Consider the following 144,179-nt stretch of genomic DNA (forward strand, 5'->3'; position numbering starts at 1 on the left):
CATTTTTGCCTGCAGAGAAAATAGACAAGAAAGGGAGGAGAAAGCTAAAAAGACAAAGAGCATAATGCAAAATGTAATCCCACAACCCGTGATTTACTATCTGATAACGGTCTAACAATTATTTCTCTCTCTAAAAAAAAAGTTTTAATTGTTGTCTAAATAATTAACATTTTATCTTAATGCTTTATCGTTTAATCCTTTATGGGCTGCATGGTGGTGCAGTGCCTGGCGCTGTCACCACAAAGCATCAAGGTTCCTAGTTCAGATTGTGGCTTTTCTGTGTGGAGCTCACTGTACATGTTCTCCACGTCCATGAGTGAGTTCCTTCTGGGCACTCTAGTTTCCTCCCACAGTCCAATAGACTTGCTCTGTAGGGTTCTTGGTTATTTGAAATTTCCTGAGTGTGACTGGTCATTTGTCTTTATAGCTGCCTCCAGATCTTTACAGCAAAACATTAGAAGTGAGAAAGCACTTTAGTGTTGTTCTTCAGTTTGCAAGAAGATGATGAACAAAAACCACGGCAATAGCTGTGTCCAAATTCTGGGCTAGCATCCTCTGAGAATTAAGCCATTGTAGGCTGTGTAGAGCGCTTAAGCTGAACTAAAATAAGATTGTCTGGTTCTACAGAATAACCAGCTGTTCCCACTCTTGCCTTATTATTACTAATCGCCGCTCCTATCACCTAGCAACCTCAACAGCTGACTCAGCTAAATAGCTAACTAACTAGCCTTGACATTGGACTAGCTAGCATAACATAACTGACGCCACATAACTTAAGCCACCATTTTAAAGCTAATGTAAAATGTTAAGGCCTCTTCTTATCTTTAATGACTTTCATGACAAGCTTATTGACTGAGTTGAAAACAATTATTTAGCCTACCTTAAAACGTATAATCCTCTGCTGCTCTTAAGTCCACCATCTTGTTTGCATTAGCAGGCAATATGTTGGGGAAAAATGGATGCATCTGGTGCATCCTTTGTGGCACATGTAAAAGTGTGATGCATTTGAAGAAGCTTTTGGAATAGAACAGCCTTTGACAAGTCACTTTCATCAAATTTGGATGCACAGGTTAACCTGTATGTTGGCCGTGTGATTGACTAACAACCGGTTTAGGGTGTACCATGCCTCTCGCCTAATGACGGCTGGTCGGATCTAGCCCACCTGTACCTCGCATGGAATCAGCAATATAGTTAATGGAAGGACAGATGGGTTAATAACTGTATGTACGGAGAAATCATACAAAGACAGTTTTTCTGTTTTATTTGCATCTTTGTAGCCTCAGCTGCTCTATAAGGCTTCCTTTGATTAAATGAAGGTAAGCTGAGAGTATCCAGATGGAGAAATCTTTTCAGTGGGGAAACAAAACAATACAAACACATTGTGCTCCATTGTTTTTCAATTTGTATTCAGCAGCATATTTCAAATCAAATCAGATGTAAAGAGTGTTCACAACCGCAAACCCTTACAAATCTCTCATAGTATACTCTACATTGTCTTCACATCAACATGATTACGACTAAAAACAGCCCCAGACCAAACAATTGTCCTCTTGAATTGAGTTTGTCTGATTACCTGCAGGTGTGGATAATGAGCTGCTGCAGCGCACAGCCCTCCTCCATACAGCGCTGATTGGATTAAAGCTCATTGGCTGAAGGCTGTAACCAGTTTTGCATTGATTTGCAGCAGATTAAAAAAACTGATTTTAAGAAAAAAAAGCCTACCGCCTCTGTGTGATTAAGATGATACAATGAAATGTGCAAAATTATTCTATTTTATAAAGGCATTTTTGATGTTGTGATAAGAAACCTAAACCCCTCAGAAAGAAAAAAAAAACAAGTGTTAAGCGCCACACCTTCACCATTGCTGGAGTAAGAATTTGAGCTGATGCTTGCATTATTTCCTGCAGACTCTGCACACTCTTGCTATGAAACAAACGTGTGAGGGGACTGTTTAGTGTCTTTTTTATGAAGACTATTATGCTACTTTTTGCATCATGTGATATAATTATACAGTAGAGATATGAATAAAGGCTGATGCATTTTCTCTTCCTAACTTAGCCGCTAATGGTTCAACTTCCAACTAGCTGCTTTATGCTGAGCTCAGGTAATTTGGGAATACTTCCCTGCTAATGGTTAGATCTGTGTCCATTGGATTAAATAGTTTTTCAGTTTAATCACGAGCAGCAATTAAAGCAGCAGAGTTCCCTCTCTCTTTATTATTTCTAAGTGAGTGCATCATCCTGCTGGGCTGTACACTGCGGTTTGCTGCTCAGCCAGGTCTCCCTGCGGCGATGTCGGCTCCCCTTTATGAATAGCTTAACAGCCTCTGTAGATCACAGTGAAACCAATTACTGAGGTGAGTCAAAGGGAGCCGAGATTGAGCTCGCATGAATTCAGATTCAGTAGACCTCGAGCTTGTAGCTGCTGTTGTATCAATGAGAGATTTGGAACAGATCAGAGGAATTTCATGATAATCCTGATTAAACAAGGGTCCATAATTGTCTTTGAGCCTTTGATCTCAGGAGGTGGTATTGGCGCGTTTCGCCTCAGGTTACTGCGATGATGGTGACTGGATTTTTAAGGATCATAAACCAATTCAATCCTTGCCAATCTTGTAATGATGGATATAAAATATTCAAGTCCCACCTTAAATTTTGATAACTTGCTTTCATGTCTCGTATAAATTATTCTTGGAACACTGAAAACAGTGTTTCCTTTGTATTAATACCGCAGTGAGCCATAAAAAATAAGCTGTGGATGGGGACATTTATGGGATATGAATTACTGCTGGACAATATAACAAGATCTGGATAGAGGATTGTGACATTTTTAATTGATATGGATGGAACAACCATGCAATCCATTTTGTCTATGGTGGTGTAGACTTCATAGGGAGTCGGCTGTAGTGGACTATAGTGAACTCATCAGCACAATGAGAATACTACCCACCAGACACAAGACGCCATTTAGACGTTGTTTTTTGGGCTAAATCTGGTCGATCCATTAAGCCCAACAATTGTTGTTGAAAATTGGGCCGTGTTTAGTCTGTCTTATTTTTGTCCAGAAACTGGACAACCGATTGGATGGCATGCTGAGCAGTCGGATCCCTCTGAACTCTACAACCTTAAAACACAACCTGTGTTTGTTTGTTTGGAGATGTTGTGATTTTTAACCTGACACTGCCTAATTTGATGTTTTTACCAACTTGAGATCTTTCGATAGTTTGGTTCTATGGTAGACTAATGAACAGTAAAGCAATCCTTGCTTAAAGCAAACTCAGGATACAAGCTGAGTTAATATTTGAAAGCAGGCTGGCTTTAAGTGTTGATCATCCTCACAACCTGGATCTTAAGGCCTAACAAAATATGAGAAACTTACGGTTATTCAACAATGTTTTAAGGTTTATTACAGTTTGTCAAGCTTTCTACAATTTAATTCAACTTTCCGACAAAAACTGTATCACAGATTGTTGAGTACACGTGATACACTTGGGCTGTGTCTGAAACATGTACTAATTGCCTGCTACATACTCAAACAATACATACTGTATACTAACCCACTCTTTAGTGTGCCCATTAGCAACATAGTTAACTAGCCGTCACATAAGGTACTACTGGTCCTAGCTACATTAGATAAGCTAGTATTTAGCTAGCGCCAATGTCAGTCGGTGAATAGAATTCTACAACAATATAAATCCACTACTAATACCGCTAAGTAATCATTTTCATATAATTTGGCAACAAATACAATGTGTTTCAGTGGTTACTTTTATTTGTAGGCTGCTGGCAAGCTCCTTGATTGGATATTCTGAGAGCCGCAACGCATTGTGGGGTGCTTTAGTATGACCAGTGTGCTTCTGTTTCATACTTAAAATTCTGCTCAATCAATTATACAAACAGGAATTTCTCGCATTCAGAAAATTGCATCCTTTGATTTAGTATCATGTGACAAGTATGCAATTTCGAACACAGCCTTGGTGTACACATGCTGATACCCTGAGATCCTCAAGCTGAGTGATAAGTGATTTATAAAACTGGAAGCATGTGCATCTAACAAGCTTATTATTCCACAGGAGTCAAAGTGGTCTTGGTTGTACCAGTGGGATTGAATACTGAAAAACTCATTTTGAGGTTTACTGACAGTTGAAATCCATTTTTCTAAATAAATAATAATTTGGCTCCCAGTCATGTAGAGAGCAGCGAAACAACGACATATTGTTTTATTCAGTCTCATGCCCACTTTGTCAAAGAGCAGATGACAAGAAGCCACAAAGGTAATATGGACAGTCTACAATCATTGCAACTCTAAAAGATATGAAGTGCTTGTAATTGAACCTGATACAGCCACAATTTAATATTCTGTTTCAGGATTGCCTGCAACAGAGTAGAGAATACACACAATGCTTAGTTTTTTCTTCTTCAGGGGAGACATTTTTGCTTGTCATTGTAGTAAAATTCACAGGTGGAACTAATGACACTGATAATGGCTCTGCTCCATTAAGTGTTCCAGGAAGCAGCATCACACTTAAGTTTGAGTGTCACCAAAAAACTGTGATGACCAGTTTAGCTCTCAGTAAAGATGATGTATGAATAAAAGCTCTCCCATTTAATCTTCAATTCAATTCAATTCAAAAAAACTCCTAACAAACTGCTTTTCTACAGATTGCTCCATTAAAAAAAATAATCTAAGTCCTCAAGAAGTCCATGCTGGGTTGAGTTCATCACATGCACTAGTTCAAAATGACAAGTCTTTAGATGTTACTAAAATAAATAAATATCTAGATCAGATTCTGTTTGTGCAAGCTAATATTATTTATGCTATCGTAGGCTACCGCTCCATATATATCGTTGGGTCTTCAGCAAACATATTGTATTTTAATAAACAAATATAGTGGAAGAGACAGAAAGTATTTTATTCAGATTGTTTTTTTCAGGCTTTTTGGCCTTTATTTGATAAGACAGCTTTAGACAGCAGGCAATGTCAGAGGAGAGAGTGAGGATGACATGCACCAACAAGCAACAGAACTGGGACTTAAAACTTCTGACCAGGGTGACGAATGCTTCTTAGGGCACCTGGGCCCGTAGTCACAAACATCCTGAGAATTCTCTCGGAGAGCTCCTTACTTAAATGTTAAATCCTAGCAAGGAGTCCTTAAGCGTAGAGGTGATTTAGGGACATCCTCAGATCAACTCTTAGCAAGGAAGCGACATAAACATTTATCTTAGCCAGGAGGTGTGGTCAACCCTTTCGCTATGTATGACATGCCTTTTTTCAGAAGCTGTGACTGCTTATTCTAAAAAAAAGTGCTTTCTTATTGATAATGTCCATAGAAACAAAAACTTAAATCCATAACATCTCTGTTGATTAAATAGTAAGCCGTAGTTCAGCCTACTAAATATTTGAAAACACGTCCCCTCGTTCAGCAGACTCTTCTCATGCTGATAGTTACATCAGCTTGTTAAGGGCCTTTAATTAGTGATTAGATGCACCTGTGGAGTTAACCACATTTAGAGGGACTCACCATGCATGTCTCACTTTGCACTAAAAAAAAAAAAGTCAATAATGGATTGAAATGTCTGCATGAATATTTTGGTCTGTTTAGCACAACTATGATTCAATAATAATAATAATAATAATCTTCATTCAGTGTCTCCTCAGCTTGAGAAACTCCTCCTCCCTACTCCTCACAGTTTCTCACCTTCAGAGCTCTCTTAAGAGCAAAGAATCCTTGAATATCTTTACAAGGATCTAGTCCTCACTTCAGTGGGCAATTCTAAGAAAATGTCATTAATTTTAAGAATGTTCTTAGAAAAGTTGTCACTAGGGAGAAACTCTTTGTACCTAGGAAGCTTTGTGAATACGTTACATTATGTGACATACTCATAAATCCCATTAATTTGGCTCTCTTGTAACAACTTGTTGGTATTCTTTAAACTCTTGTTTTATGCTACAATGTAGAACCACTTTGGCCTCGTTTTTCAAGACATGTTATACCTTTTTGATGTGCAGTGTAAGCTCACTTGTGTTTGTATTTGGTTAGCTGCATGTGTGGGTGAGGAACACAGTGGGGGTCTGTTCTAAGTGAGACAGGTTTTCTCCCATTACATACCACCGTGCCTGAGTTAAATAAAGGCTGTTGCCAAGTCTTATTTGTGTCACAGCCAGACACTTTCAATGGTTCATACAGAGATCTGTTAACGAGGGCTGTGAAGACAGAATCTTATTTTGACCTCTGTCTTTGTAATTTCCTTTTAACAGAACAAAACCAAGACTAATATACTGTTACTGTAAAGTGATGCATGTAAGTGACGTTTGATGGTGCTTCAATTGTTTCCTCTGGAAAGTCAACACACGAGTTTAGATCTGTCTGTTGCTGAATAGCTGCCAAATGTCTTTAAACACACAGATTGTGCTGCAAATCTGCATCCATTTAGGGCACTATAGAAGGCCACATTATTCAGTTTAAGTTGTGCAATAAATTTCAAGCCTTTCCGTGCACCTTGACATAAGGCCACAGCATTGGACAAACATTGTGCTACAAGGTGTTTCCTCATGCGAGAACCATCACATCTCAATAACAACTTGTCACCACACAATAAAAGTGAAGTGTAGCAGGTATATACCAAACAGAGGTAACCCTGAAACAAGATTGCTGCATCTTTTTAGGGTTGTGATAAAACACTGTGGTGTCATTTTGGTTGGCTGTATGACCTGTCTGCTCTTGCCTCAGCATGTGCTCGTTATGACAATCGGTCACACCTGACGATGGGTGTGGCTAGGTAGTTAAAGTCTGAGCTGCAGCCGCCATAGCTTCTCCCTGACACTCTGCATGGCTGCCAGTTAGATTATTGCAGCTCCCTGAGAATCCTAAGACCCTGAAATAGTTTTATTCAACTCAATCCAAGCAAACAGCCGTATCTAAAACTGAATACATGTTTTCCTGTTTAATTTGATGCTTTATGTGACAGTAAACATCACTTAATTCTGACTTCCATGTCATAAATATCTCATTTAGTATTTCATTTAATTACACTTTGATATAAACAAAAAAAAAAAAAACTTGAACTGTTGTTCCGTTACACATTGAGTTGTTTCTGGATCTGCACAGTTTTTCAAAGCTTCACTGTTCTCACTAGCTCAGATTCACTCACAAGTCAAACAGACAAACAAGTGCAAGGCCAGCTGCTTCTCTCTGCCCTGCTCTTTTCTGAATCACAAAATCAACTAAATGTCGACCGGTCAGGGCATATGTAGCTCATATTTCAGGCCAAGACTGCTGAATGTGTGTTTTTTTTTTTCATTTATATCAGTATCTCCCTGGCTGTGATATTTTGTAGTCACTTTTTGGGAGGTTTCTATAATTTACTTCCTGGATCTCTACACTATTTATAAAGACAACAAGTTCACATAAAACATGGAGCTTGGCATTGGAAACGTACTAATGCTTGTTTATTTGTTTTTACTGTAAAGTTTGAAACAGTGTTAAGGACTCATTCATGATTCACTACTTCATTTTGTGAGAAAGGCCTTTGCAAACACCTAAATTAAATACCAATTGTAACTTTACTTGCCATCAAAGGGAATGCAATACATGTCTTTGATATAGCAAGGTACAAAACATCAACATGGTTGAGGTGGCAGCTATGTGGAAGAAAATGTTTACCTTTTTTTGAAGGATTTCCAGAACAATAAGTCTGCTTACAAGAAAACTGCAAGGTATGTGTGGGCCGTCTCACCTCCACAGATGTGTCAGTTACCATTGTGATAACTGCAGCACAAGAGTCGTAAGAAGAAAAAAAAAACACGCATTCAGTCAAAGCTTTGCTTCACATTATCGGCAGCAATTTTTCTTGAAGTTGACCTTGATGAGCAGTTTCTTGGCGCCCTTCTTTCTTGTTGACCTCCTACACTATATACTCCAGCTAGAACACTAAGGTCAACTATCCAGCTGCTCTTTGAAGTCCTGAGATCAAAACGTATAAAAACGGGGAGGATCGATCCTTTGCCGTGGCTGCTCTGGAGTTATGGAATAAGTCTTCACATCTATTTAAGATATACTTCACCCCTTGTTTTTTACAAGTCACTAAGGGGACCCATCTCTTCTCAATGTCCTTCATATTAATTGACTCTGAACCATATTATTTTTACTCAAATATTTCATTTGATTTACTCGTTCTTTATGTATGTGGGTACTTTCTGTCTAATTGGAATTTGATTTAAACTTTTATTGTATTTCTTTGACTTAAGTCAACGTGTTGTTTTTAGATTTCCAAGACTTATTCTTGAAATCCAATCTAGGGTGCTCCTTTTTTTTTTTTTGTTTTTACTGGGATTGACTCTTAATGCAAGTGGTGTCCCACTATAGAGTCCTCTTACTCCCCACCCACTTCATAAAAAACTACACAGCACAACAGGCACAAGTTGTTTAGTGTCTAAAATGAATCGGCTGATGTAGCAGTGTGCATGCACAGTCCTGGCATGAGATGGTTTATGGAGGGACTTTGTCCCAGCTTTTGACTGAGACAAAGTCTGAACAAAGATAATATTAACATCCAGAAGTCACAGTTTATATTAAATAAACTTAGTTTTTTAGTTTGTATTTCCATTTAATTATTTTCTTTTCCATTTTCCTATTTGTTATTTTTTAATATGTCATTACCAGGCTGTTATTTTGAAATTCATACTAACAGCGGTGATTATCTCTTTTTTTTATCAATGTGTAGGCGTCAATAAAGTCAAAATGTTATCTCAAAAAATGTGTTGTTTTTAAAGGGCTTTATGAATTCATTTAAATTTACTTTACTCCTGACCTTTTTGCTTTGAAAGGATTCTCTGCATAGCGGGAACAAAATGAACCCTCTTTACAGTCTGATATTGGGCTGACCCAGATCAGAGTTGACATCTGTTGCAACCACCCACATCTACTAAACAAACAACTTGAATATGGCATGAAGTGATGCCCTACACAGTATACAATGCAACATTGTCAGTGTCAAACTTCATCCAAGAAGATATCACACTGAAGTATGTTAAAAGTGCAATTGCAACACTTTTTTTTAGACTAAATGCAAATCTCCTTAGTTTCAGATATTTAAGAGGAACAGCCTCTTTTTAAGGCATGCAATGAGATAAGAATTTGAGAAATAATCTGCCAACAGTGCAGAACTCTTCCATCACTTCATGTTCTGACTGTTGTACTTCATATGGCCACTCTGATGCGCTTCCTTTACAATGGATTGGATGTTGTCAATGGCGTTGCAAAAGAAAACATAAATTACAGATTTTGCTAGCCTTAGGGCAAGATCCACAGAAGGTTTGCGTCGCTTTTGCAGGCGCTAAATCTTTGCAAATGAGAGAAAAAGATACAGCATGGAATCCACAAATCATGCACAAGGGATAAAGTCAAGCAAACTGAACTGCCAAGCAGACAGCTTCCTGGGTACGCCTGTCTCATTTGCATATATTCATTAGGGAATATTGAAAATTTTGGTGCAAAATTTCCTCCTTCCTTTGCAAATAAGCCTTGTAGCACAAACCATCTCATCCTCAAAGACCAGCACTAAATGCAGCAGACAGTTCCATTGGTGCTATTTAGTGTCATTGAGACCTGTGTATTGAAATGGCACAATTTCTCCTTCTGTCTGTTTTCTCTCTCCCCATTTACTCAAACAAAACAGGATGGCACATTGCACTCAGCAGGAAGTTACTGTGACACAGTTTTTACAAGAGATATCACATGAACTCTTCAGTGATTTGGAAAACAATTCTGTCTCTGTATAAAAAACTACCCCCCTTGGGGTGCTAAAACAGGGCAGATTGCTGTCGCCATTTCTGCGCAATTCATGGTGCTATTATAAACTACATTATTATTTTCTTTGAGGTTTATTTTTGGGGCTATCTATGATTTTATTGGAGAGATAGAACAGTGTATAGAGTCAGAAATCATGGCGAGAGAGTAGGGAATGACATTGCAAAAGGAGCCACAGGACAGATTCAAACCCGGGTCGCCAGCTTGGGGGGGGTTCACATCCCGGTACATGGGACACGCACAGTAAACACTAGGCTACAGGTGGACCTGGCCCTGTCTCTGGAGTGAGATGCGTTGGGATTACACATCTAACCAGCTGTGCAAGGTCATCCTAATTTCATGTCATATGTTACACAGCTGAAAATCAATCAATCAGTATTAGTTAAGCCCCAATTAATTTGCATTTACAAAGAGAATATGGGATATTATGCAGGCAGGATTCCTCTTTTGTATTCCTCGTGTTCCTGTAATCCACACTTCCTTGCCAAATGGCCTCAACGATGATTTACCTTCGATAGTCTCATTTATTTATTCATAGACGAAATGTACCAATTCTAATCAGAAGTAAGACATGCTTCTAATTTTATTTATTTTATCATTATATTATCAACATCAAATCTGTTGATGTTTCTTCAATTTAAGATACAGGCTGTGTCTGCTTTGTTGCCTGTCAGTATTCTTATCCCTGGTTTCTTTTGAATAGTGTTTCTTTCTGTCTTTGTTAACTTCACACTTTGAGAATCCATTCACATAAAGCCGGTTTTTAAAAAGGTGAGTCAATCCAAAGGGACTTAAAGGAGTGCAAAGTGGTAATGGCGATGGATTAAGAGGGACTCGAAGGAGATTTGAGTTGATATTGAGTTGCATTGTCTGAGCTGCAAAGCAATTTTTGACAGGTGCTCCAGAGGAATACAGTGACGGCAGTGAAAATACATAGATATTGAATTTTCATGAAGACCTTCAGAGCAGAGCAATTACTATGCCTGTTTTTCAGTGTAGCACAATTGGATGGGGAATAGTTTCTCTGTCTCTATGCCTGAAAGGGCTGAACTGCAGTGGTTAGCTGACCCTGCAATAAACACTAAGGCACTAAGGCAATCACAACCTAAGGTAATAGCAATATGACGTTATATTTGAATGTCTAAATTGTAAAAGATACAGGAAAATGTATGTGTTTTATTTAGATAGGCCATAGGTGTGTGTGTGTGTACATTCACTATAGGATTAAGGTGGTTGTTCATCTTTTTACAAATACTACAACAGTGGTAGGGCGTGGGAAAGATAAAAAAAAAAAAAAAAAAAAAAAAAAAAAAAAAAAAAAAAAATTAATGACACTACAAACAGTGACGTGCTTCCGCTCTTTTTATAACTGCTCATGTTTTGCTGAGAAGGACTGCCACTTCTGATTAAATCTAATTCATTGATTCCTTTAAAATCAAACTCGAGGGCAAACAATAATGACGACAAAATGTTTTGAGGACATTTTCTTAGTAGTGGAGGAGATTTACATTTTGTATTTCTCCTTGAATGAATGAAGAGTCCTTCTGCTGGAAGATCTGTTGTTATCTTTCAAACAGAATTAAAACGTGTATAAACTCGTACCTGGGGCCTTCATTTAAAACCACAGGCTGTGGAGAATGTATCATGAATTCATCTAAAGAATTTACGAACATAAATTGAATATTTGTGTTCCACATTTAATATGTATAAAGGTTTTACTCCCCCCGGCCAGTGTCTGGTCTTGTGGTATAGGTACTCTACATGCATGCAGCAGGAAGTGTTCACATTAAACTTGCATGACTGTCAGTGCATATATATATTCTGTAGGCAGACTCTTTCTGCAGATGCTTCTCAGGAGAGCTGCTTTGATCTGTTTAGTGCCATTTTTCAGTGGTCACCTAAGCCCCCCTTATCCACAGATTAAACTGTTCCTGTATAAAAATATTATTACCTACAAAAAGATCTCACGAGGGCCCATCCTCCTCCTCCTCCTCCTCCCCATCAGAAGTGCACACTCCCTGTAGGATGTAGTGTGTCCGTTTACTGACTGTACCTACCACATGCTAGCACAAGCTAACCACCTGTGTCTGGCACCGGCATGTCTAACAGAAAGCAGGCCAACTCTGCTTCCGCTGGTGAAAGCCAACACATGGTTCACCTTGGTTTAAGATCTAGCTTTATCCGCTTGGTGTTTCGCCTCACTGTGATTATATTTTCTCTTCTTTGTTGCTACGACCACGTCCGTTAGGAATTTATCCACCCTTAAAGTCAGCTGTGGGCCATCATTGGCTGGGGAATATACACCAGCTCCCCACCTACATACATACGGAATCAACCAAAACAAACCAGAAGATCACAATCCAAGTAGAGGACAGAGTCTCTTCAGACACAGTCACCACCACACATGTATGGAGGCGCATAAGTGATGATTGAGGGGCATTACTTTTTTTTAAGTATATTTTATCTTTGAGGAAAAAGCTACTTACTCTCTTTATCCATAACACATGTGTTGCTATTTTTAAACTACACCATACTACAGAAGATATAACATCCATTCAAGCACTTTCTTATTTTTTTTTTTTACATTTTGAACCTACAGCTTATTGCCATTATATATTCTATAATCTTTTTTTTTTGTCTGTTGTTTATGAAGCTTAAAGGTGCTGAAACTGGGCTCGTGAGTGAAAACTTCAAAACCGACTACCTCATTTCCAACTGTACAAAGAACATCACAGTGTGAGCACTTACTGGGTTGATTAAATCTACACGGGTGATTTATCAAGGTGTTGTACTTTGGTCCATGATTCAATTTCAAGAACAGAGAGCTTTATTGCAAAGTTGTAAGACGAGGTCCTTAAAGATGAAAGTGTAATTTTAATATTTTAGTTGAAAGATTAAAGCAGTTATATGAAATGAGGTCCTGAAAGAAGAATTAAGCAAGAAGATATGGAAAGTAACCACTTTACCAACAACACAAAAGTTAACTTGGTGTCCAAATTAGCAGAAAGAATCTAAAAATAAAGGACTTCTATCATACACTCAGCGAAAATCATCTTTTTGGCAGTGCAGGTGTCTTTTTTATTTACCACCTGGTGCAGTCATCATTTTTACACCCAAAGCTCATGGTGTTTAAATAACAAATGAACTGTTAGCACCCACGGGTGTTTTTGTCTTTTAAAATGAGCTGACACATTCCTGGTTTGAAGAATCAGAAAACGACTTTGCCTTAGACCACCTAAAATGTAGTTTCCTGTTATTTATAGGATGCATTAGAAAGATGGATATACCTCAGCAAGTTCACATTCAGGGGCAGCTGTAGCTCAGTGGTAGAGTCGGTAGTCTCCTCCTACCGGCACATGTCCAATGTGTCCTTGGGCAAGACACTTAAACCCAAGTTGCTCCTGCTTCGGCGGTGATGTGTGACTGTGCATGAGTGGATTAGTTAATACTGATGGACACTTTACATGGCAGCCATGTCAATATCAGCCACACCAGCCTGCAGGTGCACCTGGCTCTTGAAGGGAATGAGAACTGACAATCTGATAGGTTTGATTCATGTTGCTCCCAAAACAGACCTACAGCTTATAATCAAACGAGTCGATCCAGACTCTTTTCCCCTCGCTAAGCGTCCGGATTATGCACCATGTAACTAGAAAAGAGTAGTCGGGCACGCCCCCATGTCACTTAACACCACATGCTTTTGACTTTACGCCTTCAATTGGGCCCAAAGTCACCCAAAAATAAAATAAAAGAATTTGACTGTTAAACCTGACGAGCATTGTTCTGAAAATGTCTGCTCAAACAGGCCGGTGGAGATTTCACTTCATGACATCACAAAGGGCAGTAACCCCTCCCCCAGGTGGTTGACACTTCCAGAGCTAGGTGTGTGTTCTGCCCTATGAGTCTGCCTTCTCACCGTAAACAATTGGGGCATGGAGCAAGAAAGCCCAAGCCACTCAAGCCCTTCCAGAGAGGGGGTGTGGTGAAACACGGCTCATTTGCATTTAAAGCTACAGACAGAGAAAAAGCCTGTTCTTAGTGGGGCTGAAATAGAGGGCTTTATGGCCATGATCAAATACAGGATCAGAGTGGATTTAGAATAAGAAACTTGTTTAACTGTGACCTTTAATATGTACTTCTCTGCTCTGAGTGAGTCAGTAGAAATAGTTTTGTATGCATTGTTTCTTCCAATGGTATTTAAATGTAGGGATGATGTGGTTCCTTTATTAATACCATTATGTTCCTTCAGTCACATACAAATGGCTATTTATTTTTGTATTTGTGATGTTATTTTCTTCTTATGATCCTCACAACTCCTGATCTGAGAGATCCAAGACTTGGAATTTGAAGACTTAAAATCCAAACAGCTCCAAGAATCTTGTGTGAAAATGTCTCATATTAACCGAAGACTCAGACAAAGAAATGCAATGCACTTACATAAATATACCATTAAAAATGGTAACCATTAGATTCATGTGGAGTATGCTTTTATGGATTGCGCTGCTGCTGAGAGAATTTTTTATTTTATTTTATTTTTTTACTTTATTTCCCAGCATGATTGTTTGAAAGTGTAAATGTAATAGATTTTGAGCTTTGTGTGCTCAGAGTGAGCTGTTCCAACTCGACCTCACCCATAGGGCCGTACAAAAGTGTTTAAAAAAGTAAAAGATTTCCATTAAACATCAGATATTTCCAAGAGGAGACAACAGTTGAAACAAATGACCAATTTTGCACAAGATATAACAACAATTTAGAATCTTGGCCTAAACATCGCAGACAATATTTAAATCAGCGAAGTGTTTATTGTGTAGTCTTGGTTCACTTAAGTATCAACAGTTTGTGTATTTCTCATCTATCAGAAGTTGGAGGAAGAAGTGTCGTCTCATAATGAAGGAGAGAGGCAGTCATGAAGGTGGCTGAGGGATGGAAACATAAAGCCAAATAGTTTCTATGGAGAGGAGGAATGAATTTCCAATGTTTGATTATTTTATTCTAACTCCACACTGAGATGTGAAACTTGTATTTTTCAATTGCGTCGTTATTTCCAGCTCTTTCCAAGGTGTGAAGGCTGGTGTTTATTTCTCCTATCTGCAGAAGGACCAGCTCTTGGAGAGGGTGAAGAAATTGCCTTCCAGGCACGTTTGCTGTGTTGGATGTCAATGAAGCTTCTCCTGGGCTCTCATTCAATGAACAGCCTTACTGCTGCAGCTGCCTGAGCTGACAGGAGATGCCTGGGAGCAGAATAACTGCAGACTGGATGCAACCAACTGCATCAATAAAATGGCCTACTTGGACCTTTTTGTGGTTTTACAATCACAGTGTGACTTGCATCAGGTAAAGGAAGATCTTATGTGTAGTTAATACAGATTTAAGGTTTCAGAGTTGACCCAGGGAAGGTTAAATGTTGGCAGTGAAAATAGCTTGGCTGCTTTACTGAAATTAAGAAAAAAGGATCTCTGTGATGGATTATTAGATTAAATACTACAAGATGTAGTATTCAAAGTCAATGTGTATATGGCATTTTTAGAGATCTGAAGGACTGATTTCCTCTGATTTAAATCAAGAGCTAAGAGTGTTCCACTTAAGGTCTGCCTGATTGCTTCCCTTATACCTTCTACTTCACAACAGGACCAAAAAATGACCTTGATTTTTCCTTTTATGTCTTTGATTAGCTCTAAAACAAGATGTGTTAGGTTATTGGGGAGATTTGCGTTGAATCACTGCCTATTTAAAATGTTAAACTGTGGAAATAAATTTGTTTGGAAATGTACAATAGAACAGATGTCTGCAAGCACCTTGACACTGAACCACAGCGCAGGACTTAAAATGCTCAAAATTTCCTTCAACCTTTTCTGAAGAGGCAAGCGATATATTTTTTCATGTACCCTTGGTTACTGAAATCCAATCATCTTCGGATATGCAGGTCAACCACTTTGTGTGAAATGTCTGCTACAATCTCTTTTATGAATCTGTGTGGATCAATGTGAGGCTTTGGCTTTAATATGAATCCTGCCATCTTTAATAATAATATAAAACAAACCTGTCATTGCTCTGAAAGCAGCCGAAGAAGCTACAGAGTCACAGAGCCGCATTTAAGTAATTCATGTTATTTCATTGTCATTCATTACTGTATCTTAAACACCTTTAAACATATTAGCTTCAGAGGTAGCCATAAATCCAAACCCTGATATTTATAGAATTACAATCTCTGAACTCAGGTTAAGGTTACTTTATTTTTACCTGTGGGTGGATTTGAGATGAGAGTCGGCGAGATGATGACCGCCATCGTGACACACAATTATAAAACAAATGTAACATTAGCAACATTAGAGATAGATAAAACATGGTCAACATAAAAGTGCAAAAGTCAGGCCACTAAAAAGGAGAGAAATATCAATCAATCAAATAAACAACCTCTTGATTAACACTTGCAATGTCAGGACCAACATAAATACAAATAAATGTGTGTGTGAATATAACTATATAAACGATAGCTGCAGGAATTAAGCTTTTTTTGGTACCACTTTGTTTTTCATGGGACTAAAAAAGCTCCATCCAGAGGGGAAAAGGTTGAAAGTCATTGTGCAAAGGTTTATTCATGGTAATATGGCTTTAGGAATGACAGCCAGCTTTTCCTGGCTTCTAGGGATATGAGTGTTTGGCAATAAAGGACCTCCAGCCGACACTTCCTGTCCTGTTCTGTGCATTTAGAAGTGTAAATAAAAGTTTTAGTTGAGAGGCAAATCGCTAACACTGCTTCCTAACAGCATGCAACACGAGTGGACAAAGGGACAACATTCTAACAAAGTGTTCCTGCTTAAACTTCCACTGAGCTCCATTTCTGATGTGGCACATGGACAAGGAAGGAGGTGGCTCTACAAGGTGATGTCAGTGTCAAACAGGATGAAGATTTTCTTTCGCTTTTCTCACTCAACAGAGCTTGTTTGACACAGTGGAGATAACAATAATATTCTATCAATAATTTGATACAAAAAATGTTATTTGCCTCACCACTAGCTGCTTACTGACAAACCTGAGTGTTCAGAATTGAGTCAATAGCTCGTTTATACAAGGCACCACTTCTGTTCATCCACCTTCACAACATAAGCACCACATGTGTTTGCAGCTGTTAGGACACATCAGCAATGATTGTTGGCTGCACTCGCAGATGTTTATTCACATGAATCAATTAATGCCAAATGCTTGCCAGATCATCCAGGACTGCATTTTGGCCGCTGTGTTTGGCTTCTTTTGTTCGCCAAACAAAGGTCTTGGAACCTTTTCAAATGAAAACCACAATGCTTCCCATAACCAAAACAGTGTCACTTGCCAACAGTTTCAGCATTTCTATGCAGATTCTGTGAATAGACACAAATCTAAGTACAGTGACAAAACTATTCTGAATAGTCGCACCAGGAAAGAAAACGCAATGATTGTTACCCTATTAATTGAATTGTCTCATAAAAGTCAAATTCAGAGACAGTTATTTCTGTATTTATCCTCCTTTTTCTTATTGCCACCTCCTGCTGGGCCTGATACAACCTTCATTTCCTGTTTTGCTTTTACTGCTGATGGCCTGTGTTTGCCTTGACGCACATTTAAAAAAAGAACAAAAAAGGTCATGAAGCCTTGGTAACCTTGAATCTCACCGCAGATTGGGGTCTTTGTGTGTACTAGCCATTAAATAGACGCTATAGGTACAATCAAGCCATTATACCGTTAATGCCTTCTGGTGACTGACCCTGCATTACACTCAAGTAAAACAACACCTTTATCTGTCTTTAACCAGTGCTCCAGTGATGACTCACTGTAAAAGAAGGTAAATACTCAGAAGAATGACCCCCGACTGAAGCACTGATCTTTTTAATTTTCTTCTTTTGTTAAACCTATACTCTTTAAGTTGTCAGACTTCTCAGATGCACTCATGCTTTATTAGAAGTCAATGCGATGCTGAAGGGCCCTGGTATGAATAAATCAGGCATGACAGTAGCAGGAAAAAGAGAACCCTCTGAATGATTCTTACTCATTAGCTTTCAATAACCGTTTTGTTGTTGGCACTTTACAATTCAGTGAATCTACGCGATAGACCCTACGCCATCGGGGGCACTACATACTTGTGTGCTGGTGTGTCTGCTTAGCTCTGCAATACTCTTGACTACAAACGCTGGTTGGCAGTCCAATTTCTATGGTAGTTATATATTTCCAGTTTCCCGTTCTGCCACATTCTCTTCTTGTTTGTGGACAGGAAACCATGGCAACTGAAACAGAGCTTATGATGTTGGATTTGGAGCTGATAAATAGCGTGCCAGCGCTTTTTCTTCTGCAGAATTTTAAATATGGTGGTTATAATGGGAATGTAATTCTGAAAATACGATGCTACCCAGTGGAGCGATCTCAGAGCTTGCGGTCTGCGTTGTTTCAAAGCGTAGTTACATTTTTGACATTACATACTTACATTTACGTCTGTTCTGTTGTTCCCTCATAGGGACAGTGGAGCCTCTATTTACATTCATCCACAACCTCTTCTTCTCTGTTTTTTTTTCTTTTGCAAATTAAATCCGGTACAAGCACAACCTGGACTCACCTTCTCTGTGATTAGTGCCTCCAATTGAACAGCAAGTGTCTTCTATTTGAAAAAGAAAAAACACATACGTGGTAACTGAGACTGATTAGTTCTCCAAAGCATCGGAGCCTATATTGGCCCGCCAGCTGGGCAGTTCCATAATTGATCGTCAAGTGAAAGATAAGAAAAGAAAGTGCATCTTGTCGTTGTAAGGATGGGAATTGAAACTTGCATTACTATTAAGAGATGTGAAATTAAAGAAAATTATTTGAAAGAATACAGAAGAAAGACACAGTGCAGCTACAAGCAAGTAGCATTTTAAATAATGAGCTCAACATAGAGGCCATACATGTCTCCATGGAAACTCTACATATAGGTTAAGTTGTAAAAAAGAAATCTAATTAATGTTTCTCTTATAGTAAGTTCATCATAGTAATATTATTCCCGACAACAAGTTATTGGCAATTTTGGCCCATTTAAATTATTTATCATGTTTACTCAGTTCAATCTAAATCATTTGTGCCTTCATTTCTGTATTGGTCAACAGTCAGGACGAATGGGTTTGAATTTAAATGAGCTCGGTCAAAGCTGGAACAGTGGGTGATATAAATCTGCTGACTGCTGTATTATGACACGTATGAAAACACAAACAACCCAGCCCTGACCTGAACCACAATCATTGTTCAAATAACTGAAGTGGTTTTGCCTTATGATAGCTGTGTGATGATTAACTGTGTATAAAACCAAATAGTGCGCCAGGTATTTTTTTTAAATTTGAATTAAATCTCAACTATCGTAGTGTGTATCTGTGAGTCAGTAGGTTCTTGTCCTTTTGAAGCTTTTGTATCTCTGAGGACACACTGGGTCCCTAAATATAATGACAGAACGAGAGGATTAGAGTAGCTTTAGACAGGATTAATGATGTAATCTACAGCCCACTCTCAGCAGGCACTACTCTGAGATGGTAACCTGTGTTGAACTTTGCTTCCATTTTCCCTTTCGTCCTGACTCTTAAACACAGGCTTAATACAGTAAGATGTCTGCAGCCCTGTTGTGTTTAAAATATACATATCTGAGTGGATGCATCAACGGTAGTTCAAATATTCCAAATATGTTCGATGTTATACAGATTAATCATACCTTTTTTAGATTAAAGGAAGATTGTGCAACTTTTTGATCCAGTAGATGTCGCCCTTGAGCACCAGTAAGAAACCAATACAAACTTCTGTTTGCAACATCTCTGCCATACTGAAGCCTCCGCTCTCCTCCAGCGACCCACCTCCAACCCCCCCTCCCCTATTTAATGGCAACTACAATGTTTCACACAAACACTGTAGAAGTTTGATCTGTTGATTCTCAGTGGGCTTAGCAGGATATTGCCGAGTCTAGAGTCCTTTTGGGCCGTGGGCCAAAATGTCAATTTCATGTATGTTTTTTCTGGTTTACAGTACATGCCGTAAACTTGACAGAGTATAAAAACTTAACGGGGTTGTCATGGCTACATAATATTTGGAGTTGTGTTATTCAACTGCCAGTGGTGTTTGTAAAAATAAGATACACTTTTTGTAGTTGTATAAAGTTTTGTGCACACACAACTGTTAATGCATGCAATTCTGCTAGAACAGCCATTTTTATTAGCTAAACAAGTATGAACTTCAAAGGTTAAGCAAAAACTTATCAGGTTCAGACCAACAATGCTCTTCCAGTTGCACAAACATAAAGGACATTGCCCTTTTAATTATTAATACAGATACAGTGGTGTGCATACTTGACTCTGCAGTATATTCCCTGTTACTGAGACTTGTATGCAGGCAATAGAGTAAAGAAAGTATCGGGGGCACTGGTAGCCTAGTGATAAATGCGGGCCCCCACATACAGAGGCTATCGTCCGCCACGCAGGCGGCCAGGCGGTTCAAACCCGACCCGTGGCCTCTTTCCTGCATGTCATTGCCTCAGTCTGTGACGCTTGTGGGCTGTTAAGGACTTTGTTCAAATTTTGGCTCTTTGTGCACTCGTGTTGCATGCTGTTAAGACGTGTTAGCATTTGCCTTTCAACTTTGTTTACACTTCTAAATGCAGTGTACAGAACAGTCCTTTATTGCCAACCTCTTGTATCATTCTCTCTCTCCATGATTTCTGGCTCTATGTACTGTCCTATCTCTACAATAAATGAAACGCCCAACAATAGACCTTAAAAAAGAAAGTATCAAACAGCAACTTAGGGCAACTGTGCAAATATTGCATGATTTTTCTGCAGTTTTCTAATTCACATTAATGTCAAACATACCATAGCTTTAAGTGTTCATGTAACTTCCTTGAATATAACATTTGTGATTGGATCACCATAAATGAGCTTTGATTTTGTTTTACTCACCATTCCAACCTGTTTCACAGTTTTAATGTAAAGTACATTCATTTTATAATTTCATTATTTCATTTATAAATTATTATTTCATTGAGCTTCACATGAGTAGTTCATATTGCTTGTCTCTTTTACATACTGTGAGCAGCTCTATGTGGGTTCTCATTCACTGCAAGAGGTCCCTGGAGATCAAAATCATACATCAGTCCTTCATCTAATAAATACAAAGCTTTCATATACAGGCTGAATTAAGAGTTGGATTCACTGCATCTGTCTTACAAAGAATACAAAGGTTTTTCATAACCATTCAGCTCTGAGTCCATATTCTATAATACTGGATCTACAAAAGGGCCCATACTCTCATGACCATTTAGAATATTTATAAGGTTGTCCGTACATTTTTAGCTTCTACAGAAATATATTATGCCACACATTTGGCCACTCCGTATGCACCATTCGAACCATTTAGAAAGAGTGAGGCAGAGTGCATTTTAATTACAGTGCACCTCAAAATCCTCTTAAGCAGAAATTAACTCAACTCATGAACCCACTCCAGTGAAATGGTAATTAATGAGAGGGGGTTTAATGGAGTTTCTCCAAAATGTGTTTTGATGTCAACCAAGTGGGAAGTAATGGAGAAGAGTTAACGTAATATAGAAAATTAATTCCCCCCCCCTCCACCGTCAAGCTAATGAGCTGCATGTGTTGTGTCAAAATTGATGGTTTTTATATCATATATATGTCTGTAGGACCAACAATAACACCAACTATTGATCAAACCATTGGGACCTTCCATTTTCCTTTTAATAGTAGAAGCTATATTGCAATGCCTCTTGGAAAGAAATCTGCAATTCCAGCATTGGACTGATACAAAAAGAGAAACCACTCATTGAATGTCACTATTGCAACCAATAAGCTCCAACATGGGCTGCGAAACAACTGCAAAGTCACTGACAGTGAAGTTCATTATTTTGGATGAGGCCACTTTAAGGTTGACTAATTGGTGCCATTGGTATTGACATTAGAAACTAATGTAGCTATACGCAGCCAAGACCTCAGATTAGCCGCTCTGTGAATGTCAGAGTGGTGATTCAAGTCTGCTGCTTGAATTCTACATTGGATATGCGTCTCTTGCACAGTGTAGTGATGCTTCCATTTGACTGAGCTTCATAGTGTGTGTTCTGGACAGCCCGCACAAATATGTAATTTAATGATTTTAACCAACAGCTAAAGTGCAGACGTACTGCAGAACTCCTATTGACCTTTTTCTCCTAAATGTTTCTCATTAAAGAGGCCTTTTAGTGACAGCACTGCTGAAAGCTGGACACGGCAGACGTAAAGCTCCCTAATGGCTGCAGTTGTTATCATTCTGCTGAAATGGTAAAGTCATTGTGCTCCAATGGTTTTTCTGTAATTGTGTTTTTTTTCCCCCACAGATGCCATGCATGAATTAAGATAACCTGACCAAAAAAAGTAAGCTCTGCAAAAGCAGGGGAATCCAACATCTTAATGCCAGAAGGCACTATCTTGAGTTGGAAATTGAACCAAAGGTCAGCCCCACTTTTAAAATTCAGAAGACAGTACTGTAAGCTACTATGATCTAAAATTGATTCATAATGAGGGCTAGGTTAAAGAGATGAAAAGAATATCTCAACATTTCTTTGCTCGAAGCCAGTCACAGTTGGGGGTGCTATGAGAGGTCATTCTATATGATGACATTGTGCAACAGACGGCATGATGTCATCATATTTTATGAATAATTTTGATGTTCAGGACCATTAATTTGCCATGTAACCGCAGCTCAAACCAGTTTGAGATTACTTTACACTTCAAGTTCACACAGACGTGGCCTGTGACCTGTATGTAACTAAGAGAGCTGTATGATCATTTATTCATACAGGTGATGAGCAGATGAATGGACATTGTTGTGACTCGATTAACGTTGGAGTGATTGCAGTCTGCAGTGTTGTTCACACTCGTCAACTGAGTTACATTAATATTATCATAAAAGTTCATGTGAATCTCAACTCCAACAACTATAATTGTAATAAAAGTCCTCTCTGTTTCATTGTCATTAAAGTTAATTTGAATATTAGCAGCTTTTACACTAATCAGTCTGTTATCGTACTTGTTAATACTGCTAACACAACACATACTGTGAGCATTATCACTGACATTGTAGCTGTAAATCTTATTATATGTTGTTGCTCTGTTCATCTCCATCTCCTCTCAACCCCAACACAGTGTCAGCAGACAGCTGTTCAACATGAGTCTGGTTCCGCTCGAGGTTCTAAATACAAACATTAATAAAAATAATAATAATAATAATAATAATAATAAAATGAATACTCGTAATAATACAAGCAGTTTGATAAACCTGAACACCCATTTTATTTAGGAAGTGCTTTTAAAATGTAAACAATCTGAGAACAACTGACTGTAGGCCTTATATGAAAAGCTACATCATTTCAAGAACAGTATTTTGGCGAACCAACAGCAAAGCCTGTTTGAACGGTACGCACCAAGCCTTTTTGACAGCATTTTTCTTCCAGACACACATTCCCAAAGCACTGAAAATGGCCCCACGACCGACTTGTGGGTCCCGAGCCAGTGGTTGAGAACCACTGCCTTAGAATGGGCTCAACATCATTTTAAACATCTTTATACATTGATTGCTTTGTTTTTGCCTAGTTTTGGGGGGTAATGAAGAGACAATCAGCACCCCTTCTTTCAACACCTATGAGTCTTTTGTTTTTCTTGTTGTTGTTTTATGTGTATATGTAATTTTCAATTCTCTGATCCCGGAGCCTACATTACCCAAAATCCAACTTAACCATAGGAAAACACGGTCAGACTTTCAGTAGGCTACTATTTGTAGCCTGAAATGCCAGCCTTCAGGATGAATGGTGATACAAGGTTAATTAAGTTGATTTAGTTCCTTTGAAACAACATTTTTTTTAAACATTATTAATAAGAACAGGCCCACACAACCACTTATTTGTCATGCATTTATCTAAAACAATGTTAATAAGGTTATAAAACACACTTAAAGGCTGTGATTTTATTTGTATAAAACACCAATAGCTTGCATATAGCTTGTAAAATTGCAAATAGTGCTGATTAGATAACATTGTAAACATACAGTACAGTAAATCTCAGAGCATCATCGCACAAGTCAGATGGATGTTTTTTTTAAATATATTTATATTTGTGGTGCATCTGCTGTTCAGCGTCTGCATGACCCAAATATCAACCCTGCTCAAAACAACTGTAGTGTGCATATGGTGCGGAGCATTTCTCCTCAAATCTAGTCCTCAGGGTCCACAGACGAGCTGGTTACAGCAGCTGGCTAATTGCATTCACCTGTCATCCCAGGTCAAATCAGACCAACATCACAAACACTGAGTGAGAATTGTCTGGCAGACTGAAAAACCCAGCAGTGCTGAACTGGAAAAGCAGAGCCAGAACACATTTGTGTCAACTTTTTAATGGTGTCAATGTCAAGCCTTGCATTCGAAGTCTAAGTCAACCTCTTGAGCACTCGACAAATCATTAATGAAAAGAAATACATCAAAGTCTTGTTTTAAAAGATTCCCAGCATGCTTGGTTTTGACAATTAGAAATAGGGGGCTGATATTTTAATCAGGTACCAAATCACTTTTTAATCACTATAATAAGATGTATTTCATTTCAGGAGCCGCTGCACTTTACGAAAGTAGGGACCAAGAGCTATTGGTTAAATAAATCAGCCAGAAACAAACAAGCATGTTTTGTTAAGTGGCAGTGAAGCTGTAATCATGTTAAGATTTTAATTTCACTTGTTTTTGCCACTGTAAGATGACTAATTACAAATTAAACACCATGAGTAGGCATTTATCGGTCAACTGCTGTGACATACAATTTGCAGATTTCCGGCCACCTTCATACATTGCACAATCAGCAGAATGGATTGGACTGTTCAGGAGGCAGACTCATGAAAGTCCTTTGTTCATAATTATTCACATATAGCTCTTCTGTCAGCTGAACCTGGCCTCATTAAGACAAGCTTCACTTAACTTTTCCTTCTGTCATCTATTTATTTCACTATTTTTGTGTGGCTGTCTTTTATAGGCTTTGCAAGTGGTTCCTATTACCACACATTTTGATCGTATGTGAGAATTTTTGCATGAACTCAGCTATATCTCTGTTTTGTTTGAAATTAAGTTGACCAGTATTAATAAGCTCTTTCTGAAATCAGGGTAGGATCCTTAGAAGGACACTGCCTATGAAGGACCCAGCCTTCAAAGCCTGTGTAGACCACTAAGCGATTTATTTTTGGCCGTTTAAGGTCTTTGATACCTACTCTATCCAGTTCCTTCAAACAGAGAGAGAGATAGAGAAGAAACATGGAGGAAAGGAGCCACAGCTCAGACTTGAGAGCAGACCACCCGCAAATAGGACAATGGCCTCTATAAATGGAGCGTGACCTAACCGCTAGTCCATCTATGCCGCAATTGTACCTAATACTTTGAAGATAATTTGAAGTTTTTGGGCCCATTCATTTAGGATTTTAGTTTAAATCAATCACTGACATTTAAAAGTGTATTACTTGGCCATTGCATTATGCTTTTACTGTACTTCACATATCTTAATATGACATTAGCAGAGGATTGAAGATGTGAAATAACTCCCCGCCCCACCCCACTGGGCCATCAGAAATATGACAGCTGCTGTCTGGTTCGTGTCGTCAAAAGGTTGGGAACCCCTGGTGTACATCATAGTTGAAAATTTAAATGCATTCGTTGAAAGATAGATATGTGTTCTAGATAAAAAAAAAAAAATAAGGGCTGAGAAAATGTGAATTCTTTCTTAAATATTTGTGTAACTGTAAGAGGAGCTGCACGGTGTTGCAGTGGTCGGCGCTGTTGCCTCGAAGCAACTGGTTTGTATCCCAAAACAGAGGCTTGCCTTTTTATGTTTTATGTTTTTATGTGGGTACCTCTGGCTACTCCAGCTTCCTCCCACAGTCCAAAGAATATGCTTGTTAGGTGATTGACTGCCGACCAGTCCAGGGTGTATCCCACCTCTTGCCCAATAACAGCTGGGATCAGCTCCAGCCCACTGCGACCCCAAACGGGATAAGCTGTATAGATAATGGATGGATGGATAGATGGATATAACTGTAAGAGATTAGGATCATAGTTAATGCTATTAACCGCATGGGTTTGCAGGCATAACATTGTCAGAGACAGCAACATTGGACTCCATTTTCAATGTCCAAAGGCTTTCATCATATTATGCGACAAACCCAAGTTCTTTATGTGTTTTTACGATGTGAAATGATTCATTCCTTTGTTTAATCCACACCTGAGTCTGTGTGCTTTATAGCTATATACTAACAGGCCTTCAAAACAAAGCTTAACAGTGCTATAGTTCATCACAGTATGATTGGGGTCTAAGGTGAGGGTAACCTTCAGTTAGCTTTTTTTATCCTCTGGGCGCTGAAAATGTAACACTGAAAAGCTCTGTGATTGATCGCTTTATAACAAACGACAAAAAGAAAACCTCCAAATCTGATTCTGATTTCCCTGTAGTTTCTGAAGGTCTTCCACCCCCTCCTCGGCTAAGCCCTCAGATGGCTGCTGTGATGTCTTATTCTGTCAGTGAGATGATGGCCACTGGGGCTTAGCAGCAGGTGGGCACATACCTCTGTTTATATCACGGTGCCCACGCTCAGTAGCTCTCTCAACAGGTGATAAAGGACTGGTGGAGAAATCCTGCCTGCGTTCGCCCTGTGGGCTTCATTGTTTAATAAGACCAGTCACCAGCCGCATGTCTGGAATACTAAAAGATCTGCTGCCGTCACCGCTTGCAGATGGCGGCCAATAATGGTGCATATCAATAAGCAGTGTATGTGAGTGTGTCTGTGTGTGGGTTTGAAGCAAAAACAGAAAACAAGCAAGTGAATAAGAGGACTTCAGTACAAATTGAAGATCTTCCAACTGTGTTTAAGATTGTTGTATTTTTACAAGACTTTTTAAAGACGGATGATCAGTTATTCACCATGATGATAGTACCTTAAATCATAGCATTTGGTAAATCATCAAAAGATTAGAAAAAGGGAATACAGAGACGTATTAATGAACGTCAAAAGTTTTTGCTGCTGTTGAGTATCATTTCCAGCTAAAAATGGCCCTAGAGGAACGAGTAAGGAAAAATCAATAGAGGCATTGATCCTGTTACTCGTGCAGCCTGGTTTCAAAATGCATCATGGTCATACTGAAAAAAATACCAACATTTTATGTCACTGCAGGAAAAGTTGTGCTGTTTGTGAAGTGAAGCAGAATAAACTGGTTCTCCAAATCAAGGGACACATGTACAAACAACCCCTGATACAATGTTCCTCTCAGAAAGATGTCGTTTTTGAAAAGTACTAAAAATCACTGTTTCAAGCATTCAGTGTTTTCTGATATGACCGCCTGTATGTTGAGTTTGTATTAAGTTAAGAGGCAAAAAAAGTCAGTGAAAGTGAAGGACATTTTGTTGGAAATCATTTTGGTTAGGCTTGGAAGAACATTGTTTAATTTAGTGAATGTTCATTGCCATGGTTGAAAATAGTCACCATTTGATAAGCCATTAAGAATACCTGTGATCATAACTGAAACTAAAGGTGACATTTAAACCTTCTGCCTCTTTGACTTTCAGGCGTGTGTAACAGGTTAAATTTCTTTTCACAGAGGTTCCCTGCAAAGTGATGCATGAAGGCTGCTCACTGCAGCAGCTGTACCTGTCCAGATGGGTTAAAGTTAGACAATCAGACACTGTCCTCAGCAGCACCTGCATGAAATTGATGTGTCTGTAGAAAACAATAAAACCATCGTATCTGCATGTAAAACCTTGTGTAACTCTGTAGTAAAGCAACAGATGTGACTTTTTGATTTGTAATGTGAAATTTAAAAAAATCCTTATTGGGCATTACATGTTTTTGTATATGATGGAATAATGGGAGGTTTCCTATTGAATAGCTGCTATTTAATCCAGTGGTTCTCAACTGGTGGGTCGGGACCCCCAAGTGGGTCGCAGAGCTGTTTTCAGTGGGTTGCCAGTAGAGTTAAAAAGAATTGTGTCAAAAAGTACATAAAGTGCTTTTTAAAAATGTTTTCTTGTTCTGTATTTTTGTACTGTCACATGTTTTGAAACATCTGAGGTCCAAACTGCACCATCCTTCATTCAAACTAACCTAGATTGGTTGCAAAATATCAGAAACTTGGGTCGTGGTTTGCATGGAGGAATTGGTGGAGGGAAATGAGGCTAAACCAGTTGAGAATCACTGATTTAAACAACATGTTTGCTCTGTTTCCTCCTATTAAGCTAAACAAAAAGCAAACTAGAAAAACAACACAAATGTTCCATGCACTCTGAAAGTTGTCTAATTGATTGCATAACGGTCTGAATTACCAAAATACTTAATATATATATATATATTATATATAAAATAGAATATATTTAGATGTGATGCAAAACAAAACAAAATGATACGATATACTAAACTGTCCCCAGGGGGAAACTTGTCTAGGACTCCAGTGCTGCACACATAGCCTATAGCAGCTACAACAGTAGAATCAGTAAGTACATAGGAAGAAACAACAACCCACATGTGAAAAAGAAGCACATGAAAACCACAAACAATATATCCTATTATCCATATGCAGTACATTTTCCATATTGCACAAAATCCATATAAAATACCCCTACATACTGTACATAGAAGAAAAAGATAAGAGAAAGGTAAGAACACACAGTGCAGAACCCATTCAGCCTTGGGACACATCATTTAAAATATGAATAGTGATGAACACAAACATGTTCCTACAAACCTTTATTAAGTAACATGATGATTGGAATAAAAACAAGTTATCATGTTTAATGTGTGCATCAGCAGCAAAAGAGTTCTGTTCCAGTCCTCAAACCAGATCAGCTCCAGCTCCCTCTCACTCTGTTTTGACAGCAGGCTTAACTCGGGATTAACTGTTGGGTGGCCTCCATTAAGGGCTTGTGAAGAGGTCACATCCAGAGAGGGGAGGATAGTCTGCAATGGCCCACCAGGCGCAGCTAGGGTCAGGTGCCAGGGAGCAATTGGAAAATACTCATGCTGAACAGTCACCTTTCTTGGTTGTTATAAAGTAAAACTGAGAAAAAAGGTACTCACACAGGACTGAATGAAACTGAATTAAAGCACATGCTTCCACTTCCATTTCCACAGACCAAGGATCCACATTTGTATCCAAATGATGTGGTTGTTTATGAACCTGGGTTCTGGTTCAGCTGTCCCAATGCACAGTCACTCTGTTCTCTTCCCTCAAAACACAAGCAGCATAGACAATCTGTATGGTGGTGGTGGATAATTCTGCTAAATTATTCCATGCAAGTACTGGTAAATGAAATCAAGTACATGTTCTGTAAAGGTTTGAATATCTGAAACATAAAAATGTGGTTCAAATGGTCCTTTTTTGTTGTTGTTTTTAGGTGTCCACATATACATAATATGGCCCATTTTGCTTAAGGTATTCCTTGTTTTGCTGTACTAGAAATATCTAGTAGCTCTCCATCATACTTCTGGTTATGTAAGTCTCAGAGCACACTCAACAGCCATTCCTGTTTTATATAACAGCTCCAAAAAGGGGACCTAGATGTACAATAATCATAGGATGCACCCAGGTATGGATGCCTTGACTGAACAACCAGACCCCATAAGGGCAGAGTATTATTAAATGCACTATGGTTTACTTTTTATCTTACAAGAGAAGATAAGGACAAATAAAACAACAATACACTTTAAAGCCAAACATATGGTCAAAGGCGCAGCAAATCATGGATTTTGTGGAGCTCACAGTGCTATGGGAGGATGTGGTAGATGAAGCATGTCAATGAAAAATCATTCCCTAACCTCAGAGTCGAACAGAACAGACGCAGACCAGCAGACTCGGAAGCCTGGAGCCTGCAACCCGTGGAAGATGGATGCTGAGGATTTGTACCTACGGCAGTGTAATAGCACTGAGTGAACCAGGCATCCATGTGTTGAGTTTAAAGCAGGCTGTAAGGGCTGTGTCAGAAGCAGCAAAGGGAGCAACTGTATGCACAAAGAGCACATAAAGAAAACCCCAAAGCACAAGAGTAAGAGGCAATACCTTCACAGGTTTTGCAGAGGCTTTGTATGAAGCATGTCATGTTTTGTAAGAATGTACTTCAAGCTAATGGAAGCAACACTAGCAAGACATTAGAGTTTCAAATGCATTCATCTGTTTAGTACACACTTTATAGACCAGATTTGTTTCAAATATATTTTAAGTTTGTGTCAGACAAGGAAAGCTATTTTGTTTTTAAAGCAACATTATGTAGGAATTTAGTGTGGTGCGCTTAGCCCCCCCCCCCCCCCCCCCCGTTAGACATCGTGCATTTATTTACAAGCAGATGTGGGAAGCCAGCAATGACGTTGTGAGAAGCTAAACAACTATGTCAACTGAAACGGTAATATTACCAGATTTTAGGTAAATATGACTCTGCAAGCATCTAGTATGGATGTATTTCGCTATCTGAATATAAGTCTGAGAGATAACTTGGTATAGGTGATTCCCTGCACCCCAAAAAGCTGCTGAACGATGAAACCGATAACAATAAAGCCTAACGTAATGTCGCAATCTGTTATGAATAAAATCTGCAGGGATGTACACTCTCTCTTTTTCTCTTCTGAGCTTCTTATATCAAAGTTCTCTTAAGCCTCTTTTAGCCTCAGCCATTGAACAGACAGTACAGAGACGATGACCTGCTGCCAAAGTTACATAGTGCAGTAACCGGGCCATGCTGTGGACATTGGAGAGATGTTATTGTGCTATTAAATTGAGCCTTGAAACTACTATTTTAAGATGGAAAAGTTACATACGCCAACTAACTTCAGGAATTATCTGGAAAAGTTGAGTTGAGGCGGGTAGTACAGAGTATTGTACCTGGTGCCTAGCAACGGCTAACAGCTACTACGCATCAACCTTTCAGGCAAATCAACCCGTACGGTTTTGACAAATGACAATGATGCTTTAAAGACCCACAGCGTTTTTTGGACCAGGCTGTAAACTTTTTGTTTGTTAAATTTGCCATTTTAAAAAGGGGCCTAATAAGGATTCATTGACTTCTGGAGCCAGCCTCAAGTGGACATTCCAGTAACTGCAGTTTTTTGCGCTTTCTAATTTTTCAACCTACTCTGGTTGAATATGAGCAGAGCTTTAGTGTGTTGGGAACTTTAAAAAATAGTTGTTAATCTGTATGTGCTACTAAATAATGACTAAATAATCATCACAGGCCTTGCTCAATCAAGACATCTAAACTAATTATATCAGGAAAAACACGGTTGTATTTATCAGATCTATAATTGATCTGTTCCCTACTCTCCTAACATAGAGCCAACAAATTGTTTAAGTTCTACCGGTGTATAAATAACGTCTGTATTGCACACCAACAGAGCTGGTCTCTAAAGGAAGAGCGCAAGAAAAACGCTCTCAGAAGGACCATGTTGAAACACCTGATTGGACACAATACTTTAAAATTTCAAGTTTAAGGTAAAACTTCCACCTTTATCAAGTTGGAAGTCATTTTTATTTGCTACTGTATTGTTAAACACAAAAGCAATTTGAATACAGTACATTACACTTCAAGTACAGCAATTGTCTTGAGCTGATATTCCCTTTGTCTCCGCCATAGTTGCGAACACAGTTTTTTCAAACCCAAAGATAAATAGCACACAGGGTGGAAGCAGCCTCCAAGGTTTTAAAGCTGTAAGACTTACATTACATTGGCCAAGTTCTTGCCTCCATTTACAGACAAAGCCTCTATTGAAAAATATTTCTGAATCCTGAAAACCATTCATTGATTCCCCTCTGAGAGTGACTGCTGCTCATTCCATTTAAATGAGCCACATTAACAATGCTGCATTAGAGAAAGAAAATTAAATTAGAGTGTTATCTGCGATATTCGGAGCTCCCACCTCTGTCTCCATAACAATTTACCCTGCCTCTATTGCCTATAAGTCCCTCGACTCTCACACTGTTCAGCTCAAAATCATTCAGCAGTTTGGAGAAAATTGACAATTGTGAGTCATGGATTAAAATCAACAGTGGCAGAAATGGACCCTCTAAATTGCAATAGTTAATCTAGTATAACTTTAGCCTATAACACATAATATAAATTTTCTGGTGGCACATACACTTAAATATTTTAATTAAAAGATTCTCCCAATCATTATTATGCTTAGTAATGGCAATACAAAAACATATTTTCTTATTTATTAAATATAACTTGTATGCAAATGATAATGTTATTAGCTAATCTCAAATGGCTCATTAATTTAAATGTATCAGTACCCACCGTATTTCAGATATCCGAAGTACTGGGGAAGCCTCAATTTGTATTCAGACAAATAAAAACCTCAAATGATTTACCAGTAGCTACTTATCACTTGTGAGAATTAAACAGAAGATAGAGGCCAAGTTTATTCCTTTGAGGAGTAACTTGTCTTACTTTTTATTGAAATTGAAATCAGGTTTTAAAGGAAGAATGTGCAACATTGTACACATAAATACAGCATAAATCAAGTATATCCTGTGTAAATGTCTCTCTGAGTCATGACTGTCTGCAATGAGTGAGAGGCATAACTCCCTCCAGCTTTACTGTTGTCAGAGTCGTGTTTACATCATGTTTACATGGACAGCCTTGCAAATCTGCTTTAGTCAAGGACTAGAGAAAAGAAGAATAACATACTTTAGATCACAGTCATTCTGTGTCAATTTTGTGCAATATGAAGCTATGAGCTGACCAAAGTGTGCTAACATTAGCCTGCTAACACAACAAGGCAGGACACAGGCAATCGCTGCTCGAGCAAAGGACAATTTTGTCCACCACTTGCGCTGAATGGTGCTTTATTATGGTGCATTGTAATTGATAAGGAGTGCATGGGGTTGGAGGTGTGCCGTTGGAGGAGAGTGGAAGCTTCAGAACAGCAGTTTTTTGGGGGTTTAAAGCTGGTGCTCAAAGGTGAAATCTACTGAATCAAAAACTCATACATTCTTCTTAATGTTTAATTCAAAGTGAGGAGATTTTGCAACTTGAACTAATTCATCTTTAATTGGTTATCATTTTTGCATGACATCAATCCAACTGCAAGTATAATGTTTGCATCCTTCTTCATTGGAAGGGATGAGTCTCATACTGATAACAGTTTTCTGATCTCATTACAACATGTCAGCCTCATCATTGGTACGAAAAGCTTTAGAGAATAATCCCTCCTGTCAAGTGGGTTTTGTATAGGTGAACTATTTAAATGCATTCATTAAGTTTTTCTCCCCTAGAGAACTTGAAAGGAATATACTGAAATGAAGACCTATGGGTGGTGTGCGGGTGCACTGGATGACTTCTGTAATGAGGAAGGTATTACGCCTCTATGGCGATGTGGTCTCTGGTGTGAGCTTTGTCCTAATACCCGCTAATGAACTGTGGTTGTCAAAACCCACAATCACTGTCAGCAGAAAGGGAAGCACCCAACAGGGACCAGCCTCTCAATTATCTTTGACAGCACTGCTATGCTGCACGATTAAAATCATTTAAAAATACTATGTAAAGGAGCACCGATGGACGAGTGGTTAGTATGGCGCACCATGTGCAGGGGCTGTAATCCTCGAAGCGGGCGGCCCAGATTTGAATCCAACCGGTGGCTCCTTTACCGCATTTCATTCCCCTCTCTCTCTCACCCTGGTTTTCAACCCTATCCATTGTCCTGTCGTTCTAACGAGGGCACAAATAGTCCAAACACAAAACCTATAAAAAATATATTATGTAAAGGTGGGTGAGATGGACCCTGGAAAGTCAGTTGGGTTGTTCCACCTCTTAAGGGGCCTGATAATTATCCTCATTATCCTCACTTTGCCTTGGTGGTGGGTGGTGTGGGTTTTCTGTGAGTACCATTAAGGGCAGAGTGACTGGCTGTTTAGTAGGTGGCCATGACCAGTGTTCCCTCTTAGCATCATTGCTAGAGTCTGTCTAATACTGAAGTCTGGTGATGTAGTTTGACCATCACAATTGCAAATTGTGTGTTGTTAAGTCACAATCCTGTTTCAACTTGAAAGTTGCAGACATTTCTTTTCCTTATGGAAATTTAACTTGTGGAAAAGTTGAGGTTATGTCCTCAGGGAATTACTTAGCCAACATGCAAATTGGAAACTCATTATGACATTTCAATTTCAAGATTTATTCATGAAATCTTCATGATCCCTGAGAACCTACACAGACTAACTGGTAGTTGCATGTTTTGAACGCTCAATTAACTGTGAAGCCAGTAGACTTGTAAAAGCTAAAGACGGGTACCTAGATCTACTACATACTTCATCAATTAAAGGTATAATGTATGTTTGCCTGTAATTTGTTCATTCATAAACAATGTATGAAACAAGAACTGTTTTATGAATAAAATGAAAGTTGAGATACCTGGCATGTTCAACTGTAACATGGATGGGACAAAAAATGTTTTACTGTGAAATACAAAATCTTTTCCTTTAGCCACTTTCATAATGTAAATATTGCTTTATCTTGTATATATCCTATTAGTGTAGCCCTACCTGGTACTTATTGCTTATTTTATTGCTTATTTCATTATCTCTATTTTATTTTATTTCCTACTGCGGTATTGTGTGAAGAGCAATGGTAACACCGAATTTCCCCCTGGGATTAATAAAGTATTTCTGATTCTGATTCTGATCTGATTCTCTTGCAAAGCAATCACACTTTGCCTAGAATTTACCTCTTCACACTCACTTGTTGGTGGACGGCCCACTCTCTATCTAGAGCCACTTTACGGCCTCTCAATCACCCTCACATTACATTCTGTGGTAACACCACAATGAGCAATGACTAACTGTGAATGAGACACTTAAGCTCATTGTGGATCATGACCCACGAAGAGGGGGAGAATATTAAACTTAAAAATGTAATTGAGATGACATGAAGGTCAATACTGAGCATTATTCAGACCATGTCAGTCAACTAATTCCGTAAAATCAATACAGAGGCAGACTTCATCTGCAACACTGTCACGCAATGCACTTGCTTTAATTGATTTTGATCGGCAAGCGGGAACAGAAACCCCTGCTATGGGATCAGAAACCCCTGCTATAGGCAAAGAAAACACGCTATATGGGATCATAAAACCATTCTATAGGAACAGAGACTCTTACTTTAGGAACAGAAAACCCTGCTTTATGGAAGCTGTGTAATGTATCTTAGCTCAACAGTGTGGACACCCTTAGACCTACCTTCTGTGATAAACTTCTGGTATGCAAGGATTTTGGCCACCCCTGTGGGCAAAACAACAACTCTCATCTCTTTGCTGATCTTGACTCGTGCATGATTTCTCTCCTGCTTACATATGTATTACTCGATTGGAATCTTCGCCCTGGAAAAAAAAAAAGGCTGTAGGTGCTTTGATAGCTAAGCGTTTAGGTCTCGCCGATGTACGAAGTCTAGGTCTTGCCCATGTAGAGATACCATAGTCCTCCAAGTGGGCAGCCCAGGTTTGAATCCAACCTGCGGCTCCTTTCCCACAGGTCATTCCACACTACCTCCCTGATTCTTACGCTATCCACTGGCCTATCCTAACAAAGGTAAAACCCAACAATGGATCTAAAAAAGGAAATTACAGCAATCACCTTGTCTAAAATGAATAACATTGAAATGATGATTTTTTTTTCTTGATATTATGGTTTGCTTTTGTAGGTCATACAGAGGTATCAGAATGAATTTCTCTCTGTTCACAACCAGCTAAAAACTCCTCACTGGAGCTAAAACTGGCCTTTTATTTTACCCAAGCCAATCTTGTTTAATACACTCAACGAAGCCACATTTGGTGCCTTAACATCACCAACATGTTAACAATTTGCAATCTTTCTTTTGTGTGAGAAATGATTTCTTCTCCCTAACATTTCGGGCATTGTCACCATGAAGAAGTCTGGTAATTGATATAACTGCCACCATGTTGTGAGGCTAGAAGATAGTGGTCATAATTGTATCCCCCATATAAAATCAGATTGTCCAAAATGCCACCCTTATATAAGATGATATATCTGGAGTGGTTATTATGCATTACCTAAAAATACCCAGCTTGTATCTAAAGGTATGCTGACTTCCGTTGGCTGGTTGGCTGTCAGGGATGGTTAAAGAGACAGATTAGAGCACTGTCATTGGATGATTCATTACAAGCTCTCATGAGGATTATCACGTGACTGAAACAGAAGATTTGATCAACTGGACAGAGTTTGTCACAGTCACTGTGGACACGACCTTCTGTAGGACTTACAGATAATGGTTGACAGCAGAGGTTACAAATGTTCAAAACCGTTCAAGGTCCATGTGAGGATGTTTCATTTTAATTAGCTTGGTTTTTGGCAAAATAACGCTGCAATAAATTAAGACATAGCACTTCCTCATCTGTCTACATTCACAGCTATTCTTTCCCATTTCTCTCCTATATGCTCTTCTTATAGTTCTGCCTTCAGGAGCATAAAGAAACAATGCGTATATATCTGTCATCACAAACGAAAGTGATCGGCAACCTTGCCTATCCATTATTACCCATGAAATTCAACGAGTCAAGCATAAAATTGAAATGAAGGGCTGATCTGTATTGTGATGGCTCATTTCCTTATTCCACATCTCTGCATTAATTCTAATTATGCCCAAGCTGTCCCCACTTCCCTTCTCTGAGAGGTTTCTGTGTCAGGTTTTCTGTCAGAGCTGCCTTTCCATGATAAAGTAGCAGGGAGAGCCAATATTCCTCACTGCCAGGGAAAGGCCTCGCACACATCTGGAGGCTGATTTATCAGGCAGCACCACCGCTGGTGCAGGAGGACACACACAGATGTGTGAATGTTCCCAGAATAGAACATAAACCAGGGCTACACATGCTTTCACATACATGTGCAGACACCAAACATGCATAATTACAAAGACTGTTATTAAGTGATGGATTGGGGTTGACAGCTATTAAGCCTCACCCATAAGCCGTTTTTATATATTTAGACTGTCGCTGAAAATGTCCCTGATTTACTTGTTCACACATGCACCTGACAGCGGGAGACTCTCCCTGTCAGATGAGGAAGGAGGGGGGTCTCACGAGGCAGTACGTGAGATAAAAAGAATGATTCAGATATCCAGATGAAGCAACAGTGTCCAATGCAACATGTAGTCTGAGAACAAAAAGAGCGAAGAACGTCATACTGGTCAACAGAAAGCATGATAAAGCAGTTTCATTACGTGCGCAGAGATAGCATGTAATAAAACATTTATATCCCATAGCAGGCTATAAACGTACTCCTCACTTCCCACTCGCCCACGGTTAATTCTCCAGCATCATGCTTTCTCCCTTGGACTCAACCCAATGTCACAGAAAATTTACCAGGGAGCTGACAGCAGAATTTGTCACTCAGACTTTTCCAGGAATTTGCTTTCACACACGTAGCTCACCACTTAAAAATATGGGACACTTCCAGGATTTTGGGTTTAAATGCAAAAGTGTTAATAGACACAGCTAAGCGGCTTTGTGACATTTAAAAAAAAAAATACATATTCCAGTTTTCAATCTGAGAAACAGATAGCTTGTGTGGATGGATGAATTGTTCTTTGTAACTATATTGAAACTTGAAACTTGAAAGGTGATATAATATGTTCCAATGTTTCTATATGTGACATGTAAATGGTGGTACATATTTAAACTTAAAGCCTTTGAAAATTGGACTTGAAATAGTCAAAACACATGTATGACATAAAAGTCTCTTTCAGTATCCACATAAATTTCGAAAAAAAAAATGTTAACAAGTCTTCTGTACACACACAGAAGATTTAGCTATGATGTAATATTTCATTTATATACAGGGTATATAGCCTGTTAACAAATGCTTCCACCTCTAACTTACATTTACACCATTGATATGACTACTTTGGGGTAAATTTGGGTAAGATTCAAAGAAAAAGGCCACAAAGAGTTGTACTGACTGAGTGAAATGAAAAATAAATGTGGAGTTTTTTTGTGCGTGTCTCCTCTTTGTATTTCTCTCACATCATCTCATAAACATTTAATTTCCGACTCTTCAGCCTGGGCAGGCACTCAGGACAGTCCTACACAAAGTCAAATTAAATGGGCCACTGCTTCACAGACAAACGCAGAGAATTAGCATCTGAATATGCATTGTGTCCCAATCTCCCACACCAGCAAGTTTTAATTTAAATATACACCCTCTGTGGAAGTCTGAGCATGCTCGCTTAAATGAGACCAGAGTACCTTTTATTATGTTATGTCTACAATTTCTACAATTTCTATTCGCAGAGTTGCTTAAGGTTACAACAGGCCATTTATTAAACTGTGGTGGATTTTTACGTTGGTTTGTTCTGCAATGAAATTGCACAGCTAACAACTACATGGCTGGACTGTGTGTTGGGTGATTGTCACAAATTGTTAATGATGTCATTTGGGGTACATGTTTTTGCTAACCTGTACTTTAACTGCTAGAGGAGGTTTATTCAACTATTCCTAGACAGAATCAGATACCCTGACATCCAGTTTCAGTCTGTTAAAATCCTTGAATACACAGGTTTTCTTTTCTTTTAGGATTTACAGCATATTGAATTAATTAATTTTTTACATAACACAACATCATACACAACCCATTTTTCAAGCAAATAATACACAATGAACATATTGCCTTCTCATGAAAATAGCAGCACAGTAACTGTTATTCCAAAAGGCCATTTATTAGAAACTTTGGTAACTCTTTAAACAAACAATATATAGAATGTTTACAATAAAAATATCAAAATTAATTAAAAAAATGACTAAACCTGTGTTATATATATATTTTTTGTTGAATACTTTACATTACTTACAATATTTCCAAAAGTGAACAAAGCTTATAGTTGTAACAGGACGTGTCTTGTCGTGGCGGCCACCAAAGAGGGGGGGGTAGCAGCATGAACACTCCCATGATTCCCCGCTATCGTTGACGTCAACTTTTGTTATTGTTTTGATTGAGAGCCCCCTAGTGGCGGAATTAACATACTGCGCATTTAAATTAAGGTCACAATATTCACCATTAACTGGTTGCTTGTTAGCATGCTAATTGGTAGCATACTGGCTGCTTATTAGTCATTATTAAGCACTTATTAGTACTTTATTCTGGCATAGACCTTTTGAGTTTGCCCTCAATACCCTCCTCTTTACCGCTTATTGATAGCAAGTTAAGAAGTCGAATTATGGAATTATGATATTAATTTGCTTTTCTTAGTAAGCCTTCACAATGTTGTGAACAAATTTCTGCGACTAATAAGCAGCCAGTATGCTGCTTATTAGCATGCTAATAAGCAACTAGCTGCCTTAAAGGCTTCACAATTCCAGGAGAAACATGACATGTTAAAGTATCGTTTTTTTGCTTCACTCATATTGAGGTGAACACAGAAAATACCACAAACTCTCTGAACCTTGTGTTTCATGCTGTAAATGTCTAGATTGAAAGACATTCTTATTATCCCCCTCCTGGTTGGTGAAGTGATTTTCTATCTCTTGTGAAGTTTGAAGAATTGAAAAGGCAGGTGTTAGATTTAATGACAGTCTGTTCCAAAAGTTGAGTTCTCTGACAGCTCAGCCTATCAATCATGAGCTGAAACTACGCCAAAGTAGCCCACACTCCCGGGATCATTGGGCAGCTGCCCGCACAACTAAGGGTTAAAAGATGATATAACTAGTCAGCTGCCAGAACTATTGTTCCTTAACAAGGCATTGTTAATATTTAAAAATGAATCCTGTTTCACAGGAAGCGATCCTGACTAATGTATGAAGATAAGTTACACATGTGTGATGTGAAATTTTCCAGCTTTTCTGGGAGGCAATTGATAATCAGTTGTCTTGTTCCCTTTTATAATTGACACATTTAATGAAGAAATAACGATGTAAGGGAAATCTTTCAACTCTCATAAAGGTGCTGTTGACGTCATCGGACTTCTTTTCCAAATGTATGATCTTCCCCGTATTGTTGCCGCCAATGGATCGTTTCTTGCACCCACATCCTCTTTTCTCCATGTCAGCTGGGGTAAAAACAATCTCAAATTTAAAATACACAGTAAAAAGAAACGGAATAGTGTCGGTCATCGGCCATTAACAACAAACCGTTTTCATAGAGACAGGACGGACATGTGGTGCGTTTCTTCTCAGCACATCAACGCTTCATTCAAGTGCTACCGAACACAGCCAGTGATTTTCTGCCAGAAAAAATGCTTGGTGGGCACGGGGCAGAAATTAGGTAATGAATTATAGAGACCAAAATTGCTTTGTTTATTATTTTGTACCAGGCTGTATAGCTTTTATTTCCGCTGTAAATATTGGCATTTTAACATAGGCTCTAATTAGGATTCTGTGACTTAAAACAGAAAATTCAGCACACTCAATGTCCTTTAACGTTTTATAATCTGGGTAGAGCAGCAGCATATAGATCAACAACAGACACGTTTCAGCATAGAGCCTTCATTGGCATTCAACAGATCAATGCAATACATATGGACACAGACAAAATAAACAGCTTTACACACGCTAGTTACAAGAGATGATCCCAGACATAATTGTAATAGTCTATAATGATGTAGTTTTTTTCTGCGGTTGTGCACCTAAAGATTTGTAACTGTTTGAGAGTGCTCCTTTTTCTGCTGTTCCATGACTTTTTCTATCCTCGAGTATAAAGGAACTGCAGTTTTTAGCTCTTCCACAGAGGTTGCTGCTTCAAAGAGCTCTGAAGGAAATGTCATGGTTATCAAATATGACAATATCTAAAGAATCCCTGCACTAATTGGCGATGGCATGTTAGTTTCAGACATTTACTTTGAAGAGAATGCACTCCCACAGCAGATTGCAGAGAGTTTCAAATGGAGAGAGAGAGAGTGAGACAGGGCATTGCCACAGCCACAGGAGGTTAGATGCGCTTATTCAAAATCTTCCACACCAATTAATCACTTCCTGTGTGGCGAGATCATCAGACCGTGACCAAATAGTCCATGCTGGACCCCTGAATTCAATTTGGGCATATTTTATGAGTCCGAATTAGCTGAAATGTTACTGATTTACATCTACTTTGTCAAACAAACACACACACACACACACACACGGACACATAAATCATACCAAGGCCTTTAATAAGACAGAAGACACAAGATTGTAAAAAAAAAAAAACGGACAAAAATAAATTCCACAAGCAATTAATTGTGTTATTTATTGTGTTTTAAGCAACCAGTGACCATGTAATTGGCAAACATATTTTAGGGGCACAGAAAAAAAAGAGCATTTTTAATTGCAGTTAAAATATGGCCTTTTTCTCACTCTCTTTTTTTTCTCTCTCTCTTATATCGTCACAAGGTCAACGTCATCGCCATCATTAACCCAGTGAACTTCTGAACTGGAAGATTACGCGCGATCCATTCTTCCCTCTTTGAATTATCCGGAAAATTAGCTCTGAGACAATTTAGGTTATTGCTGTAACTTTGACTTTGGCAATCAGGAGCTTGTCACTGTGATTGTACAGCCCAACGACGTACTCATATGAGCATTTTTTTAGATTGTGTCCTTTTTTGTATGGTTATTTGACATGTCAGGAGAAATATAAGTTTCTAATTGACTACTCTTTCTCTACGTCGCTGTGTTTTAGTGCATTATTTAATGGTTCTGCATTAAAACACTGAACAAACTTTCACTTTTAAAAAAGTGTTAAGTGAAGGTTTTAAAAGTTTTCCACCTCTGCATGTAAATCCTTGATTGCATTATTTTTTTTCTTCTCACAAATGTCACTCATTCTTCCACATTTCTCTTTAATTACTTATTCAGTGAAACCCTCAAGGCTACGCCATTTTGCTCTTTATTCATTCTTAAATCCATTCATCTTATTGGCCTTCAATCTCCCGCTGCCACCTTTAACCATATCCGTCCTTTCACTGTCTCATTTTTCTCTTCATATTTACACCTTATTTTTCTCCCTTTCATTTCCAGCAGACCTGCGTCAGTGTGAGAAGAATCATGGCTCTGGTCGATGCAATCTATCCTCTCTCTCTCTCTCTCTCTCTCTCTCTCTCTCTCTCTCTGCCGGCTCCTTTCCATCCAGCGCTCTATTCTTTTCTCCTTTTCATTCTTTAATGGCCTGCTTCAGCTCTCTTTAACCCCACTAACACCGGCATACAGGTCTATATTCCAGACAAAGGTTGATTGAAGGATGAGGTCCTTTTTTAAGCACCACTTCAATGTGATTTGGCCTTGAGCGCCAATATATGGCCTTTTACAACCTCAGAGAGACACCACAATGTGAAAGAGTAAGAAAATAGACCCATCCAAATGGAGGAATGGTTTCAATTCAAACCTGTGTCATATCATGGATGTGCTGAGGTCTAATTTGGATCATCTAAACGTACCGTCTCCACGTCTAGTACCAAGAAACTCTGTTTCATCATTAGTCCTTCTACTATTTATGTATTGCAGTGCAGAGTATTAACCATGAAGTTGTAGGCAGTACAGTTTGAAAATCAGTAAATGGTTACCTTGCACATTATGATTTGGTTGAAGTCTTTGTGCTTATAAAACAAACACAAATGAGAAAAGGTTATGTAAAATAATTATTTCCTGGTGGCTCCTGTTCCGTTAGTCAATCAATCAATCATTCTTCATATAGCACCAATTCACAACAAGTGTTATCTCGAGAGGCTTTAAAAAAAGAGAATATCAGATGATTTCTCCTTTGTATTCCTGTTGGTCACACTTCCTTGCTGTTGAGGGTGGAGGTCGGAGCAGGCCGTGCATGAATGAGGACGGCGGTGGTTGTGGGGACGACACAGTTTCATTATTAAGCCTTAATAACTCAATATAACAAATGACACTTAATTACACGTGTGGTACAACGGTAGTTTATGAGATGATTTAAATTCCTTTTATCACCAGCACATTTCATTACCCTGGGTCATTAGGATCTGTATGGGCCCAATGAGACATTTTCATGCTTTATTGTGGATCTGATTTAATCCCAGGTTGTTTTTGTCCCCAACATGACTCTAATTGGCCAAGTTCCTCCGTAGTTAGCTGGATTCCCCTCTGGAAATGCTTCAACCAAAACCTTAAGTAGAGGACAGGAGCTCTCTTTTTCCATGAAAGTCTTTACACGTCACTAGGGGCCAGTGACATCTGCTGCTGTCTAATGACCACCGAACACTTCTTCCAGCAAAGAAATGAAGCAACAGTGGAAGAGCAGTGGAAGAGTGAATAGGTCCAGGTCAACATCATCAGTTGAGGAGAAAAATCCCAAAGTGGAAGCCCGACATCACTGGGCGGTATTTTATGTGCCCTGGGCAGACACTGCGGTGAGTCAGGGGCAGAAGGAGCAGTGCCGCATAAAGGAGAGCAGAGATGAGACCATCCTTGACCGCAGGTAATTGTCTCATTTGTCACGTTGCTCTGTCACTCACTATAAAAGGGAAAGGCAATGCTCAGCCCTGGCTGGCACTCAGCCTATTTAGACCAAAAATACAGATTTTAAAAACACAAAAATAAAGCTATTGATTGGGAGTTGTGGCCACAAAATACAAAAACAGAGATGACATTTCTGTGCCATTTCTCTTTAACCAACTTCTGAATGCCATCAAGCCTGAATGACGTCACTCATTGGTTACTGAAGGGGGACTTTGAGGCCTGTGGATGGCAGTCACCACAATGGATATGATGTCTCAACCTAACTTTCATTCAATTTAACACCAGGGAAAAGAGCTGGAGCTGAGGCGGGCCTAAAGTCTTCAGACAAACAGCTATACCGTGCCCACCCGGAAGGTCAGTCACATGCCCAATTATTAATAACCTTTATCCTTCATAAAATCAGAACAGCCTGCAGTGTTTTCCGATAAAGACCTGAGCTATCCAATATTATAATATATACCCAAAATTTGTTTTTGAACCAGGCTGTAAACATATTTATTTCTGCTCTAAAAACTGGTGCTTTTGAATGGGGTGTGTATGTGTCTTTTGTGGGTTCTGCAGCCAGCCTCAAGTGGACACTCAATGAACTGCAGGTTTTTGCACTTCCACATTGGCTTCATTTTTCAACACTGGAGGTTGTCGCTTGATTTTTGCCCTTACAGTAATTGATAGAGAACTCTGAAGTGAGACAGGACATGAAGGGGAAGAGTTGAAAGAGGGAATAACATTCAGCAAAGGTCGAGGGTTGTAATCGATTGCCACTGCAGCGTTGAATATAAACCTCCATACACCCCCCATTTACTGCCACTTCTCTTTGGCATGTGACTATTTACTTTAGCTTAATGAATTAATTGGCTTCCTTGTGGTAGACATGATGAGCCCGGTTACATGATGACAGCATTGATGCAACAGTGTGATCTTAACACGAAGTGATCCATCAAATAAAGTCCTTTGTGGGACTGTTTCTGAAGTACTTTCCCCAGTGGAATATACTGTGATACATAACCCGTTCTCATCCCAAAGCACCAATTACCAAGGCATAGTTGCAACCCTCAGAGTCTGCATGTGGGAAACTTAACTTTGAACTAATAATATGGAACTAATATTGGACACTCAGAGAAATTACAGGTAGTGAACATAGGTCAGGTCAGGTAAAAGGGTAGTGGCGATGGATAGCCCAAACAACATGGACCTTCACCTAGGAGACTGTGGTCCTGTGTCCACTTGCTTTTTTACCTACCCAATTATGTTTTCCCTAACTTTCAACATTGAGTTTGTTTTGTGTCTACACCTTACCCAACAGACGTTAACCCTTGTTCGACAGAAGGAAGACACATCCTACCCTATACCCTAGTTTGAGTCAAAAAGTAGTGCGACAAAGCACCTGTATTTGAAAACCTTTAGTAAAAATGCAATACCACATGAGTTGCTTTGTTAGAATAGCTGAACACAATTAGTTGTTTGGCAAACATTTTCAGTACAGATTTCATTGAATGGTTTTCTTGATCAAGCTTCTGAAATGTGAGGATTTTGAATTTTACTCATGCACACACTGAATATCTTTCGCAGACAGCTTTCAAAGACATCACCTTGGGGTCTAAGAAACTACAGAAGGTTTTATGGCTTGAGCTATCTAGGTGTCAGAGCAGTAATCCTTGAAAGGCAGAATATGTTAAGTAGCAGATTGGTTTTTCATGTTGTGCATTAGATCTGACAACATATACATTACAATGGAGGTGAAAAACCTAAACCTAACCGCCTCATGAAAGCCACAAGTCTGTGTGTTATCTTTGGTACACTGTGCTGCTATAAATGTAGTAAGTTATTTTCGGCAATATTAGCAGCTCATAACACAGTCCCAGATAAACCAAAGATAGCTAACAGAGAAAGTAATGTTCATGACATAATTATATTACTAAAAAGTGCACACATTTGATGTGCCTACTCCTGAGACAATATTCTTTGCAGTAGATAGCCACGAGTTTCCATATCTTCAGTAATGCTGAATTTAGAGGGTAAAATTCCTCCAGTTCATGGAAACAGTTTGATTGATGCCATCTATTTGCGTTTTCTCTCGCAGCTTCCTCAAACTTCAATCTTCATGTGAAAGGTACACAGACAGAGGAGAAGAGAGGGGCTCCTAAAATAGAGCTGTTTTATAACAAAGTGCATGCGACAGTGGACATGACAGCCTCCCACTCCTCAGTGAAGACTGCACGGAACTGGAAAGCTTTCAAGCCCCCATACATCAAATCTCTGCCCATTAAACGTCACCTTTAAGTTCCAAGGCCTGACTTTAATTTAGAAAAAAATAATATTAATACTTATGGGACTAACCAAGGATCTTTGCAACATGCACCATTGTTCATCTCAGTAAAAACAATGGGCATTTATTGTTATACCCACCGTCATCAAGACCCATAGTGAATGTGAAATTGAATAATAAGGGATTCTATTTTCCATTAAGCTTGCAAAAAGAATCCGACAGCTGTGTCCTTGATTGTGCTTGACTAGGAATACCCATGGAGTATGAATAGAGACATTCAGTGAATCTAATCAAAGCACTGCTCTCCCTTGCTGAATTCTAATTGTGACGTGTTCTCACATCTGTCACATACTAAAGGTGACATTCAGTGAAAAAAATTGCTCTTTCAATGTTAAAACTAATTAAAATTCATAAAGATATTACATGCCATCAGTCTTTTTTTGTCATTTGTTCTACTTTTTTTTTCATGTGGGTTATTCACCACAATATTGCTTTTGATATCAAAGATCTGATTTGAATATCTTGCACCGGTCAGCATACTTGTCCAAATGAATGTGATCAATACTCTTGTTATTTGTCCATGATGCATTCAAGATCCAAGAAAAACACGAGGAATAAGCCATGAAACGTGGTTTGTGTGGGCGACTTAGAGTTGATGTTGGGCAGGAAAAACATAAAACATGGACCAGCTGGAATGTGCTGATGTCCACCAAACACTAGGACATGAAGAACACTCATCTTCATCCCTAAACCAGCAAACAAAGTCAAGCTGCCAGCTGCTGATTTCAGCGACTGGCGGTGGGTTGGAATCCAACCTTGGCCCTTTACTGCATGTCATCCCCCACTCTCTCCTCCAAACATTTCCTGACTCTCTTCAGCTGTGGTATCCAATAAAGGCAAGAAGGCCCAACAATTAATAACTTTGAACTTCTTAAACTTAAGCCCAAATCAAGTTTGACATTTAATAGAAAGTTATGCATAGGTCCATTTAGTTTTTCCAATTTGCACTTCCAGCCAAAAGATAATCCATGAATTTAAAATTCTGTTTTTAAGTAGATAAAATGCATGGGAACAAAATTAGCCTCCTCGCACCTCTAAAGCTCAGTAATGTACTCTCCGTCTCCTAATTATTCCACTGTTAGTGCTAAGCTATTGCTTGTTTTCAGACATTTCAATGTGCAAACTCAACCAAGTAGATTGATTAGTCTGGCATGAAACAGGAGTTGCCTCAGCTAAAAAGTTATCGATCCAATGAATGCAACTGGGGAACTAATGGTTCACCAATCAGGGCATCTGCCAGGATTTAGGCTGATGTCAAGTTGTTTGTCAGAACCAAGGACAGGGTTATAACGACAATGGTGACCACTAATATCACCAACATCACATGATATTATAATATCTACACTCCATATACGTCAGTGTCATCTTAAACAGAACAACATCCATGCACATATTTTGGTCTCTTGTGATTGGTTGGCATAAATTAAATATCCAATTTCTGACTTATATCATATAGCAAGCTAAGCTACGCTAACTTGCTTCTGGTTTTAGCTTCATAATGAGCGGACAGATATGAGATTGGCTTCTAATCATACTCTCTGCCAGAAGTAAACATGCATTTTTCAGAAAAGCTCTCACAGTTTGACACATTTGTTATTTCTTACATAACCTTTTCTCTTCATATGAGGAGTCATTTTTGGTTTCCCATGCAGCCCTGTCCAATTAGCTGGGACATACAGTGAGCCTGGTTAATAAGAGAGAGTATAAAAACATTTCTCATGACAGCCCACTTGTAACTGGCATTCACCTTACTCAGATAATCTAAATGCTAATTTAAACAGCACACAAAATCACTCAACGAAGAGTAAATGTTGATTTTGTTAGTAGGAGCTTAAAGTTCTCCTTCTCAGTTGATTATTTTCAGAGTGGGGGAACATTGGAGCAGACAATGCAGATTCACATGGCATGCTAATCTTAAAGGGTTTTCTGAAATAATAAAATATCTCTTCTCCTTCTTGATCAATCAATTTGGAATTAAAACTGAGATATTGTAAAGATGATATAAATACACTGCACATTCACATGCACTGCATAGATAGATAACACTGCAGTAAACTCACATTTGAGTGTGATGCCAAGACAAATTACACCTAGTCTTTTTTTGTTCCACATAGCAGAAAGTAACAAACTCTCATGATTTGTGACACCTTTACAAAAGCAGAAGAGGGAAAAAAATTCTACAAGATTTCTGAAATGAGGGTTTCACTTTGTTCATCTGACTAATTTTTATGCCAAAGGGATAACCATCCTGAGTTCATCAAGGGTGATTGCTCATCATTATTATAGTCAGGTTTGAATGAGACTGTGATGTGAATATCCGGCTTATGATCTCGCAATCTCTGACAGTTTGCTTGTTGTCTGGAGTATTGTGCACAAGTACAAAAGAAAATAAGTTTTATTGCAATTAACATTATCAAGATGGCACCCGGCTGCTTAAAGCAACATTATAGAGGTGTGCTTTGGCGCCCACAGAAGGTCTGTGAGTGCAACTGCACAGTCAGAAAACACACATAATCACATAACTCAGTTGTTCCCAACCTTTTTTTGGCTCTTGTCCCCACTTCGAAATTCACTAAACTCTGGCGACCACAGACACCAAAAACACATGAAGCTTTTTGCTGAAGTTAATACATTTTCAATCATGTAAAAAGTTGTTCTACTGTGTTGTATGTAAACATCCCCCTTAGACCACATTTAGGCTATTCATTATTGTTAGCCACAGGCAGAAAGGCTGGGATAAGATTAGAGATGCACACATTTAATATTGTTATTTTTCTCAGTGAAAGATATGTACAACCAGGTGAAATTGTATTTACAGGGCTGTAAATGAATGCTGAGCAAACGAAAACTCAAATCAATAAAATATGTATTAATAATCAAAAGAGCAAAGTAGTGAATAACAATTATGGACACCTGCAGCATTGGTAACAGGCCACATCATGAAACAAACAGTGCCAGATGCTTTACTTAAATAGTTTGTCATGTCTTTTATCCATAAGTGTCTCTTAAGTCACCATATTAATGGGACAGCTGAGCTTGCACACCTTGCTGCAGCCTTTTCAAAGTCAGGTAGTGTGGTAGGCGGAGCGCAGCTCATCTCTGCCGTAACATCCGGTAGTAAATGGTACTTTGACTTCATGCGCACAAGAGCACTCAATCAGGCTTCACTTCCAAAAGGAACCAATGGCTGTAAAGCACACTGCCTTTGTCTTTTATGTATTTGAAGCTTGTTGTGTTTCATACTCTTGGAAAACAGGATGAAACTACACAGAAGACATTTCAACCTTTCCTGGTTGTTTTCAATGCGTACTGAAGAAAACCTTCATCGTATTTTCTCAGTTTTTTTGGTGTCTGTTTCTAAGTTCTCTTTAAGATGTAGGTGGACGAAGAAATATTTTCATTTTGTCATGGCTACTTACTATGTTCTGCTCTCTAGTTTTCTAGAACATACAGCAGGTGCTCTTGCAGTCAAGAATATGACTACATATTATATTAATTATTAAAATGTTAAAAGACAGTAACAGGCAGTGTCACAGTCTTTAGTATGTTAGAGGTACACTTCTCATTCTGTAAGCTTCAAGCCAAGGCCTTTCTTAGAATAGCAAAGATCCCTTAATATTGTTTTCATCATCAGCTCAATATTCTGAGACCATTTTGCAAATTTTAAGAAATACTCTATATTTCTGTTTTTTGGTACCAATTTCTATTTGATAAAGAACCTATTCTCCATTGACAGGAAAGCTACTCCATCTCATGAGTCTTTATCAGCAATATGCATATCGCCCTCTGCATTCAAGATTGCATTTTATTTCTCCCCTGAATGCAGAAAATAAAAGACAACTAGTTTTATCAGAATGTAGTCTCTGATCTGCCTGGGAGGTGAGTTTAGAGCTACATCTATACGTTTTGAGCTTCAAACTGAGTCATAAAAACCCAGAAATTCATCCTTGGATCTGCCTCGTGGTACATTCGTTTGGGATCTGTCAAATCTCACTTCTTCTCTCTTTATCAATTGATTCTCCACGGGGCTTTCAAAACCTACGCAATTGTATATGAGATGACTTACAAGCTCACATTATTTGTTTATTACTTTGGGAAAATAAAGTCGATTTTGATGTAAAAACTTATACAGCACAGGCTAATGGATTATTGGATATGAAAGTTAAAATGAAGTTACAGTCTCTAACTTTTAGCTGTGTTTTATCCTTTTAGATCTTTCTGACAACACTGAGAACACATACTGTATGAAGCTACATTCATTTTTATATATTTCCAAACTACACAGCGATGTATTGTGGCATAAAGCAGTAACCTGGAAGAAATCCATTACCTCATGCACCCACTAGCCATTAGCTAATGGCATCTAGACAATTTCAATACTGCAACACTAGTTACAAGGTTAAGCCCTTGGAAGGATGTTCTACTATCCTGTCTCAATAGGAGAATGTGTCCCATGTTAGGTAATGGCATTTTTCTTCATTCAAACACTTCTTCAATACTCTTCAGCTTCTCGCAGCAGGCTAATTTCCAGCAGGGGTCAGGTGGAAACCCAGGACTTCCTGCTCGTGCTGAAGCAACAACATCATGGTGCTGCCAAAGGGGATATCACTGTTTCTTTTACAAATACAGTAACAGCACCTGGGCCACTAAGTGACCCGACACAGGCTAGACCTCCAACAAATATGATACCCTTGTTGGTGCAGGGGAAGCATCTATGCTTTAGGCTATGACAACCTGGAATCATCCTGGTACCGAAGGTTGTAATATTGTTTATTTGAAACACAAACACCACCAATGTACACACCCTTGAAGATAATCCTGGTTACAAGAGAAGTTGACTTGATGGAAATAACTGTCCTCAATTCCCGGTGTTACCTGGAAATATAAAACAGTACAAAACTATCAAACCATTTGTAAACTTCCCAATATATTGCCTTTTAGCAGTGGAGCTAACCACGTAACAGGTATACTTTTCTTCATAGTAACATTTTTAGTTTAAGAATTGCTCCAAAAACTTAGTGACCCAACACCTAACAGGACATGATTACCTAAGAAACGGTCCACCATGAAATGGGGTTGTCCCTGGTACTGAAAATTCTGATAAGCTTTCTTTGTGAAACAAACAACTACTGGAAACATCCATAAGGATAATCCTGCTGACAAAAGAAGCTGATTGGACATAATTGGTATTCCTCAACTCTAGGCATGGCTAAGTGTGCTGAAGAGCTTGAGTGAGCTGCTTCTCCGAAGTAATTCTTTCCCAAGTAATATACCAAAACCCATGCCCGGTAACAGTGGCACTTATCATGTCCCAGGTAAATTTTGTTTCATGGTGACACTTTGACTACCACTAAATCTTACTAAATGTCTTTGTTTGTTGTCCATTGAGTTCTATGGTTTGCATTTGTTCCTGGTACTGACGGTGGGATGAAAATTCACAACACAATCAATAACAAACTGGAGAAATCTCTGAAGATAATTCTACTAATAAGGGAAGCTGACTGAACATGTTATCCATGCTGGCCCATGTTAAGGTTTGATATGATTTCAAAGGTTACCTTGCCAAGTCCTACGTCCAACATAAAAAAAAAAACTCCAATAAATTGTCTCTTACTAGTAGCGATCAGCATGAAGGTATTTTTTCCTTCATGGTGATACTTTGAATCTAATAATAGTGGCAGTTTGACCTTCTGTGCCCTCTTCAGAATGACATGTTGGACCAGGACTGAAAATGTCACTCCTGTCACTCCTGGGCTTTAGCCACTCAGGGTGGCTTGTCCTCTTATTTGAACACACCAATGGGTGACATACGGTATCTTGAATAGATGCCAATTGTATTCAATACCCTGTCCACTAAATCAGTTGTTATAGGATGTAACAGAATTACTCATTAAAATTCAACACCTAAAGCTTTGAGAGATAACAGTCACACTCAAAGGCCTGAGAAAACCAGTGCAGGCGGTTCCTTTTTAGCTGAATCAAAGGATATTTAAAACTTTCAGACTTTTAACTCAAGTACAGTCAAATCAGCAAGCACTGAGGCAATAAGATAAGAGTGATATCTATGACCAAAGAGTCTAGATTTGTGTTCGAGCCAAGCCAGTTTCAAATGCATTTCCATGCTCAGTCGGGTAAAATGAAGGGTCTATGTTCAATGGAAAAGGGAATAGTTCAAGGGAAATAAAAGGCAGTTCGGAGCAGGAGAATGGAGAAAGTGGGAGTTTATTCTCCCCCTCAGGTAGCGTCAACTTTCCTGGCACAGGAAGTAAGGAAAGAATACCTTTTTGCTGAGAAGTTGATTTAATCTTTAAAAGTGCCGATAGAAACATAACACACACGTTTTAAGCAAAGGATATTCCCCAATGGAGTATCTTGCAGAGTCTGCTGCCGTGGGTGAGTTTCATGAAACTTCATCGATAGACAGGATGTCATTGCTGCAGAGCAAACAGGAATCAAGTACGGGTTAGTGCAGCAGGTTCACTAGTTTCCCCCACACACATATGACCTCTCTGTGTTCAACTGCAGGGAAGATCAATGAGACTCTCCGCCATTCTCCTCCACCGTACGTCTGCATCACTAATGAAGTAAGCCAAGAAGGCTGGGGCACTGCTCGAAGAGAAAGATTAAGAAAAAAAAGACAAAAAGCCTCCTCTTCTGAGGGAGAAATCTTACTCTTGTTCAATCTGCCTACATTACCTTACACTGTTATCCGATATAAAAAGACACACAATGCCGGCCAGTGTTGATGTGGTAGTGTACAGGGAAAGAGAGAAAGGACAGCAGGCTGTGAGAGGGGTGGGGTGAGGGGGTTGTGATTGAGCCATTGAAGTGATTGTCCTCCAACAGTCCTGATTAAAAACTGTTAGATAAAGTACATAATCAACCAGATATAAAGGTGTTGATGAAAAAAAATTAAAGGATGGTCACAAGTCCTTCCTTACACTATTGCAAAGACATTGAACCAAATATTCAGTCCTGTAAATGTCATCTCTGTTGAAATTTATAAAAGCAGACAATTCTGTGTGTGCAGACTTTTCTGGGTATCTTTTTTGATTTGAAAGTCAAATGGTGATTACTTGGCTTTTGCAGCCAGCCTCAAGTGGACACTCAGGGAACTGCACATTTATGCTCTTTTTGCATTAGGTTCATGATTAAACAGCAGAGGTTGTCACTTGGTTTTGCAAAGTTCATCATGGAGGTTGTTATCAGTTATGTCTGCTTAAGGATCTTAGATTGGCAACACCATGCCTTGGACACCTAACACAAAGAATTTCAGGACCTACCCAAAGGATATCTGGAGAGCAGGATTATCTCTCAGGGTATCAAGGTCTGCCCTGCTTCATTGTACAGTGCCCTCCTGAATCTCATTACCATGCTAATGAAGTGGGATACAAAACCCTTGAAGGTTTGGTGAATAAAAAGCGGAAACTGACAAAAAGGCGTCCTTTTTCCAAAAGACTTGCACTGGCATTCCAAGGCTTCTGTTTCTGATTTTCAAGGACAACTTTCAAACTGTTGTCGCCCTAAGCTCCTGTTTTAATGAGATCAACTGCTTACCTCAGCAGTCGCCATGGTGATACAGTTAAAAGAAAAGGTTATATGAGAGCTGGTATATGGCTTCAGTTAAACCAGTGAACCAGGACTGGAATGTCACATTCAAAGAGCTCATCTTCCTCTCCTGCCCTCGTTAACAAACCTTTCCCCTTCTTCTATGCTAATCACCAAAAGTAAATCACACCCACTCTCTTTCAGCTGCAAAGGATTATGGGACAAGTGGTTTTGATTTGTAGTTGCTGCAAAACAAAGATGTGTGGAGTCCAGGATAATCTGAATTTCTAGAGTGGTTGGCAAGAAAATAAATGCATCAGAGTGTTTTTTGTGTTCTTAAATGTATGGACGTGGGATGCTTGGGGGATTAGATGGACATGTTTGGCACACCAGTAAAAAAAATGAAAGCAAGGATATTCATCTCTGTGTGAGAGTTTTGGGAGTATATTACAACACTTTTAGAGGAGAACAGCTTCTGCTGCCCACTCTTGTACTAGAACAACGATCCCAATCTGCCTTCTTTTTGTAGCAAAGCCAAAACAAAGGAGGAAAAAGCTTCCCTCCTCAGAGGACTTAAACTCCCACTGCTGCATGCACTGCAAAAAAAATCCTCCAAACAGTGTATGTCAAAACTTGCAGAACAATTTCAATACACTGGCCCCTAGTGAAACACAGGAAAAAAAACGTTAAAGCATCATTCTCTTGCACAATAAATTGATTCTCCAACCAGGCGAGCATCTGAGGGGTGGAGGAAAACAAATTTTCCACACATTCAGTGGAATCTTGACCCACATGCCCACTTGTGCTTTGTCTCTATTAAGAAACCAAAAGATTTACGAGAGGAATATTGAGCCTGTGCACTGGATACCACTTCTGCTGACCATTTAATATGCCTCACATGAGAGCAGAGAGTGGAGCAGAGCACTTTATCTTCAACATCAGCGAGTGTGAGCTTATGAAGACTGGAATAAAAAGAGCCCACACATGCAACACGCAGCCGTACATAGAAGCTACACAGTGAAACACAGTTTCATCTGCCTGAGGACACTTTAACATGTTTCTGTTTTCATTCATAACGCTTTTTTTCCAGGCTTTGGGAGTTCATAGAATATATTCGATTGGACGCTGCTGTCAGAGGCTGTAGTACTCTCTTATCAGAGGTAGAGTGTGATTATGCTATCCAAAGACCTAGTCAGACCCTGTATAGTGTGTTTCAACAAAGAACACTGATTCAAATTTTTTCAGGGAATGTCTACTAATGAGAGCCACAGGTGCTGCATTGCATGTGGCACCATGCTGGGGCTGACACACTGTTTATTTTGGGCGAAAAGAGCTATCGTGACTTTTTACCAAAATTAAATACACCTAAATATTCATGCAGAATAATTTTCTGTCTGACTCCAATCCAAGGTTAATGCACATTTTTTGAATAACAGCATCCACTCATAGCTTCCAACTTAATGTGTTTTATTTGGAGATTGGTTTAACAGCCATTACTTTACAAACATTGAAATTAAGGGAAATGTTATCGCTAATTATGATAGTATGACTCATATCCCACAATCCATTAACTTCTCTCAATATATAGTAAATATTCAAAAAAGTAGCCCAAAAGCAATCAAAATCAGATGCAGTTTGAACAGTTCAAGTGATTAGAATATTCCTGAATAACTGAATCACATAACCAATGGACCATATTTGGGAGATACCTTCTAAACACAAAAAACAATACTGCTTTTAACATACAATAAAAGGTGTGTGGCTATCCAACCATAATACCATGTATAGGCCAGAGCTCTCTGAATACCATCCTCCATGGTCCCCCTTTCAATCATGAATGCTGCTCTGACAGAGTGGATGGAGGAATGTGAGATATGTTTGAGTTCTTAGGAGTTTTTCTATTCAACGTTTCAAAGCCGTGCCCCAGACAGGGATTTTTTCCACCCTATTATTATCCAAAACCCTTTCAGAATGAAAGAATAAGCAGAATCTCAGGTGGACTATTCTTGACAGAAAGGAATTCCAAATGAGATGCTTGAGCACTGAAGGTCCCATATTATTGAAAGAGAAAGATGCCACATAAACATTAACCGCCCATGATTTTTAGCATCAACAAAACCCAGTCTCTTCAAGTAAATTCACACAAAATGTGTCTTAATTTATTGTCATAGAATTATACATTTATTATAGTTGTCGATCCAACGTATTCAACAATGAGGACTTGGTCTTATAGTTTCCCTTTTAGAGTGCAAAGAGTAACATGCGTAGTAGGTTCAAAGAAACTTAGTAAACTTTTATCATGCCATTATACGAACTATGCCAAAAATACTGAGACAACATGTAGTAAAGAGCAAAACTCTGGTAAAGAAAGAGGTTTACATGTTTAGAAAAGTAATTTCATGCTCCAATTATAATTTCCCCCCAATCTCCTGCCTAAGCAGTGTACTTCAAACCTACCTATTTCTGATATACAACAGCTGAATTGAATAATGACAAGGGCTGAATGAATAATCTGATTGGTCAAGTGACATTGCATGAGTTTTGATATAGATTACAACATCACTTCAAATCCCTGTTAAGTCCCGCCATAAGGCGGCCCTATGGGGCTAACAACAAACCACACATTGACCCATTAAAAGACACTAAAACAAAGGGATTTATTACAATTTCTTAAACTTAATGATAAAAAAGATCAAATTTGAAAGTAATTTAACAAACCACAACAGACAATCCCTGACTGAGGGGCACAGCAGTCCCAACTCCAAATGCCTCCTCTAAAATGCATCCTCAAAATGCCTCCTGCAGCCAGAACTGGCCTTTTAAGCTGAGGCCAGGGGTGCAATTAGTGGCTTCACCTGGGCTGGAGACAACAGGAAGTTATAAGGGACAAACAGTACAGGGACACATACAGCCGTAAGAAGCCCATACAGAAAATTGTCCTTATCTAGATTCCTGAAGTAGGTACCTTAGAATCACACGGGCAACCCACTCTTATATCACTGCACAGAAAAGTGCACATTGCCTGCTCAAACTTGAAGTCATAAGTACCTAAATGTCTGGATTACTGGGCAACACTCAAGTGCACATCAAGCTGAAGCACTCTTTGAGTTGGCTAAGCTGTATCAATTATTTAAGAAACAAAAATGTATTTTATTGTTGATTTCCACTTTTACAACTACATGCACTACATCATCACACTTAATGATTATGCCATAATACATCACCAGCTAATGAACATGTACCATTATGATTTACAGTAAGAGAAAAAAAGGTAAAGATGGGGTGTGCCAGTTTTTGACCTCATTTGTGTATTTACTGCAGAGGTACACTGAGAAGAAAATGTTGTATATTTGACAGAACTGTGCAGTGGCATGAAGGATATAATCTGCAATGTTACAAAGGGACACTTTCTTCTGCCGAAATCCTTCCCCACCAGCTCCTTACGAGTTGTTATGTGGTCAAAAGAAAAAGGAGAACTTTTTTCCATTGACAAAACTTTTATCATAACTTCCTCTTGCAGTAATTAGGTTCCACATTAAAACTCAATCTCCAAAATGAAAAGGTATATACTGTATATTATAAAAGGAAAGGTAATTTCCAGTCATTTGTAATAACTTTACATCCAAACACAGCTTAACATCAGGCCTACAGGGACCACACATTTTTTTTCTGACATTGCCCCGAGCTAAAATGGATGAAAATCGATAATGCACCAAGGTATCTCAGCTAACACTAACACAGCAGGTGCAGATTTTCATTTGCAGTTTAAATACAGCTAAGCCGGTCAGCTGGCCAACCTTCTGTTTAATGGGCTCTTCCTGAAGTAAAAAAAAACAGTCAGCAGGAAGTTGTTTCCAGGGAACAGCCACACCCGATGAGGTACCCCTGACTTCGGCAGCCCTCTACAAATGACTAGAATCTGGTCTTTCTTTGAGGCAAAGCAACAGCATAAAATAAATCCTTCTGATTTGACATTGATCCAAATGGGGTAAATGGGGTTGTCTGTTTAATTTTGCAATACAAAGTTATATCATCAAAGGATTAATTTATTTAAAATAGATTTAACCAGGAAAACCTCATTGAAATTTAGAATCTAATTAACAAACGTTCCCTAAGACTGGCGGACACAAAGTAAACATACATTTCTAATCAACACAATGAACTCTCAGACAATGTTGACCTGTTGGCTACACTGCTCAACACTGCCCCCATGGTTTCAGGTGATAATGCAACATTTGGTCCATATCCACAAGCTTTATTGAAAACAAGCAGAAGGCTCTGTATCTTCATGCGGATTGGACATGGAGCATAAATGAGCCTCAAGAGGAGTTATTATCCTCACGAACTACTTCATTCTTCACTCCAACCAAAATAGATGAGCCACTGAACGCTGCATTTAGCTTGAGTGTTTTTTTCTAATAGAGCAGAGTGCTGCACACACAAGAGTCTGACATTTGCAAATACCAAATGTCACAAGAAGACGGAACCCATATGTCCTCTGCTTGTCTTTCTTAAATGCAATACATTTATCTGGACAAAATTTCCATGTGGGACTGGGTAAGTCAGAATACATTCAGTCCACATATAAGACGCTAAATTAAGTGTCAGTTTGTTTGGCAGAACTTTTTCAGTTTATGTAAGTATTAACTACAAGGAACGTTTTTAGCATTTCTAGGCCAAACTGTAGCTGCTTTGTTTTTTGAACAACTAATGTGAATAGTAATTATGTTGACAGACACTTTACCACAGAGGAAGGATGAGACCTCATCAGCTTTTGACAAGAGATGTTTTTTTATGACTACACGTAATGCTTCAGATACCCGCTGGAAATAACAGCTTGTCTGCAATCAGAACTTAAAGCTAGCTTGAAAATTTAATTATTTTGGGACTTTAACACTGCCTGCTCATTTAATGTTGACTGACACACAAGGCCCCAAAATAAAATCCCAATTTTTTGTGTTTTCTAATGAGCTTCAGATTAGAGTACAAGTACACTTTATTGACCCAGGGTTTCCCTAGTGTCTCATGAATTTGTATTTTCTGACTGAGTTGCTCATCATTATAGGCTCTCTCATTGTACACTTAAAAGACTCAATAGCCAAACTAAAACCTTCATCATGTCATTTTAGATTTTATGCTTGCCAGATTTATGAAAGAGGTTTTTAACAGCATTAGTCCCACCATTTTTTTCTAGTGTGAATACCGTCCTGTCCACTGGCCGTGTTCCCTCTTGCCTAAAGCAAAAAGCAGTACACCCACTTCTTCAGGAGCCCGGTCTGCACCCATGGATTTAAAATGTAAAGATCTGTTAACAGTTTGTATTTAAAAATATCCCTCGGTTTATATTAGAATTTAATGTAAAAAAAGACAGATTTAATCAGGTTTCTCTTAAAGAATCTTTAGATGCATGGATTTTAATTTCTTCTCAGTCTTTGTTCAGCATTTGACACATTTAAATATTTCAGCCTTTTGTTTTGCCTTGAAAATTGGTTGGGCATCTGTTATGCTTTGTATTGTTCAAATCTTATTTATCTATCAGATCGTTTTAAGTGATGGTCTGCAAAACTGCTCTTTGTGCGGCCCAAATTACCTGTGGTGTTCCCCAAGGCGTCATCCTTGGCCCACTGTTGTTCTGTGTATACCTGTGCAACTTGGAAATGTCATAAATGAAAATACACCTTTATTTGGATTAGATTCCAAAAAGAAGAGGAGAATATCAACATGGGTCAGAATTAAGGTCGAGCTAAATAAATGAGGAAGACAAAGATCAAGTTAAACTGAGGGTGTGTGTCTGCTTAGTCCATCTTTGAGAAAATGCTGTTTTTTAATTGTTTTATTAGTCCACAGTCACTGTTGTGAAAGGCATAACATGGTACAAAGATAAACTGCAGAATGTATGAGCACATATTTAAGAGGAAATTACATGGGTTTAAAATTTAGAGCCAATACTAGCATATTAGTTTAAAAAAAAGCTTTTTATTTCCTAGAAGAGGTCTACAGAAATCTGCAATCTCAACCGCAGCACTGCGGACTGATTGGCACACTAACTGCCGAGATAGCAGCAAATGGAAAACATGTGTTGGCTGATTGCCATGTACACAAAACTCTACATTATGTTGGTGTGACTCATGAAGACTGACACGTACATCCAGCATGGAACAACTTGTTAAACATATTTGGGTCGGATTGATAGAATCTATTTTCTGCACATTTGTGCGCCAGTGTGTATATTTGTGTTCCTGCACACTTAGCAGCAGCTGCATGTGTGTGTGTGAATGCACAGAGTTATCGACCAGCTCCACAGTGGTGTATACACAGTAATTTTACATCTCTACCTGATGCTTTAACAAGTTGAGTTGTTGTCTGACTGTGACAATGTAAGCTCTTGCTGGTTTAGATTGGGATAACAGATTGTCTTGGGTATTTGGACTCCAAGATTGCTATTAAATCCACAATGATAAAACTGATCTTCCAAATTCCCAACACTGATAGGCTGAGGCACATTGAAAGCAAATTGAATATAACTGACAAGGATATCTGGGAGACTATACAGTAGAGGCTCATTTAAATATGAATCCTCTAGACAGAAATTCATACTATTTATATCTAGCTGTAGCTTAGCAACCTTTGGCTATAAATTTCACTGATACACTCTCCCAAAATTGATGCATATTTATCATCTATCAAATATAAAATAAAATTAGACATTTGAATTGTCTATGCAAGTAATATGTTTAGGACCCCCATGTTATACTATGTCCTTGTTGTTCCTGGTTTCCTGTTTGCTGCCTGTTTTTCTTTACATTGTCTCTAGCTTGTCCCCTCTATCTTCTTTGCGTGTCTCCTGTTTCTTCACGTGCATACACAAACTTGTTTTTTGGCAAGTAAAGGCCGTTATAGCATCGAGTTCTAACTCCTGAGTCTTGCAGTTGCGTCCTGTTGTCCTTTGTGCACGCCACTTGTAACACATTTACATAAAGAAGTAGCTAGTTCAGGTACCATGTTGGACACAGACAAAACACCTTAAACATGTTTTTTTTCCAAGTATATATTGGCTAAACCCTGTTCCCTTTTTTCATTCTTTAAAAGTGTTGTCAAAGTTGGTACATTTTCAGTTTTTGTGATTCTTTCAGCTTCACCTGGATTTGTGTCTCCTTGAGAAAACTCCAACATGTTCATAAGTTTCTCAACCATCTTTTCACTGCAAGGAATACAATCTTAATGTGTTCAACAGTATTCAGTGTGAACCCAATCAGTAGAAGACATGTTAGTAGACAAGTGAAGAGAAAAAATACTTTACAACTAATGATACATTTGGATTTTGTTTCTGCGATTTAAAAAATTGTGAACTTAATACTTCACAAATATCCATTAAGTGCTAAAACATTGATTATGTACAAACATGAAGAGCAACTGTCAATGTTAAAGTCAGTATTCCTTGACTTTGTATGTTGATTTTTTATTAATCAGCAGTTTATTCCCCGACAAAAAACAAGTCAGCTGTGAGTCACTTTATTTGCTTTTTGATTTGTGTCCACCATCTTTTTTATTTTACTTCTACTCCACTGACACTGAGCATTTCTCCACACTGGATGCTTCTGTTTCAGAGAGTCATGCCTGTTGGGACACTGAGGAGTCAATGACCTGTGACATGATTCGGAGGTAGTGCATGGCAGCGATGTTAAATCAACAACAGGGACAAGCAGACAGAGTTGCTGCAGTAACTCAACCCACTGCCAAATGCCATCTTTGGATGACATCTAGACTTAAGAAATAAAAATGTTGCTGTTATTTTCAAACTGTTATTATAGAGACCATGCTCTTGTTGAATGCCAAGCTCCTGTTCAGGAACAGATGACAACATTTTCAGTTTCAGACTAAATGGTGAGTATCCACCATTACCAGAGGCGCTGCTTGTGAACAGGCAGGGCAGGCAACTGCTTGGGGCCCCAGGCCAGTAGGGGGCACGATGAGGCCTGAAAAACTTAAACCAAAGCACTACCCTAAGGGCCTGATTTACTAAAGGTTTGCGTGTCTTAAAACGTGTGCAAACTTGATACCACCAGCAAAAAATGTGCTATCTGATCTACTAACATCGCACAGCGAGGATTGCGTCTTACATATGAGCAAAACAACACGTATTGTCCATTTAGTACGTTTGCCTTCATGAATATGCAATATGGGGCGTTTCTGCCCTAGCGTGCAAAATACTGGGAGGAGAAAATGGAAAGAATTTAAGTTAGTACACCCATTGCGATTTCCCAAGCCTGGCCAAACACCATGATTAAATTATATTGTTGCCTATTTATAGCCAACAAAATTGAACATTCACAGCCTCTGCATTCTAAAGAATTTCAACACTGACATTTATTTCTACCTATTTCCCTCATTTCACAAACATTATATTTTAAACTGGGGATTTCCTTTTTCTCGGGTCGCGCGTCTCTCCCCCCAGCTAGTGGCCTCTAGTGCGCTCCTCTCCATAGTGCGTGCGTCTCCTCCCTCTACAGTCCGCTGCTGCTACGCTTGGATGGGGAGACCTAACCACTGCTTGTACCCCCATCTTCGATACCTCTTGCCAGAGCATTTATGCCCGATCAGACACAGCACTGGCCTGCTGTCTTGTGCGCAACAATGTACCTAGTGTCGCGCCTGAGTGCCACAGAGGACACAGTTCGCACCTTCTGCGCAATGTATGACAATTCATCTTCAAAAGATGGAGGGAAGAAAAGATAGGCCCTGTTTAATGCCGAGGTTTTCTTATAAGCCAGATTTTATTTTTGTAATATTCAGTTTTATCTGCTATAACTCGAAAATACTGTATGTTTATTTTTCCTCTTCCACTGATACCTATTTTGCGCTTGCAGTCATCCTGCTTTCCGTCCAAACTCTCCATGACGTAAACCACACGCAAAAACCTAACTTAAATAGTACCGCCTCCACAAGGTTTGCACCTGGTGTCATTCATGCAAATTTTCTTAGTAGATCACCCACAAAACACGCACTAACCAAACGTGCAATTTGTTGAAGCGAACACGTAATTTAGTACTCTTTAATTTGGATCTTAGTAAATGTGCAAATGTGTAAATGTGCAAATTTTGCAATGACAGCAGGGAACCTCCGTAAGAGGGCCCCATCTAACAGCACTCACTCGTGTTGCCCTGTTAAGGGTCACATGCATGATTGCTGTGAAAACCAAAGATGGTCAATGATAGTCAACAAAGAAAAATGAAAAGGAATAATCCCTCGATAGGAGAGAAAAAAGAAAAGAGGAAGGGGAGTAAGCGTTGGGACACTCGCAGACATGGGGATGAAATCTGGTTGGAGGGGCCCCCAATTGATTTTTGCCCAGGGCCCCAACAGACTCAAGAATGGCCACTGACCATTACCAATCTGACATCTTTACATACGTTGTCAGACATTAAAACCATTAAAAAGTCAGGTTTATCCTGTTCCACAACACTTTAAATAAACATTTGCAAATGGATGCTTCCTTGGCATTAGTCCACCTCTCACGTGAACAGGAATTCACAAAGTATAGCCATGCAGTTTTCCACCCTGTGAGGAGAGATAACAATGCTGCTCGCTGTTTTTTTTTTTTTAAAGTGCAGTGTGGGAATTAACTTGGCAGCTGAACTTCCAGTGAACTGGAACGGCTCTGGCACTGGGACATCCTAAACACATCTGACTCCCTCGGGCAGTTTACTATCCACTGAACTAGTTTGAGAAACACTCGCAGGACTCCCACTGCCCATGAATACTTGGACTGTGAAGTGCTACCTGACAGCTTAAAGAGCCACCGGCGGTTTCAGGTAAGCCTTACCATAAGCCCTCCACCTTGAAGCAAGTGGACAGTCACAACAGCCAATCCACACATTGACTTAACTGTCGACCTCACCATCCCCCATCACAGCCATTCACTCCCAGCCCTGTATTTGGCATGTTGGAAATTGACCAGTGGATGATGTTGTAAGTGCCGGGATGAAAGAGGATAAAAAATGGAGGCAGGGAATGACATGGAAGATTTTACCGATAGATAAAAAAGGAGACCAGGTGCCTGTTGTAACTACATAAGATATCAGGAAGCAGGAGCTGTGTTTTTTATGGTAATCCAGCAGTGTTAGAACATGGATCAGAACAGAAAAATCCTCAATTTCTCCTGTAAGAGATTGCTGCAGGCCAGGCAAGCTTCCAACAAGGCCATGTGAGATAAATGTGTGTGTGTGTGTGTGTGTGTGTGTGCACATTTGCAAACCCAATTGGTAGCTTGTCAATTTGAGTTTGTGTGCATGCTTTTTTTCAACTGCATGTGTGTTTTTTCCTCATCAGACAGGGAATTCTTGCTCATATCAGTGGCTCGCCAGTAGCTTCATTGGAGAACTTGGAGAAGGGGAAGGCAAGGGAAGGGAAGAAATGCATGACTGCCTTGCCGTCCCCTTAGCCCTCACTGTTGGCAGCCCATCAGAGGTGAACAGATAAGGCCTCACACATGCTTCATGTTTGGTGAACTGACAGTGGGCTGTTCAGAGACAGATGTTGTAGCCCAGTGGGAGGAGTGGACGCCGCGTTTTCTATCTCCTGTCGTTCTCCATTTCCTACTGCGGGATGCTGATTTACAGTAGAGCTGCAGCATCTAATTTATATGAATAATGCATCCCTCCCTTTTCCTATTACCACCCTCCCTCTCTATCCTGTTAACAAATACAGCACAGGAAAAGAAATAGAGCTCCAGCAACAGCAGTGAGGTGAAGTCACACATGTAGCTCAGGAGCACAAAATGGATGAGCTCCAGATTCTATGTCATTAAATCTAATTACTTTAATTACTTGCTTTTAATGGTAGGAGTGTAGGGACATCCATATCCAACAAAAGCTGAAATTAGTTGCAGAAAAAGTGTTCCTAATGCGTTCGTACATTCTGTTATCCAAATTCAACCTTGGTCTGAAAGGATTCACAACCTTTTTGATTTCATGCTGTGCTCTCAAGGTAATATTCCCCATACCAATTATTAGGGAGATAAAAATGTGCTTTGTCCCATTCATAAGTCCTTCCATCTTTAAATGTCACACATTACCTTTCTGAAAGTATTCAAAACCACACTTGTGGATTTCTTTTTCTCTCTCCCTGCAATTTGTGGTGTAAAAGCCTGAGTTGAAGAATAAAAAAATGATTTTTTTTTTAAAACTCAGAAGTTCACAGGATTCCCCTTCATGCCAAAGTGGCTATGTCATTTGCAAAATAAAAAAATGAAAAGCTGCATCAGTAGAGATTCAGCTTTGTCAATACATTTTAGTGAGAATCACAGATGGATTCATTTGAACATGCTTGAGTTATAAATTCAAAAGAATCACAAGTAGAAATGTAAAAAAATTAGTGAGAACAAACCTGAAGGGATGAATACCAACATGCCGGATTACACAGTAAGAGATGCAACATAACCGGTCCTTTCATTGTCATGTTAACAATAAAAAACACATACAGTACTGTCAATGTTTTCTTTGGTTTAGGCATCAAAATGAATTCTTTAGATTCATTGTATGAGTATGTGGACTGTTTTTGGAGATTTAAATTGTGCCAATTACTTGACACCCTACCTGTTGAGGAGACTATTTGCTGTACCCCTCAGCACTGACCCTTTCCCGCTTATAACACCCGAGAGAGCCACAAAGGGTGTTGCAATCTGGAACACACCAAGTCGCCAAGAACAACCCCATGATTGACTTGTGATCATAGACTGTACAATTAAATAGGCAATGCATCTCCATCTTCTTCCGTTGTGGGGCTGGGGAATTGACGTCCTGCTACTTCCATTATCAAAATCACACATCAAACTCACTGATAAACAGCAACCTCAGGTTCGTACAGTCAACAGCAGAATAGATTTCTATATGCCTATAGCACTTAGGTTGTGTCCCATGTATGGAGGATATGCTGTAGTCCTCCAAGCGGGCAGCCCAGGTTCAAGTCTGACCTGTAGCTTCTTTGATGCATTTCCCCCACTCCCTCGCTCCCCGGTTTCCCACTCTATCAACTGTCCTATCGAATAAATGTTAAATCCCCAAAATCATGCAGGAGATGCATCTCTCAACAGAGCTTCAATCATGATGTGACAGCTTCTCTTTTTCACATCAAATACCTAATCCAAACTAATATGATCAGAAAAATTAACACTGGGACATAAATTAGCATAATAACAACTAATGATGATAAACGGAAACATGTTTGAGAAAAATGTGTTTGACGGGTTATTTAGTTGTACATTATGCCCAATGTCCCAAACTTAATGACCTATACTGCAGCCAAACAAAGTTCTCTTCACTTTGAGAGAACTCTTGTGCCGTCCATCTTATTATACAGTGATTGCTGGTGATTGCATGGTATTAGAAATGACTGGCAGGTGATGCTGCTGCCATCACGTACTGTACATCGTTGGTTGTTTACTTTAACATCTCAGGGTGTTTTCGGCCATTCATCACACTCAGCCAAAGCAGGCCCCCCTGCAGGCTGATCCAACATCTCATGGTTTGTCTCCAGATGGTCATTGGGCAGCCAAGACAGCATCCCTTCTTTTCAGCCACAGCCAGCGACTCCACCTTTCTACGGTGTCAGCAGGCGCTTCGATTGCCTTCCTATGGGCTTGCCCTCTGACTCCTACTTCCCTCAGGAATGTTGCGATGGAACTGGCTACACAGCTCCTGCAACCCACCTCCACTGGACACACTTTGACATTCCTCCGTTGCACCTCTGCTTCAACTTCAAGGTTGAAGTATCCCAGCCTTTCATGTTGGTATTCTTCATCCACTACATCCTTCCCTGGGATATTTATTGACAGTAGGAGTACTGCTGTTTACCTAATCTCCCATTGTTTGTCCTATGTCTGTGGTTAAAGTGATCCACCAAAAGCACCAAAAATAACCTTGTGTGTGTTTTTCACTTATTTGGCATTAAAAAAAAACATATTCTGATTCTGTTCTATTAAAATCGGAAATAGAATGAAGAAAAGCTGAAAGATGGAAGCGATATGAGCAAGGACCACTCAGCCTACATACAAAACATCAGCTGTTTTTAATTTACATTGAGTTTTCTTATTATACATTTGTTGAATACTAAATACATTTAAGTCTGCAATGAAATTACGGCAATGTTCGCAAGCTTGCATTCCAAAATGTCAGCGGGTACTCTGGTGATAATGGTCATTTTTTTGTCATCAAAGACCAAATCTGGGCCTGAATTATTAATAAATGTGAGCAAAATAAAATGAAAAAATGTAAATCGTTCAAGACAGAAAATACCAGGGAAAGTGCAGCGAGCTAATGAGTTGCTCAATTGCATTAGTTATCCACACATCTCCATTTGTATACTTAAGATATTATTTGAATAAGTCATGAGTCTCTGTGTATTTAGATAAAGAGACAACAATGTATTTCCTCATTTTAACATCCAATCTAAATAATTCTGCAGTGGAACAGACACAGATTGTACCTGGGTACCGTTATTGATGATATATTATCGAGCTTCAAGTTTATGCTGTATGCAAAAAAAGCTCATCATTGTCATTAGTGCATTTTTTTAGAAAGCCGGTGAATTTTAATGTGACAATACTTTTATGAAAATGTATATTCTTGTTTTATTGAATCTGTTAAAACATTTTACTTGGTCACTTGCTACGGGTCACTCAGCATTACCAATCACAGCCTGCAGGGTCGACCCTTGGTGACCTAACACAAGGTAAGGACCTCTAAAGAAGGCCCATTTAATTCTGGCTGATTGCAGTTCTCCTTTGTTTTCAAAGGTTTGGGCGTTTCCACACCTAATCTGTTTGGTTCGGTTTAAAATGAACTCAAGCCCATTTGCCAATTTAGCGCGGTTTACTTTATGTTGTAGTGAAAGCTACCGAGACCACTTGAAAATGTTGGTCTTGGATTGCTATTTTTCTGGCTCTGGTGTAAGAAAGCATGTCATTTCTTTGGATTAAACTAAAGACAGGTATCATCTGCCTATAGCGACCGGAGCTAACATCAATCCGTATAGTTGTCTGTCCATTTAGAAATCGGAAAGTGACATGAGAGCAGCCACAGCCAGGCCAACTTGTCCACAGTTGTGAGAAATTCCGACCAATTAGAGAGGATTGCCCTCGAGCATCACACATTTTGATCCAATTGTAAATGTCTTGGTGTGAACACAGACCAAACTTTGGTAATTAAGTAGCAATCTAACAAATTGGTCCATGATTCAGATCAAAGCAAATGAACTACAGTAGTGAAAACGCCCTAGGTTGCTTTTTGTCTTTTAATCTGTTTTTTTCCCTTATTTTCAATTGAACTCATACTCATTTTGTGTCTTTTCATGTTCTATTCATTTTTTGCCGCTGACTGCAAAACAAACTGCCTCCTCACAGGGATAGTAAAGGCATCCTTAACTTTGTCTCTGGTCACTACTACATCAGCGTTTTGTACATATGATGTTTTCAGAATCTAGAATAAGTTTGATTTGAAACCACCACAGCGATAGAAATTATCACAAAGTTTGACGTGCACTGGTGACAAAATCGTGCCTAATGTTGTAGGGATTCAGTCTCTGGTTTGTTGGAGGTCTGGCAAATTCAAATGTTTAGTGGGTGGGAAGCCAGTTTGGGATTATATCCTTGTTTCTGCACTCACACTTCATTCTGAAGCCCAGTCAACCTCCTTACTGGCACATGAAAATGAGCAGATGTCAATGACTGCATACCAGAAGAGGAACCCAGTATGTCTGACTGTTGTTCTCTTCAAGACAAGACAAAAGACTGCAGTGAAAAATTGACAAAAGACAACGACACATCATGTGGTGAATCCAGTTTAAACATTTGAGTCCACAGATGACAATATTGTATAATTGAGTATGGTATTTTATTGGCTTTGTTGTTTACCACCTAATTATATTATGGTGTGTTCCATTTACATCAGAAGTTGGATGTCAGAGCTGGGAAAGGTATCACACTCGAGTTTAACATTTTCCAGATAAGTTAGTAGCAATTCAGAAAAGGAACATGGGTGCTTACAGGAGTACGGAGCACCTTTGTTGTGTTAGCTGATGCCGGGTGATAACAACTCACTATGTGACAGTTTGAACACAAAAACAACATTTCAAACAACATTTCCACAGATAGAACTTGTACAACACTGTCAGTGTGATTGATGTAATTACACACAAACAAGACTACATTGCTGGTAAACATTATAATGTACAGCTTATTTTTAACTTCTGATGCACGGAGAAATCATCTTGGATTTCACTGAAGTTTCTCCAAGTATCCGCGTCACATTTCCAACATCAGGGAGGGTTTCTGGATGATCAGACTGACATCTCAGACATTCCGACTTCAGTGATCAAATGGACTGACAATCATAATGTGATGTTAAAGTTACCTTGACTTGTTTGTGGAAATATATACAATTTAAAACACAAGGGGGTGTTAAATAATAGTGCTATGTGCATTATGAAGTAGCAGACTGACTTTAAAGTGTCGTGATGGAGAAAATACAAACTTGACAGATCCAGCCACTGGCTGGGAAAAAAACAGCAACACCCCCCTTTTATTGAAGACAGAAATAAATACAATTGTTTCTCTTTTCACCGCCTCAGTGTCCCATCACAAATCTGTGGGCCTTGGAGTTAATAGAGCAGAGACAGTATCTGAGCTGTGTGTTCACTTATTGGTTCCACCTTTAGTTACAGTATGCTTCTCTGCGCTCAGTTTTTCCTCAGTTACAACCATCTGGACAGCTGCAGGATCAGAATATAAAAGGAGAACATTGTATTATCGACCTTTACAGAAGATAAAATGTGTGTTCAAGTCTTTTATTGGTCCTTGCTGCTCTTGGAAATTAAAACAGAGAAGAAACTATACATATAAGACAAGCCTTTGGGTAAAGATTTTTAAAAGCTATTGATGAGCCCTGTCGAATCCTATAAAGAGAAACATGTACTTGTATAGATCTGCTATTGATTTGTTTTCAGGATATCGATACACCTGCCTTTGCATTTTAATATGAGGATACATGAAGTGAAGAGAACAGGCTAAAGCACACAGTTTCAAATAATTATAATTGACAGAAAAAAATCATACATCAGTTTTTATCAATTGGGTGTTGTTTTGCTGCCAACAGTCTATTTTTGAACAAGTTAATCTTCTTACATCATACGGTAAGTTGTTTTAATTGAATCCTCCAAACCCCTCTCCGCATTGTTACTTTTTGGTGACTCATGAACTCCCAAACAGGCTCTAAAATTAGTTTCTATTATTGGATTTATTCACATTCAATAGAGCTATTCAGTTTGCAAATTCAAAAATGTTTTTTCTATGAAGATGTTACTGCCAAGATAGCATGCTGCTGCCTCTCACAGGAGCAGAGAAAATTGATTAGCTGCAAAAATGTCAAGGCCTGCACTGCATGTTGACTCATGAGAACGTCCTTGACATTTTTCTGATCCTGGTATTATTTTCTACATAAGTAGCCTTAAACCTATTTAAATCAGGGGTGGGGGTAATTTGGGCCAATGTCAGTTGTACTGCCCTGTCACTGTTTGTGGATCAGCCAGCAGTTATTGCTGTCTCAGTGACACCTCATTACTGCTTAATTAGTATTCTGGATTAATTGGCCATCTTGTTAACTGTAACCTCTAAATATTATGATAAAGCTGCTGAGCAATTACAATGAGTTGGGTTAGAGGCTGCAGAGCTACAGCAGTGAGGAGAGTAAACTGCAGTCTATTCTCAGTAGAGGGAAGGATGTTGGATATATCAAGGCCAAACTGCAAGATTAACTATTATCTTGTCATGTTTGCTCAGTAAAAAAAGAAAGAAAGAAAGAAAGCAATCCATTCTATTGGTTGTTGGTCTTGTCTTACGGCATTCATTCTACTGCAGTTTTACATCACACAACCTATTCAATCATCCAGCTTCATAAACAGTTAGTAATATTGTTTTATTGTTGCAACTATATTTGCTAATGGCAATGATTTAAAAAAATATATATACAAAACCCCAGTATTTTGTATATATAAAAACCTGCCACATTATAAAAGTCCATGGTTGGAATAAGCTGGAATATGAATGTAATGAAGTAACAAAAATTGAGCATAGCATTAGTTCAAGCAGACCACGGAGTCATGCTCTGCTCTCATGCAAGTGTTTCATTGATACAAGCTGATTTCATGCAAGCCCTCATCAGCTGATGGCCAGCTGATTTGATTGAAAGCATCCTATTGGCTAATCGCACTCGTGCCGCTTTATTGAAGCTGCTCTAGCCTGCCTACTCTTTGCTGCTCCGTCTGCGAGCCACATTCACGAGTGCATCTGCAACCCTCCTCCCCCCATGCTCCCCAGTCTATGCTGTGTCCGACTTGATCAACCTCATGCTGTTGTCATTGATGCCTGCTAAGTTTGGGTTTTTTCTGCTTCTCTCTTTGCCTTAGGCTTTCCTTGTATGCACGGGAAGAGCAGGAATGTGTGCTGTTCCTGCCTAATGCTTTCCTTGTAAGCATGTGGAAGGGCAGGGAGATCCCAGAACAGAGCCATATGGCTAAATATAAATCATTTCAAATCGAGTATTTATTTTTTTCTCAACAAAGTGGTCCTGACTGAACTGTAGTCATTTTTGGATAACTATCCGTCAATGCTGATTTCCTCTTTTCCAGTCAAACTGTGCAGCCACCATGGATATTCATTGTGAGAGGTTGGCACAATGAATCAAAAATCCAACTTCTTTTTGACAATCTCAAAAACAAAACCTGAAAATAGAGTTTGCTTCCTTCAAATAAAATTGGTTTCTTTGAAAAAAAAAAGACCTCAGCAGTTTCACAGCCTAAACCAAGTGGTCGTTGTAATATTAAAGTCCCTCTTATTGAATTTAAACCCTAATCGATAGATTCTATTCTCAGCCTAAGTACTCTGTTGAACCCCAAACCATGTTATTATACCTGAACAAGTCTTGTCTCAGTTTTTTGTTCATTTTGGAGCCTAGCATTGGGTTGTAACAGCCTGTGTCTTTCAAGGCGGCCGCCATGACAGAGCTGTCATGACAGACATGATATGTCATTGCAATGGAAACACCGGACGTTACGTCAAGGACAGCTTCATAATGAAGCGGGAACTGCTACTGAAAGCTGCGTACTGTCGCTGTATGTGCTGCTGTGATAAAAACATTATGTAAATTATACTTGGATACATCGTCCGTACAAATATTATCTTCCTCAGGTCTGTTTCACCCATTCGTCTTGACTACGGTCAACTCTGAGTTAGTTTTCATCGGGGCTTGGGGGGGAGTAGCAGAGAGAATCCCTTCCATGATTCCCCGCCAGCCTCAACGGCATCTTTTGTTATTGTTTTGATTGAGAGCCCCCTGGTGGCAGAATTTACATACTGTCCTGATTCAGAGGTATTCACGGCGGCTATACCCGCAAGTGCCTCAGACAGCTGGGACAGAGGGATTGGTGACGTCTGTTCTTTGGGCCTTCAGATGTCAGAAAAGTTCAGAAAAGGTAAAGGGGTAATAATGGATTTGAAGTGTCTAAAAATGTAAATTCTGGTTGGCGTTTTTTGTTTTGGATTTTGAAAATTTCAAAAAAATCAGAGAATCGAAAAAGATCAAGTACTTTGAGTTTTCTGTTGTATCACTACACTGATTTACACAAGTCTTGTACACAAGATGTTCACACATCAATGATACTTGGTAAGATGAAGAAAATGAAACTGGTGTGGGAAAAATAACAAAGTTGTATGTATTTTCACAGTGACTCACTGGTGTCCTGGATTACAGAGAAACAGCTGTGCTGAGATGCAATTTTAAATTTGCCCAAGCCTTCACTTCCACTTCCTCCAAAACCAGATAATACACAATGTTGTGAGGAGTTCCTGTGTTTAATATATGTAAAAGAAAGCTTTATGATGGTGAATTCCTTTAAAAAGGATGTCCTTTTGTGATTTAAAAATGTGCACTGTAAAATTTGTGCAGTTTTTCAATCAAGTTCTGAATATTTGAGACGTTAACTCAGTGTATAGTGGTGTACTGATGTCTCCAAACAGGATTGCGACCTCTCGTTTTTGGCACTGCTTACTGCGACCCAGATCTAAGAACGTAGACGTTGATTAATCTCAGTGTGCAGAAGAGGCAGTGCTATTTTTCCGAATTCTTTATTCATTATACAGGACAGCCAGCGGATTGAATTTCCTAAAACATTCCACTGTGTAATCTTCTTGTGTGCAGGCACGGTTAATACTGACAGGTGTCCGCATCCTGCTGCCCGTCACAGTTTCTCTGGTGTTCTAAATCCAACCGCTGGAGGTCAGATTTACGAGTCTGATTTGGATAACAAGAGGCAGTCGGTCAGTAAATCAGGTCAATGGACATAATCCAATATAATCCTTTCTAATCTCACAGAGTACTCATGGCAGGAGATTACCTTTGTGATTCAACTTAATTGCTAAGTTAAAATCCCGATTCGGCTGCAATATTCCTTATAAAACTAAAATGAAGGGACTGGGATGTGGCCTGAAATTGCTGTGACAGTTGCATCAGTTTGGTCATTAGTTTGGTCAATTTGAATGAGAACAAATTCTCTGTATAAAACGTCAACCTTTCTCAACCAAATAGGACAATTAGTGTGCTTTATTTTCCATTTACAGCATTGTCTTACTGCTTCACTGGCCGCCTCTCATTGCTTTTAAACATGCAGCGAGAGCACAAAGAGAGAAGCACATTCGCAAGTACAACCACCAACTGGGAGCAATTCTATCAAATTGAAACCAAAATAGCCCATTAATCCCTAACAGAAAATACCCATTAATCTTACCAAACGACTAAATATAAGGGATTGAGACCACAACACGACACTGCAGTCTGTGCACACCACGCCCGGAGTCCTCCAGCAGCCACAGAGCTCGTAGGCGATAGTAAAAGGATTATATAACTCAAAATGTATGTCAGTGAGGCTCTGTGGTTCCACAGCCTTCTCTGCTGCCCCCACCCCATTGAGTTGGTCAACATTGTAATAGCGACACCTTAATGTTGGATTAATTGATATGATGACAGATTGTACATCTAACATATAACTCTGATATTTATACCATCAGTATTGTTTTGCACAACCAATTTACAGCTCACAACTTGTTCATTGGTAACTTGAACATATTTGATTGAGATTTATTCCCTCTGCAACATTCAAATGTCTCAGTTTCTTACAAGCCGAGTTTTTGTCATGAAGATATTATGGCATAACGTCTTGCAAACAGATGCCTGCTCTTCCAGTTTCCGCTAGATCAAGACTATTAATTCCACTTTAAGCATTATTTTTTGGCTGAATATTAAACATCTGGTGGACTGGTGTATTTTTTTCAAGTACAAATTGACCTGACATGAACTATATTTCAACATTGAATTTGACACTTTGCAGATGTTTTCCATGCCTCTTCTCATTTTATTCTAATTTTTCTGTCTCATGGCACATTAAACGTACTCTGTAGTCGAAATGGTAATGGAGCTCAGGGGTGTACCAAAGGTTTATTTTTTACTGTTTCTTCATGCAACAGTGTAAAAAGTATGATAATAGACACTTTGGTAAGAAAAAGAGTTTTCAAGTTTCGACTTTGATCAGTTGTGACCGCAGATGAGCTGTTATTTGTGTTATGTATTCAGACAGAAAGTGTGTTCATTTTCACAACTAATATGCTTTTCTTTAAAGATATGATGAAGTGCTTTGTAAATGCGGTCCGTGTTCCACAGTTTAGTAAGACATGTGCTCTTCTTCTGTGCTTTAGGAAGTGGGTTTCACTGCACTGCACATGAAGTGCACTCATCCTCCAGCAACTGAACAGTAGTGTTGTGTTTTTGATGCTTTTTGCACAATCTGCCTGGGGAGGATGTCCTCCTGTGACCTTATGTATGTTGCGGACTGATGAATGCATTCCTCTTGGGATGGGGGGACGCATGATGAGAGTGCTGCAATCTGGCTCCTGAGGACACTCTCCACAGCCATCAGTCTTCTGGGGTTGGATTCAGTCTACGAGTCTTCTAATGCTTCAGTCCATTAAAGAGAGGAAAGGATGTGTTGTTAAGGACAGACAACTGATTGATTGTGGGTCAAATCATGCAGCAGCAGAGATTCTGAGTTCACTTCCTTTTTTTAAAAGTTGAAAAGACTCAGGAAGTTCAGACTTTAAGACTAGCCCTATTTACGCGCCTGCCATTTTCCTCTGAAGTCATGCTCAGGTAGCGAAGCTAGGGTGTGAGAACGTGTTACAGCTGTGTCTCATTTGAGTAAATTGCATTAATGTGAATGAATGAGACAAATTATTGTTCCCCTAAGCAGCAACTGAATAGACAACCAATTTTGAATATTTTAACGGGTTACATGTATTTAACAACAAAAAAGCATTTGCATGATATTGGAAGATTGCATTAAAACACTTCCTAATGTAGCTTCCTAGTAACACAATGGACCTAGCAAATGTAACTGTAACACCTACGATGTTAGGTAGGAATTTGGTGAATGATAACATTAGCTGTTAAGACCTAACTGTGGTTAATTATTGAGTGATTATTTATATTCTTAGGAATCAGGCTTTGGAATATGTGTTCCCCAACTTTTAAGCATATATTTTTTTTAATTGTCATTATTGGGAAACTGTAATGGATGGTATATGTACCCAACTGCAGTACACAAGGAAACACAGATTGTAGGTAGTGACATTTACTGCAAACCTTAGCTGGTAAATGTACAAACAGCAAGAAAATAACATTCCTTAGTTCAAAGATTGGCTTTGAGCCATATGAGTCCTTGATGGCTGGGGATCCAGACTGGGAAAGGAGCAGGTAGTATATCCACAGAATGCACAAACAGTGGCAAGTGTGGTGATATAGTAAGAAATCCAAGGGAAAGAAAACAAAGAAACTCATGCAGTAGCACCTTAGCAGGGCAACGCCAACCCGCCAGGAAAAGGGGCAGGCAGAAACCAGGAGGGCTGAGGAAAACCTTGTAGTCGTGACAGAAGGTTGAGACAATGTCAGGGATTACAACTAGCAGTGGTTTCTGTTCAGTAGAGGAAGCGAGGGCCCCGCACAACCACTTCCCACGAGGAGAATGACAGACCTTCACTGAATACGATTTTTTGTTCAATAATTTGAATTAGCGGTAGACTATAGGGAAAGGTACATATGATGTAGTTATTGAGTAAAATGAAAAGAATTGCAATAAAAATGTAGTTGCACAGGCACATTTGCTCCTCTTAAAAAATAAAAAATAAGAGTTTTGACATGTGGAGGAAAAATGCTCTCTGGAAGGCAGTGAACAAGTCCCATAAACTGACACATAAAGAGTGTCACTGGATCAGAACATACAGTAGACTGTAGCAAAGATGGTTCACAGCATCAGACCAGACTAGCATGAGTCAGCGGTTTTTTAAGTTTGTCGCACAGAGTTTAGGAAACATATGCCTGTATGAGTGTTTATGGTGTAGTATGTTGAGTATGATAAGCAAAATAAATATTTTCCCAAGTTAAAATGTTTGCCATGCTAATTCTGTTAGCAAGTTGACTCCATTTTCCAGTATGTGTTAGCATCAAGCTAACACACTATACACTGGTTCATCTGTGGGAAATTGTGCCCAACCTCAATGCACCACTGACAACTAGGCTGGCAGGTAAACAGGGAAGATGCTCAGATTCCCTCGGGGGAATATGGTGGATTGCACATTCTTATTGTTAGAAAGAATTGCAAACTTCTTACTTGATCCTAAAATATTGGAGAGGTCATTATCTGCATGGAAACCATTGCACATAATGTCAGTTTTGGTGATTGGTCAGTTTCCCATCCTCCTCCTTTATGAAACAGTCTCTGCAGGGAGTGAGGGTACAAAGACCGACTGTTTCCCCATCTGCCCCTCAGTAGGATCTTTCTCTGGTGCTCACGGTGCTTTACCACGAGCCATATGCACCCAGAGAGATTTCCACTAAGTGTCTCTCCCCGAAGTCATGCTAGCTTCACTGAAGCATGATAGTAATCTCCATGCTCTGTTGGTCCACTTGTGATGCTTTCTCATTTGAGGGCTTGCAGAAGGGCTTAGTTTTAGACAAACCTACCATGTCACACATACGCATATGTACACGTACTTGAGGTTTGGAAACTCTAATTTTAAGTCATCAACCAAAACTATTTAGAAAAGGCAGAGAGAATTGAATTTTCTGTGATGTGTTCTTGTATTTCGAGAGTGACATGTTACAATACAATACTTACAGTAACCCTTTTTCATTATTGTAGGGAAATATGTCTTGGATATGAATGTTGCACTCAGCCTCATCCACAGTATTATAAATCATTTAAAAAAAATGCTTTGCAGGTAAAAGGGCAAACAGATTGCAAACAAATATTCAGTCTTCAGTAGCCTGATGTGGACATTAGGCCTCAGCATTGTCCATATTGAATAAAGCGTATTAAGCTAGTATGGAACACACCATTGAAACCATAAAAAACATCTCAAGACAGAAATAATTAAAATCTAGTCACTACTTGAATATATTTAATAACAGGAAAAAAAATGGTTTCATGTGCATCACTTTCAGAGTGAAAAGACATACAATACAAACCTGAGACATACAAGGATAGAAATGTATCGCAGACAATCCATGTCAACAGAACACAAACAAAATAAGGACCACTGCAAGCAGCTACAGAGAGAAATAATGATTCAGTTAAAGGGACAAATTGCACAAGGGTCAAAAAACATTTAGAAAAATACATTTTATTATCAGAGCTATTGCATTGACAGTGCATTCATACAGTGCAGCTACACACTATAAATTACTAGGCAATTTCTCTCACTCACCAACCAATTTTGAGAAGGACATCACTTATGAGTACACTCTTACCTCAGATTATTTGAATAGATTTTGAAAATGGATGTACCTGAAGAGGTGATTATGACTTGATGAGTCATTTAGTCCAACACTCCAATGTTCCAGCGTTCACTCTCACAAAATCAACACAAGTCCCAATGCCAAAAGCTAATTTTAATTAGTCAATCTGAGTTCATTACCTCGGAAACGTGTCCCATTTCTCTCAGGGCGATGAGGTTACCATACGAACGCTCATCCTAATGCCTCTCGCCCCACCTGAGTGATTTTGCAGTATGAACCACTGTCCCCCACGGGTGCTAAGGTACGTGTGGTGCAAAATGGAGACCTAATTGGAAATGATCGCTGACAGCAGCTCGGGCCACAGGGTCCCATAATGATCCAGGCAGCACTCGGATCAGAGAGAGCCCCCACGCTACCTGTGAAAGGCATTTAGAGTGGATGACAGCAGCACAAGCCCTGTAGAGGGACTGAGGGGTTAAAGTGATGTTGTGCTCAAAGTGTTACAGGGTGGTAGAGAGAGATAAAGGGACAGCAAAAAGCAGGAGGAAAAAGAAACCTGTTTGACAGATGAAAGCAGACTGGAAATTGAACTGGTTGGAGCTCAGATGTCTGGAAAGAAAATTGCACACTTTTGAAGTGGGATTTAGTATCTTCTCATTGCAAGGGACAAATTCATTTTTCTGTAACAACTTGTTTTATTTTCCCAATCATTACTAAAAGCATTAAGGCTTGTCATCTGCAAAAATATTTGTTGTTGACAGGTTTGATTGAGAATAAGCAAGCTTGGACCAAACTCAAATGTTAAAAACAGAAACTGTCCCTTGTCTGCTTGAGTCCATCATGTATTGTACATTCATCATCTTGAAACTCGCTGTACTGTACTGTACTTTACTGTACTGTAGACAAACCATGCTGTCAAGGAAATTTGCTGCCATTTTCACAGGAAACTTGTTATACAAAGATGGGTGTCATTGTTGTTTATGCTCAGTGGTATTTGTTACACCAGTACTGTTCAAAATATGCAAGAAAACCATTCCCAATTTATCTGGAAATAAATTCAGAAGGTTCCTTTATTGTATTCTTTCCAGTGACAAATAAGATGATAACTATTTGCATTGCAGGTTTTCTTCAAACATCATATATGAGTCTGCTTTCCCCACTTCTACATGGAGAAGAGATGGGTAGGACAATCTTTTCAGCAAGTCACATCTGAATAAAAAGCACCAGGATTTCAGCATGGCTGTGCCCATCTACTGGAAGGTCCACCTCCTTCATATTTATTTTTAGTCCAACTAACTGGACTTTTAACGAATGATTGCTAGAACTACGCATTTTTGATCCAGAAGTAAATCATCCCATTTTTCACTGTTGGAAAAAGTAGTTTTCTGCTTCCTAACTAGTTTGTCAATTATTTGGTGTGTGATGTAACAGGTCAACCAGAAGTAGGTCTAATACTGATGGGGAAAATCTATATCTACAGTATTGTAGCAAAGTCCAACATATGTCTGTCAAGAAATGGATTATTCCCCGGGGCTTGTATTATAGCAGTCCAATGAAATGGCCTAACAAGCTGATTGGTATTCCACAGAAAATGACATGGAAAATACATCATGGAGTTCATTGAAACAATCACAGCAAGTACTTTTGGTTTCACACTTGACTCAGACCCTTGTTTTCTAGATGAAATCTGCATTGGTTTTGATGAATTTGGAATAAAAATGGGCCAGAAAGCCATGTGGAACAGTTTTTCAGTTTAACAGCAATAGTTACTACATGAGAAGAAGATGTAAAAGTCTGCACATCTTTGGCTGTTAACTTCTGGAGAAAACTTTCTTCACTATCTTGACACAAAAATGACACTTCCAGCCATCCAAATATATTATCAAAGACTAAGGAAGATGTTGTCATGTGCGATGCTGACCCTGACCTTAAATATCACTGAATATGCCAACAGAGGAATGTTGATAGACAAACCCTGGGGCCTTGTCCAACCAGTGTCATGTCCTCATCCCCCTCAGGTCTTAAGATACTGGAGCTTTTAGACTGAACAACAGAGTCAATACAGCCATCAATCATACCAAGTTCAATGACAGGGTGACACTTGAGTTAGAAGACTGAAAGTTCCCCTTGTCGGTTTCTTGCAAGTGAAGTCTGGAACAATATGCCTTCTTGTAAGGTTATTACAAAAATTTTGAAAATAGAAAATGAAAAGTAGGAAAAACTGGGGGGATTGTCACCAAGTATTCCTCACATCTGATATTAAACTATGACAGCTATTGGGAGTCGGAGGTTGCATCACATTAATGGTTTAATGAGAACATAAATGCACTGAATTATATCTTAGATATTTAACTTGTACAAGCAAAAACTCAACAAAATGGTGATAACAATACTTCAAGATGTTGACATATAGTATCTGCCGTCAAATAATACTAGTTGAGTTGAGAAATTTCACTCAAGTCTGCAACAGTCATCTTTCCGACACCTTAAATATTTCTCTATGGAAAATGGAGTAGTCCATTGGTTCACTGCCAACTTTCAGTATTTGAAAACTGAATATGCTGTGTATGAAACTGTTTATAGTGTACATACTCTATGTGTTAATCTGTTGTTTGTGCAGATAGTTTGACATTTGGACCGCTGCTTACAAAGATGTACACCAGACCTCTGACAAAAACAAATGTAACATTTAAAGTTGAGCTGTTCAGTATTGCTAGTTAATGCATTCTACCACCTTTGTTGGCTGTATTTTAATGTCATGAACCCCCTTGCTCTCTTATTCCAAAATGAAATCACTCCCTCGCTTGCCTGTTATAGCAGACTGGATACATAGGACATTAGTTGTGTTGTCATGGGGTGCGTCTTGATGCATTACAAGAAGGTGGCTGTGCATGAGGTGAAACTTCTCTAAAGGTCATTTATATCCATTTAAGTAGCTCTTCTCTGTCATGTCACTTGTGTTAAACCTTTGTCGGGTGCCACACTTTGTACACAGATAGAGTACATCTTTGTGTTTGAAAGATGGTCCAATCTGGAGTAACAATGCAGCTAGGGAAGGGCTAAGTGCTTTTTCAGGTGTTATTTTAATACCTTGGATAAAGCAAATTAAGTTTAGCAGGTTAAACAGATGGAAGTGCTAAATCATCTGCTGCATTTAGGGCACATACCTTTCTCCAGGAGTCTTGTATGAATGTTTTACATTGTTACACTGAAGAGAAATGGGTCATGCATGCTTAAAGGGAAGACTAGAGAGATTTTAGTTTTAAGAAATTAATCAGTTCGGCAACTACCAATCCCCAATGCATCAAACTGCGGCTGGATTTTTGTAGGAGGTCGGTAATTCTGACTTCAGTTTGGGAATTCTGCTTGGATGACTTAAGTCAGAAAGTGGAGGACATGTGGCTGTCGCATCACAGCAAGTGGATTCCTGGCTTTCTGTGTGCCGTTTGCATGTTCTCACTATGTTTCTTGGGTTCCATCTGTGTTGTCAAAAGGTGTGAATGTGAGTGTGACTAGTTGTTTGTAGCCCTGCGATTGATTGGTGACCAGTCCAGGATGTTTACCCGCCTCTTGCCGAATGACAGGTAGGATTGTCTTCAGCATCCGGGCGACCCCGAACAGGAGAATTGTTTAGGTAATGGGTGGATGGTTGGCTGGGGAGATTTGTCTGAATTTAGTCTTTTCTGCGTGTTCATAATATGTATTATAAATGTGCTGGTCATATTTTCCATCTGATAGAAGGCTACACTATTGACTGACTAGTGTTGTGTAATTATGGTTGATCAATAGTTCAGTGAGCCCATGATAGGTTTCCCTGCAGGGGCAATGAAGTATTGTTAATCAGATCAATCATATTACATGCCAACATGCTATGTCCTGAAATGGGTTTGTTTCTTCAATAACAAATGGATGCAATTTAAGTGAATCATGCAGTTCATTCCCCCTTGGGTTATTCTTATAGATTCTTTTTATTGGTGAGATAACGCTGCAAAAATGAACAAAATGACATAATGGACTAAATATATTAAGTATATATATTATTTTATTATATTATTTAGTTTCCTCTGTACAATTAAGCACTCTGTATGCAAGTTGAGTATTTGGTTACATTGTTGCACAGATAATTGTTCCATTTAGATGCACAGTTGAAATCAATAATTTGTAAGAATGGTTTTAAAAGCTGCAGAGAGGGAATCCTACAGCATTATGTATTGATATATATATTAGAATAATCAAGTTTAAATATGTAAAGTCATTAACAGAGTAAATTCAGTTAGAAACAATACAATAAGTTCATACTCTAAATCCATAATTGCTTTTTTGTGAATTGATGATATTGCACTTTATATTTAACTTTTTTAATTGAACCCATCTAATACAGCAGTACAAGAATGAAACCTTTGAACAGTAAGTGAGGCACTGCAAAATGTCTGTGAATCGGATTGCATAGTTTTGCCTCTAAAGCAGCTGATTTCGAACACGAGAGTGTTCTTCTCTATCAAGTGCTTTGGACCAATCAATAAACACGGAGAAAGGAACAGCAATGCAATCCCCCTTCCTATCAGGGGAACAGAGAATGCCATTTAATAGATAAATGAGAAGTGTGTGGAATCATTTTTCATCTTAGGTACAAGCACACAGTCAGTAGTTTAGTGTCAGAAATCAATAAACAATGCATTTATCCAGAATGTACCGAATATGTCCGTTTTTATTGCCGCAGACATCCAGGAGGTAAATTTGTATTGAGTGTGCACTCTGGTTTTTACACCCAAACTGACTTACTTTGCTTCATACACTTCGACTCCAGTCCAAACTCAATTTGTTAAATGTAAATGTTAAGCTGTAAGCTCTTGGGCACGGAGCTAGAATCTCTTTCCATCTGTCATCTCCCAAAACAGAACGACTAAACAAATACTCCACAGCTAACAGTTGGGCTTGACGGAGAGGTAACCTTTCAAATTTAAAGATAGGACGCCTGTCTTTTTCAATACACATAAAAAGAAAGTCCTGCAAGGAAAATAGTGCTGATTGGGCTTCTTTTTTGGAAAATGCATGGCTTTTTGTTTCTGCACGTTTGAGATTCAAAAGTTTGCAAACCTTTACACTCACACTGAGAACAGCACTTGCAGATTCTTTGTGTCCATCGTTGTCCTTGAAATAGCATGCTACTACTGGCTGTTCTATGAATATAAACCTCAAGGCTTTGCATGCCTAAACCATATTTGTTTCACACACACACGCGAAAGCTAATTCCAGAGTCCATTTGTTATCAGAAGTTGCCTTGATTGGTTTATTACACAGCTCTGAACCTCCCGAGATTGTGCCTTTACTAAATTTCCGGAGCCAGCGATCCTCTGAGAACTGAAGTGTTGAGTTTGATTAGAGAGGTCACCTTCAACTCAGAGGAGAATAACTATAAAGGACCGTTCCTGTAACCTGCCTCATTAACACTATTCATTTCCTTTTCCGCTCTTAGAAATGCACTTAGTACACCTCTGAGGGATTGGAAACAGTTCAGAAAGCTATTTGTTTTCTTGTTAGACTTCTGAAGCGGAAAGGGAAATCGCTCCCCTCCTCCTGACACGAGAATGAGTTTGAACTTTGAGGTGTTTGAGAATAACAAGTGAATTTCTTTGTTTGTGTGACTTAATTGGCAAGTTACTTTGCTCAACTTCAGTGATGCTTTCACATTTTGGTGCTACCTTAGGCCAATTTGTTAAAACAGATGGCTAATGATGCACTAATTGACACAATTTTCTCAAATGTTGGAGTCCTTTCTTTAGCAAGTAATTAAGAGAAAACATGATTTTTTTTTCTCTTCAGTGGATAATCACGGGCAGATGTGCAGTTGAAGGACAGCGGCGATATGATGTGTAGGTGTAATGGGTGGAATTTCCCCACACAAATGGGAAAATAATGGAATTTCCTTTTTTTTATACCTGACTGAAGCAATGAACTGAATGAAGCTGAACTGGTGCAAGCTAAACTGGTGCAAGCTTCATTTCTTATGAAAATAATGGGCCATTGTGGTAATGATGTGAGACTTCTGAGCCATGTTTTGTTCGATTTATTTGTTTACTTTTTAATCTATGAGGCTTTCTTTCCTCAAACATAAAACAGGCTTTTTGTTTGAACCTTCTTGGACCGTGTATGTGCTTGTTTCAAAAATGCCACCTGCCACCAGGTTATAGTTGAATTTAAGCAACCATATACTGTACATCAGTGCAATGCAACCTTTATGATCATCAAAACCAATTTCAGCTTTCTGTAGTGAGAGGACACAAAGATTGGGAGCATTAGTTTTGTCATTTATGTTAGCTTGAAAGCTGGCTGGTTAGGTTATCATTCTAAAGAGACGATAAGTGACGACGTATGACTTTATGAAATCAGGATTCAAGTCTTTTATTGTCATAGACAATGACAAAATTGTAGTTCCTCTTTTACTTCCCAGTTAATGTTTAGAAGTTCGGCACGACCTTAGTGTTGTGCCTTGGTGCGATAACTGTGTAAAAGTACACACACATCAATCATATGTAGACATGTACAACATGGTTGCGGCTGTGGCTCTGTGGTAGAGTCGGCCATCTCTATGCTGAAAGGTTGAGGGTCCAATCCCCAGCACATGTCCGATGTGTCCTTGGGCAAGACACTTAACCCCAACTTGCTGCTGCTGCTTTGTTGGCGGCATATGAATGTGTACAATGGGTTTGGATACTTCTGTTGATCACTTTACATAGCAGCCTCTGCCATCAGTGTGTGAGCGGGTAGGTGTGACCTGTGTAAAGTGCATTGAGATGCTATACAAGTTCAAGTCCATCCACCATGTACAACACGTCAGAAGATATAAAGAAAATCTGATGTAGATCAATGGTTAAACTAACTCAATTTATTGGTAATTACCAATTGCTTCTCAATTTTTAGGCACCTTAGAAAAATGTGTATGCTATGCAAACTATTCTCTTGAGAGCTGGAGCGCTGGTTCAGCTCACATCTAGACCTTTATGTTACAAATGCAGGGGAACTATGGGTCACATTTAAAGTCCTACAACTATTTATTTAAAAAACAAAACAATTTGAGGCTGCTGTTGCTAACGAGAAATACTGACCTTTAAGTCCTCATTACCATGCAAAAAAATATGACTGGTGGTCAGATTTATATCAAAAGAACCTATTAGTCTGGCTCAGTAGAAGATAAGGTCGTCAGTCAATTGAAAGGTTGGTGGCTCTGTCTCCAGCTCCTGCAGTCTACATGTTGAAATGTCCTTGGGCAAGACATTGAACCACAAGTAGCTCTAAAAGGCATTGCCTGTTTGGTGTATGACCTCATATGAATGTGTTGATGGACAGTTGGGCACTTTACGTCCACCAGTGTATAAATATGACATGTTAGTGTAAAAGCACTTTAAATGGTAAGAAGACTCCACAAGAGATAAGTGTTATAAGTGTTGCCCATTTACCATTTACTATTTGACAGTTTTCTATGGTAGAGGTATTGAAATGTGTAACTACCTAAAATTGCAGACCTGAGGTTGGAGAAAGATTAATCAAAATGAAAAGAAACCCAGACACACACAACATCAAATCAAACACTCTAACATCTTCTCAAACAGGGTTTTATGGTGTTAGAACAACATCCAAACACACCATACTTATGGTTGCTTCTGACAGAATCTAATTTCTTCAAAACAACTATGTACAGAAACAGGTGTGTGTACTGAAGTACTTATTTTCTCTTCCAGCCTTTTATTGAACAGATCCATTCTTAAAGCCTTTAAACCTTAAACTAGTCACGTCAAAGACGATCTGATCGTACAACAACTTTCAAGAGGGGTAATGGTGTCCATCCTATGTCCACAGATTGGCCCGGTCACCTGCTTATAGTAGTATGTAAAACCTATTTCCTGCATAATGTTACTCTAAACAATGAAACAATGTAGTTATGAGATTTTTTTTTATAGTTGCTAATAAAATCATGAACCTGTATATCTTCGTCAGAGTTTTCTGTTTGCACACAATGCTGCAACAACTAAGCTTTTAGTGTCTCTTCCTCTGTCCTTTAGAAAGAACATATCCTGTTTTGATTCTCAGAAAGCATTACTTTCCTTGTTGATTTTCACCATTTGCTAATTAGACCTGAAACAGAGCTATTTTAATTACTATTTAATTCAATGAGTGTCATCACTGAATGAAAAATAGCACAAAACAAACAAACAAAAACTAATTTGGGAGATATTGTGACAAAACAAACAAATCCTCCAGAAACGTCAATATGACTCATTGTATCTGGTGCTAAATAAACATCAGCGGGCGCTGCTTTTAAACATCCTGCAGATTGGAATACACAATGTAGCACACTTTCATTTGGACAAACGTTGGATTTGTTTACATGTGGGTTGCAAAGAGCTGAATAATTTGCTGAGAAACAAGGTTTCACAGTCAATGACTAATGAGGGTTTTACTAAATTGCTGAGAGTTGACCTTCAGCTGAGAGAGAGAGGTTGGCTGGAGCCGTGCCACATGAAGCTGGCCGGACTCACGCCGGGTGTCTGATTGTTCTCCAGAGATTTTTTTTTTTTCTCTGTGTGTTGACTCATTTGACTTTGTTTTGTTTTGCTGCAGCTTGGGATGGCTGAACAAATTGTTGTAATGTCATTGTGAGGTGATGTAGCTTGGTTGGATGTGCTATTCATCCCCCATCACTGTCCTCTGGAGTATCCTGTGATGGATTGACCAGACGGTGAAAAACTTCCACCAACGAGTTTTCTTAATGGCTGTAGAAGTACAGCTGATCCGCCTGAGAACATAGGGTCGAATAAGAGGAAGAAATAATCCTTAAAAAGGTCAGCCTCTGTTGTTCTAAGCAGGCCTCCAGAGCCCAACTTAGCCTTCAGTAAAGATTTATGTGCCCCTACACTCGACTTAGACTCAATTCAGCTTTGATTATGCTTCTTATGGACTCAACTGGAACTCAGGATTTCCTTTTTAGGGCTAGACACAAAACCAAAACATCCAATTAAGTTCGACTTTCAGTTGAGGATGTCGGGAAGGTTTTCTTCTATCCCAGTTTTCTGTCAAAACTTAAAATAAAAACAACAACCCACCCAATCATTTTGATTAGTTCTGGGACAGTAATTGAGCTACAGTTGACTTAGTTGGTTAGATCTATACATTTAAAGAATGATTTGGGACTCTTCAAAGTTTCGTATATGTCAAAAAATATACATATAACAAGGTTGCATGTAAATTTGTATACTTGTGAATCACCAACCTGCCAAGGAACAAAAAATGGAAATCAGCCTGTGGCCAAAAGAGATGCTCCCTTTGTTCACACCTACTGCTTCCCTTGGCCATCACTCAGAAGGTGACCATGAGTGTCTATAGTGGACATGTGCAGTCAGAAAACAATTCCTACACTTGCACTAACACTAAAAGTATAACATTTAGTTAAGAAATCTAAATCATAACAAAAACATTTCAACCACATTCCCCCTGCATGGTTTGTGAGGTATCATCTGCAGTGGGACACAAATGAGAATGGAAGAATCATGGCGAGAAGTGGATATGTCACAGGTCACATGCCATGTTTGCTCAGCTCTCTCTCTCGCTCTCTCTCCCTCCCATGGGACTTTGATTGTAATTGGCTTCTGCACATTGCTGCATGTTGCTCATTTGTTGCTCTCCTGCCCTCCTGGATGTTGTTGTTCATAGATAGGACAGATTAGATCAATGAGCCCAATGTGAATTTCTGCTACAAATACTCTGTATAAACCAGCACCTCTGGGTGACATGAAGTTGTACTGTTTTCCTTGGAGGCGCTCTTCAGGCCTTGGCACCTGGCCTGAAGAGACATGAGACTGAGGATGCTGATGAGACCTTGAGACGATCCACAGTGACAGCCCATCAGTGCCAGCCTCTCCTCTGACATCCCCCCTCATTACCACACTGTCACTCTTTAAATGTGCAGACATGCGTGCATGTAAACACACACATGCATAAAGGCAAGGACTTGCTCATACGCACACTTGGTGAGCAGTTCTTTATGGAGATTGACTATGTAGGGCAGCTGCTGACATTGACACATGGTAACAGAGGAGACTCATTTCCTCACCGGGTTGATTCAGGGTTTATTTTAGGCCCAGGAGTTTCATGGTGCATATCAGCTCACTATGTAAGTGGGTGAAGATGTGGGGCTCGGGTCTGCATGTATTTTAACATCCTTTTAACCCTTAGCACCTACCTTAAGTATTCTGTGCATATACGACCCTTCTTCTCAGACTTTTACTTCAACAATTGAAATAAATTTGGTGTCAGAAATAGGGTGAATATATGTCCCATATGACTCATATCCATAATTGGTCGTTGTCGAGTCAAAAGTAAGATCCACATTGTGACATAAATCATTTAGCTTTTGTATGGTTCCCTTTTGTTGCTTTTCTTTAGTTTTTCAATCCGTAACCAGTTTTTTTTCTGTGGTTAAAGTTAATGTCGTAGCCCTTTGATTTCAAAATAAAAGCCCAACAAAAACTATTTTTAAATGCAAAATAATGGAATCTAAACATGCTATTAAAAAGGTGATTGATGGGACATAGGATAGCCTAGCAGATATGATGTGCGTCCAATGTGCGGAGGCTCCATCAATCAATCAAGCTTTATATATATATATATATATATATATATATATATATATATATAGCACCTTTCATACAAATCAAATGTAATTCAAAGCGCTTTACAGTGACTGAAAAACAAGGAGAAACATAAAATAGTGACAAAACAGGGTAGAAATAAAACTCGATTTAGAAGTAGAGAAATAGAGACTAATGCACAACAATAGCCAGCGTAAAATTGGTTTAATGAGTCTTTGGTAGACCAGAAAGAAGAGCATTACAGTAGACTGCTAGTATAGTCCTCATCGCATCAGCTGTGGATTCAAATCTGACCTTGGCCCTTTGGTGCATGTCATCCCCCGCTCTCTCCTCCCAACATTTCCTGTCTCTCTTCGGCTGTCCTATCTCATAAAAGGCATAAAAAGCCCCAAAAATAACTTTAACAAAATGGGATTAATAATGATTAACATAAAAAAATCAACGATAACCTCCAATTGACACATACTCCATGAGCGCCGCGGTCCGTCAGCGCCGCGGTCCGTCAGCGTCGTGCACTACGTTGTACTACATCAAGCTGGGCAGAATATGACAGCCCGGACAGGAAGTCAGACAAGGAAACGCACAGAGCATTCAAAATAAAACACAATATACGGACTCGCGATCATATTTTTCATCACTTTATCAACATTACGTCAAAACAGGAACCAAATTAACAACACTGCATCCTCAGAAAGACAAAGCAACATGTTGTTTGCATGTTTTTCTCTTTATTCCCGCGGGATCTTGTAGTTCTCCTGTGATGTGTCATGGGTGCGCTCCGCTGACGTCGCAGAAACGGATCCAGTGTGAATGGGCACGAGCCGTCCGACGGAGCAAAACCGTGGCGCTGACGGACCACGGCGCGCATGGAGTATGTGTGAATTGGGGGTTATTTGTGGTAAAAAAAAACAATCATTTGGCAGCCCTGGAGAAAAAAAAACGATCATGCAGTAGGGTTGAATTCATTGCCATTTTGTCTTTGTGTGTTTAATCAGCATCAGACCATTAAGAAATCAAATCTTGAAACACAACTGTGACTGAAAGAAGTGATTCACAACAACTTGTTTATTATGTGGGCTACATGGGACAGAGAGGCTGGGAAGCTCTTTCCATTAGTGTTGGTTAAGTCAGGATTATTGATTATATTCAACAGTGATGAACTAACATGGTGTGGTAAACATTTAAACACAGCTATTTATGGATGCAGGAGAACTGCAGAGTGAGTGTGATTGCTTTAAATGCTTTTTAGGTTTCTCTGTGGGAGCTCGCTTTAGCTCTGTGTGGGCGGCGGGTAGTGAGAGTGTGTATTTGAGAACAGCGCTTCTGGCGAACTGCAGGCATGAAAAGCTCGACGGTGGAGTGACAAATACTGAAAACACTCTCTCTGCAAGCTAGGAAAACATGGGGAGATAATCTCTTGGTGGAAAATAATTTGAATTATCCTTGAAAACTGTCTTCTCTCTTTGTGACCTCTTTTCTCAGTCATTTCATTGTTGTTGATGGCTGTTCTTACTCTTTCCTGTTTTCTGTCTTATGTTTTAACAACACAACACATAGCAGTAGACGACGTAGTTATTGCCCACATAATAGTTTGAAAATATGTGTTTCCGCAGGTTCAAACAGCAGTGCACTGCTAATAGCATTGTGTTCAGATGTCCTTTGGGATTTTCTCGCTCTGCCTCATCAATAATGTTCCCATTCAGGCCGACTCACAAAACAACAGCAACAAATTAGATTCTCACAAAGCACAGCATTGATCATTAATGACTTGGCGTCGTCAGTGCAGTGTGGAACATCCGTCTGGCCAAATTATAATTATTTGGCTCGTAAGATGGTGATAGTTTCAATGAAGTAAAGAAGATGTTTGCCAGCTCTGACTTCACTCGCTTCACTCTAAACAAGCCAGAAGAAGAAAAACAGCCAAATATCAAACAGACACCATATGTGGTATTTAGTTTACATATGTACGATATTTCATTATTGTCAGATAATCTTTGGCGCTTGAACTCTACAGAGAGATGGGGTGAATGAAGGATGTCTGCCCTGAGCGGCAGCAAGATCCATCCCCCCATGGAGTCCAGACACTGGTGGTGGGGTGTTGGTGGATTTGGCAGTGATGGGGGGGTGGAGGGTTGCATATAACGGTGGCATTAATGAACTAATGGAAGACAAAGCCATATGAGGGAGTGGAGCAGTGCTATTTGATAGCAACTGATATGAACAGCTGATGACTAAAGGAAGACGAGTGAGCATGTGTGGAGTGCATGTGACATGAGAATGAACAATATAACCAGCATACGGAATATAGTTTTCCAAAAAGTTGAAGGTCTACCACGTTTTTTCATATTTATGTGTGTACCTAACCTGTCTACAAACCCCCCCAAGTATGAGTAAAGTCTATCCTCTCCGTCTTCTGCCTGCTCCACTTTTCAAAAAATGTGTGCTCAAACAGGCCGTTTGGAGATTGTCCATCTGTGACATCACAAAGGGCAGTAACCCCTCCCCTGGGTGGGTGACACTCCCACAGCTAGGTGTTTATTCTGCCTTATGAGTCTGCCTTCTGAATGTAAAAAAACAGGCATAGTGCAAGAAAGAAAAAAAACACCTAAGCCCTTCCAGAGGGGACAGGGGCGTGGTCAGACATATTAACATTTAAAGGTACACACACAGAAACAGCCTGTTTTGAGCAGGGTTGAAATAGAGGGGTTTATAGACGTGATCAAATACAGGATCAGAGTAGATTTAGAACAATAAACTTCTCAGACTTGTTTTGGGGAGCTCTGAGACTTATTTAAACTGGTTGAAAAGGAGGATAATAGGCGACCTTTAATCTAAAATGAGGTACCAGGAGTGGTGACAGGTACGATGTAAAGGACACAAATTTGAACTGTTTGTTCATATATTTTACATGGATACTATATGAGGCATGTAGAATTCATCACAAATATACTTATACTGTATTTAAGATCAAATGAAAGGCACAAAAGCCAACTCTAGCAAACAAATGGATAAACATCTGCATTAAGAGGACACAGCTCCGGAGGTGCGATACGGTACGTAGTTGGAACCTGTGGAAACTGTCAGTAAGTTAGCATGCAGCAGTAACGCAGTCATGGAAATTATATGTCTGTCAATACAACACAGAAGATGAATGAAAAACGATTTGAATGGTTGAACTGAAATCTTTAAATAAATAAAGAAACAGCATTTAAAAAGGTTGTGCAGTGCTTAAAACACTAAATAATAGACCTCATCACTGATCTGTGAAAACCTCTTTGACTTAGTTTTAAAGTTTAAATCTGAGAAACTACAAAGTGAGAGCAGGAGAAGAGTAAGAAAAGACACTCACAGAGAGAGCCAGGCACAGGGGGGAGCTTTAGGAAACCCATCAATTTCAAACTGCGAATATAAAATGGATTGCAGAAGACTGGGAAAAGGGTCGCAAAAAGATGTGCATGAGAGTCTCCTCGGCCGGGTAAACAAAGAGCACTCGATGGCCATCTTGAGATTTTTCTGGAACATTATAAATGTTTCATGGCGGAAGCAATTAATCCCCATTTTGGAGGAGAGCAGGGGAAAAATGCTATCCTATAAAAAGGTTTGGTCCTGAGAAATTTGTTTCTTTTGGCCCAGATTTCTGTGTTGGTGTTTGTTTTGTTTTTTTTATCTTAAGAGTGCGGGGAAACATTTTGCATGAAAGTGTGAGGTTGAAAAGTGTGAGAGAGAAGCAACTATCTCTTCTTTATGCTCAGCCAGGAGCGTCGGTAGAAATATGTGTCAAAATTTGAATTTACTATGCCCGCAGAAAGTGTTTGATACTCTTCTGTGGCTGGAAGCTTTCAGAAATCTGCCCAAATATACGATGGAGGTCAAAGTCATGAAAATGGATTGGATGAGAGTTTGCTGTCAATCTGTCATAGTTTGTATGGATAGTATCATATCTATGACCACAACAGCATAATGTCCAAAAAAGGCTGGTTGCTCCCGCCAAATGAGAAAGAAAATTGCATTAGGATGAAAGTCGAGCAGCATGATGGTGCAATGAGTGGAGCCATTGTCCTTCAATGTGAAGGTCTAAACCCAAATAATCCCCATGAAAGCAAACATTCAGCCCACTGAAGTGTCCTTGGAAGAAAAAAAAAAAACTCAATCCCAGCGGCACTGTACTGTAGCAGAATTTCTCCTTTGGGGATTACTGGAGTATCAAAAACACTCAAATTAAACCTTGAACATCAACAGGGCTGCCTGTTGTAAAGGAAAAGCATCAGAGGGAGGAGGATGAGACAGTGCTGCAGAAACATGACAAGAGTTTCTAAAGACTGTTGAAGCCTCATGTGCAAAAACAACGGCTGATTAGACTCTTAATGCAAGTACAAAGGTCAATTTTGCAATTAAAATTATTGATTTAAAATAATTCAAACCTTCCGCTAAACAAAGAGTCCATTGAAAGTTAAGCCTGGTTTATACTTCAAAGACGTAGCTACATTGTGAGCACTACATACTCGTGCTTTTATGTGTCTGCAATACTACAAAGTTGGCAGTCCGTTTTCTATGCTATTTTCTACACACGTTTTCAGTTCCTCTGCTTTTTTTTGTGTACAGGAAACCATGGTGCCTGAAACCAAGCATATCATATTGGAGCTGGAGCTGATACATATCGAGCAGCAGTTGATTACATTGGCTCGTAGCTTTCTTCCTTTAAAAAGATTTCTGAAAACGGCAGTGATACCGGAAATGTTGTAAATGCAGGAAATACGATACCAACCAGTGATCCAATCACAGAGCTTGCTTTGACCTGTAGTTACCTTCTTGAAGAGGTGCATAGGCAGAGCAGGCTACGTACAGTATGTAGGCTTCTCCATAGGTACAGGGCTACCTGAACCTACAGTTTATGCTGTGGTGTAGATCTGACTCAGAAGTATAAATGAGGCTTTACATTGTCAGCTGTGCCCATATATCGGTGAGCTTTTATGCGCTAAGCTGGCTGTTGTAACATTAAATGGAACATTTTCACTGACGGTGAAGTGAGACTCTGCATGAATGCAGCACCTGAATGATCATTTCTGTCTCATCTCTGACAGTCTGGTACCTTTTTTCATTCACCTGTCTTTAAACAAAGCCGTATATCTCATACCACGCAACCGTCTGCTCTTCATAGTCACAGTTTGTTCTTCTTAACTTCACTCTCATATTCAGAGAAAGCAGACCGCTGCTATGTGTAATTGGCCAATCAGAATCAAGTATTTAATATATATCTGGGTACTTATGGGAAGAAAACATCAATATTAGTACGTTTGAAAATATTTGTATTTACATTTTCCACTTGTGATTTTTCTAAACTTGGAAAACGGGATTCATGCATCAAAATATAGCAGACCTTGCAAATTGCATCGCACATTTTTCATCAAATATATATTTTTTTCTGATCTGTGAGACTCTCTCTGCACTCATCCAGGTTATGACACAGACATTTCTGGAAGGGAAAATATTTCAACTGATCTGTTGAAGATATTAACATTGCACTGTGTGTTTACGTAATATTTTGCAGATTCAAGAATTCAACATTAGGTTTAGGCCGCTGGTGTTTGGATCTTAGCAGTACATGTGCAGAAGGAGAAAAAATGATTTCTTACAAGCAAAGTGTGCAACCTACTCTGGTAACTGGGCATAAATTACTAAAGAAGTAAGTTAGAAAAGTATAATTTAAGTTTAGGCACAGGGTTATATCTGTGCAGGCAAAACTGCAACAAGCAAAGAAACAACATTAAGAGAGCAGGAAACAGCTTGTGGGGGGAACGGGTTCCCTGGAGGAAGTGGCAGTAACATGAAAAGGGGGTCAGTGAATCTACAGGGAGAGTTGGTGTTAAACTATGGAACGAAAAGCAAAGGTTTTATGGAGTTATTTAAAAACACATGTATGCAACGCAGCACTGACGGCGAGGTGAAAACATAAATGTCAGCAATGCTCTCAAATACCCCATCAGGATGAGGCTTTAGTTGGAATTCCCAAGGTCAATTCATAAAGTGCAAAAAACAACTTCAGAAGTGCCTGCTATCTGCAGATTGGCGTAAACAAAGCTAAATTAATTCATTAGTTTCTCCGAAAAGGAATGCAATTCATCAAACAGGCAATACACAATGTGCAGATGAACAGGAATTATTCTTAAGTGGGTAAACCTTTAAGGCAGCATGTTGAATTATAGAAGCAATATAAAGTCCCTACAGGGTTATAATATGTGACCTGGTTCAGAGGTGTATTATTCAGGGGTTTGTTTAGTTTCCATATATTACTCTGTAATTTGAAAATTTCATAAATAAGCCAGCTATACTGAACTGCAATGCCTTATAGTAAGAGTAAACTCTGTAGCTGCAGGTGTGGATTTGCAGTCACTATTAACTATTTAAGTTCTCCAACATGAAGGTGAATGAATTAGATCAGGCCACAAAAGTAAGATCTGGATTATTAGACGGAGAACCCTGCTCAAAAGGAAAGCATAAAAATGAGTTAATGTGGCCTGAGGGAAAAGTAATTGTAGTGTTAGTAGATAGCCTTATATCAACCTCAGCTCCAGGAAATAAATATTGGCAAAGCTGGCACAGCATGTCTGGTTTGGAAACTGCTTGAGAGGATATTTCACATTAGAAGGTTCACTTACAGAATTTGAGGGACAGAGAACATGTTTATCTTTTCATTTCATTGTACAGTGTTTCCCTTTGTAATTTTTTACATTATATATTTGCTTCAAGAGAGTGTATATCTTCTGTACAGTTTTTTTAATTTTATTTTTCTTAGTTGTTACTACAACTTATTTTTATTTATTTATTTTTTCTACTCTTTTTTTTTTATTGCTATCCTATTTTATATATACTTTTAACTTTTTTGTAGAGCTGACTCAGGGAGAAGTGCACAAAAAGATACTAAAAGGTGTTTTGTAGATTTAAAATAAAAAAAGTTGTCCCTTTTAAAACTATTGATGCAATTACATGTGGATTATTCTAGATCAGGAATGACATGTCACAGTGAAGCTTTGTAGTGTTTGGATTTTTTTCTTTTGAAAATATCCATCACGTCAACTGCTTTTTTGTTAAGATGTTTTTTTTTTTTAATCTTTAAGCCATCATTTGATAGAATGGAAGCCTCAGGTCGAACTTGAACCCAGGCCGCACACTTAGAGGACTATAGCCTTCGTAGATGGAGTGCGAGTGCAACCTAACCACTAGGCCATCTGCGCCCCACCTCAACTGTGTTTGGGGGGTAGGAAACCTCAGGAGGGAATAGTTCAAAATCTCAGAAGGTAATAATAAAACTATCTGCATATATAAGTATTTATATAAGTATATATATAAGTAATCCATAAATGACTCAAACTATGGAAGTGGAAGATTAAAAGCTTGCAATACATTTAATGTGGGAGTAGGAAACACATAGGTTTCCAATAGATAAGTGCATTGGTTATGTGAATAATATGCATGTTGTTATAAATAACCTGCCTTTGAATGTATTACTACAGTGTGGTTCACTTCTATTAGACACTGCTGTGTCTGCGTCACAGACTCCTGTCCTTTTGCTTCTGTTTCATCTTATGTATGAGATGAAATGGATGAAAAAGAAATACGGATTGTAACAGAATATTAACGTTATTTTAGAAAACTAAAGGGACACATCAGTGAATAAAACCAAGTGTGATGACTCAGATGTTATTATTCTCAGACTCTCTTTGTCAGAACAGCTGAGTTAATTACAGCAGGCCTGGAAGATGATTGTTTTTCTCTCATCCATGTCTCTCAGCCACATCATACCTGTTGTTGCATCTTTTTTTTAAATGCAGAGACAATAACAGATGGGCACGAGACTCTTCTTCTTATGATGGATTTCTTCCGACATTGTCAAAGCCAAAGATGTGAAAACATTAGTCTTTATTAAAGACTGACTTGAGGCTGGAAAAGCCTGTGATTACACTATATACTATATGTATTATTTTTTATCCAGGGCTGCTTTCATAATTGGTCAAGGTCCAATCAGTTTATCTTTGAACAGTTGAACATCCCCTGTCCAAAAAAAGTCAGGACCAAGAAAAGGCTTTTCTACTTCGATGCTGCCTCAACAGAGGCCTGACCTCAGCCCCATCCAACACATTTGGGATTAACTGATACACCAACTTTGAGCCAGGCCCTATCGCCCAGCAGCCGAACTCGCTAAAGCTCTTGTGGCTGGAGGGGAGCAAATCCCTGCAGCTGGGCTCCAAAGTCTTCCAGGAAAAATAAAATGTCTCAGAAAAGTGGAGGATGCTTTAAGAGCTGAACATTGCTTCAGTTGTTTACACCTAAAGTAATGTATGGAGACCAATGCTTTTGGCTATATCATGTACTGTACATGGTTTGTTGTGTGTATTCAACTTTGTTCCGCTGCACTTTGCACAGGTACACCTTAGAGTGTAGGGGGGCGTAGGGATTTGGGTAGAGACTTAAGCCTTCCTTCCTTAAAATCTGTTATTCCCTTAAACCTGCACCTTTTGAGATTCTGCTTCCTTTATCTCTTAAAGTCCTGCTGTAGCTGCAATCTTCTTCCACAACACCAGATTACTCCAATTCCAGCCTGAGTCTCCAACCATTCAGCTCTTTTGATATCCTCACATTCAACTTTTATCATATTACAAAAAGATCAGATTGAGGCGCTAATAAATTCAGGAACTCCACCGGTGTCGTACGGTGAGCGATAAGGTTTAAACCTAAGTGAGGTACGCTGTTTTGACAAAAGTATTCTCCACATCCCACCCAATGACATCCTCCTCCAGTCATAAACACACCCAAATGACTTTCAAATCCAACCGGCTCCGCGGCATATTATTACCATCTGTACGTGCATTTTAATTTTCCTTCCCCACTTAAGATGTCACACAGCAAGTCAGTGGAATGGCCATCATAGAATTATTATGCATGCCTCATCCTCGGTGCACACAAACTCACATTAAGTTCACGCAGCTTAGATTTCCATCAAGCAATGAAAAGATGGAGGTATCTTAATTAATTTCACCTCCGATGAAATCCAATTACCGACTGTATGGATATCATATTTTATAGTAAACATTGTTGACTGATCACAGCCGGTATGAATCCCCCCTGAGATTTCCCCATTGTCGTAAAGCCACCGCTATTGTTTCAACCATCCTTTCCTCCTAGTTGTCGCAGAGAATGGTCTTATTAGACCCGTGATCTCTTCTTCAAGGGATCCTTTGTTGAATAATGGTAGTTTTCTTTGTTTTCATTGAAGTCTGCTTCCAAACTGTAATTTAACTAATAACACAAACTAGCCAAATTTGCAAAAAAAATTATGCATACAGACCTATATAATGTCATCATTTCAGCACTACACCATTACCAAACAAGCTGTTGTTGCGATCAAAAAAACAAGATCCCTGCTCGCAATGGGAAAGGGGGGTCAGGCTCTAAGTGGTGCCACTGCTTCAGATAATCTGCAGAAAGGAATTGAGCACAGTGGGGAATGAACGGGTGCAAGTGTAAAAATAGCCGTTCATTTGCAAGAAATGACGCCGGAAGTACGCTGTTCATTATTTCGAGAACTCTTGTCAGGAAAACGCACAGGTGGACATACATGTAAAGACTGAAGGGATTTTAGAAGACATGTAGATACATTTTATTGGATTTAATTAACAATTGCAATTTGAAAACAACGTATGCGCTCAATAACATTTGTTTTACACTTAAACAAATATTTGAGGATGAGGTAGGGGTCTGGATCTTTGAGATTAACCCTTCTGGATGTGGCTGTGCAGTTGATACAGACATGTGAACCACAGAACCAAAAACACCTTGAAACCTACAGCTGATTTTTAATTGTTTAAAGAAAGTAGACACAGAGAAAAATTAAAACAAAAGACCACATTTTCCTATATTAAACATCACGCTAAAATGATGATGATTTCTGGTATGCTTGCAGCTACTGTATGGGAGAAAGCATTTGAAATGAAGCCATGTTGCGAAATAGCTTTTAGCACCTTACAGCTCTGCATACAAAACAGATTTATGGTTAATGATTGGCTCTTTCACTCAAAGCGCTTTATACTTCTTGTCACTTTCTTTAATTTACACACACATTCAACACTGATGGAAGAGGGTGCTATGTAAAGCATCCATCAGTATCAACCAACAATGCCATTCATATACATTGAGCTCCACTGGCTGTGCTATTAGGAGCAATTTGGGATTCAGTGTCTTGCCTGAGGACTCTAGGATCAAACTGCCGACCATCTGATTGAAAGATGACCTACCCTTCCACTGAGCCACAGCTAACCCTACTCTCTTCATTTCTATCAACCATGTTTTCTCTTCTTTTTCTCTTCTTTTTCAACATTTTTCTTGTTCATATTCACTCATATGCAAGTTCATTCTCATTTTACTTAAACAATGTGACTCTAGGAAATGGTCACAAGGTATGAGGCATAATATTCTTTACATTTTCTGCCGTGATATTTAACTTTTTTTTCGTTATGCAAAGTTTTACTAACTATTTTTTTGTATTTTGGTAAAATTTTGACTTGCAGATTGCCGGTTGCATTAAGTACACAAATAGATTTTATTTCATCAATAGCAGACACATGATGTTGCTGTTGATTTCAGGACTAATTATTTATCCTGACAGACAGCTACTGCCAGCTAGCAAACCTCCTGCATGTGTACAGCTGGCAGGATGCTAACATCTCCTGTCAGACAGTTCAACAAGGCTCACAGCCGCCCTGCCAGATGTTCATCCACACAGTCCTGTTCTGTCTTTCATATTTAGACCTGTTCCTGTCGTCCAAATCTGACCAATCAGCTGCTGCTTCATTTCCTAAAAGTGCATCTTAAAAAATAAAAGATGAATGGGTCTGAGTTGATATTTTATATCATACACCAGGTGGTTCCATTTGAAAATGTGTAAAGTGTTGTTTTAATAGGGTTAAGAGGATAATATAGTTTAAAGGGGAATTGATGTGCTAACCCAGACAAAGTTTTACAAATCCCCATCGTTCAGGGCATACAAATCCAGTCTCATCCTTTTGATGGATGCACCTTAATCATTTCTCAATGTTCCAAAAAAGGATTTCACTTTTATCATCTTGAGTGTACTCAGTACAGGAGAAATGCTGTATAAATTTCTGGGGAAAGTGTTCAATAGTGTCAGACTCCGGATTTTCAATGATGAAGTCATTTCCTTGTTTTTTTTTTTAAAGCCTTATGAGCAGAGGACACTGAGGACTTTAGAAAATGTGTGGGAAGGAGTTTCTTTTTATTAACTTTCAAACTTTTATAGCTACCCCACCAACGTCTAGCTCAGCAACTCTGTCAAGGGCATTTTTGTCATCTCACCCCAGCGAGAACTTTAAACTCACAACTGGCCAACATAAAACTTCCCTTTGGGGAACCCGAGCGAGGTCATAGAGAGCAAAGAGAGGCGGCTTTATGAAAACCATTACTCAAACATTTTGTAGCTCATATAAACGTTGATATTATGGCACATGTCTTTTGGGATTAAGGTTCTTATTTACAGTTTGTTTAATAGAGGTGTCTGGATGTTTTCATCACTACACACAATATAAAAAGAAAAGAGAGAACAAAATGTGTCTGGAATCACAGGATCTGTATATAAAGCCTTTTCCAGCCTTTCAGCACATTTATCTACCTGCAGTGTTTGCTGTGGTTTATTTGACAGCATTTTTTAATAAGTCTGTCTGGTTTTTGGGCCCCGCCCTTTTAAAAAAAAAAAAACTGTACAGGATAAGTCTGTCCTATGCCTCATAACCCGTACCTCAGTCCATTTAGTCTTCCTCTCCACTCTTCCCCTGTATCTGTGCTGATTGGGGACACAACCTTCAAACCTTTAACCATTTATTTTAGTGCAGATGTGATCCTCCTGGTGTTTCCACCTGTTTTTCTGCACCTCATCTGTTTCTTTGGATATTTTCATGCCTGCGGTCTCAATGCACACTAAACAACTGTAAGCCTTTTGTTTTCTCTCTTCCCCTTTAGAGTCTGCCTTTAGGTTCTCATTCTCTGTGATGTAACCAAACTTGAAGAATAGCCAAAAAAAGGCCATTTTTATATGCATTTCTGATTTAAAGCCCTGTTGCTGGCTCTTTAACTTTTTTTTAAATCTATTTTTTTACATTTTTATATATTTTTCTATTTTTTATTTAATCGTGCACTGTGTGCTTTTTCTTGTGTTTGCTATCCTGCTTTGCTGCTGTAACACTGTGAATTACTCCATTGTGAGATGAATAAAGGATTATCTTATCTTATCTTATCTTATCTTAAAGGAGCAATATGTAACTCTGACACCTAGCGTTTAAACTAGATACTGCAGTCCAAATTCAAAACATTGGAAAGTGCGTTCTCTCCCCGCCCCCTCTTCACTAGAGATTCTCAAGCGGGTTGCTGTGTCACTGACACTGAAGCTTCAGCGTTTAGCCATCTCTGCATATTTATCCTAGTTTTACCACGTTTCTGGTCTTAGAGCTTATTCCAAAAATGCTGAGGCTCTTTAGGTCGGGTAGAATCAGTTCTATCTGAACCAGTTGGCTTGCCCGCTTCCATTGCTGCAACACCTGTTGGTTTGCTGTTTGCCTGGCTAACAGAGCAGTGAGGGCCAAAATGGCCATCTGGGGTAGCCTTTAAACCCACTTTCTTCTCTGATCAGAAGAAAAACAGACCATTCCGGACCAAAATTGAACCTTAGGAGGACGACATACTGACTTCTGTATTGTTGTCAGAGGCAGCACTTCAACAAAGCATGTTTCCTTAATGTCTGATGATATAGTAAGGTCATCTTATTGTTTAATTCAGTAGATATCTTACATATTGCTGCTTTAAAAAGCCAGCAGCAGATGATTTCTCAAACGTGTTTCGAGTAAATCATCAATAGCAGAAGTTGATGAAGGCAGCCTTGCTTCATGTTTCTGTCTGTCTGTTAGTTCTCCGGATGAAAATCATTTGGTGTAGTTTTTCAGGTATAAAAAGGTTAAGATCAATTTGAGCAGCCAGACTGAGAGCTAGAAATCGGAATTAAGTGGATTATTTAACACCTAGGAGTCTGGCTATAATCGAATTTTCTACATATTTTGTCATTTTCTTGTTACGTTTAAAGAAAAAGCTTGAATGTGCCAGTGTACTGATCAGTCAGAGCACCACCTAAGAGTCATTCAGAGGTGGAATACTTTTCTTAAATCAGGCAGATATATGCACCTTTCCTAATTGAAGGCATCAACTTACAAGGTCACTACTTCAGCTATGATAATTTTCTTTTACTAGTCATAAATGCCCACAGCTGCAGCAGAGTTTTGAAACCAAACTGTGGCTGCTCTGTGTTGAGAATTCAGCACATCCAAAATGAGGACATAATAGTCCTCAGGGCCCAAGCTGTTCGCAGTTTGAAACTATGTTAAAAAAGTTTGAAACATTCTCACTGACCGAAAACTTTCAGAAGAAAAATGGGAGTGAACATAATCACAGATGCTAAGGTTAATATTAGACTGATCAGTCTATTACCATACTCAGTTGTTGCTGCTACAGTTATATACTCTCATAACCCGGCTCGTGGGTCATGGCAAAAGACGAGAGGAGTCACAGCAAGAGTTATGAGGTGTGTTCAATCTGTATCATCAGTTGTGAACGTGTGGATGTGTGTCAAAGCAGTATGTGGTGTGAGGTGCAAACAACTAAAGAAACAAATGTGCAAATGTTGGTCAGGCTGGGGGAGAGTCAGACGCTAGAGAGCCAGAGAGTGAGTGAGAGAAACCAACAGGTCTTTTTTAGACCAGAATGCACCAGGCCCAGGTGCATCTGATCCTGCCTATGAGCCTCCAGACGGGACACACCCCCTGTAGCAATCACACAGACAGACAACAGCAGCAAGCCAATCACTCCCAGTGGCCTGGTGACAGGGTTGTCACACTACACATACATTTACAATTATTACTGACATTGCAGCTATAAATCTATAGTATTGATTTTTGTTGTTGCTGCTCTGTTTGTACCTTTCCTTCTTCCTGCATCTTCCTCGACCCCACTTTCCAAGCCCATGGCTGTTCATCTTGAGTCTGGTTCTGCTCGAGATTTGAGGCATTTGGGGTGGCAGTATCTCAGTCTGTAGGGACTTGGGTTGGGAATCAGGGGGTCAGTGGTTCAAGTCCCAGCACAGACAAAGTCCAGAAATTGTCCTGGTAGCTGGAGAGGTGCCAGTCCACTTTCTGAGCACTGCCAATGTGCCCTTGAGCAAGGCACCAAACCCCCCCACCAGCTCAGGAGCACCCACTGTGGGCAGCCCCCCCACTCTGAGACCTCCCCATTAGTGCATGTTCATAGGATCCTGTTTGTGCATATGTGTGTATTTTGGCCTACGTTTGTGTAGCATGTTAACTAGACAGAGTGTAAAAATGAATTTTCCCTCGCAGGATCAATAAAGTATAAATTATTATTATTATGTTTCTGCCTCTTAAAGGACATTTTTCCTTTACTACCGTAACTTTGCTAAATGATGCACAGTGCTCATGATGGATTAACGTTGGGTCTCTGTAGATAATATAACAATGAGTAAGGTTTTTTAAATGCTTTTTTGTAAAGTGTCTTGAGTTAACATTTGTTATGAATTGACTTTATACAAATACAGATAGATTCAATCCCTTTTTGAGAGATACTGCATATTTGTAATAGTTACAGAGTCATGAAAGTTACACTGAAAGCCATGGGAGTTGTGGTTTGAATTAAAAATTACTAAATCAAATTCAGGAATGCTAAAAAAAAAAAGGGTAGAAAAAGTCTCCCATTATTTTGTGGGCTACAATCATGAGGCCTGCATTTTTTTTAGAGCTACTAACATCTATTTTTGAAGCCATGAGTAACCATGTTTATTTAGACGAGACATACATGAATTAAAAAATCCCCTGCTTGTATTACTCTAGAAGGTATTAATTTGAAACAGGCTATTATCATGGATTGAAACCAGTGATTTGTGACCACAAACCCATCAGCAAAAGTTTTCCAAGGTAATAAAAAAACGAGAAGTAACATTTTTGGGGGATTTTTTTTTGTATAGCCATAGTCATCTTTTTACAGCCAGACTCACCCTCTGCTGGCAAGCCCTTTCATTCTGGACATTTGGAAAACATTGTATAGACAATTGTATTTTCCTAGTACCTTAAAAACAAGATGTGCACATCTTTAATGTTATCTTTTGAATTGATTTATTCTCATACATGTATCAACACAACTCAGTCCACCATGTTCTCAGTTAATTTGCTCAACAGACAAAGTCTCTGCTAATGTGCTGTGGCTCTCAGCCCATGTCTTTGTTAAAAACATAGTTTGTTTTTCTCTCCCGCCTCATGTATCTCTCGTCTGTCACTATGCGTATGCTCTGTTAGAGAAAAAAAAAAACTCTTAGTTTACCGCCTCTGTCGACACCAAAATCCACCCAATTTATCAGAGTAACTGCATTTGGATGATTCATTACACTCGTATCCTATAAAGCATATGGCATGCAAGAGGAGGCAGAACTCCTGCTGTGATGTTTCCTGTATTTTTTAAACAGGTTTGACCTTTAGTCATAGAGCATTAATCATGTCTGTGAAATTATGAGCATTTAACTCTTGGAGTCATGTTTTGAAAGAACATTTTGCTAGAATTTCATCCAACTTGCCAGTCATTCAAAACGTTGAGTCTTTGCTGACTTTTTAACTGATGGTGTGTCACTTCTTTACAACTCAAACGTCATGACCGTGACAATGTTCAGGGGAAAAAAAGATACAGCTGAGAATCACTAAGAGCTGCAGTGTCCCTGACAGGGTTGTGATTGACGTGTTGTGTACTGTGTTGTGCACTTTCTCCATTAATCTTTCACATGAAGCAAACACTCAGGTCACTGTTGTGACTCAGTATAGTATGATAATGCACTGTCCGCAGCCCATACAGAATGAGCACATGAAACATTCATAACGTGCTCTGTATCTTCTACTATAGACCCCTAAGGCTTGATACATTTTTTAAGATTTACTGGATATTTGTGTGACTTAAAAGGAGTGGACTGAGGAATAAATAGCACAAGATATATAAAGGAAAAGGACATCAGCATCACCACACTGTTGGTATGTATAGAAATAAACTTTAAAAGGTACAACATTGGACATTTGAAACATTAATATAGCAGATAATATATCCAATCTCCCCGACCCCTTCCTCACTGATGTGACTCGATGCAACTGTTTGATGGACTGAACTCCATTCAGATATGGAGGTCAAAGATGATTTGTTTTCAGTATTTTAGACCGATAATTTGACTTGGAATGTCCTTTGTTTCTCTTGCAATTGTACTCTTGCAAAAGAAACTCTGGCTAAAGTCCATACAGTGTCCCTGTTGTCATGGCTGTCTCTCTCTGGGCTAACAGAGCGGGAGGGGTTCACATGATAAAAAACATCTATGAAACATATATGAGCCTCTCTGAGTGACACATATACAAGCTGAAAGAAGGGATGTCCAATCAGTGTGAACACAGCGCTCAGAACAACAAACACAGAGGGAGTTTGACTTCACTCTTCTTCCTTTAATAAACGATTTCTAAACGATATATTCGGTAAAGACAAATCTTTGATGCGTTTTAGAAATAATAAAATGCTAAGTTATCATTTAAATATTTATTAAAGTAGCAAACACTGCTATCTTTGTTTCGCTCTCTTTGGTGGCTACAGCCATATTGCAATAGTGACTGATGTTGAACAATGATCATAGCACTGTCCAAAACTTTTACCGTTTGTCTCAGTATGACTGGTAGGTGGGGGTGTTTCTTTTCTAAATGTTTAATGAGGAAGTTGTGAAACAGACTGTGGAATATCTTAGAATGCATTCAGCAGAGATCAGAAAAGATTTCAGAACGCACATGGCTGACAGAATCATGTGAACTCAATCAATCTCTATTTGTATAGCGTCAACTCATAACAAGTGTTATCTCAAGACACTTTACAAAAAGCAGGTAAAAGACCTTACTTATTGGGGTGGCAGTAACTCGGTCTGTATGGACTTGGGTTGGGAATCTGAGGGTTGCCGGTTCATGTCCCGGCACGGACCAAGTCCATAAATTGGTGTGGTAGCTGGAGAGGTGCCAGTCCACTTCCTGAGCACTGCAGAGGGGAAAGGCACCAAACCCCAAAACTGCTCAGGAGCGCTCGCTGAGGGTAGCCCCCCCCCCCACTCTGAGACCTCTTCATTAATGCATGTCCATAGGATCCTGTCTGTGCATGTGTGTGTATTTCGGCCTATGTTTGTGTAGCATGTTCATTAGAGTGTAAAACTGAATTTCCCTTCAAAATTAATAAAGTATGAATTATTATTAGTATTATTATTATTAATATTAATATCGCTATATTACAAAGACCCAGTGTTGAGCCATCATGAGTGTAGCACTTTAGCAACATTTAGTAAAAGTTACAGTGGTAAGAAAAAACTCTTTTTTAACAGGCAGAAATCTTGGGTAAATCCCAGGCTCATGACGAAACAGCCATCTACCAAAACTGTCTTATTTATATTCTGTTAGAAGGGTACAGCCTATGAAATTACTTTTCATTTGGGTACACTTCTAATAGGCTAGAACGAAAACATTACCCTCACTTTTAAATGCCAGGCATATACATTTCTTCACCCACAGAGAATCACATTTCTTTTTCAGTTCACAACATACACTTGGCTCCAATCCAAATATAGCTCTGCTGCAATGAGTTGTCTTATGCATATTTATTACATCTACACAGACCTAAAAGAAGAATTACCCTAAGATGGTTGACAGATTTAAAATGGTATGTCCACAAAATAACAATGGCCAATCAGATATCTCTTTCTCTGAGGGAATACCTGCTTGACATAACAAACAGTCCAGTCTACTGCACATTTACCACAAATTTTTGAAATGATAACTGTCCATAAAAAACAGGCATCAACTTTTCTTTACAACAGTCTAATAAGTCAAAAACCATGTCTCCCTTCTTGTTGATCCCCAACTGATTCTGAGCTGGTTTTCCATGTAAGATCTTTAATTATTCTCACAACAAACCGACCATATTGCTTTTGTTCGGATTTCAATCTCAGCTGGTTAATTATTGACCTCAATAAACAACAATAACATCAGATAATATTCAGCAGCCCGAGGAACCGCTTCACTGATCACTGTTCTAATACTGCTCAGGATATGAACATGGTTTTCTCACAGGTACATCACAGCAATCTGTGTATCAGTGAGTGTTATGATGTATGCATAGTGTTCCACCAAGGGGTTAGAATGGTTTGAATGCGAGAGCCGAGAAATGAGGGATGGAAATGCGCAGGGAAGAGCCGTACTGTAAAACGTACACAATGTGCTCTGATATGTTAATACAAAATGCCCGAAGTCGAGTATTTGCATTGCACATTGTTCTCTTGAGCCATTGGGAAGGCATGTTCTGCAGTGTGAGTGTATACAAGTGCATCTCAGTCTGTGATTAGCTGACTGACAGCCAGAAAAACACAACAAAAATACACAGGGGATTGCAGGGAAACATCAGCACCTTGTAGCTGGAGTGTACAGTGCAGGATGATTAGATGCACTAACAGTAACGGATGATTTACCGCTGACATTTTGCGTAATGTAAACAGCTAACTGCACGTGAAATCCTCTAATATTCTACACCAACTCGGTTCCATCATTTAGCAAGGGTATTGATTTTTTTTTTTTTTTTGTAGTGCTTGACGCTCTGTCAGTCACACTGATTGAGTTGACCCTGAGCTAGAGGTTGATTGTGGTGGCTGAGTGTGGCTCGAAATATCAAGTCAGTGCCAAAGATGTTCAGCAGCCCCCTTGGCTGGTCAGGAGTGCAGTTCATTCAGTAAAAAAAAAATGTATCTATACATAAATGTGGAGATTTAACAGGTGAGAAAACAGCAATCGTGTAAAGTAAGAATAGAGGACCATGAGGATTCAGAAGGGGCAAACAAGCTGCATCTAGAAATATTGTATTTTTAAAGGTGGGGTTAGTAGCATTTGTTCGTTGCAGCTTGTAAACGAAACATTTAAACTGTGCCCTTCCTTCTGGGCTCGCCCCCTCCCCATCAATTTGACTCAAGATACTTCAAATGTACAAATTAAAGTTGAGAGTCTCATTTGGTAGCCACTAAATTCTGAGTCACAATACACCTAAGCTGAGTGTAAGGAGATTTTTTTTTTTGATTTGCATCTGTTTGGCCAATGTTCAAACAATGTTACATGGCGATCAGCGTAAAGCGGTCACAAACTATAAGTTTGAGTTATCAGTGTCAGAATCAGTAAAATAAGCAGAATCAAAGCTTTATCTGTAATCATTTATTTCATGTGGTCACTGAATGGTGATTCCAAAGTATTGTTTGTAAATGTGTGTCAAACTTTGGTTAAGCTCATCTTTGCCCTAAATTATATTAAGTATATCTGCAAAGTAATTACAAGCCAGAGCAAAGTGAAAAGCTTCTAAGTATTCCCAAATTTGAACTAATTTACCTTAAGTACATTTTGTTGTCATTTTGTTCTTATAAAGATAAAATTCAGCTTAAATGATTCATGTTATGGACAGATATCCAAAGACCTAGGTCACAGTTTTCAATGCTCATCAGGACTGACTGACTGCACCTGTGATGTTCTCCCTCAGCTGATGGCTGACTACAATCAGCTGAGCTGGGAGGTGATAGTGAGGTTTGGGTTTCTCTGCTCAGTTGGTTGTGTGTAAGTTGGCCATGTCTGATTTCTGTTTGAATGAAAATCTTGAGTGTGAAAAGTTGAGTGTGTCTTTAAAGTTCTATCCCATATGTCCAGTGACTCCCACTTCTCTTTTGTTTTGGGGCCAATGTTTTGCTTGTCTATCATTTAATAGAACCAGTGGGTGGCTGTAGTGGGGCTGTGTTCCTTCTGCTACCTTTTAGAATACCACGGCCCACTTATGTGTTTGACCTTTTTGTGACAAGGTCAGCCTTTTTGTTCCTCAACTTGCAACCTCTGTCATCCTGGTTTTGTATCTGGGGAAATGTAATACTTACGAGACCTGACTGACTCTAATACCTACCATTTCGTCTGCTTGCAATTAGAGTTTGACGTGTATTACTTGCATCACAGCCTCAACTCAACATTTAAAAATATTACTACTGCCATTGAGTAAGACAGGGTTGTCCCTTTTTTCCTTTACAGCTTAAATTTGAAATGTGAAGATATGTATGACGAGTATAGAGTATGTGTTTGTGTGTGTATATTTGGGATCTTGCACTACTATCTTTGTGGGGACCATGAGTCTAGACCTTAGGTGGACATTCCTGGAAAAGGACATTCTGTTCAGTCCTGAGTTCTCGTTGGGGCTTATTGAGTTTAAGACCTGGTTTCAGGTTGATATGGGTCAGATGAATCATGCAGTTGTAAGATTTTCAAGGGGTACTGTAGGGATCCAGTATTGCACTCTACGGCCGAGGGGTGGTTAGAGACATTATAGTACACAGTGTACTATAATAGTGTTCTGCATCCCCTGACTACAGTCTTACCTCCTGATGGACACAGATTCACCTATTGGTCCTGCTGAATCAAAATGGATTTAATGAATTAATCAAACTAAAAATTGTACAAGGACTATAATTGGATCCTTGGTCTTGCAAAGTTTGGAAACCTCACCTTGACCACAAGATATTAGGCCGAAGTTGGCAGACAGTAGCACCCAGAATAAATCATTCCCCAAACCTAGTTTGGAAAACCCCCAAATTAAAATAAATATTGAAACATTTACCTAATAAGCATATTCTTGATACACAGTGGATAATACTTAAAACTACAAACAATTACAGTTTTTAAAGTTACAATAAGAGCTTGCCATTTCAATTGTGTGTGCCATTTCTCTGAAAGGTTATTTTCAGTTGCTGTTTCTTTTCTTATCAGTTCATTTCTTCCATATAATCAGAAAAAAGACAGGCCTCAGTGCAGTTTTCTGGGGACAGAGTATGGAGATCTATTTCACAGATTGAGTTGACACTTCTTTGTCTGGCAAGAAGTGCAAAAAGAAATCATCAGAATGGATGAATAAAAACCATCAACAGTTATTCAGTGTTCCCATCTGAATGGATTTCATAAAAAAATGTTAGATCCACTGCCTGCATTTGTCACTGTGTTACCCTCAGAAGCAGAAAGCACAGTGGATAATGGATAGTTTTGGTCCCTGTGTTCCTGATTGGTTATCAATATTTTTTTGTCCCATTAAACTCTCAAAAATGATTATCATTTGTCCTGAATCTGCTGCAAATAATTGACCACCAGTGCAACAGATATGTTATTAAAAAAGCATTTCATGGGAACTTTTAAAGCCATCTAAACTTTCTTGCTTCATGTATAGGTATTCAAAGCATTCCCCTACCAATTTAAAACGTTTCCAACCAGATTGAACATGTTAAAGACAAATTTCACCTTCAATCAAGAATTAAATGTCCAATTGCTCTTCCTGTACCAGGCAGGTAATTGGAAAGGCAATAAAGCCAGTCCTGTGACTGAGCCTGCTGTGGCGCTGGCTTTCAATTTGAATGGCTCTTTGCGAGTTCTGTCACGACTTGGAGCCTCTTACCATCGCCTCTCACTTCCTGAGATGTGGGTCAGACTCTTCAGGCCATCTGGTTTGGTGCTGTCGCGCTGAATCTCAAAAGCATCTGTTGTGGCTGCTGACGACAGATTCCTTGCTCATGGGAAGAAGTGAGCTTCCTGGATTTGCAAATGGAGTAGAGTCCGTGTCAACATCCATTAGCACGCTGCTAATTGAATGTGAGTTCTAATAGACTCTCGGGGACATTGGAAATACTCTCAAGCAGTTCTAAAGTATAGAGAAGTAATTCACAGAAAATATACTTTAGAGGCACTACTGCACATGGTTGCTTAATTTTCACAAGCCTTTCATTTTCACATTATCTCCTTGATGACACTGGAATAATTACATAAGTAACTGATACACTCTGATCCTTGAATAAAGTTATTTCATGAAATGTTACATGTAGAGCAGACACTATGTTCGAGTTTTATTCAGGTTTTTGTCTAGTGGAGTCTCCCCCTGCAGATCATGAAAAGGAATATAATGTTTAAGGCACTCTGTATCGGCTCACTTTTAAAACCAAAGGCTTCATCCACTTCAATATTCAGTCCACAGAGTGATTCTCGATTCGTCCAGCCTCAGGACCCACCACCAACTTCCGAATGATATAAAACTTTAAGGAACAAAGATGGATTCAAAATAAACATGCTTTGGCCCTTTTTATTTCCAAGCACATATTCACTCACACTTCTCACTGAAAATGGCCATGTAGACCCACCATTTGAGATCCACTGGTCGATGGCACAGAAAACTCAACGTTACGCCGCGGCTCAACTGCAGCCACGGCCATGTTTACAAAGGTCAAGCCCTTGGAGGAGTAAGGCTAAGGAAAAGTTCTGCAGAGCTGTCTGAAATAGACCAGACCCGGGGGGGGGTTTCCAAACACATTGCTTTAAAAAACCTGCCATGAAGATGACACAGCATCTGAGTTTCTTCTCTCCACAGCCTTGTACTTACTTTATAAGTACATTTTGTTTCTCACTTTGTTCTCTGACAACTGTTTGATCCAGGATGACATGTGTGCTCCTGTTGTAGATCTGTAGACTGGGGAATAAGCAAGAACTGGTTGACATCAAACTGGCTTTTTTGAATCTCTCTAAAATTTGCTCTTGTTGTGTCTTTTCACTCGGAGAGGAAGCAGTTTGCTTCAATTTGTGATATTTTTATCTTTTTTGATTTTGTAACTTGTTTTTTTGTAAGCCATAGGTGTTGAAGTTATTTTCATGCCAGGCACATGACACCTACAAGCTCTTTCTTTATATGTGGCGCCAAAGTTCCCAGGAAATAGAGGTTCAAGAGAGTCCAATGACAAGATAGAAGGCGTGAATGTTGGGCGAAATGGGCGTATTATAACAAGCATGGAATAAAAATAGACAAATCTTTTTAATTGGTCCAAAATAAGTCAACGCTCCTGAGAGCAGGATGAGCCAACAGGGTGTTCCAAGAAAAAAATTCCCCACAGATATCTTTCTTAATAGAGCCATTTTAAAACTCCATTTCCTGGTATATAGACACCACTTATAAACAATGCATTCCCTTTAATGAGGCCATTATTCTAAGTGTTGTTTGTAGGTGTTTTGTTTCTTCAAGTGCACCTCTGAACACGAGTGGAATTAATTGTTGAAGCTTTGTGTACCAGGAGCAAGCGGCGTCCCAGGGGTGTCTGCTTTAAACAGTTTGTTTATCTGAACATATTAAAAGAAGCACCAATTTATTTCTCTCTGTGAAGCAACATTATTAAAGTGTAAAATGAAAAAGAAACGAGATGCCACATTCAAAGTACGTTGTGTCTTCTCTTTTTTTTTTTTTTTTTTTTTTTACTCCGGCCTCTCCTCCCACTGGAATTCCACGGTAATTACGATGATGGCAGCGTATCATTGCTTTTAAAGCGGTTACTCACATCATCATTAATTATACAGCCGCCATTAAAACATAATTTAACTTTCACACAGAGACGAGATCAATGGAGAAACGTAACTCATAATAATGAAAAAGAGCAGCTGGCACAATAACATATTTTTTATGCTCTTCATTTAAATGTGTCTGTTTGATGTAATGACAGATAACAATAATCTAATAAAAAAAGACCCAACTTAATGAAAGCATACCTTTTTAACAAACTTACTTTATGCAGCTATGGAAGCGTGCAGGTGTGTGTTTCCTGCTTGTGGTGAATAGTTTGAACAGTAACAGCTGCAAGAAGCTCAAAACAATTATCCTGTGAAGATGATCTCATCAGGACAGCAGAAAAAGTTGATTTATTGTGTTTGTCCGACTATAACTGGACTTTTAAATTGCATGTGAACATGTGAGTGCGACTGAAATGGTTGTTAGGGCGCACTCACACTAGGCCTAGTTGTCCCCCCCTTCCCCATTCACCCACTCGTCTGCACTCACACTGCTCCAAGACTGACAGGGCCTGAACACGGGTTCCTCTTGTAACCTACATAACGTCGTAATACAACACGAGTGACATTACTTGATCATGAAGTGGGCTAAGTTTACAAGACAGGCCGACTTATCGTGGGCAAGTCAGACAAACATCTGTCAATATATAATCTGTTCTCCATCAGTGCATGTATACTGATATGAGACAATGACATTCTTCCAATGAAATGGCCTCATCAAGCTATAACCATAGTGTGTGTGCAAACGTACTGACAGTGAAAGAGATGACCACAGAATATTGATTTGAATGTTTCTCAAAACTCATTCTGTTGTTTTCCAACTTTCTTCTCAGATACAGTTTGATCTGAGGATAATACATGTGTTTTTCTGTCTGGTATAGTCTGACATCATGTAGTTCTCTCTGATTTCCCCAAACTGACTTTTATGAAACGTGTGTCTCTTAAGAGGTTCATTCTTCATATGTCTCCTGTTATTTTCTGTATGAGGCTGTTTGCTTCAGGTTTTCTTTTTAAATAAATGTTGAAACTAATTCATGACACCATGGCCTAATTTTGGATAAGTTTCATTTTCATTATTCTATCTCAGTGGTTCCATTATCTTCTGCTTATCTGGGGGCCAGGGCACAGTGGCAGCAGGCTAGGCAAGTCGCCCCAGACGTCCCTCTCCTCAGCAACGTTTTCCAGCTCCTCCTGGGGGGATCCCAAGGCATTCACAGGCCAGAAGGGATATAAAATCCCTCCAGTGAGCTCCGGGTCTACCACTGGGTCTCCTCCCAGTTGGATGTGCCCATAAGACCTCCCGAGGGAGGCGACCAGGAGGCATCCTGATGCCTCTCTCTCAAATGTCTCTCTGAAATGTCCAAAACCACCTCAGCTGGCTCCTTTCAATGTGAAGGAGCAGCAACTCTTCTCTCAGCTCCCGCCGGGTGTCCAAGCTCATGACAATGATGCAACCTTATTGGTTTCCTGTCTTAAAATTGTTATTGCTGTTTTGTGAATCATCTCCAGAGGGGAGATGGACGTAGGTGGTGCTTGTGACCAGGAGGTTCCACATTGACTGATATGGTCAAGAAACAATCACATTTCACAAAAGAAGTTGGAAAAATTACAGATTTTATGGTTTTGGATGAATAATGTGAATGTGAATTGAAAACTTGTTCTTCAGGAAAGTCCTGAGCTTGTTTAACCCTACACTCTCCATTCGGATTTCAACAGCAAATTCAATTTAAACATTGAGCTTAAGGAATTTTCTTAAAGCTCTGGGCCACAGACAAAGCTACAGTATTCAGATTTACTGAAAGTAAAGTATATTAAACAATTCTTGTCATATAAACATGTGATCAAGGCTTCTGAAAGAGAATAGGTGAATACATATAAAAGCCAATCCCTTTTCAGGCATGCTTTTTATTCTTCTGAAAGATGTAATTACTAAATTTAAAAAGTCAGAGCAGATGTAGATACACTTTGCAGGTACCCACGCTGTAAAAATAGCTTTGGGATCATTAAACATATTGTGAAGAGATTTTAATTATAGCTTTAGAATATCTTTTGAAGCGCTGCAGGTAAGAATTGAATTAAATAGTCTCTGATTAAAAGTGCAACTAAATAAATGCAAGTAACATTACTGCTTGATCTGTGACAGATTGAACACAAAGTGTGCTTCACAGTAAAGGAGCTCTTGTTGTGAAAGTTACGGCGAGTGAAACAGACGCTCCCCTTGTGTTTGCAGTGATAGCGGGAGGTGTCTAAGAGAAATATCCCTTCAAGATGAGAATGACTTCTGGACCTCTGTGGAAAGGGAGTGAAAGCATTTGTAAATTCTAACATGAAGGCAGGAGACTGTGTGTTAAGAGAAAGAGAAACAATTCAATTTCTATCTTCTAGGGGGGGGGGTGTTAGGGTCAAAGTTCAACTGCTGGCTAAGATGGAAAACAAGCACTCCTGCTGGAAAAACTCAATATAAGTAGCTGCCACACTGTGCTGTGTTCTCAAATTAGAGGCTTAATAAGAAGGGTGACAATGTTTGGAAAGATTTGGACACACAACACAGGGCTTTAAGTTGTAGCAGAAGAATATGTAGACCTCAGTATTATAAGAATGATTTATAAATGCTGTTTTAATAAAAGCCAATTTCTGCATGTTTTACTGCAGGGTTATTTTCTCAGACCATGAGAGTTTGCTGGATGGTGTTTAATTAACTCTTGAGATAAGTAGTATGTGTGTGTGTCATGGAAAATAAATTACTGTTCAGGCGTGGCTTGCATAGGATATTTGCCAACACAAATATAAAAAGGTATTTAAGTGTATGGAGTAGGATAATAAACTATAAATAATAGACGTGTGTACAGGCAGATTTTCCTCAAACTATGGGATATATTATCGCAATCTTTAAAATACAGTACAATCTTAGCAGACACGGCAGCAACTGTATATGACTGCATGCAAACAGCAGCACAAGTGTTTGTAAGTTATTTTGCAGCCAAAAAGACACACAAAAAACATCCAAACACAACATGCTGACAAACTCCTTAAGAAGATGTTACTTTTAAAAGTGGTAGCAACATTTTAGTATTTGCATATCGAGCAGAAACAAAGCATGGTTAGCATTTACTCATTCTTTCTTTTTATTATTCCTATAATCTATTTATTTTTTGGCTGAAAAGCACTGCCAGGAAATAAGGTGAGCGGGTCTGTGGATTCATTTGAAACAATTATCTGAATGACAATAATAAAGTTTCAAACAGCGCTTTAATTTACTATCCTTGCACGCAGTCTTAATCTTGTTTTTCAGAGAGAGAATTCCTACTTCTGATTTTCTCATTTGTTCTTGCTTAACATCTGCGAGCTAAAGATCGTTACAGGTTCTAACACGGAGAACTTCAACACCATTGTAGATCAGACCTCTCGCTCCACATCAGATAAACACTAAAGCAGCTCAGTGCATCTTGTATTTATTTCATTTAGTTTGAAATTATAGAGCTGTGTTTCTTTTCAAAAATAACAACTTTCAGTCGCGTTAGAGTACAACCTAAGGCAGTCCATAAATGTATGAAGATAAGACAATGAATCATATATGCAAATGCAAACAGCTCACTCTCACTAGGCAATCCATATCGTGTCTAAGCACACTTCATCTCCAAAGTCCAGTTTGTTTGACTACTGTGAGTGCTCCGATCTGGGCTCAAGCACAGGATATTCCTTGGCCCTGGCATGTTTGTGAGAGGTGTGCTTCGGCACAGTACAGTTCATGCACGAGCACGGGTACACAACGTGGACAGCTTTCATTATTGAGGAATCCCGGTGTGTTATGGCTGTATCTGACTTAAATGACTCAAAATAAGCCTCAAAGTCAGTAAAGTAGCTGTCATGTTCTTTGTGTAGTGCTCCAATGTGTGGACGCGGACTCGACCGCGCATCTCTTATGAATATATATATACTGTATTTTTTATTGTCCGCCTGTCTTGTAAACTAAGCGCTTCATAATTTCTTGAAGCCATGCATGTGTTGTATTACGACTTTATGAAAAAGAGGTAACCGTGCTCAGGCCTGTTTAGTCCTGGAGCAGTGTGACTGCAGGCCAGCGATTGGGAGGGGGGAAAATTGTGCTTAATCACGGTACGCGACAACTTTGTCTAGTCTGAGTGCGCCCTATCGATATTACAGCCGAGAGCAGCACATATTACATAATGCTTCTTGGATAGAAGAATTTACAAAAATCAAACAGACTGGCTTGAAGGCTCAAGGACATGGAGGACCTGAATTCATTTCAGATGCAAATACTGATGATTTCATGGTAAACATTTTTTAAATATTTCTAGAATCGCTCACTAAACTTTCCCCTGATAAAAATGCAGTAGCACTCGTGCTGGCTTTGTGCCTGCATTAGAATCAGAGGCCTTCATGTTTGAACTTCTGAATAGACTTTTGATTAAAAATCTACACCACTATAATTTAAATCAATCTCAATAATACCATTTGTTTTGGAATTATCTTGTCATATTTGTGTTTATAGAAAGCCTTGTTATTCAAGAAGTAGAACGGGAGAATGTATTTTCTCCCTTTGCAGCAGGCTGAGAAACAATTGTATTCAAAGCTACATAGATGAATGGTAGAGTTAAGTTTATATCTTTAATCATGTGTCTTGTCTGTCTTTATTACTAAGAAACACATGATTCAAGGTTGCATAAAAATATGCTTTTGAATTGCAAATATTAGCTCTGGGGTTTAGTTAATAAGTGCAAAGGGCAGTTATTTTAAGATCATTATCATATCCATATCTCATATCCACACACACGCACCTCTCCTGCCTTAATACACAGCTGGGTGGTCCCACCCTGCTCTCTTTCCCGTTTGTGCCAACACAACTGCTGTTTTCAACATTTTTCTCACAATATCATTTTGCCATATTCCGTGCATTGACCGTAGAGAAGAGGTGCAGCTCGTCAACTAGTATATGAATCTTAGCTGGCCATGGTGTACGGATCATAGACTGTAAATAATACTGGACGAAGCCTGAGTGACGTCACCCATCTGTTGCTGCAGGGGGCTCCAGAGGCTCATCGGCAGCAACCGCCATGATGGAAAACCCGTCTCAATCTAACTTTCAGTCAACCTAACAACAGGCCGAGAGCTGGAGCTGAGGCGGGTTTTAAGCCTCTTGACGAACAGTTACATCGCGCCCACCTGTCAATCATGTCAGCTTTGCGCCTAACTATGGATATCATGTATCGTTTCGAATCAAAACAGAGCCGTTTTAAATTCACCTCCCATACAGTGTGTGTCAGTGTAACAATAACTACTCAGACCTATTTAGTTTTTTGAACCAGGCTATAAACATTTTAATTTATGCTGTAAACACATATATTTTTTAGCCAGTCATGTGTTTGTGACTTCCGGTGTTCCTGGAGCCTCAAGTGGACACTTGATGAACTGCAGGATTTTCAGAGGTAGTGAAAGAGGTGAGACAGTTTGAGTAGAGCCGTGCAGCCCCGTGTGTGAGTGACAGCTGTGCTGTGCTTCAGCAACACAATGTGAATTCATAGACTGGGAAACCAATAATATGCCGTCATGGAATCAATGTGAAAAAAAGCTGTTTAAAAAGGTCTTTGGTCTCTCTCTATCACTGCAGCTGTGAGTGACAGCCTGCCTCAATCATGAGCTGTACACTCGATATACAGATTAACAGCTCAAGCTATTGGCCTTTTAAAGTCTACTCCCGTTTTTTAAGAAAACTCCACGTTTTTTCAGGTGTGTTACGAGAAAAAAGCCTGTCTTTTACTCGGACCAATACGGTAATGATTGTATAGTCACCAGTTAATCCAAATTGCAGACATTTGGTTCAATAAAAACTTTGACTGTGCTTGTCAAATCATGATTTTGAACCCTCTCGTTTGGGATCAAGCTAAAGTTTGGTTTGCTCCAGATGCAAAAAAAAAACAATACTAGCAGAGAATGTACATGCTGTTTCCAATATCCAAATGAACCAAACAATTTAATTGCATGACCTCCATGTAACCCTCCTTCAAAAGGCCAGTTCCAGAGCAGCAAAGCTATTTTAATTTTGTCTTTAGCCAAAGCATGGCATGGTGCTAAATCCTGCCTGGCTAGGTGCTAAAGCCTGTCAGACTTTTGTAGCTAGAGAACCATTGTGCACTGAAAGATTTGCATCCAAACCCATAGTTCTAAAGATGATAGCCTGCCTCCTTTAATCTCCATGTTAATGTAACATAAGAAAACTACATCTTTGTAAGGTCTGAGTTCAGGTTCTGTCTCATGTCATCAAAGCTCCAGATGCTGTGATAAAGCTAAGCTAATGTGTCCACAAGTACTTGTTAGAGCTAACTTGGCAGTGTGTTTGCAGTTGTTTGGCTCAGCGTGTGTCATCTGATAAATCTGCCGCCTCTCTGGCACTGAGGAATGTTGGCTCCCGTCCCTGCTTTATCACGGGGGGGAGGCAGCCCAGACAGGAAGTCTGACACCGAAAAATCCTTACAGCGGAGAAGGTGAAACAGATTTTCAATGATAAGAATTAATGTGTGGAAGAGAAGGAAGGAAATGAACCATCACAACAACTATCAGTTCTCATTATGGATCACTTATCCAGAGTTTTCTTTGAACAGGTCAGGGACTGATGGGCCTTTTTTAAATCTCAGATAGGGAATAGGAGTCTCACTTGTGTGTATCGCTGCAATGATGTCGACTTAATTAAAGAAACTGCATGGAGCGGGTAGATTAGTAGAGACACGCCTAAGGAAGAAAAAGAGTGGCAGAAATAGATAATAAAAATGTGATTCATCCTTGAAAGGCAGAGTGGCATATCATATTCCAGATTCTTTTTTGAATGCCTCAGATCTATTTTTCATCACTATTCTGTGAATCAGAATCAGCTCTATTAGACAGGTTTGTGTTCACATATATGGAATTTGACGCCATTATTTCCCCCGCTCTTTACAAGCTCTAAACAGAACAAAAGTGCCACACAGGTATTTACTCATTTAACTTTTTAAATCTGAAACAATCGCACACAGAGGAGCCGAGTGCAACGATTCTACAATAAATACGATGCTTGTGTACAGGGACATGCATTTTGTACGGTTTGCAAAGATTTGCATTGATGCAATAATTATGTTTAGAGGAGTTGAAGTGTGAGAATAACCTGTGGGTTTAAGTGTGACCGGGTTTCTACACTTGGATGAAGAGCGAGAAAAGTAGTTATAGAGAAAGCAGACAGAAAGACTATTGGTTTTGTCCAAACATTTATTTTTGTTGCCCTGAAACTTCCCCCCCAGTCTGTCCTGGGGACATCAGTTCCACCAAGTTCTTGTTTTTGGATTTACCCCCCGGGGGTCTGTTCTCTGATGGTCTGGCCTGGAACACCTACAAAGGAGATTCGGCCAGAGGGCTTTTTTTTTTTTTTGAAGAGATATTTCAACAGGCTCTTCTCGATGCAGCGATGCTCTCTTTCAGTACTGACTCTTAAACTAGACAGCACAGCTATAATCAGGACAATGAATTACTTTCATTAAAGTATTCAGGCTGCAAATGTTCTCTTTAATAAGACATAGAATGTATCCCCATGCAAAGAGGTCCTGTGAGGCGGTAATGCCCGCTTTGTAGGACCAACAAAATTAATTTGAAATGGTGGAATATATTCCATTGATCCTCAATGATTCATAGTCCCCTTTTTTCGAGTTCAATAACATAATAAAAAAAATCAATCCTCTTAAAGTCTTGCATAGACCTCCTTTTAAATTCCATTTGGATTAAGTCTCAAAATAGTCCAGACGTTCCTAAATTTGATGATTATATTTGTGAAACACAAGTGGATGGATGGATGGATAAGGGAGCATGTAGCTTTGATATGGAATGCTGCAGATTTTTTTCACTGTGTAATTTTAATAAAGGAGTAAGATATCTAAATCATAAAATGACCTTACCATATCATCAGACATTAAGAAAATATGCTATGTTGAAGTGCTGGCTTCCCGGACAACAAAGCAGCAGCCAGTATGTCCTCCTAAGTTTTGATTCCGGGATGGTCTGTAATTAGGTCTGTATTTCTAAGAAGTAGGCGGTTTTAAGGCACCCTCACACAGACGTCTTTGACGCCCCTCGGTTTTCCAGACAAACAACAAATCAACAGGTGTTACAGTGATGAAAGTTGGGAAGCAAACTAGATCAGCTATAACTGAATTTAGCTGACCTTAAAATTCTTCTAAAAACCTACTTGACCAAAAACGTGTCAAAATCTAGGATCACTGTTGGAGATGCTTTTGAAAAGCATGAGAACGAGGTGAGAACGCACTGAAGTTTGAATGTCTGCGACATGGCCACCCCTGTGCACCTCGACTCTGGGCACGAGGGGGCGGGGGGAGAGAGAGCTCGCCAATGTTTGGGATTTGGACTGCAGTACCTATTTTAAACGCTAGGAGTCAGAGTTACATATTACTCCTTTAAAACAAAAGGACTCTCCCAGTCATTTCCTGTCTTTTTTCTGTCATTCTTTTACAACTTGGGTTTATTTTAAAATCATAAGGAAATATAAGTGGCATTGCAATAAACAAGAGAATTTTGATAAATAGCCAAAAAGTATAATAAAAGTAAGACGATTTTTTTTTTTTTTTTTACTAACAATCATACTAAAAGGTGTAGCACTCTTTACTATGCTCCTGCTTATTTGCACTCTTAAGCTCCATCAAAATCAAAAGTAGGCCAATCACCATTACAATGAAAAGACAAATTATACACTTTATTGAAACCTTATACCTCTTGGACTCAAGACACTGCACACATTTAGCTGTCTTCACCGTAGCATCGATAAATAAAAGTAAGATTGTCAGATATTGGACCAGGCACATTTCCTATGGGCAGAAAGGTTTAGCAGAGGTCAGCTCTCAACATGTCTCTTGCAGCTTGTATCCCACGCTCTCTTGTGTGATGCCAGCTGCTGCTCATGTACACACAGCAGAAGGCCTCTTTAGGTGGTCAAATGAGTCACATATCAGAGCGACAGCAGATGTAAGATTGTTCAAGATGGTGCTCAGGTATCTGGAAATGAGCTCCATCCTGTTATCCTCTACATAACAGAGCTGCTCACTCTGCGGCAGCTGAGCGGAAACAAATGCAATCTGTATGGAAATGCATGCTGTTTAGTCACAACTCTTGTCTGTCAGTAATAGTGTAGTGTATCCCCGACAAGGAAAGGGATGGCATCTCCTTGCTGCCACATGGAGGCATTCATGCTCTTAACTCTTGAAACATTCACATTTTAAAAGAATAGGTGCATCTGATTTATGTCTTGTAGCTCAAAAACAAGCAGATCCACACCAACAAAAATCACTCCTTTAGCTTAAAACAGACGAACTCTGACAAAACAACTGAAACCATGGTAACCATCAGGTGAAACAGAAATCCATTTAAAGCTCCAGACAGGAGGGACGCGCCCCATGAACGGAGGCTATAGTCCTCCGAGCAGGTGGCCCGGATCTAGCCCAAAAATAAGGCTGATGTAGTTTATGCTTCAAGGGACCTGGTATTGTTCTTCTTTGTTATTCAGTACATATGTATTTTACTTTGAAGGCACATTAGGTATTGGTAGTTCCTGATTGTAATGCATCCATGAACCATCATGACTGGATTACTTGAATTACTAAAAAAATTCTAAGGCCTTTTCTGAAGTATCTTTTTTTTTTTCCTAAATGGTTTTTTGGATGTTTATTTGAGATTGATAAAATTGATGTGAGGACATGATAAGTCCAGAGTGTACCCTGATCCCCGCCCAGTGACAGCTGGGATCGGCTACAGCCCCCAGAATGGGATCATGTGAAATCATTGAAATAGACATGGTTTGCAAGTCTGAACGTGTGTTTCAGCGTCTATGCCATTCTTTTTAACTGTTTACATGTTTTTTTGCTGCAGGGCACTCTTTTCCAGGGGTCTAATGGATGTATGGATGGGAATCAGTCACAATAAATGACAATTTCATTTGATGATTAAAGCTCCTACAAGGAACTTACGATTACGGCCCCCTGGCATCAGCTACAGACATAAAAATGACTTAAAAACAGTCTGTCTTTGAGCTGATGTTCTGGTTTGCTTTTGTAGGTCATAAAGAGGCATCAGTAATATGTTTAGACGTTTCATGATCAGTTAAAAAAAATCCTCACTGGAGCTTTAAGATTTGACTTCGTTATGACTCGTTTTGGTCAGTTACTGAGATTTACTTCCTGTTAAATTACTGAGTAGCAATATAAACATTTATTTCCCCAACCCTCCATGAACTGTTGACAAAAAATAAGTTAAACCACACATAATTATGATTATCATAGAATGATTTTTAAACATAGCTAAATCTAACATTTCCCATCTTGAACTGGTGGCCTTGTTAAACTGTCCTTAATGTCTGCTGCTTTTGTTTTGAAATTAGCCAGAGGAATTAACCATTAAACATATCTGACACACATTGTTCAGCTTGTAATTACTTCCATTTCCCAGTAAGCAGGTTTTATTCACAGTTAATCCAGTGTGACACGAATGCAGCACAAGTGCCTCACTGATGAAGTTCAAACTGTCGTGTTATTTTCATCGCCATCTTTAGCTGTTCTAAGAGCTTTCTCCATGCTCGTCATAATTAAATGTGCTGGCTTCCTGTTGGCCTTGTTAAACATTAAGTCTTTTCTTTTCCCTTTTTTCATCTTTTACAACTCTGCCTGTTTAAGTGAGAACTACTTATCTGTGTTTGGAGTTTCCATATTTTAAATCTTAACCTCCTGTTTTTTTTTATTTTTTTGTACACTTTTAAAAGGGAACCTCAGAATCTGACTCTGCTTACGTATTTAACGCCCCTTAAATGTTAACATTGAATAGTAACCATGTTTAATCTCTGCTACACAGCACCTCTTTCATTCTGGACACTATACTTCTCTCAACCTCAACTTGATCCACAATTCACTCAAATCACTCGAGCAATATTATCATATTACAAAATCCTCTGACACTTATGTGCAATAATATACAAAACTTACTTGGTAGAATAAGATGTTCGTACCATCTGCAGACTGTTCAACAGTACCACCACCTAACTCGTATAATGTTCACAATCAAATCAGTAATTCTACACACTGTTTGTTTTTTTAGTAAGAACTGTCCTCTGTCTTTCCATAAGTGAAAGTTTTTATAGTAATGCCTATTATCATTTTATCTCTATTTTAATTTCTTGGAAAGGAAATAACACTGGAATAACACTGGAAAGGTCGCGGCCGTGACCGGGGGATAAAAATCAAACTGAAAATGAGTTGAAATTATTAAAAAGGTTCGTTTTCCCACTAATCACTGCAATGACGTGGAAAAATAGCCTTTCAGTAGTGGTATTGACCGGTCTTTATGTTTTAATCTTAAAGGTTTTTAAGTGGACCCAAAAACAAGACTGGAAAACAGGGTGGTGGGTAAAGGGGTATTTATTGAAGTGAGGCTGGTGAAAGCTGGTGAGGCTTGAACGAGAGGCTGGGTGGTGAGGCGCTGAAGCTCGTTGGTTGGAGGCACTGGGGAAAAAAGAAGACAAGGGAATAATTGGTGACAGGTAGTCCAAAACACAAAATAGTCTATTGATACTGAAAAGCCGATCTACCACTGTGTAGGCGGAAATAATCTGACAGTTTGGGAGAATTGAACCAGGGTATAAATGCTGAAGCCGGTGATTACAGATGACGAACAGGTGAGTGATTGCAGAGAGCTCCAGCAGCACAATAAGCCACACCCAGCCTCTGAAAAAAAAAAAAAAACACAAGCACCAAACAAGGAAAAATACACAGAAATGTCCAATCACCACACTTTATTTAAAATCTGGAATCCGCCCAGTCCGAGACAAGAACCAATTAAAACTATTTTGAATCTGAGACCTCCAAAAGAAGGCTTCAAGACCGGCCTTGACCGATTTCGAGTACTACAACACTAGAACTGTGTGCATGATAGTCTTTTTTCTTTATAACTGTGAATGTTCAGACTACATTCATAACAACTGCAGCTCTGTATTCAGCTCCTGTGTGCTCTTTTTTTGGGCTATCCTTGCTCTTTAAAGCTGAAACGCTGTAAATGCCTGAGTTGTTGGATGAATAAAAGTTTATCTTATCCTTCAAAATTACAAGATATTTCACGAGTGTAAAAACTCACGTTGTGAATGGGCAACATTTCACTTTAACATGTTCAGACCAGGATTTAATAAGTGCATAAAACAGCCAGAAGATCTTTACAAGAAATCTGCATAAAAACCATGCTGATTAATTCCATTCCTGTCAAATACACTGAAATCATTTTTGTCCAGATCTTATGACCACCTTATTGTCTCTTATAATCTCAGGAAGTCCCACTATAAGGTGATAATCCTCTCCTGCATGTGCACGTACAAGGTTGTACGAGTGGATTTATTAGAAAAACAAAACAGTAAATCTCGAGAGAAATAAACACAAAATCGATTTAAATAAATCTTATTATCCGAGAATGCATTCCAGCTCAGAGCCAATGCAGAGTGGTGGAGGCGATTTGGAATCATCCATCAAGTTGTCTACAGAAATGCAATTTTAGCATAATTTAACTAATCAGACTGGAGGCACTTAATAACCGTGCTGTCCAAAATGTGAACTGACGATCACACAAATTGAATGTGCAAGGTCAGTAAGAAACCTAAAAAACTTACTCACATACCTGTAGTTCACCTCTGATTCTGCATCGCTCTCGTGGTGAAAGTAACGGGCAATTGGATCACCGGGTCGCAGGCTTCTTTTCAGTGTTTCAGCAATGTCTGCAGTTTTACAAATAGGAAGGTCGCAAAAAGCAGGACTGCATACTTACAGTAATCGACCCTCATGACTGAAATGTTTCAGAACCACAGGAAGCTCAGAATCATCGGGCCAGGCTGATCCAAACTGGACTAAATCATCATATAAATCAAACCAGTACAAAGACTAAAAAAAAAAAAACGAATAGATGAAGAGATTAGGTTGAAGCAGGAAAGACAGGTGAAGGTCAAAAGGTTGATTTGCTGATTTAATGCAGATTAGGTACATTAGGACAAATGAAACTCATTATAGGAAATACTCTGATCATTAAAGGAAATCCATGAATCCAATTAATCATACATTTTATCATAAAATGGACATAGGAGGTTTGTAGGATCAGTGGCTTCTCTCTGACCTCCTGCTTGGTTGGTGTCTTGGTTTTGGTACTGTGATAACAGTGCAATGAATTTATAGAACGTAATTATTCAATTTAAACGGTCCTTTTAATGTGTAGCCTATAATAAGGTCAAAACTGGAGTTTAAAGTCACAAGGACTTTAATTGAATCTGGTAAAAAAAACTTTTTAAAACTGACTCCACAGCTCTGCATAGTTCTTCCCCATATTGAAGCAACAACTCTTCAGGAGATTGTATCCTCTTATATTTAAACGCATACAAGAGGACACTTCAACAAAGCCACAAGAAACACTCCAAGCAGTCACACTAAGTAGCTCCCTGAAGTCTGCCTTTACATACACAGTTTGTACACAGCTTGTACTTAGTTCCTTGTGTAAATATGGCCTTAGACGAGTGACTGTGAGACCCATAGCATTCAAGAATGTCTGTTTTGTTGTTGTGCAGGCTATTCCATTACAATCAATGTAGGTTTATATTAAACAGGATTCATGTCTCATTAGATATATAATACATGAATGAGTTAATCCATATTTGTTGTTGATCCTTCATGTTATGTCTCACTTCTGTGGACATGCTTTCATGCATATGGAATGAACCACTGATTCAAATTTTCTACAGCAAACATGCTCACGCATCATAAGTATCCATTGTCAGGTTAAGTCCTCATGGTTTTTAACGAGTGCACAATGTTCTGTAGGATGAAAGTAAACATGATTAAATCATGGGAGGACAAACATTGGGTTTGAAGGCACAGCAAACATGCACGTGTAGCCCGCGCTGAAGTAGAAGGTTAGAACCACAGATCACTTTTAATAGATTCTTCAAACCGAGGCAAAATAAACTGAAGCAACGTCAAACTGGATGTCAGTCTGTGGAGGCTTTAGAGAGGAATTAGATTAAATAAGAGACATGCGAGGACGTTAAGTCCTTTCCTGGTGAGTCACTGTGTCTTGTTATTGTTGTTTTGACTGAGACAATGAGGACTGAATGATGTGATGCGTTCGTGTATTCTGAGCTGAACAAGTTATATAAAACATCTGAGTCACAAAACTCACCTGTAACTGAAGAAATTACCTGGATTCATATTTCTGTTACGCTTGTAAAGAAATACTTTGTAAATTGTGGAAGAATTAGGCACATAACCTTGATTGTTTTGTGGTTTTATAAACAACAATGTGCTTTTGACTTGCTTTCTAAGATCCTCTATTGATGGGGCAACACAAGGCTTTATGAACACTAACAGGCTAACATCCCTGAGAATAAATATTTGTTCGTCGTGTCAGATGGAGATGAAATAAATTTTTGTTTAGTTTTGTTTCATAGATCTTAACTTTTTTTGTACTTCGAATACAATTGCAAGAGTAACTGTTTAATATGATGCACTTTGCCTTTAAGGTTGCTCATGGTTACGGTTTGCGGAGTGATATTGCTTTAAAGATCACGTATTATGCAGAAAAGTCCATCCTCTCCATCTTTTTTTCTGCTCCACTTTTCAGAAAATGTGTGTGAAATGTGTGTGAAATGTGTGTCTGCATTTTCACAATTGGACATTGTGATAGAAAGCCAAAGCCAGAGGGGGCGTGGTCAAACACAGCTCACTTCAATTTAAAGTTACAGACACAGAAACAGCCTGTTCTGAGCTGGGCTGAAATAGAGGGGTTTACAGGCATAATTAAATACAGATTCAGTGTAGATTTAGAACAAGAAACTTCACAGAAATGTTTTAGGGAGCTCTGAGACTAATTAAAACTTGTTGAAAAGGAATACTCAACTCAACCTCATCTATATTTTTCCATGAAGGGCGATTGGTTTTAACCACAAGGCATGATGGGACAGAAAAAAGAGAAAAAGAGAAAATATGAAAATGGATTTAAAAAGAGGAGAAGAGCATTATATGTGACTATAAGACAAGTGAAATAAGGTATTGTTGTCAATGTTCAGTTCAGCCTTTAACTTACAATCAACACCCCAAAGAAACACTGTTACGCTGTTACATTTGTTTAAAGGTTCCCCAAAGGTTTCTACAAAGATTTAATAGTTTTTCAAACATAAGGAGCAAAGTACCAGGGCACAATCAGAAGTCTGAGGGCGTCTGAATGTAACCAGGGAATGATCAGATTATGAAGAGCATCAGAAAGTCCTCTGTGGAGAGTAAAGGCAGTACATGAGAGTCAGCACGGGTTTGTCTTAACCTCTGCAGGAATAAGAATCGGTGTAGAATAAATTGGCTGTGTTCCTCTGTTCCTCCTTTTTGATTTTTTTACTCGGATGTGAATGTTTCTTGTTGAATTAAACTGATCTGCCATATGCACTCATTTCAGAGAAAATTATTTTGAAGTTTTCGTTTCCCTCTGAACAGCAACCACATTAGCATAATGCATGTCGGACAGTTTCCATGGAAACAGTCTAATTCAACTTACCTCTGTGGAGTTGTTATTGTTATAGTGTCTGAGTTTGCTCATCTGAGGGAAAAAAAATGACACGCCGAGAGTTAATTTTATTTACCAGAGAAGCTCTAATTAACACATGTTGACACACTTTGTATTTTTAATAAAGAGTTGTAGCTTTGTGACTGAAGGTCTGTTGTGAGTAAAAGAAAACTGTAATAAATAGTCATACTTTTGTACTTTTAATCATTCCTATTACATATATGTTTTTGTTTACAAGCAGTAAAATATGACTTGGAAACTTGAGTCACATGGTGCCACTCATTATAAGACAGCCTTTCTGATGTCAAAGTCCTAAGACGTTCAGGAGCCTAACAACAAAGAAGCTGAATATAGACACAAGGTCTCCCCTTACTGAGTTTCATTTAGCTGCCTTTTGTCGTCCTCCGCTGGCTCATGATAAGGTCATGATCGGTCATAGCTCAACTCTGGTCCACAGTAAAAAACATGATAATAATCCACACATGAAACAGATTTAAGCCGGTCTATCTTGTAGTGTGAACCTTACAAAACTGAGACAATGGAATATCTTTGAACAATTGAAATGTTTAGCGTCCCTGCGATCTCGGCTGAGATCACAGAAGTTCAAAACACTATGTATACACAAACTATAATAAATTAAGACATTTATATGCTTTGAAAGTAGTGCGCTAAACTAACTATGTTTGTTGGGTCTCCATTGAATCGCAATGGATTGTGGGATGCGTAGTTTCTTCCCTCCCAGAAAAGAATTAATTCACCGTCTTGTGTCTTCACCTTTTCCTAAGTTTTCCCGTTGTTTTTTTGGCGCTGAATCAAATGTTTTAAGGATAGCTGGTTGGTTTGGTTCATGGATAAAAAATATTGATATGAAAACATTTTTAAAAGTCACAGAAGGTTTGAATGGAGAAATGTACTCCGGAACCAGAGTTGCTGAACAAGTGATGGTCATAGTTGAGCTCTATAACAATTTACACTCTACAGTCCATTTACTCTCTATTACAGTAAGTGACCTAAGTACAAAACTATCAATACATTTTCATATACTTTCATTTATTCATTCATTTATTATAAAATAATTGATTCATTACATGCACTGGGGGGCGGCTGTGGCTCAGGAAAAAGAGTCGGTCGTCTCTCAACCTGAAGGTCTGGGGTTGGATCCCTATAGCTCCTGCAGCCACAGGTCCATTGTGTCCTCAGGCAAAACACTTACTGTGACCCCAAGTTGCTCCAGCTGCTTTGTTGGTGGCGTATGAATGGGATTAGTTATTTCTTATGGTCACTTTTCATACCAGCTTCTGAATTGTGAAAGTGTAGGTGTGACCTGCGGTGCAAAAGTGCTTTGAGACGTCAGTAGACGAGAAAAAACGCTATACAAGCTCAAGTCCATTTACTTTTTACTAAAATAGATTGTCAATCAAACTGTGGAGGAAGTTGGCCTAGTCTTTGGCCAAATTGAATAAAATATACTACTACAACCTACTCACTGGTCTCCGAGAACTGTATGTATCTGGGTGTCAGCTGTATGAACTGTGTTACAATACAAGTTTTTGACCTCTTCGATCTGGCCACCCAAACAGAGTAGCAGTATAGCATTCATATCGTGCTAAATCAATTTCACTGTTCTCCCAAGTGACTGTTGATGCTCCGTCTATATTATGTAAAAGAAATTAAAACTTTATTCAGCTCAACTTTTTTTTCCAAGTGTAAATCATTCAAGGTCAGGAATATATCAGCAGTGTAATTTCCCTTAGAGAGATGTTTTGTTTGCTGCTCATGAGTGTTTATACTTCACTCAACAATCCAGGTTCGGGTTTGTCCTTGAAAACTTAAGCTGCTTCAGGATACATTACATAACACAGAGGGAAGTTCATATTAAGTTTATTTTGTCATTTAGGGGGGAAAAAAATGTGACAATTCAGGGTTTAAAAAAGACGGTTCTGTTTGTGAAGGAGGGAGAAGTGTGAAGGAAAATCTATCTGAACTCCACGGAGGACGCAATCATACATTACAATTCATCATTTCTCCTTAACACAAATTATCTTATTACACACTTATTTTCCTAAATTTGATACTTTTAAAAGATGTAGTTTGATTATTTAATTGAGTTCATGCAACAGGAGCTCTGATTGGACAACGGTCGTTCAATATTTATGATTACAGGTGCAACAGTTCTTCAGTCCCAATAAAATCGTTCCAATTTGGGATTCAAACCTCACTGTTTACATGGACGCTAAATAAAGTGATCCGTTTATGACGTCTTTTAGACATTTACATTTCTGCACTTTGAATTTAGACGCTCCCCCTCTAAACAGTATTACATCTAGAGCTTTTATTTTGAAGGAGGAGAAACAGAAATGTTGTGCTTTGTATTGACAGGCATATGATGGCATTTGGACAAATAAAGTATTGGCTCTGTGTTGTCAAATCACAACATTTCAATCACAAAATGATTAATGCGCCGCTATTTCAACTATGTAAAACCAGCTCACGAGCTCTGTTGAGTGAGGAAAGGGAAAGTGAATCAAGTATACCAGGCTGTTTGATTTGTTTCCTACTGGTATGTCCAATCAAGCTTTTAATGTTGCTGACGTTGGATCGCATTGCATTCTGTTGGTAAGGTGAAGTTACTGCAATTTTATTGCACATTGTATTGTGTAAAGACAATAAATGCTTCCTATTCTATTATGTCCCATCTAATCTGCCTGCAGCCGCGTGCCTACAACAGAAACCCAGCTGTGCGGCTATTCAGTACAACCCTCTGGCTCGTAGGATATTGTTAACATATTCGGGTAACTATTCAATGCTAACACTATTTTTCAAATGGCATACGAGCCTTCTGATAATCATATTTCAAAAATAAAAGTTCCAAGCTAATCTCTAAAACATGAGTAGTTTACTGCATGGTGGATTTCCTTTATGCTAATTCAGACTGGCCAAAGAACATGGACAAAGCTGACCCCAGGCGACTTGAAAGCAGGAAGTGCTCAACATGTCATGTAAATGAAATAGAATTAAATCCTTTTTCCATATTAGGCTTCTTCTAATACACTCAGTCCTCTTGTGCCCTGCAAAAAAATATCTTATGCACAGAACAGGCTGGGAATAGGGGAGCATGTTTGAGGGAATTTTTTGTTTGATATGTGCCTCTGCAAAGATAAGAGAAGCTAATGAAGTTGGAGATAAGTAATTAAATTTCCCTGCCACCTCGGTGGGGAGAGATAAGAGCATAATGGAGAGGAGGACACTGTTAGCTCAGAGTGGAGGAAAGGGCCAAGCTTTTAGCCAGCAGGGAAAGATTTCTGCTGGTCAATAATTAAAACTCATTTAATTATATATAGAATCATTATTATTCTATGTATAGAATAATACTGTTTCAAGTTACAGAGTGAGGCTACAGTTGAGGAGTGTGTACAGATTATAGTTTGTTTATGACGGCCTACTTTCTCAACATCAGCACCGCTGTGTTGTTGCCAAAAGACTCACAGATGGAATTTTGAGTCCAAATGAGGAAACTAATTAGGTGCCTGATGACGGCTTCCTGACAGCCCAACGGAGCTTACTAGTGAGAAGCAGCCAACTTGTTTCTTGAATGTGATCATCTGAGGAACAACATGTGTAGATCTGAGGTGTAATTAGCAGAAATATTTAGTATCACAATATAAGAATGTGACCATAAATTGTTGAATTAAATATTATTTAACAACTGCCTATGGGGAACAAGCAAAGTGAGATCTTCTCATAAATATTTGTTCATCAAAAATGGCAGCGTGGTCAGGGGCTGATGTCCTTCCACGTGCTTACATGGAAAGCATTAGGCAGGAACAGCACACATTCCTGCTCTTCCCGTGCATACAAGGAAAGCTTGAGGCAGGAAGATAAGCACTAACCCAAACAGAGCAGGCTTCAACGACAAGCATAACATTGGAGAATGATTGTCAAAGCAAGTTTAAGCCCTGCATTTTTATGCATCTTCTTGCAGCACATTTGCAGCATTTTAAATATTCTCTGATATTTTCGATCATTTAATGATGTCTTAAAAAGCTGAATACTGACATTGTTCCTTGCACTCATTTTGCACTCAAAATGCATTTACATCACCATCTATTTGCTTCATATTTGATCCCTTCTTTCAGTATTCACTGGAGCTACTTGGACGATGAAGGCCAAATCCACTCTGCTCTCCTTCCATTTGAAGGTTTCCACTGAGGGCCGGCCGCGGGGGCAGTAATTATAAAGAATTGGACATGAAGTCGGAAAGCGAAAGTGAAAGGTGGAAAATGAGCGCTACATGTGCATTACAAGGTCAACAAATTTGAGTGAAGGGCTCGCTGAGTGAAGCAAACATTTAGTGTAACAGATTGATTGGAAACCCTGCACAGTCCGCTTTCTCTTGGGTTATGCTGAAAGGAGTTCTTACAGCGGATGACGGAGTTTAGGGAATACCGTCAGAAGGGGAGGGGGAGTTGTAAAGACGTCTACAAGCTGTGGTTAACCTCTCTAATAAACGCAGTGAAGCAGATAGTGCACGCTCGATTAATTACTGTTTCATTTTGCTGCTGAAACGCATAGAACATTTAGAAAATAATCCAAATGTGATGATCACACCTTTACAATTTCACAACAGGACTGCAGAGCAATGGAAGTATTCCTCTGAGCTGATCTTTTGTTGCGTGGCCATGGTCAGATATTCAACTCAGAGGATTTTCTTGGACAGGTGTGAACCTGATAACAAGTGAGTCCTCTGCAACTGCTGTTGAGTGATGTATACTTTTTTCACAGCGACCGAGTAGTGTGACAGATGGAAAAGTGAGGAAAAAGGGGGTTGGAACAGCTTGCTGCCACACACTCACACTCACACACACACACACACACACACACACACACACACACACACACACACACACACACACACACACACTCACACACACACACACACGCTGCAAGCTCTCCAGTTGGTAGGAAGTCCTGAAACTGTCTGCTGCTAGCCCATGAAATAAGCTGCTCCCACACTGTTCCACCATGTGCTTTAATTTTGAGCTTCAGTGGTCAGAACTTCATTCTGTGACCCCGTTTCTCTCCGCCGAACTCCGCTGGTGCAATTTTTTCCGCAAAGAAAAAAAATACTCTCAAGATTTCTTTGAAAGCAAAAGGTGAAAATCCTGCAGACGTCCACTCTCATACCCAAACACAGATCCAGGTCATTAAAGGAAATTCATTAACTGCAGGCTGTCGTTATGATAGCACTCGTGATACATCTAGACACAGATCAGAACAAGGTCTGCAGAAACAGATGTGACAGCGTCCCGCAGTAAGTGTCTACCTGTCAAAGTGTGTTGTCATGATGGATAGTTAGCTGATTTTAACACCCAGAGGCTCTTATGAGCTCATTACTTCCGAATGGTTCGGAAAGTGCTGTAAGAGAATATGTAAATTACAAGAGCCCATACATATTTACCATTTTAGGATGATTTACTGTTAAAACATCATTCCCGCTGCAAAACAAAAACCTTAACAGATGTAAAGGACTCCACATCTCAATATTTCAACCGTCTTACATCAAGGCAAAAATCATATTTCACAGGTCACTCGTTTTTTTTTTTTGTTTTTCTTCGCTTGAACCTTGTATTATGTCTGGGATCAGCTGCAGCTGGTAACAGATTGATTCTGGCTCTGCTGGAATTCCTCCAGGAGCTCCGCATTGGGCCCGAGGCCATATTTTGATGTGCTCTCTGCCTCCGCCTGCCAAGATTGTGTCATAAAAATATGCATAGTGCTGGTGTTGCTTGTTTGCATACTGCATGTTGAATATGGTGCTGAGACACATGCAGGGTGATATCAGGCCTGATTTCCAGCACAGCTTCCCACAGTATGACGTACTTACTGTAAAAGCTTTTACACTCAAACTTTAATTTTGTCCTTATTGTAGAATATAAACTGCTGCCATTATAAGATATACTTTTTTGGACTCTGTCTTGCAGTTACAAGTTACATAAATAGAGATCATACAAAACATGCATCATTTCCACATAAACATTAAACACCTTCCTGCAGCAGTGACATATTAACATATTGCACGGCCCCTTGGCACGTCATCCTACATTACCTGTTATTCAGAATATTAATGGACATCGGCACAAATGAGTGTTTATAGCGGTTCAGCCAGGTCTGAGGGACCCTGAATGTTCTTCTAGATGGTAAAAAAAGATATATAGAAATCACAGCTTTAACTCAGGTTATAGTTCCACTTAGTGTGAGGTGTGTGAAGCATATATATTTTGAAGACATTTTAAGGCTGTGTAATATATCCAGATTGAAAGATATATCATGAAATGAGATGTAGTTTTAGACAATAACGTTTATTGGGTTATGGTTTATGTTGCGTTTAAATAACATTAGGCTATGTGTTTCTCCCGTACAGCAGCCAGTTCACATGTTTCTCCTCTCACTGTCTGTCCCTCTTCACCCTGCTCCGTATCTCTCCCTCTCTGAGCAAACTTTTTTTTTTAAATAAATAAAAAACACCTGCATAACAAAATACACCGCTGTATGTATTTTTTTAAAGTAGGATCGGGTCATTTGGATTAAAGTGTTTTCGACTTTGAACTAACTTTGTTTTTGTTATTTCTGACAGTGAAAAATGTCGATATATGTTGTATATCCATATCCTGTCTCACCATTCAGCTAAAACTGACACCACGTCCAGACATAACGTTTTTTTCTTATTTTATTCTTATTTTTTTTTACATTATTTCACATTCTTTATTAAAATTCTGCACATTCTGAAATGTGCACATTGGTTCACAATTAAAGTGCAGAAGTTGCGATCACAGATTACGATTCAATAACACATGCACTGTGAACTGAGACCTTTTAAGCCAACTTCATTTCAAGTCATTAGCACACTTTTAACACTAGATTTTGAAATGTATACTCAGATTGCCTGGTTTACATTATATAATACACTGTTTTGAGTCAAGTTTAGCCGAAAGTAGTTAGCTCAAAGAAAACCTCATATTAATGATATCAAACATTTCCAATCTCATAAAGGTTAAAGTATGGAGTGTTTTTGTTTTTTGCAACTCGATACAAGTAGCCGCATCTTTGTTGGACTGATTAAAGTATTTAACACACCAGACAGACTGGACAAAGCATTTATTACGTATCACTTGTGAGTGATACCAGAGACACAGCTCCCCTGACAAAAAAAAAAAACTCAATACCATCTACAAGACAGAGTTGATTGTAGATCTGTCCTGATGTACAAAGAGCTGCAGGCTGCTGGTTAAAATGAAATTAGTCTTGCAGTCCAGGATCCCCCCCCACCCCACCCCTCCCCCTCCCTCTCCACTCTCAGTCAAGAGCCCATTAGTAAACCAGTGACAGACTCCATTCTGTTCTAGAAATATATGGCCCTTCACTGACCTTGTTTGATTACATCGCCGCTCACCATTTCTCTTTTGTGGGTCCAAGAAAGAGAAGCTCCTCAGTCAGGTTACTTACCCAGGTTATCTGTCCTTGGATTGATTTCTGAGTCACTTTTCTCATCATTAGCATCGAGTGTGAGTGGATTTTCTGAGAAAACCCATCAAATTGTATGGGCTCTTTGCATTCTCTACCTTTATAAGTGGACAATAAAGACGTTTTTTTTTTCTGTTTTTTACGGCACCATAGCACAGAATGACCACAATCCAGCTGTGAGGGGCTGATAGTGTTATTGATTCATTCTGTATTCCCTGGACGCCACCAAAAAATCTCTCCCATCTGTTTAAGAGACACAAAATTATTTGAGGAACTCTGTGTCAGATTTTAGAAACCAAGAAAGATAAACATTTTCTTATCTCTTTAAACGAATACAGCAAATAAAAAATGTTTTTTTTAATGTGTGCAACATTGAATGGTTATACAAGTAGTGTGTGCTTCAGTCAATGGCAGAACATAGTTGTAATATTCCTATGCGGAAGCTCCAAACACTCAGATACATATCAATACTCTCTCTGCCCATTTCTCGGATCTGCTCACATTACCAGTCCAATAACTTAAGTGTGACAAGACGGCGAGATGGGAAATGTGTCCGCTAATCTCCTCTCTGTGACACTTCCTGAATGGCGAAGTAAAGAAAAACAGGATAAAAGACGAGACTGTGATATCGCTTCCCCCCCCCCACCGCTCAGTCATCAGTGTCACATTTCAGGAGACAACAAAAGAGATCCCTGGCAGTTCAGTGGAGCCAGCACCCGGCCTCTCTGTGCTCGCCGATGATAACAAAGAAGAGAGTAAACTGGGCATTTTGTCTGAGACAGGTGGCTGAATGGCATCTTTGATTATCCAGTTCACATCATTGCGCCGGGGGTTTGATGCAGAGAGACGGAAACTGTTTGCAGCACCCTTGGATAGAGCAGTTGGACTGTGTGGATAGCAAACACTCACACTGTGTTTTGATGTTCCTTATCAAAGCTGGACTCAGTATCCACATTTCTGCTGTAGTGCCTCTTGTAACAATGCGGAAAATGGAGAGAAAGATACTGAGTTCTTTTTTTTTAAGTTGTAGCTCCTATTTAATGGAGTAACAGTAGTTGTCATGTATCATCTCTGTTGTTAAGTCATGCCCCGCCCTTATTGTTTTCACTTGTTTCCTGGTTTGTCTCAATCGTGTCGGATCTTCCTCACCTTGAATATTCAAATGTCGCAGTCCCCAGACATGAGGAGAGTTTCAAACAATTTATAACATCATAATCCTCCCAATGCACACACTTGACGACCCTACTAGACCGCGAGACCACAGACCTGCCATTTGTGGTAACAACTCCACACACACACACACACACACACACACACAAGATCTCACAAAAAGACGTGTGATCAAACGTGACTTCAGGAGAATAATTAATATGGAGGACGGTCAACGTCGTCAGATGGATGTCCTGCCCCATCGTGGTATGTCTTACATGAGATGTTACAAAGAAACTGGTGTTGTTGCCATAATTCCACAAGCTGGTCTTCTTTTTCCCACTTGGCTCCTGGCACAGGTGTGTTTATATCCGCTGCCATGTTTGTGAGCTGTAAGATTCTATTCTATTCTTATTGAGCTACTCTTCACTGCCAGCGCTCAACACCAGCTGCTAAAACTACATCATCCACAGGGACGCTATACTCCTGCAGACAAAAAATAATAAATACAGCCACAGTTGACCTCGACAACTGTCACCGTCAGTAATCACCCACTGACATCCTGAACAGTCAACAATGTTTGCCAAAAAAATGCTTTGCTACTTTTTCTTAAACTTAGCTTTCCACAAATGAAGCAGAGGAGAGAGAGTACGAGAGACATTAGACCTCCCTTCCCCAGTAGCGTCAAGTGAAGCGACGTCCGTTTCGTTCATAGCTCCTCAGAGGTTTTTCCTCGATCCTCTGTGCCAAAATTAGAGACTTGAGACATCCTTCAACATAATGTACTCTTTCTCCCTGTTTCCCACAATTAAGTAGTGGGGCCTTCTCTTATGGATTGGAGGACACCTAACCCAGCCAGACCTTCTTGAACCCGAAACACACAAGCAGCCAACCAGTAAAACGAGCAACCAGCAGGGTCGTCAATCGCGTCATCCCCGCCCGCCTTCCCATCAAGAGGCGGGTCTAACAGACACCCCCGGATATAACAATTAAACTTAACTACACATCAATGGTCAAAAAAGAAAGTATACAACCTGCAGGTGACGCTCTCCTCCAACCTCAGCATCAGGATCCTGCTGGTAGCCACCCCGCATAAGGAATGGGAGAGGTCAACACCCAGCCACACCTATTGGAACCTGAAACACACAAACAGCCTACCAGCAAAACAAGCAAACAGCAGGGTCATCACAATTACGTACATAATGAACCTCTTATTGCAAAGTTGCTCTTTTTGTGAGTACAGGTTTCAAAGTGACTTTGATTTGTCATAGCTTCCTGTCCAAATGGAGTCTGTGGCCAAATCCCAAATCCACATCATCCTCCACAGATGTCCTTTCTCTGTGCTCCATTAGCCCTTTTACAAAAAGCATCTTGATACTGACAGCTTTAACTCGGCTGTAAATCTCTGCTCAGCTGAGGAATGAGTTCAGGCCTCCGTCCAGCAACACATCATCAAATAACAATCATGCAAATGTTTGCACACCTTTCCAATTTCAATGATTTAAACGATACTGACTTTGCTGTGGGCTTATGAATATTTAAAGTAAAGAAAACAACAAGCTCTTTAATAATCCGCTGCCCAAACACAGTGCAAAGGAAACAAGCATAATCATCTGTAAAATGTCCTCTCCTAAAACCTATACACTCATACGTCAGACTTAATGACTTATGAGAGCCTCAAAGCTTTTCTAATCTGCGTGAATAACCGAAGTAATTTTGGCCCCGAAATCGCACAGACAGGGAAACTTTGTAAAAGGGTCATCCACTTACAGTTTTGAACTGAAGGTAATGACCTGGCACAGCAAACAGATAGATCCCAATGACAAACAAACACTGCCATGTTTGCCCTGCAAGCTGAGCAGCTGTGATAATTCTCCTCTCTCAGTTTGTTATCTAAACAGGTAACAGCATATGCATATGCAACAGTTTTCAATGCAGCATTGTGTGGATGATGACAGAATGATAATAGTAGTGTGATGACAGTGTTCTGAATGTGTCTTTATGTGATGGTGCAGGAAGCGAAAGGGGAAAGTATGCTAATGAGCATTAAAGCAACAATATGTAACTTTTCCACCAACCCTTTAATGGTTTTTGTATTTGTATTTTAAACTTTATATGCAAATCATGATTCAAGGAGGCCAATTAATTGTTTATAAAATGTTTCGAAAGTTGGTACAGGAAATTTTAAAAAGAGGGAAATCTTAAATTTATAGCCTAAACGGGTGATGTATCCTGGGAGATACAGACTTTAAAGACTCGTATTTAAAAAAAGAAAATCATTAAACTATGTTATTTTAGCCCAAATACAATAGAAAACAGCAATTGATGAATTTTTCCGAAATTTTTATATATGTCTGCCTAAAATAGAAGTTTCAAAATCGATCTAATATTACAACAACTATCAGCAGGATGAATAGCATCTCTCCCATGACTACTGATCGGCCCAGTCGCCTACTAATAGCACTATGAAAGGTGGCATTGGGCCGCGGTTTTCTCGAGAAGGGCCTCCAGCTTTACGGCACTAGCCAGGCAGCCCGTCTCAACACTGTTTGATACAACCACTGAAGCTAAGAGATGGAAATGGACATTAACGGATTAAGCTAACTTCTTAATTACACCAATGGAGTGTTCGGTCTGTGTATTGCTGATAGGTTTTGACTTTATTATATGTGTGTGCTTCCACTGGCTGCGCTGCTTCTCAGCTCCGTCCTTCCTGAGCCCTCTTGAGCAGATTCGCAAGGCTTCTATTTTTGCCCGATGCTAGAGCACCACGCATCAATTTACCACAGAGCAAGAGGGGCAGGAAGTCAGACACCGAAACAACATTAAAACATCTGGTTTATATTTTCAGAGAAAAACTCACTGATTTGACGGTTCAGAACAATAACTGTATGAGTGTTTGTTGTTGTGTTTATAAGGGTTTTATGCGGTTTTATACCATATACATCGTATTATCTCAAGCTGTCCTGAGTGGGTCTGTAATTACTGCGGGAACTCCTTCGTCTTGGGAATCCAGCTGTCTGGCGGTGCTGCCTGTGAGTGTTGACGGACGAGGGAGCACAGAGCCGAGCTGACCAACAATGCACCAATATCTGGTGGAAGTTCTGGATAAGACGAGAAAAAGGAAGAGTGACCGAGCAAGAAGCAATGTGAACATTCCTGCATATATCATTTGTAATGGAAAATGTATTATCTCTCAAGCAAATTAAAGTTAACCATCTGAAAATGTATTCCACCATGTCTCATTCTACCATCTATCAAAATGATTTGCCTTCAGAAAAGAAGTGAACTTTCTGCTGGAATACATCATGTGAGCCTGTCAGCACAGCTGTGCTCTGTAGCTGTGCTTTGTATTTTTATGTTATCCAGGTAGACTAGACAGGATGGGCCTTCCTCCCACAAGCTTACTGCAATTGCTAAAAGGACAAGGCCGTCTGCTCCCGTGCACCTTTACAGTGTTGCAAGAGTTAGAATCTTTGTCAGTCAGCCTGTTCACTTTGTTGTGTGTACATGCTCTGACCTTTGTCTGAGTAAGATTGATGCTAACACCCTTTTTGCTCCTCTGCAAATAAACACTCAAAAGTGAAGTTTTGTCTTATTTTTTTCATCATTTAAATGTTCAGTAGGAATGTCCAGCACATTATTAATAACAGATTGCAACATAATGTTAAAGCTGTAAAGTTATCAGTGTAATTGTTGTCTAACGTTAATGTAGCTTTACCGGGTGCAGTCATCTTATTCAGACCCTCTTGAACAGAATCTACATTTACACAGCGCTGCAGGGGAAAAGCACGGAGCATCCTCAAGGACAGACAGCACCCAGCTCATGCTCTGTTCAGGTGGAAGAATTCGGGCTATAACCTGCGACATCACAGGCCAGAGAGCATCTCCACCCACAAAGCCCGCTACCACAACAGCTTTTTCCCTGCTGCCGTGAGACTTGTAGCACAGGACATTAAGATGGGAAGGAAGTACTTCACCCCACACCTCACAGACTAAATGGACAGCTGACCACCTCACAGTGCAATACAAGTGTGCAACATTAACCTTGGGAAAAAAAAAGCAGTGCAATTATATAATGTGAAAAATATGTGTGCAATAACCTCAGGTGCAATAAGAGATGTAGAAAGTTAGAGACAAGAAAACATATTTATATTTTCATTTCATTGTACAGTGTTCCCCTTGGTTATTTTTTTGTATTCTATCTTTGCTTTAATACAGTGTATAACTTCTGTACAGTTTATTTTAAATCACTTAGCTGTTACTACAACCTATTTATTTTTACTTTTACTTGTTTTGTACTTTTCTACTCTTTTTGTTTTCTAATAATGCTTTTCTATTTTATATATCATTTTAACTCTTTTTTTGTAGAAGCTGACTCAGGGAGAAACACACAAGAATTCCAATGTACCTGTACTGTCCTGTACCTGTGCAAATGGCAATAAACATCTATTCTATTCTATTCTGTGTTAAATCTGTAAAGAGAGATGCCTGTAATTGAAAGAAATGACAAGACCTTGTTATTCTGTATAGCAACATAAACCACAGCTCAGTATTGTGGTGCCTTATTTGCTTTCAAAGTCCATCCTTGATTATAAATCATACTTAATGTTGTTTGAATATGTTCATGTAAGCCTCACATATGCAAATGTGAGCTTTTATCCAACTGTACCAGCAAAGTCTGCAGAGGTAGAAGAACAGAGTTGGCAATTAATCTTGAATAAGAATACAAAGGGAACAAGGATTTAACAGTCTCCACATGCATGAATATTGTCTGCTGGGAGAGAGCTAAAAGGCACCATTTGTACTTTATTTTTTAAAGTCCAGCAAAGCAGCAGTTGGGAGCCATGAAATGCTTTGTGTTAACACTGCATTCATGTTCTCCTCTGAAGATGTTTAGACTGTCACTATAACAAGTTATATGTAAGCAAAAAAATGATGTGCAATACTTGAATTAATAAAAAGTATCTTAACATTGACAAAAAGAAATTATTTTGCTCCCAATGTGATGTCAGGTCGGGCACCTAATACTTTCCGAGTTTCTGAGTTGTTGTTCTGACTTGATCAGGTGTTCATGTACATTTTCCGACTCGGGGAAATTCTGACACCACATGAAGGCAGGGACTGGTGCATGCCATGATTGCTGTTTTTCTCTCTCTCTCTCTCTCTCTCTCTCTACAGGTGTTTCTCTCAGCCTCACTGCGGCCAGTGATTGAGCACACCTGTGCCCGCACTTCAATCAGGAGCCAGAGTCTAAAGAGCAGGAGAGAGCAGGCAGCCAGTGTCAATCGGCCAATCAGCTGCAAGTTTGTGATGTGAGCCTGCATTAGTGCTTATCCCTTCAGGGAGAGGAGCGTGACTTTCTCTGTTATTTTAAGAGTGTTTGCTATGATAGAAGCTTGTTATGAGATGTACATTTTTCCTTAGTTTGTGAATAAAATGCTTTTAAACTTGCTTATACTTTGTTCCCTTGTTCTATTCCCCCTGGTTTTTGAAACAAAATTGTCACTCCCCTCATCCCCTAGAAAGTATTTACTATGAGGAAGGAGTTTTGGTTGGCGACGTGACTTCAGGGTTTATTCTGGGTTTTCATTACTACAAAGATGGTTCACTTCTCACCAGGGTAGATCGCCATGGAAACTAATGCTGAGCACCTAACTTGCTCCGGAGCAAGTAATGTTTGGATGAAGACAGTTTGTAGATGTCCGCTGAACAAGCACAACACTTGATCGAGGAGCTCTGTGAGTTGATCTTAAGATGGATTGATTGATTTAACTGAAATAAATGAACAAAACATTTTGTGTGGTTTACAGAGACTTAAAAAACACCGGGCCTTGTAGTTGTTGTACCTATGAGTTGTGTGTATCGTCTCTGATAATGCTATACTTTCCTATTAATTTTTATTAGTCCATACCGTCCAGTTTGTTAGTGTCAGGAAAGCTGCTGAAATATTACGTCTTTCACTGTCAGACGTGCTATAAGTACAGTATAGGCCTATCTGTGCAACAAATTAATTAAAGGGAATAGAAAAGAGATATTTATTTTTTACCCACCTGATATTTCTCAGATCTATCATAGACTAATAATAGACAGTAATATTGGGCTATAACCTCACCCTTAATTTTCACATTCACACTAAATTTTGTTTTCTGCCAGATCATCTGGTCTGTAATTTATGTTGAACTTCATATTTTTCCCATTTTGCTCTCATGGCAAATTGACGGTCTGCTGAAGGCAGACTTTTTTACGTCTGTGATTAGTCTAACACTGCCTCATTCAGGTGATTGCGCTCACAGACACTCTGGGTTGATTTATTGAGTATATAATCAGCTTTGTGTAACCTATTAGTAAGATTAGTGAAGTACCCTGTGTATGTTGAACTCACTTTGTAGCACAGGCCCCAGGTCTTATATAAATATGTGAAATGATCACAACATAAAACACAGCACTACGTCAAAGTGGCGTCAAATATTTTACAATGACGTGCCAGCACCACAGAAACAATGCCAAGGGAGAGTCAAATAAATTAACATTTTAAATGCTTTCCTCACAAAATGTGTTAAAAGGCCATTTCAAGTTTTCCTTGAGACTGTGTGAAGTCTCTGGGTGTAAATGGTAAATGGCCTTAAGTTGAATAGCGCTTTTCTAGTCTTATAACTACTTAAAGCCCTGTTACACCGCAGGCCACACCTACACATTCACACATTCAAACACCTGATGGTAGTGGCTGCTATGTTAAGTGTCCATCAGAAGTAACTAATCCCACTCATACACATTCATATGCTGCTGACAAAGCAGGAACAGCTTGGGGTTAAATGTCTTGCCGAAGGAGACATCGAACATGTAGCTGCAGGAGCTGGGGATCGAATCCTCGACCTTCCGGTTGGCGACCAACTCTACCAACTGCAGTAGGAAGCACAACATGGGCATAAACCCGAAGAAAGTTGATTTTTTGGCAAACACCTGGATGAGCGACTGCCATTGGAATACATGACAACTCATCTTGGGGTCTGATATCCATTGTTACCTGATCCATAATATTATATTAATCTTAAAGGAAATTTAATGATCTCTAATACTCCTCCAATAATCCTACGTATAAGCAGATACATTTTATTCATGGAAATGTTGGACCAAAAAAATAAACATTTCCTACTCAGCTTTTGAAGATAAGGTCAATTGACGTCTGTAAACATTTGAAAAGAAAAGTTCTGCTGTCATTGTATTTGCAAATCAAAGACATATTTTTAGTAAGAACTTCCTGCTGATACGGTATGCATGACAGCTATCTGTATTCTTCTACGTCTTGTATATTTTCTGAAGTCTAAACTCATAAAATGCACCACTGACTGCTGTGCCGTCTTTATTTCCATCACAGCAGTCATCACTGATGGGCTGATGACAGCGGGGCAGATTGTTTTTTGACCATCTCATCAATCAAATCCTGAAACGCCTGATGATGCTTTGAGTTTGCACATTAAGGGATAGAAACACGTTTGGATAATGTTAATGTGAAATATGATTTACAAGTAGCTGCTGTTATCTAAGATTATTGCTTGACACGGTGATGTATTTCACAGAATCTTGCTCAGTGGTTTTTTTTGCTGTCATGGTGTGCTGCTTGTGCAATGAGGCTCACCTCTCTTTTATCTTTGTTTACTTGAAAAGTGGGGCATACATTTAAATTCACAAGTGTTCCTATTTACACTTTCAGATATTGGTTGTATACAGAGAAACGATCCATATGGACAGCAAAACAACAACGTTAGAAATGTAAACAGCCATACAGCAATAACGAAACCCAACTGGAGCAGTCTGACAATGATTTGGCTGTGATTTATAACTAATTATCTGCTCTTGGACATTGTCTCTTAACTCAAGATGCATTGTCACTTTGCAGGTTTCTAAATCAAATGTAAATAAGGCCAAGTGAAGAAAAGGAGCTCTTGGCCATAGTCCAATATCAATAACCACCGGTACACCGGAACCCTTAAAAGTTGGAAATTGCACCCTTAAGGCCGAGTTGTGTTCTCACATCGGGTTTTGTATTGGAATCCATAAAAAGCTTATCACTGATTAGGCTCCAGGAAATATCCCTTATCATCTTTAATTTATTTCATGCGGTGTTTTCACACATGCACAAAACTTTTGCATGTGAATTTTTTTATTTTTTTTTATATTGAAAAATGTCTGACATTTTCAGGGTGAGCGGACGTGTGAATGCTAATGGCCCACATTTTTCAAAGTTCCATTTAATAACTCCTTCGTGTGAACGTGAGTGGAGAAGGGATGAAGGTGTGCTGCTGGTGGAGAGCAGAGGCTTCAGAATAGCGGAGGTGTCCGCAAACAGCAGTTTGGTTTCATGCTGGTGCTCAAGGGTGATAACTACTGGATCAAAAATTGGCACATTATTCCTTTAAATGGCTCCTTTAAATGCAAAGGAGGAGCGGCTCTATTCCAAGCTTCAAACCCGAATGTCCGAGCACCTCACCTCATCTCTACGGATGCCACACTCCAGAGGACACTCAATTTAGTCACTTGTATCCGCAATCTTATTCTTATGGTCACTACCTATAGCTCATGACCATAGGTGGCCAAAAGGAGGGTTGGAACGAAGATCGACTAGTAACAACA

The sequence above is a fragment of the Labrus bergylta genome, chromosome 3 (genome assembly GCF_963930695.1).
Source record: "Labrus bergylta chromosome 3, fLabBer1.1, whole genome shotgun sequence".
NCBI classification, from domain to species: domain Eukaryota; kingdom Metazoa; phylum Chordata; class Actinopteri; order Labriformes; family Labridae; genus Labrus; species Labrus bergylta.